This window comes from Mytilus trossulus, chromosome 13 (assembly GCF_036588685.1).
Source record: "Mytilus trossulus isolate FHL-02 chromosome 13, PNRI_Mtr1.1.1.hap1, whole genome shotgun sequence".
NCBI classification, from domain to species: domain Eukaryota; kingdom Metazoa; phylum Mollusca; class Bivalvia; order Mytilida; family Mytilidae; genus Mytilus; species Mytilus trossulus.
The window spans coordinates 50479166-50623344 of NC_086385.1; the positions used below are offsets into that span (position 1 = coordinate 50479166).

The 144179-nt window shown below is 31.9% G+C and overlaps 5 protein-coding genes across 5 annotated transcripts in view; 3 read left to right on the top strand and 2 right to left on the bottom strand.

Moving 5' to 3' along the window:
• The window catches only part of LOC134694450 (uncharacterized), a 10295-nt gene extending 10255 nt beyond the window's left edge, over positions 1-40 (top strand). Inside the window, exon 7 of the mRNA XM_063555461.1 lies at positions 1-40. This exon is cut by the window's left edge and continues 67 nt beyond it. Coding sequence (XP_063411531.1) covers positions 1-40 — 40 coding nt within the window.
• Positions 41-3463: 3423 nt separating this feature from the next.
• LOC134694663 (adhesion G-protein coupled receptor D1-like) lies at positions 3464-16626 on the top strand. The gene is made up of 9 exons (XM_063555706.1): positions 3464-3563; positions 4900-5051; positions 5524-5593; positions 6295-6361; positions 11034-11119; positions 12322-12448; positions 13122-13163; positions 15163-15246; positions 15982-16626. The coding sequence occupies exons 2-9, from the start codon at positions 4991-4993 to the stop codon at positions 16147-16149; spliced, it is 705 nt and encodes a 234-aa protein (XP_063411776.1). The 5' UTR covers positions 3464-3563; positions 4900-4990; the 3' UTR covers positions 16150-16626.
• Positions 16627-27797: 11171 nt separating this feature from the next.
• On the bottom strand, positions 27798-70331 carry LOC134694451 (P-selectin-like). Its single transcript, XM_063555462.1, has 9 exons — positions 70199-70331; positions 33524-33697; positions 32851-33024; positions 32172-32345; positions 31427-31600; positions 30687-30857; positions 29117-29205; positions 28709-28823; positions 27798-27802 (listed from the first exon to the last, which is right to left on the bottom strand). Exons 1-9 carry the CDS (start codon positions 70329-70331, stop codon positions 27798-27800), a joined length of 1209 nt encoding a protein of 402 aa, XP_063411532.1.
• A 6719-nt stretch (positions 70332-77050) lies between these two features.
• LOC134695131 (uncharacterized) lies at positions 77051-82220 on the bottom strand. Its single transcript, XM_063556317.1, has 2 exons — positions 81797-82220; positions 77051-77895 (listed from the first exon to the last, which is right to left on the bottom strand). The coding sequence occupies exons 1-2, from the start codon at positions 82110-82112 to the stop codon at positions 77372-77374; spliced, it is 840 nt and encodes a 279-aa protein (XP_063412387.1). The 5' UTR covers positions 82113-82220; the 3' UTR covers positions 77051-77371.
• Positions 82221-97393: 15173 nt separating this feature from the next.
• LOC134695141 (adhesion G-protein coupled receptor D1-like) lies at positions 97394-105828 on the top strand. Its single transcript, XM_063556328.1, has 8 exons — positions 97394-97533; positions 97993-98062; positions 98790-98856; positions 100200-100285; positions 101491-101617; positions 102300-102341; positions 104336-104419; positions 105154-105828. The coding sequence occupies exons 1-8, from the start codon at positions 97443-97445 to the stop codon at positions 105319-105321; spliced, it is 735 nt and encodes a 244-aa protein (XP_063412398.1). The 5' UTR covers positions 97394-97442; the 3' UTR covers positions 105322-105828.
• Positions 105829-144179: the final 38351 nt, after the last annotated feature.

Consider the following 144179-nt stretch of genomic DNA (forward strand, 5'->3'; position numbering starts at 1 on the left):
ATCTGCCAATATAACCATACCACAAACTTTGCTATTTTGATGAGCCCAGTGAAAACGGTAAAACATTCACAAAACTTACATCCCAGCTGCTTTGTTCTAACAGGGGTGATCTGAGCCGGATCATCCCTACCAGACCACCCCAGCTTGAGTTGTGTTTTTTTTGCATGCTTTCCTTTGTTCTGTAACATTTTGGCGGGAATGTCTTATCCACTACAAAACTTATAATTAACTATACGGAAAAGACTATCCATCAAAATTGACGTAGAAAAAATCTAGTGCGTATGCTTTGATTCGAACTCAAGACCTTTAGCATATGAGATCACGACGAATTTGTTTTTTATCTTTATGACCACGACACATACCACTACACCAGGACGACTGGATACAAACTATCAGTTATTTAACATACTTAAAGGACACAGCGTATTTTTATAAGTGAGGCGAGTTGGCAGACCTTTATGCAATGGGGTTAAAACCCTTTCTGTTTATAAGTAAGTTGTCAAACTGATTTTTCAATTTGATTTTACACTTTTTCAAAAGTGGGGCGAGTCTGTAAACAAGAGTGGGTCGATTTTTTTTTATAAAGTGGCGATCTAGTAAGGGCCGATTGGCCAGTGGGGCGACTTGACATTGTTTCATATCTTCTCATCGTGTTCGGGGGTCATAAAGGGTACACATGATATAGTAATATATGAAATATACTATAATGGTTGTGTGAAGTTGTTAACTAGAATTTATGAATTGTAAATGTTTTTTGTCTAGTCTAAAACAGCTGGGATGTAAAATAGTTATCCCATTCGGACTTGATGTGTCAGTGTTAGATCACCCTCGAGCCTCTGGCCATCGGGATGATCTTACACTGACACACCGCGTCCTCGTGGGATAACTATTACAGAACATACATATCCTTTCACTTAATTTATATTTAGTCACTGCATACTTTAAGTTGTGCTTTATCAAGTACCAAGACAGGAATATGACAGTTCTTGTCCATTCGTTTTTGATGTGTTTTGTTATTTGATTTTGCCATGTGATTATGGACTTTCCGAATTGATTCAGTATTTTTATGATTTTACTTTTTATTTCTTTATATACTTCTGTGAAATAATTAATAGAAAATAACCTGTGACAAGTGACCTACATCATACATGTCATAAGGCCAATTAAAGGTCCAAAGTATTTGTCCGTTTGGCAGTGAAAATTGAATGTTCAAAATAGCAAAAATACATCAATAAATTTTCTAAGCTTTATTACCTTAATATGATATCCATCAGGCCTAACTTCTTCGTATTTTTAGTATTGTTCTTTTCACCCTACAGATTTAAAAAAAAATGCCAATCAGAGAGTACGATTCTACTATTGTCGCATTATTTGATAAACTAACCGGATTAGTCCTAGCTATTGTAGGGAATTTTCCCGATAAACGGTTATATCTATTCTAGTTAACCTTAATATCATTGAGTTAAAAAACCTTGATTAAAAGTGTAATTAATTGAAAATATATATTATTAGGGGGATTTGACGCTTTTTGTTATGCTATCGTTTCTTTTAAATGAAGCGTTTCTCTGCTCTTGCAAAATACGATTAAGACAATGCTTGAACAACCCATAAATGAATTAAAAAAGGAGTATATTAATTCTTAATCAATGTGTTGTTTATACATGTTATAATTCGTCGTCTTGTAGTATTCAAATTTGGATTTTGTTATAACCATAAAAAAATCATCATACTATACATATTTATCAGACACTGCAAAAATGGACATTCGTAGGCCTGTTGACCTGGCCACGGCTTATATGATTTGTCGAAAACTGTTCGATGACATTTTGCAATTTGTTGTTTTCAATGTTTTGTTCGTATAAAGATGTAAAAAGTATCTAATGATACTGTTATGCTACGTATTAAATATATATAGCATGTTCTCATGACATGCAAAAAGTCATCAATCAAAATTAGCTTATAATCTTTTCTGCAATTAACGTTTCGTGTGCACAACACTAATCAGTGATACTCGAACAAAACGGTCAGAGCTAAATCATTTAGCAAGTTTAAACAGTGTTTCAAATCTGCATATGGTCATATTATTGGAGTTTTCGTAATAAAGACAACAAGGAAAAACATCATTGAAATGTTTAAGGGGATAATTTTATTGTATTCTTAGATAAGACGGCATCAATTGGCAATTTGATGGTCGCAAATTAAGTTTGCTGTCGGAGCCTAAATTCAATATCGTTACCTACATTCAAATTTGAAGCTGACAGAGAAAAGCGTCAAATCATATATTAAAAGCTTGTCATACGCTGTCTGCACATGCCCGTATGTTTTAAAGCATCAGCTGTGAATTAATGGCATGAACGTTACAAACGTTGTAGCATTATAATTTGTTTTTAATAGCCCGATTTGCACAGCCAACCATTGAGTATAATATCAACTGCTGGATGTATTGTATCTATTGTCTTCCTGATATTCACGATCGTGGTACATTTTGTTCTATGGAGGTACGTTCTTATGCAATTATTTATAGTGATCTAATTTATAATGTATAAAAAAAAATATTGAACATCTACAAATGACATTAGACTTACCTTTTTCCCGAATAAATGATAGCAAAAGGTGAAATAACAAAAGTACTGAACTCAAGATGAAATTGTATTTTGAACATGCATGGGGCGAATTACATTGCAATATAATGCATTATTTTACAATTATTTTGACAAAATCATGCATTAAATTACAATTACAATTACATTCCTTTATCAAAGTTATGCATTACGACATTTTGAAAAACAACATAAAGCCAAAAAAAGATTCTACCATATGCAATAACTGTTCCCATACATATTGAATTTAAGAATCAAGTAAAAAGTCTATTGAATATAACCATTACATTTTAACATCATAATGATTTCAATGTATACATCTCTGCATTTTCTATAAAAAGAAATTACAGAGATGAAGTTTAATATTTATTTTAACTAATGTTAACTTCACCTTATGCATATACATTTTTTTTTATAAATTTTAATCAAAAATATTTACTGAGAATTTCTCTCTTAATTACATATTAACAATGAGCTTAATTTATGACACAGTGTCAAAACGGTGAAAACATCTATTGGCAAACAATCTAATAAGTGTTTATGACAATGGTGTTTTTTTCTGTTATTTAATCATGAAAAGGTATTCATTGTTGTTTTAACAACAACAAAACTCTTTTATAGTAATGTTTTTTTAGATATCATAAAGAGAGCAATATCCCAATGATTATGTAACAATTAATTCAGCAATCTTAAATTCTGCTTTAACTAACTCTGCAACATTCTATAAAATATATATAGTATGTGAAAAAATCAAGCTATGAAATGCAATGTAATACTGTACTCATAGTATGCACTAAAATGATGGCACTTATTTAGATGACTTTGTTTTTAAAAGGCAGTACTATTTGTTATACTTGTAGACACGTAAGAAGTGATAGAGCAAAAATACTAATGAACTTGTGTGTGGCTTTAATTTTGTCGTATGGCCTGTTCTTAGCTGGTGTTACAAGAACTGGGAATAAGGTAATGATAATATAAATGTAATGCATATATTTAATATATATGTATGGATAAAGGGAAATATAAGTACTAGTAACAAATTGTATTATACAATAAGTACTAGTATATGTCAGTCAATACAATAACACAAATAACAAAAAGACATAAAGATTTCAACACCTCTTCTTTAACATCATACAAGTGTCTGTTAATTATGTCAAAATCCAAATTACTTTACACAGTAACATTATTTTATAACTTTCATGGTCTAAATTATCATATACATTGAGATTGGAATCCTATAGATGAGAATTAAGGTGTCTTACTGTACAATATCTATGATGATACAAGGAATTCTAACCTGTATGTTGTTTTGTTTGACAAATATGATATGGAATTTTATTTGCACGGTTGACGCATATCCTTGTCATTACATTGGTCATGTGTGTCCGACGGTTATAATATCAATGATTGTCTGTATCTAACAAGACTTCTGAATGAAATCTTAACGAATGGCATATATATCGACATAGAAAAAATAATGACTAATTTAGTACTCCTTGTAACTCGATTTAAAACAAAATATAAAAAATAAAAAAGCTAGACAAAAATGGTGGTACACATAATAGCCAAGACAATTCACGTCTGTTTTAGCCTGAGAAAAATAGTACAATACTATGTCACAAAAAAAAAACCAGATCGTTAATGGAAAATTTCTTATTTAAATAAATCTGGCGTATTGTTCTAATTAATGCTAGGGTTACATTCTCAAAGATTCACATTGAAGTAAGTAAAACACTATGAATGCACAATTTTAAATTGTTTATAGAGAATGCAGTATACTGTAAGTCAAACATTCCAATAAATGAGTGGCTAGGTAGGGTTTACGGAATAGAGAAAAATGGGTAAAAAATTGAATAGCAAATATGTATTTATGGTTAAATATAAAATATCACGTCACTGGGACAGAATATGAAGAATAAATCGATCGATTGGTCAAAATGGCGTCCAAATGAAGAGTAGATAGAATATGAAGAATAACTCGATTGATTGATTAACGTGGTATCCAAATAGAGAGTAAACAAAATAGCGCAAATAATTTGAAATACGGAAATAAAGCCCATAAATAATTTGGCATTGTCTTTGTAAAATATTGCAGAAATTTGAGATATCATGAAGTTAAAATACCACTGTTCAAAAGTCATAAATCGATTGAGAGAATACAAATCCGGGTTTCAAACTAAAGTGTGACAAAAACAAACGCCAAGATACATAGAAACGAACTATTTAATATTTGATATTTTATAAACCAAAAGCTGCAAACAATAGACAGACGCATTATTATTTATATATTTTGCAGGATGTTTGTACAGGAATCGCGGTTGGACTACACTACATATTTTTGGTAGATTTTGCCTTGATGTTAGGGGAAGGAATTCAAGTAGCAAATAATGGTTGTTATTATTTTTCGTACAAAATCAATAATTCAGTGGTTGATTCCTTCATGTTGGAGTAAGCATTATCTATTATATTTGTACAAAATATTGTCCTTTCTTTGATTGAAAATCTTTTATAGTCGTTGTTCAAATTTGCAACACAGATTTTTTAACCTTGAATTTAATGTGACAAACATTGTCGATTTGAAACGAACTGTGTTCAAGGCCGAGGACAGTAAACAAAATTACTGCATACAATTTGTTAAGTTTTTGTAATACATACGATTTTACTTTATTGTCATGACATGATATTTGAAAACATATTAACTTTTTATATGGAAATAATAAATAGACGCTTTTGTTTTATCGTCTGAAATCATTTTTTGTTAAATTATAATTTATAAACGATACATAAACATAACACATGCTAGTATTTTATCTGCTGAATTACATTCATGAAATAATAGATCATTTCACTTACAACCTACATTTCTTAAAGTATCTTAATTTGATAACTCATGTACTATTTATAAAATCGTCAATTTCAGTTATTCCCGCTGTGATCGTAAGCATTTCTGCAGGGGTAACCAAGTTAGAAGGATATGGCAATGACAGATAGTAAGTATGCGTACAGATTTGTAATTAATCCGAAACTAAAATCAAATTTCTAAAAGCCAAAGAAAATATCAATTTACTACAGAAAAAATATTTTTTCTAAATAAAATAAAAAAAGACTAATCAGTTTTTGTAATTTTGTAGTAGGCAAACAAACATGAACTTTGATTAACTTTATGATTTTATTAGGTACTCTTAGTATTCTGAATATATTCCATATAAATCAATTCCAAAAATTTATTTTTCATAAAATTCTTTATCTAGTGAATCTATGGCAAATTGTAAACAAGATCATACCACAATGTTCTTATCTAATAAGACAAGAAAAAAATACCGAACTATCGAATGGTACACACAACTATCATATATCTGAAATGGCACAGGGATTTTGAAGATAATGTAAAAGATGTACGTGAAAAAGATTTTAACAAATCATATCAGAATATATAAAACAAACGTTACATAAACACTAGAAATACAAAAATGTAAAACATATAGAAAGGACAACATAAATTCGAAAATAAGCCTTAAGCTATATCATCACACGGATAAAGTCAGGCGTTCTAGATGGTAAGGTAACTGTATTTTCCTTATCATATGGAAATTTTAGTGACTTGAAAAATATCATTGAAACACAATTCCAATAAATTTTCAAATATTAGGATAAGTTAACTGTTTAATATATTAAGTAAGTCTGTTTTTAGCTGTTGGCTTTCCCTAGAATCCAAACTCATCTGGGCTTTTATAGGACCTGCTATATCGGTAGTTGTGGTAAGTTCTGTGAAATTGATTATTATTGTGATAAAAGATTAATACGATTTTTCCACAGACATCTCATATACAATAGATATTTTAAATTAAAATCTCAATAATACTGAACTCCGAGGATAATCCAAGACGGAAAGTCCCTAATCAAATGGCAACATCAAATAATAAAACACATCAAAGGAATGGACAACAACGGTCATATTCCTGACTTCGTACAGGCATTTTTAATTGAAGAAAATCGTTTCATAGCGCTAAACCTCTCACTTGTGTGACAGTAAAACATCCTTAAAGGTCCTATACATTTGTTATCTTCTTACAAGTGTATATCCTTTCAGTTTGTATCAATATATGGCTTTTATTTAATACTATGTGTATGTTAGTGATTTCCGATTGCAAAAATCGGAGGTAACACAAAACAGCGTTGCTTTCGAATAGTGATTTCAGAAACACTTCGAATAAAAGTAAAGGCGAAAGTAACCAAACAATCAAATTACAATTAACAAACCGATGTGAAGAGGTCTACATTCAACATAAATCTAAAGATGAGTTTCTTTACAATACAAAATAATTCGTGATAATTCTAAAAAATGGGGGGAAAAAGAATCATTTTTTCTTTTCTTTTGTCACATAGGTAGTGTACCGCTTGCTTTATCGGAGGAGTATTTCGTCAGTTTTTGGTCGATGCCACTGCTGGTGGACGTTTAGTCCCCGGGGGTATCACCAGCCTAGTAGTCAACACTTCGGTGTTGACATGAATATCAATAGTTTGGTCATTTTTATAAATTTCCTGTTTACAAAACTTTGAATTTTTCGAAAAACTAAGGATTTTCATATCCAAGGCATAGATTATCTTAGCCGTATTTGGCTCAACTTTTTTGGAATTTTGAATCCTCAATGCTCTACAACTTTGCACTTGTTTGGCTTTATAAATATTTTGATATGAGCGTCACTGATGAGTCTTATTGTAGACGAAACGCGCGTCTGGCGTACTATATTATAATTCTGGTACCTTCGATAACTTTTGACTCTTCATTGACGGTCTTTTACAAAATATTTGAAAACCTTAAACGAAACACAAGTGTACTCAATGTCAGAATAGACATCATATCTACGCATGCATTCAAAATGAACTAAAAAAATGTCCGTTTTTACATGTTATTGCCAAAATTCCGATATACTGTTCGGCAAATCGATTTTATGTCGTGTTTTAACGTCACTTTTTAGCACCGCTTTTGGACTATTTCGTAGTGGCCAGTTTTTAATTGGCGGAGGAAGCCGGAGTGCCCGTAGAAAACCACCGCCCTTCGAAAGGAAAACTGACAATCCGAGTCGAGTGCACCCGCATGAACGGGGTTCCAACTCACAACCTCAGTGTTGACTGGCTCTTGAATACAGTAGTAACTACTTTTTTCTTCTTGATGAAAATTTATTCAAATACTTAAAATAAAAATTCACCAGACAGTATATACATTCCTGGTGTCACAAACAGACGGTTACGTGTATTCGGTTAAAATAACAGAAATGCAATAGTATGGTTTATATATTATGTTACATATCAACTAGTTTAGTTAAAAATTAATACGATATTTCTGAATGGTTATCTGTTACTTAAATAACGAGATTGTCCGATATAAAATATTTTTCTAATAAGAAATGTTATATTCTCTGATTTAAACGATAAAAATAGTGACATGATATTATGTACTTTTCTTACAATGTTTTAAATTAGTCTACTAAATTGAGTTCAGCTTGAGGATTCAACAACACGATTTTATTTTTACTTTTATTGATACTAAATCTGGCTATACTCTTAATTAAATTAGCGAATTAAAAACTAAAATCGTAACTTATCTTCATAAAACCCATAAGCATCGTTTGGTCAAAATCAATCGTATTTACAAAGGTATTATCAACAGTGCACATAACATTTATCAAAAAATTCAGTTAATTTTGAATGATTGGCACAATTGAAAAAATATGTTTTAAATCTTTTCTAGATTGTGCACACACTTGACAAGTGTTATCAGACATGGTACATTTTTTTAAAAATAACCTTAGTAAACAAAGTTCTGTGAAGTACTTGCAAATTAAGTTCCCTGCATTCACCAAACAAGATATGTTAATTTGAAAAAAATATAACACTTTGAAAGTTCTACTTTCGGATACTTTTCAATCCAATCAGATTCTGATACAGGTGATTTTCCAACAACTTTTATTAAGAAATAATAAAATACATAGACCACTCGGCCACCGATGCGCTCCTCGGTAAAGCGATATATCTGGTCATTCTCGCTGCTGTCTATTATTTCACCTTAAGCATACTTACTTCTATGTGATTGGACAAAATGCGTATACCATCTTTGTTTACATATTGATTCTTACATTGATACCATTGAATTATCAGATTTAGCCAATCAAGATGATCTGCTCTAATGATTATGAAATAAAAATCCCTTTTTGAGCTAGTCAATGTCATTAATACAGAACATTTAGAATCATTTAGTGAGCCAATTAGGTTTTGACCACCCGTAAACTCATCCAATCATCTTATCAAATGTTTGGCTTTATGAATATTTTGATATGAGCGTCACTGATGAGTCTTATTGTAGACGAAACGCGCGTCTGGCGTACTATATTATAATTCTGGTACCTTCGATAACTTTTGACTCTTCATTGACGGTCTTTTACAAAATATTTGAAAACCTTAAACGAAACACAAGTGTACTCAATGTCAGAATAGACATCATATCTACGCATGCATTCAAAATGAACTAAAAAAATGTCCGTTTTTACATGTTATTGCCAAAATTCCGATATACTGTTCGGCAAATCGATTTTATGTCGTGTTTTAACGTCACTTTTTAGCACCGCTTTTGGACTATTTCGTAGTGGCCAGTTTTTAATTGGCGGAGGAAGCCGGAGTGCCCGTAGAAAACCACCGCCCTTCGAAAGGAAAACTGACAATCCGAGTCGAGTGCACCCGCATGAACGGGGTTCCAACTCACAACCTCAGTGTTGACTGGCTCTTGAATACAGTAGTAACTACTTTTTTCTTCTTGATGAAAATTTATTCAAATACTTAAAATAAAAATTCACCAGACAGTATATACATTCCTGGTGTCACAAACAGACGGTTACGTGTATTCGGTTAAAATAACAGAAATGCAATAGTATGGTTTATATATTATGTTACATATCAACTAGTTTAGTTAAAAATTAATACGATATTTCTGAATGGTTATCTGTTACTTAAATAACGAGATTGTCCGATATAAAATATTTTTCTAATAAGAAATGTTATTTTCTCTGATTTAAACGATAAAAATAGTGACATGATATTATGTACTTTTCTTACAATGTTTTAAATTAGTCTACTAAATTGAGTTCAGCTTGAGGATTCAACAACACGATTTTATTTTTACTTTTATTGATACTAAATCTGGCTATACTCTTAATTAAATTAGCGAATTAAAAACTAAAATCGTAACTTATCTTCATAAAACCCATAAGCATCGTTTGGTCAAAATCAATCGTATTTACAAAGGTATTATCAACAGTGCACATAACATTTATCAAAAAATTCAGTTAATTTTGAATGATTGGCACAATTGAAAAAATATGTTTTAAATCTTTTCTAGATTGTGCACACACTTGACAAGTGTTATCAGACATGGTACATTTTTAAAAAATAACCTTAGTAAACAAAGTTCTGTGAAGTACTTGCAAATTAAGTTCCCTGCATTCACCAAACAAGATATGTTAATTTGAAAAAAATATAACACTTTGAAAGTTCTACTTTCGGATACTTTTCAATCCAATCAGATTCTGATACAGGTGATTTTCCAACAACTTTTATTAAGAAATAATAAAATACATAGACCACTCGGCCACCGATGCGCTCCTCGGTAAAGCGATATATCTGGTCATTCTCGCTGCTGTATATTATTTCACCTTAAGCATACTTACTTCTATGTGATTGGACAAAATGCGTATACCATCTTTGTTTACATATTGATTCTTACATTGATACCATTGAATTATCAGATTTAGCCAATCAAGATGATCTGTTCTTATGATTATGAAATAAAAATCCCTTTTTGAGCTAGTCAATGGCATTAATACAGAACATTTAGAATCGTTTAGTGAAACGATTAGGTTTTGACCACCCGGAAACTCATCTAAACATCTTATCAAATATTCGGCAACAACATATTGATTAAATTTAATTTTACAATGAGTCCGGAACAGGGTTAAATTGCTACAGAATTAGAGAAACACTTTATTAAACAAACAACTATCATATGATACGTTTTCTCTGCGTATGTATTCTGGTTTGGTAATTTTGTATGTTTAAGTATTTAACATATCCGAATTCAAATTTTGTGGTTTTCAGCGATTCCGATAATTCAGTCATGCATTTCGGACGCACGAATTCTATTGAGTGCTTATTTCTGTTTACAAGCAATGTTTCGATACTGTTGCCTGAAAACTAGTTTTTGATTATCACTTGAGTAGTCAGAGCGTCAGTACTGACATGGTTTAAGTATTATATTGTTAAATTTCTGAATTCAATTGTCAATTTATATTCGAATTACGAGTTTGAATGTCCCTCTTTTATCTTTCGTCTCTCTTTTACATTTATATGTATAATTTAAAATATTTTCCTAATATTTAGGCAAACTTTGTTATACTAGTCATCATGCTACATAGGATATTGACAGTAAGGGGTCTGCCGACCAAAACATTGAAAGAAAAATCGAAGTAAGTCTTCTGCTTTGCATATTATTTCAATCATAAAATTATGATAATTCGCCGTTTCAGAATTTAAAGCATTATTGATAACATTATAAAAGCCTACACCAAAATATTGGGATTTGTTATTAATTTACTAAACAATTGAAATTTAATTAATGACGTTTTATATTTTCATTTTGGTGGTGTACGGATATCTATATTACCCATAGCCTTTTAGATTTTAAAGAGGCAAATTGAAAAAAGCTTTAACCTTCTAGCTTTTGTTTGAATTAGTTTTATAAATATCTTCTTATTTATGGATATACCCGAAATCGAGAACGGAATCGAGGAATGTGTCAAAGAGATAAAAAAAAAATAAAGGCAACAGTATAATACCGCTGTTCAAAAGTCATAAATTGATTGAGAGAAAACAAGAAATATAAAGGGTGTTCCGAAGCTAAAAGATTTGGAAAAAAATCAACGTAACATTGCAATGATACATGCATACAACGGTATTAATTTGTTGTAGTTTTTGTATGCCTGTTTCTCGAATTAAACATTTTAGACAACTAATATATACCACGTACTTGTGGAGGAAGTCGGAGTGCCAGACTTAACTGCCGACCTAGTAGAAAAACTTACAATCCAGGTCAATAAAGATTGGAACCGAGTGCACTTACTCCATGCGTAATTCAAACTAATTTCCCCGTTGTTGACTGGCTAGTGATACAGTAGTTCTAAAACTAGGACCAATGAGGCACCGATAAAAGACGATTACTTAAGAAATTTTACCAAAAGTGTATAAGCTAGGTATATGAAATACCAAATGTATATGTTTGACCTTTAGAATGTCAATTTGATTTTAAACAACAATGATTTGATATAGTCATCTGTTTTTTTTTTACATGAACAATCAGTTTTATGTGTATGTTCTCGAAATGTTTTGTTGATAGCTTTTAAATCGATTTACAAAGCTAGATGTTTTATCACCAAACACAAATTATTCTATGTGTGCTTAATACAACATATCAAAACACTTTTGCTAGACGTTGCCCTCAAACTTCGTTTTTGGTATGTCCTTCTAAGTCTAGATTGGAGCTCTACTGACGAGTCTTATGATCACGAATCGCGCATGTAGCCTCACAAATTGTAATTTTAGGATCTTTAATCAAATTGAAAAAGCAACATCATGCGTTTACATTGTTATTTATTATTTTACAATCTTGTAGGGCGGGAATAAAAAGTATCTGCGTTATTTTACCACTGTTTGGTGTAACATGGGTCCTTGGTGTGTTTTCTGTAAACGAAGACTTAGTTGTTTTTCAATACCTTTTTGCTATACTTAACTCATTACAGGTATGTACATTTTCACAAGTTAGTTTAAAACTTGATTGCGACTTATTTATTATGCAGCGCTGATTTCGTGTAAGGACCACAACCTTTTAAATGTAAATTGTAAAAGTATATGCACGATCGTGGTGTATCAGTGGACATAGTTGTACGATGGTAATTGCGCGATTGATTTATCTTTTAAGCCGAAATAATCAGATTTGTTATTGATTGTAGTTTGAAGTCGTATAAAAATAAAATGAAGCAGAATTGGATAGTGCCATTAATGTTTAATTCACTTGGTTTACGTTAGGAATTATATTCATTTTAATTTAAAGTCAGTTACTATATACATATAATTACGGGGTCACTATTAGTACTACATGAACTGGTTTATTATTTGACTTGAAAGAGTATTACACACTCAATACTCAGTACTCAGTCCGCATATTCTAACATATCGAGTTATTGATATCATATTTTTTGGTAGACTTAGCTTTCATAAAACGTTTAAAAAACTCAAAACCCGAATGTATTTTATATCTAAAGTGGTAAAGTTTGATTCCGATTTCGACTATTTTGTTTGAGCTCTACTGGTTGATATGTCGAAATCACACTGATCTAAGGTATTTGACGGTATCCTTGTGTGATTTATTAATTTCAATTCAGCATATGTTTAATAGAACATTTTTGTTTTCAGGGTTTTTTCGTGTGTTTATTCCATTGCGTTCTGAATAAACAGGTATGTGTATGTAAATTATGGTCTTTGGCACAGGTTGTGACTATTTACCACTAAGCTGGTCAAAATAAGTGCAAATTTCTTTTGTAATAACTACCTATTTTCCCGTATGATGAGAAGGATCCTATACTGCCTTTTTTCAAGACGTGTCACGGTACTTATCTATCCCAAATTCATGTATTTGATTTGATGTTATATTTGTTATTCTCATAGGATTTTGTCCAATGCTTAGTCCATTTCTGTGTGTGTTACATTTTAATGTTATGTCGTTGTTCTCCTCTTACATTTAATGCGTTTCCCTCAGTTTTAGTTTGTTACCCCGATTTTTCCCCCCATGTATTTATGAGTTTTGAACAGCGGTATACTACTGTTGCCTTTATTCATTAATTGTCATATAATCTAATTTGCAATTTTTTATTTAATGTTAACATTTCTGTTTTAAAACTTATGCCAAATAACGTTTTATTCACATTCTGCTCAAATAATGAATAATTACTGTTGAAACGCTACAATTAACTATGTTTAATCTCTCTAATCGACATCTATTCGCTGTATTCAATATTGTTAATTTGTTATCTTGTCATCAATACTGCATAGTTTTCTTGTATCTTCAAATATCTAAAGAAGTCATACAGACACATTTTTGAGTTTTATTGAGCAATTTGGCAATGTATATCCAATTGAGGGCATGCTATATAAATGACTAATATAGCAGTAACTACTTTTCGTTACTTTTATTTCATGACCCCACCTGTCTTTTAGTGATAGAAATTCCTATTTCATGAAATTCTTTTGTTCAAAGCGTTTTTTTCCCTGAATTAATCTTTATTAGAAATACTCAAACTTAAACATTTGAGAACCATGAATATAGAAATACGCAGAAATGAAAGACGAAATATGACTAAAAACAATTTAAAAAGGAATAGTCAAACTTATGCTAGCAAGCCATTTTGTAACTTGGCAATTTCGTACCTCTGTCATTTCGCATCTCTGCCATTTCGTACCCAAAATTAGCATTTCGTATCCCAAACTTTGCTGTTTCCTACCCACTATAAAAACCATTTCGTAACCTATAGGTCAAATTTATCTACCATTTTGTATCTCATGGACAACATGGATGTTTAATTTTTCGGATTATTTATTTGTAGAAGTAATTTTTTTTAAAGATACATTGAAGGCCGTACTTTAACCTATAATGGTTTACTTTTTAAATTGATACTTGGATGGAGAGTCGTCTCATTGGCACTCACACCACATCTTCCTATATCTATATGTAAATCATTTTGATATTATTTTGTTTTTTTAAATATACAAACAAACTGCATGTTGTTTGTGTGCAGGATTTCTCCTTTATCGATTGTTCAACTTTGAAAATATAAGGTTAATCAACCAACAAAAACGTTACAATCTGCAACTGTTTTATAGTTATTAACAGTTGCTTATGTAAGCTGATATATTTACTTAAGTAGAAGTCCATGGATAAAAATATACAATATTATATATACAAATTTTCCATACGAAATATTGTATTACGTACAATCCTTCTAAGAAATGGAATAGATGTTAATATTCCATGAGGTACGAAATGGTCGAGGTACAAAATGGTCAAGGTATGAAATGGTTTTTACAGGGTATACGAACGAAATGAGGGATACCAATTTATCAAAAAATCAATTATAGGTTATAAGTCCTACCTTTTACCATGCAATGACTACGGAGCAAATAATATGTTTTGCTTCTTGAGCATAAATTGTCTATGCTTTGCTTTGTTTAATGCTGTTTTCTTTTTCTTGTTGGGCCATGACGTTGTTATTTCTTTGCGACCCATGAATTTAAAGGTCCCTTTGATATATCATTAAATGGACTTTTTTTTCGAGATCTGTCGAATTTAAATATTATGATATACATATATATAGGTTATTTCGATATTATTTGATCTGATTTTTTAGGATATTTGTTCACGTAAATATTTTTTTGAAATATTCTTTAATATACTCCATAGGTCAAGCAAGGATACCAGCATTATCAAAGACGGCGAAGAGCAAGTCGAATGGATTCGAAATCATTCACACAATCTAGTACCTTTGTGAGCAGATTTGTATTTTTTTATTTTCATTTATCTGTTCACAAGCTAACCAATATTATTATTCACATTGATTAACATTTATATGTTTTACATGCTCTGCAAATATATTGTAATTGGATATTTCGATATTAACATTCTGTAATAAAAATAATGGGTCACTTTTGAAAAGAATGGTCTCAAAAAAATTCTTGTGATCACGAGGTTCTCCGAGTCGATAGCTTCTCTGTTTTTTCCTATGACATTAGAACGTTATCTTCAATTTCTATTTTTATTGTTGATGCTTAGAAGTTATAGTAAATGATTGATAGCAAATCAAGGTTGTATAGGACAACTGAAGAATCGTTGATTCGACCTTTATTCCTCTTGGCCAAAAAACAGATACCAAAATAGTTTAAATACTGTTTTTTTAAACAACTTCATGTACATTTCTATCTTATTCTAAACCGGTTTGCTCTCTCTTGACAAAAGATACCAAAAGGACATTAGAAATTGTACATTGATTGCAATGAATAAAGTCAAGACGAAAAAAACAGATAACATGAACACAAACCTCACCTAAACATGGGGATGTTTTTCTCACCTACTATCGACGTTGTAGTTGACATGAATAATACAAATTTGGTAATGAGTTTTATTCATTGAGGTCATTTTCAAGGAATAGCTAGTCTAAAATACGATATAATATTATAACATATCAGCATATCAACATGTCTATTTTTTTCTTTTTCATTACAGGATAATCAAACAAAACATGTACAACAACGATATAGTAACGATCCAATTTCTAAGCGGAAGACATCCAATGATGAAGGAAATGATTTAAATCAAAGAAGGCATCAAAACAATACTCCGTATTTTGATTCAATATTTGACAATCTTGCTTATTCGCCTTCGAATACTTAAACTCCTAAAATTATAAATGTGAGTTCAAACAATTAGGAAAAAGTAAAATCACAAAAATACTGAACTCAGAGGAAAATCAATTTGGAAAGTCCAGAGTCACATGGCAAAATCAAAAAACAAAACGCATCAAAAACGAATGGACAAGAACTGTCATATTACTGACTTGGTACAGGCATTTTCAAATGTAGAAAATGGTGGATTTAACCTGGTTCTATAGCGCTAACCCTCTCACTTTAATAACAGTAGTTGCTAGCATTAGTGTAAAAGACGTTAATAGCATATGTTATTTTCAGAGATTAAGTTTGGAAATAAGAAGTTTATGCGATGAACATCTTCATTTTTATATACTAGTAGATGCTGATGTCTTTTTAGTTTTACGATTTCCGTTTGAGAATAGCAAAAATACACGTTCTACATGTTGTAATTATTGATACATTTATTTTTTACCAATAAAGTATTAGTTGGTACACAAAAAGTGTTGAAAGCTTTCCTTACCTATATCCACAGACATGGTTGTGCTACTAAATCGTGTTATTCCTGACTGGTTATTACCTCTGATACTAAAATTCCATCAGCAGTAGCCATTAAGTGGTAGTACCATTCACGATATAATAAGTAATACTCTATTCAGTATATCTTTTATTGTGGACAATGGGTGAGACAATTATAAAAAAGAATGTCAGTCATTGAGAAATAAAGTTGTCTATGAACTTAATTCTAAGGCATTGTAGTGTTTTCTGTTTTGTATCAATCTGATGAATTGAGCCTTTTTGAACTGATCTTTATAGTTTGTTTTCACTTTGTGCTGCTACACCAAATTCCGAAGTTAGGGAAGGGGTAGGCACTCACAAACACATTCAGTATTTTCCCAAATGTCTGTCATATTTTATTTTCGTATTTTGACTTTTTTTTCACTTGAATTTGTTTTATAATTTCCTTTTTCTCATTCCTTTAAATCAAACATATGGTATGGGGTTTTATCATTGTTGATGGTCCAACGGTTGTTTCTTAAAAAAAACATATGATCCATTACTTCCAACGTGATTTTTATTTCATACGCTGCAACATGCAATTCATGTGTGCATTCATCATGAAATTTCAGTATTATTTATGGATAATAATTTCTTGAGTTTATTTCCAAATTTGTTACTGTGTTTTGTATCACATTCTTAACGGTGGCGGGGTGTATGTGAACCTTAACCCATATTAAACGTTGATGTTATATACAAAACTAGAAATTCTTCTAATTTTGTCGACGGTATATAATCTAGATAATGCATATGGTAAGGTTTCTCTTGTAGTAAAACACACAGTTGGAAGCGGGGTTGTCAAAACGGAAAACACCCATACGGTCTGTGTTTCATTATATAAATCGGGATACTCCCGGATGTGTTATACGACTACAAAACCCAAATATGTACATCTATAACACAATCAAGACTATTTCCTGCACAAAAACGTTGCTTTAAAACTCATTTCATAAAATTTTTCAATGGCAAATACATTGCTGTTCCAGGAGAATCTGATGTGTCAGACTTATATAACTGCGGGCAAATTTACAGCGTTTGTACTGAAATAACAAACCATATACAATAAGTAGCATTCGACAACATGTTCAACCGGACATAATCCCATATAAATATATGTGGTTCGCAATATTTGGCAATTGTGTATGTCTTTATTGGTTTTATAGTTTCTTTCATAGAGATGAATTTATGCATCCCTAGTTTTTGAAAGATTTGAATTAAAAGTTGCTAATGGAGGTTAATGTAAAAACGCCCTACGGAACGCGATATTATTATAACAAAGGTGTTATTTTAATTGATGAGTAATTTTTTCGATACCCCTGCTGCTGGAGATGTGGAATAATTGCCAATGACACATCACTACACTCTTGACACATGACACAATAGAATAAATTGAATAAAAGTTTACTATATGCTCGAAATAGCTTAGATACAACAATTCAAACAAGGAAAGTAACGACCCGGCAGATTTTCATAACAAAGAAAGAAGTACAAATTTAATATAAAGCAACAAACGGCAACAACTGATGTGAAAGGTTCATGACTTGGTTCTTGTTTATATAAAAGCAGTTGTTTTAAACAAATTCAAATCTAAATTCAAATATATTTTATTGCTAATCCAAACGTCCACAAGGAGCAGAACAATCAACATTAATTACATACAAATGATTACAAGTGATTCAATATGATTAAGACACAATGTTGTAAAAAAAATATATATTTATTAAGACAAGTAGAAGAATACAACAAGCACAGTGTTTAATAATATAACTAGGTTAAAAAAAAAGGGGGGGTCACTGAGCATTACTATATCTATATATCATTTAAGGAAAAAATTGCTATATGAGGATACATTTTCCAATAATTCTCCGAGTTTCTGGACTATGAAAATATCTTCAGAGGACATTAGCGAAATAAATTGTGATTTAATATCTAAACCACTAAAATTTTAAAAACGTTGTTTTATTTCATTTAAAAATTTGAAACGAATGTTTGAAATTTTGTGGCACTTAAGAAGAAAATGAATTTCATCCTCAACCTTAGTACCACATAATTTACAGATACGTTCTGACACTGTCAGATTTTTGTACCTTCCCCTCTCAATCTCTTAATCGTGAGCACTGATACGGAATTTCGTTAAGTAGTGTCTATATCTAAAACTTTCCTGCAAATGGTAATTTTCTAAGCAAAATCTGCTTTTAAAAAGTTTATAAGTTCTATAAGCTTGTTACCATTTAGTTTAATGCCTCTGAAATCATTATTTAGCTCAGTTTGTCATATTAAATCATATTTTGATTGCATCTTTTTGCATAAATAGTTTTTTAACTTCGTCTTTAAATTAAGTGCATAATTGTCATTGATGCTAAAGTATTTAAATAAAGTTTGAATACTGGGGTCTGTTGTTCAACTTGTCGTTAGTGCTAACGCATCGTTTAAATTTCTTAATCATTCGATTAAATTTAATCATATGATTAGTTTGTTGTTCAACTTGTCGTTAATTTTAACGCTGCGTTAAAAATGCTAAAACTGTCGTTCAACTTAATCGACCTCTTTGAGGTGTATAAAATTTTAATCATATGATTAAAGCATCCAAGATGGCTGCAGTACCAATGCAAAAATAAGTTTATCCTTGAAATATGAGATGTTTAAGATATATTTAGCTCCTTGAAAGAGATTTCAGCTCTGAAAGAGCTTTAATATTTGAAAGAAACACACTATATTTGCTAGGAGTTGAGTTGACACATAAATTAGCAAGAGATTTGACAAGATGGGGCGAAGGATCGGACGCACTCATTAATTGGTCATTTGATAACAGAATGAAACTGCACATTTCGGCAGATTTCCGTTTGTATTTTACCGCTCAGAGACGGTGTTGATAGCAACGACGGCCACATTATTGTGCCGAATCATTCAATAAAATATTACGTAACAGCTTTAAAAATAATAAATGTTACCATAGCATTAATGTACAGGCCATAGGTGATTTTGGAAGCAAGTCTTTGCTAATTTCCCCATTTTCGAAGTTCAAATAATAGCACATTCTCTGGTAGCGCCCTTGACCTAACAGTTTACGCAGGTAAATTCTAACGGGTCAATTCGCCCACAGATAGCTCGGACCTTATGGTTTTTAACTTTACACGGGAGTTGTTATACATTATTTATTTTCCATTTACTATTAAAACTTATGTTTGACGAGAACCCGATTAAAGGACAGTTCCAGCCATATGGGGGAAAAGGGGGGGGGAGGGGTCCAACAGTGCCTAAGTTAAAAGGATTGTTCCAACTATATATGTCTCCTTTCAAAGGCTTTGATTGTCAAATAAAAAGGGGTTCAGACCCCAGATATCCCCTCCTGAACGTCCACTCCAATTATTTATTATGAAAATGTTCTACCGCAAGTGTTTTATGTTAGTGATTTTGTTAAAAAAAGAATGAGTCAATGATATGTCTCATATTTCTCAACTGACGTGTAATATACAAACTCAAGCACCTGTTATCAAGAATCTGGAAAATCTCATTTGATTTTTCCAGTGTCAGAGATATTTTAAAAGAAGCAACTAACCCCCGTTGGGAAAGAGGAAGAAGTTCACTTACTAGTGCCGAACATTCAAATAATTTGGACCATTGCAAAACATAATATTATGTTTGATTTATTTAACACTTAACTATATGCTACTCCGGTTTAATAGTCCGAGTAAGACATGTGGCGGATCCATAAACTTTTCCTAAGGGGGGGGGGGGGGGGGTGGGGGCGCTGACTAACCTAAGAGGGGGCCGCTCCAGTCATGCTGCTTCAATGATTCCCTATATAATCAACCAAATTTTTCCCACGAAAGAGGGGCGCCCCCCATCCCTGGATCCGCCTATGTGATAAAGTATAAATTGCGTCAATATTTCCCGAGAGAGTTTGATCGATTACTGATCGATGACTTCAAGTATGATCGATAAGTGTTCGATTACCGATCTGATCGATTAGTTAAGTCTGGATATTAACAATAAAGGGCATGCAAAAATATCCAATAGAGAAAATTACATGGAGAATTTTATATATTGACCATTTGTTATATTATGATCGTGTTCTTAGCGACACGTACATGTAGGTCATAAATTAATTTCATTTAATGGAATCAAATATCTATCTCCTAATGGGTGCAATAGGGGTTCATCGGCGATTTGAACAAAGATTCCTTGACATGTAGCGGATAAAAAAAATCATGGTTAGAATTCCTAGAACAGACAAGGTACAGTGACTAATATATTTCAATCATGTATATTTTGAACACGGAGAGGGTGCCCCTGGCATATCATTGTCATTTTGTTTAGTTTTATTTGTTACCTTATCTGACTTCGGACTCAGACTTCTTTTAAGCTGAGTTTTACTATATGTTGTTCTTTATTCTACATTGGCTAGATGTAAAGGTTGGGGGTTGAGATCTCTCAAAACTTATTTAACCCCAACGCATTTGTGTGCCTGTCTCAAGTCAGGAGCATGTGACCTTTGTTAATATTGAATATTTTATATGAGGGTGGGGGTCCTCTGTCCGTTCATCTTTCCATCCGTCCGTCTTTCCGTCCCATTATGGTATATAGTTATTCCACATAACTCTTCATACAGTTTGAATTCTAGGATGTTTTAACTTGGCTGTCTATTTGTACATATATCCAAGGTGTGCATGTGGTCACTCAGGGTTTTGATTTTTATTAATCATTTGCTCTTTTGGGAGATAGTTGAACTTGTCATTTTTGGAGTATATGCTTTTTGATTGAGTTAAGTCTGCTAATTGATATTTTATCGTATGTTTTTATATGTTGTGATGTTATGCTATTGTTTCAGAAAAAGGGAGAAGGTTTGGGCCCATTAAAACGTTTAATCCCGCTGCAAATATTTGCACCTGTCCTAAGTCAGGAATCTGATGTACAGTAGTTGTCGTTTGTTTATGTAATATATACGTGTTTCTCGTTTCTCGTTTTGTTTATATAGATTAGACCGTTGGTTTTCCCGTTTGAATGGTTTTACACTAGTAATTTTGGGGCCCTTTATAGCTTGTTGTTCGGTGTGAGCCAAAGCTCCGTGTTGAAGGCCGTACTTTAACCTATAATGGTTTAATTTTTAAATTGTTATTTGGATGGAGAGTTGTCTCATTGGCACTCACACCACATCTTCCTATATCTATTATATAAATAATGCATATCATTTGCGGATGGATAACTCCTCCCACAGTTTGCATGCTAGGAAGTCTTTTAGTTTTATGACTATTTAAACATATATACTTAAGATGTGCATGTGGAATAGTAGATAATAAAGACATACTATGTAGATGTGCATATCGACAGGAAATTATGATTCAGGTTATTTTCTAGGAGTTACGCCCCTTTGAACTTATTTGCCTCAATGTACTACTGCAACAGTTTGTCACCAACAACAGAATTTCCTGAAACCTTTTAGATTATAAGGACATACTATGTAGACGTGCATATCAACAGGAAATTACGATTTATGTTTTTTTCTTAAATTTTTTTAAGGTGTTTTGGTTTAAAATTAAATTTACATCTGCGGGGGCACAACAATATCCTTAAATAAAGTCTCATATTTACTTTCTTATAATACAGTTACCTTAGTATGGAGTGTGTGTGTGGGGGGGGGGGAGCATCACTTTGTCTAGATTAATTTTTAGATCATTTATAATATGTTTTGGAGTTAAGTGTGAAGTCCATTTTCACTGGACTAGTACACAATTTTATTTAGGGGTAAGCTGAACCCCGCCTTCGGGTGCTGAATTTTCTCACTGCGTTGAAGACCCGGTATTGGTGGCCTTCGGCTGTTTTATGTTCTTTGGTCAGATTGTTGGCTCTTTGACATTTGCCCCAGTTCCATTCCCAATTATATCAATCAGTCTGAGACAAACAAACGATGAAATAACATTATGTGATCTCATGATCATGTGTTTGATATTAATTATTTGCTTTGTATTTTCGTATTTTTCTGCTGAAACGCGTTGAATAAATATATTGGAGAGGTGTTTTATAATTTCTGAAAGGGTTTAAAGAATATATTGTTATTTTGGAGTAGATAAGAATTAAATGAACGTCTACTTGCAAACACTAAATGCATACATATATCAGAAATTAATTAAAAGAATGTATTTCAAACAAGAAGCTGTCACATTACTTTTTGCCAAACAAAATAGAAACATACACATAATCCATAGTTATTTTATTTATAGTAAGCAGACATCTTTGTTGGTTAGTTGTACAATATCATCCAATGGTAAAAGAGACTACACAAAAGGTACCAAATAAGCATCTGCTACTTGTATACAATCGGCTATTTGCATGTGACTGTAATACTGTTTTACCACGATTTGTCATACCTAGGCCTTTAAAATTTATAGCTTATTCAGAGTTATGTGTTTTTCTCGTTGTTGGAGGACGTACGGTGACCTATTATTCCTTAACTTCTACAACATTTTGTCTCCGAAAGGAAGTTGTCTCGTTGGCATTCATACTACATCTTCTTGTCTTTATATTTACTATTTAGCACCCTATCCCACATGATTATCGGATACCAAAATATATCCTACTGTCGGATTGCTTTCATTGATCTTTACAATTATTTCTATCTGAATTTTTTTTTCTGACAGCTAGGGTATTGTCAAATAATGTCACGAAAAAGTTGCTCTTTCAATTTAAAAAAAAGTATTGAAATCTCAGATACCTTGACTGATAGAATTACAATTTTGACGGACTGTGCAGTATGCCTTTACACTTACACAATTGAATATTTGTAATTGTCCCTCTGTATCTCCTTGTGCCGTAGGAACTACTATCGATCTCAGTTCTGTTAAATATAGTACGATCTACACCATCCGTAAAAAATATCTTAAATGTTAACTTGGCTTGCCATACTGGATGAAACGCGGACGTGAAAGAAAGCACTCTTCATCAACGCGTCAATGGAGATGTTATTTTGATTTAGCATGTGAAGAAGGTTGTACTAAATCAACAACATAACTGACAGGATTTTTAAAGAAATCGTTATGATCTGGATATGTGGAAAACCGGGGTAAAATCATGAAAATCACTGCCATGAATCGGATGCATTCTTGACCGGAAACAATTCAGATCACTGAAATTATTTCTGGATTTTTCTGAGTTTATAGAACAACCAAATGTTGCATGATATTTCAAATGAAATGCAAATTTTGTTTATTACAAAATGTACCCATAGCCATTTCATGGTAAACAGGGACAAACAAATTGGCCATGCCGCATATTCTCAGGGCATTACTTGACTTTTCACTGAAATTATTTTTCCATTTAAGAACATTTCATTGTGAACTTGAAACAACACTAATAGTGAATATGATTCCATAAAAAATATGAACATGTTATAAAATATTTATTCAATAATTATTGGTACCCAAAAACTGTTTAAAAGAAGAATGTTATGATGTAATGCAAACAGGGAAGTTATAGAGGCCCTGATTTACAATGCATTGTGGGAAACACTTGCTAACTACCCAAACTTAATCATATGATTAAATAGTTATCAAAAGTACCAGGATTATTATTTTATACGCCAGACGCGCGTTTCGTCTACATAAGACTCATCAGTGACGCTCAGATCGAAATAGTTAAAAAGCCAAATAAATACAAAGTTGAAGAGCATTGAGGATCCAAAATTCCAAAAAGTTGTGCCAAATACGGCTAAGGTAATCTACTCCTGGGGTAAGAAAATCCTTAGTTTTTCGAAAAAATCAATGTTTTGTAAACAGAAAATTTATAAAAATGACCATATAATTGATATTCATGTCAACACCGACGTGCTGACTACTGGGCTGGTGATACCCTCGGGGACGAAACGTCCACCAGCAGTGGCATCGACCCAGTGGTGTAAATAGTTATCAAAAGTACCAGGATTATTATTTTATACGCCAGACGCGCGTTTCGTCTACATAAGACTCATCAGTGACGCTCAGATCGAAATAGTTAAAAAGCCAAATAAATACAAAGTTGAAGAGCATTGAGGATCCAAAATTCCAAAAAGTTGTGCCAAATACGGCTAAGGTAATCTACTCCTGGGGTAAGAAAATCCTTAGTTTTTCGAAAAAATCAATGTTTTGTAAACAGAAAATTTATAAAAATGACCATATAATTGATATTCATAAAAATTAATCGCATGATTAGTTAATACAATGATTAAAATAAGTTGAACAACGAAATTTAATCATTGCATTTACTAATCATCCGATTAACTTTTAACGACTGATTAAAATTAATCATATGATTAGTTTAATCATAAGTTGAACAACAGACCCCTGGTATACCAGCTATTTTTCTGCTCATCATGTAAAGATTTTGAGAGGTTTTTTTAAACATATATAGTATTTAAACATGTTTAATAAAAACCTCCAAAAATAAAGGATATCTGCCCAGTTCACCCATAACTGCAATATTTGTTGCTTTTTTACTTACTTCAAGTATAAATTTACAAACACTTAAATGAGCCTTCTCTAACATGTTTGTGGGTCCCATGGGACAATGGTGTAACAGCACAACATAGGAACAATTACTTATTTCTGTATAATTGCCAGGTGATGAAATAGATCAGAAATTAAGATTATCTATGTCTCTTTTCTTTAGGGTCACTATTGTCAAATTTCTCTATACGTGTTAACATATTAATTTATCCCTGACAATTAAATTTAAGGTTCTGTCATTCTCAATAGAAGTTATTTTATAAATGACATCTAGAACTATGAAACAAGTCTCTCAATATTTATTAGAAATGCAAATAACATATCGTCCCCATATAGTTCATATCTGGCTTCCAAATTGACAAATAGCATGCTGTCCTCAGATAATGCATATGGCTCTCTCAAACTGACAGATATTATGTCAATCTACAAAAGGGAGAATAATAAAAAAAAAACTTTTTTTTTAAATATACAGAGATATGGTTGTTAAGCAATTACTTGCTTTTAATGGTGAAATACGTATGATATTTATTCTTCAATATAATACACCGTTTGTCTTAATATCAAATTAAAAAACTAAAATATAGCTATTATTATACGATTATCCTAAAAATGTTGAAAATAATAGATTATTATAACAATACTTATAATAATATTAATACTATATGTGTATAAAGATAGAGATGAATAAATAAATTGATCAATAAAGGATCGTTTCGATCCCGCTTGCATGTTTAACCCCACCTCACTCTGTATGTATGTGCATGTTCCATGTCAGGAGCCTGTAATTCAGTGGTACGTTTGTGTATGTGTCACATATTTGTTTTTCGTTTATTTGTTGTACATTTATTAGGAATTTAAGATTCTCTTTTGAATTGTTTTACATTTGACACTTCTGGGCCTGTTATAGCTAACTGTGCGGTATAAGATTCGCTTAATGTTGAAGACCATACAGTGACCTATAGTTGTTTATATATATCTGTTGGTCTCTTGTCGAGGGTTGTCTCATGGGGAATCAAACCACATCTTCTTTATATTTTGTGGTTAACATACTAAATTTAGGTGCAAAGAAAGTGCTAAAATATCTACCAACAGGGTAAAAAAGTAAAATCCTAAAAATACTCAACTCGGAGGAAATTTCAAATCCGGAAGTCCCTCATCAAATGGCGAAATCAAAAACTCTAACAAAAAAAACGAACAGATAACAACTGTCGTATTCCTGACTCGGTATATGCATTTTCTTATGTAGAAAAAAGTCAATTAAACTGGCTATAGCTAGCAAACCTCTCACTCACATGACAGTCGCACGAAATTCCACCATAAACAAACAAACACAACAGGTACAACTTTCAAAAATAATGGTAAATCAGTCAACATTGTCTAACTGTCCCATTATTAAAACAAACTAACACAAATGTCATACATACAAAGCAGACTAAGCGCAAATACAAAATTTCTATCCTGGTATCTTGAATGAGTTTTTTTACTCTGTGTGATTCCACCAAAACGTTAAAATCTTTCACCATTCGATACTTTACACAAACAAGTAAAATAACAATATATTGAACTCCGAGGAAAATGCAAAACGGAAAGTCCATAATCAAATGACAAAATCAAATGATAAAACAACATCAAACGAATGAACAGCAACTGTCATATTCCTGACTTGGTCAAACAATTGACATTTTTCTTATTTCCCTTTCCCCTTTTATTTTCTAAAGGAAATAGTTGTATTCTATGATTTCCATATTTAAATTTTCCTTTTCCAACCAAAATAAATGGGGTTCAATTCTACTTACCGAATTTCACAAACGTAATATGAATATGTATCACAAGGTTCGTCACCCCACTTGTAAGAATAGAACGGATTTATCTTAACACAGTGTGCGTCTTGCTTATTTTGCATATCTTTATTATCTGGTTGCCGTGGACCCCAGGCACTGTAGTTAAGTGGTTTGCCAGACAACCATTTAAATGACCTTTCAGCGTTAGTGTCTGTTAGGCCAATCCAAAATAATGCTTAAAATAGTGATATAAAAATAATAAGTAAGATTGAGATGCAAAATAAAAAAGGACTGAAAATTAGAATTTCAAACTGCATGAATTTCTTTAAAAAACACAATAACAAAAGAATGTCATCAAGAATATAGCATGTGTTATGAATGTAAAGATAGAATTATCTATCATCAGCCTAGTAGTAAGTACTTCAGGGTTGAAATGAATATCAATTATATGGTCATTTTTATAAATTTCCTGTTACAAAACTTTTAATTGTTCGAAAAACACAGGATTTCCTTATCCCAGGAATAGATTACCTTAGCTGTATTCGGCACAACTTTTTCGAATTTCGGATCCTCATTTATCTTCAACTTTGTACTTGTTTGGCGTTATAACGATTTTGATCTGAACGTCACTGATGATTCGAATGTAGACAAAACGAGCGTCTGACGTATAAAATTATAATCCTGGTACCTTTGATAACTATTTACACCACTGGGTCGATGTCACTGCTGGTGGACGTTTCGTTCCCGAGGGTATCACCAGCCCAGTAGTCAGCACTTCGGTGTTGACATGAATATCAATTATATGGTCATTTTTATAAATTTCCTGTTACAAAGATTTTTTTTAAAAACTAAGGATTTTTTTATCCTAGGAATAGATAACCATTAACTGTATTTGTCACATCTTTTTTGAAATTTGGCGTCCTCAATGCCCGTCAACTTTGTTCTTGTTTGGCTATATAACTATTTTGATCTCAGCGCCACTGATGAGTTTTATGCAGACAAAACGCGCGTCTGACGTATTTAATTATAATTCTGGTACCTTTTATAACTTTGTACACCATACATAAGGAGATATAGAATGATTGCAATGAGACAACTATCTACAAAGGTTTACATGAAGTTGATGTTAGCAATTATAGGCAACCGTATGGAACTTCAACAATGAGCATGATGAGAGTAGGTAGAGTAGGTAATAAAGTGTTCCGACATGAAAAACATGAAACAAATCAATTGCATGATACAAATCAATGCCCTAGTTTATAACAAAACAATTTACGAAAATCACATATAACTACCACTGAACTATAAGGTCCTAATTTGGAACAGGCACGTATAGAATATTACGGAGTTAAACACGTTTAAAGCCGCTAATTCTTCTTATAACATTGTATTACCTTGGGGAGTAATTGGTTTTTTTTTCTGTGCTAGTGTATGCCAGTGACAACTAAAATCCTGTTGGACAGTTTATTTTCACGTATATGTTACTTTGTCAAAAAAGCATACCAAATAAACTGTGTAGTGACATGCAAAGAGTTTATCCAACAAATGATCTATCGTTGTGAGCCATTAATCCATTTCATATTGTTCGAATATACAAATGCGCGCACGATCGGCGCCCATATAACCATATATAATAATAGTCTTAGTTTTTTTTCAAATATGTATAGAACGTTATATTGCAAAAATCGGTTGATTTCTCAGTTATCTGTGGAACCTTATTAATTGATCGGAAATAAATCGAGAAATTTGAAACAATTGCTAATTTTCCTACCAAAAAATATTTGCGTTATGTGTTTCTGCATCAATGCAACAACATCTACTAAAAAAGCGTTTTCGTCACCAGTTTCAACAGAAGTCAAATGTCCACCAAGGACATTGCAGTTAGCCTACAAGAATGAAAATCAGTTAAAAGATTCATCAAACATACCATGTTCATCATTGTTTAAAAAGGACGAGCATATGTCCAAAAAGACTCGTTAATGAATCGAAAATTAGGTACGAAACTAAAGTGAATTTCGGGATCAAACATTCAGTTAGGTCTTGACATGTACCGCTAAAGTAATTATTTCATTACTGTTATGCCAGAAAGACAGTACTATACATATACCTCTGATAAAGAGTTAAAAAAACAGTTATAACTTAGAAAAAAACTTGTATATCAAAATATTATATTCCTTACCTCAGAATTAGACCAAGTTGCCTGGTTACATTTGAATATGTACTTTGAACCACGAAAGAAGGCTACCGTCTCAGGACATAATATTTTTGCTAAAATTATCAAAACAGTATTAAATGTTTCAATAAACTTTTTCTGTTAACTGTCATCCATTACAGTGTTTAAGTTGTTCGAGTTGAAAGTTTATTTTCTTCTGTCATATATGTATTTTCCAAAGAAAATAAACTGATTGATTTTAATTGGGACAAGCAGACACATTCTGTCGCTTATTACAGTTTATATTATTTGCATTATACACCATACTAGATGTAAAGCAAACAAATGTCAACATGGACACAAATCATTAACAAATCTAAAATAGCCATTGGTTTTACTTATAATATGTTAACTTGTGCATCTCGACAGCTGTATATAGTGTCATTACAAATAAAAAATAAAAATAGCCCCTCACCATTTTCTTTTTTTGAAATTTTTATCAAATGTTATCGGATGGTAACAATTCATTTGTGTCTTACTTTGTGCAGTTACAGTAGTATTTGTAATCGGTTTAGATAATGATATATAAGGTGTATATCTAGATTAATTAATTAGTTTGATTTCACATTCTAAATGAGCCGAAGGGCGTATTGAAACCTGAACGCATTAGAAAGGAATATCCCACTTTCGTGTGGTCGGTAAAATAGGATGCTTAACTTTGAAAATCTTTATATTTTTTGTATTTCTTCACGGTATATAAGTCAGATAAGGAATATTTAAATGTTTATATTGTCGTAGAACACAACTCGGGGTGTCAGAATTGCCCACAGAAGGAACTCCCTAAGTTTGGTTTTTCATTTGATCAATCCTAACACCCCTCGGTGTGTTCTACGACAAGAAAAACCTTAAAATAAAGCATATCAGAATGATCCTTTGTAGGTTTCGTGTTAGCGTTTCTTTTATTTTGACAGTGATGCCAGGATTCATTAACGTTAGTTAGATAGTATTTGCTGCTCTTGATATTGTGTTGGCTATTTTAGATACGATGACAACATTAAGTTAAAAAAGTGTTTTGGAATATTATAGTTGTTATATAATAGTTCGTTTCTATATATGTTGCATGGTGGTTTGTTTTTGTTACATTTCAGTGTTCTGTTATTAATTTGTATTCGGCTCATAGTTGATGTGTTCCCTCCATTTTAGTTTGTAATTAGGATTTGTTTTCTATGAACCGATTTATCGACTTTTGAACAACGAAATAGTACTGATACCTTTATGTGTATTGACCATTGTCAACGTGCAAATATACCATCTCATCCTGATTATTTGCAAACAGTATTACCTGCAGATTGGTAAGTTTTTTTTTTACCTTTATTCGATGTAATCATCGGCAACGTGTCTCTATTCTTGTTTTAGTGATCATCCTATTCCACTCAAGAAGAGTATCTCTTCACTTAAGTCAAAATATGATATGTTATGATAATAAGTATAAGATTAAATTACATTTGCCTTATGTGTTGTTAAGATAGTTAAACATTGTAACATTATCGTTATATATATAACGAACAATCAAGGAAAAAGAGGTTAGTGTTCTTACTACATTGTGGAATATTCTCATTCCAGCCTGATGTTGTGCACGTTATAGATTTTCTTCCAACCAGGAAAAATCCTCTGTTACAGATAAAATTTGCCGTTGAGCCAACATTTCTTGCCGATACAATGACAGCACCATTTGTTAGACTGTTGGTTGGAATATCTTCACACTGAACTACAAGAATATCTGCAGTTTTCAAGTTATTACCAAAAAACAAAAGAACATACAATACTAATATATATATGTTTTGGAATTTAGTGTGAAGTTCATTTTAATTGAACTACTACACGTTTTGAAAAACAACCTATGGGTGTGTAAATTTCTCCATTGTTGGCCGTCGTCTGTTTTTTGCGGTTTTATGAGGTTGTTGTCTCTTTGACACATTCCCCATTTCTGTTTCCATTCTCAATATTAATGATATATAAATACTGTTTAGTTCCTTTTTAGCAAATGTTAAAGAAAAATCTACAAGAGAAATATGCGCGCTACGTCTGTTGTTTGAAGACTAGTATTGTAAGATTTTAAAATGCTCTATGATTTGAAATCCGAAGATGTATAAGTACCGAAACCGATAAAGAGCTAAATGTCAAAATTACATAAAATAAATAGCCAAATTCATCTAACAACAACATAATAATTGCGTAATGTGTTGTTGAGATAGTTTAACCTTGTAATACTATTGTGTGTTTGTTACATTAATATCCAACAATCAAATGGAAACACAGGTAAGTTTTTGTACTTACAGCGACATTGTGGAATATTCCCATTCCAGCCTGATGTTGTGCACGTAATAGATTTTCTTCCAACCACGGAAAGTCCTGCGTCACAGGTAAAATTTGCCGTTGAGCCAACATTTCTTTCCACTACAATGACAGTCCCATTTGTTAGACTGTTGGTTGGAATATCGTCACACTGAACTAAAAGAATATCTGCAGTTTTCAAGTTATTACCAAAAAAAAAAGAACAAACAATACTCGTATATATGTTTTGGAATTTAGTGTGACGTTCAATTTAATTGAACTACTACACGTTTCGTTAGACAACATCTGGGTGTGTAAATTTCTCCATTGTTGGCCGTCGTCTGTTTTTTTGTGGTTTTATGAGGTTGTTGTCTCTTTGACACATTCCCCATTTCTGTTTTCATTCTCAATTTTAATGATATATAAATACTGTTTAGTTCCTTTTTAACAAATGTTCAAAGAAAAATCTACGAGACACACGTGCTCTACGTCTGTTGTTAGAGGACTAGTATTGTAAGATTTTAAAATGCTCTATAATTTGAAATCTAAAGATGTATAAGTACCGAAACCGTTAAAGAGCTATATCAAAAATACATAAAATAAATAGCCAAATTCATCTAACAATAACATAACAATTGACAATTGTATAATGTGTTGTTGATATAGTTTAACCTTGTAATACTATTGTTTGTTTGTTACATTAATATCCGACAATCCAATGGAAACACAGGTAAGTTTTTGTACTTACAGCGACATTGTGGTATATTCCCATTCCATCCTGAGGATGTACATGTTATAATTTCATTTCCAACAAGTGAATGTCCTGCGTCACATGTAAAATTTGCCGTTGAGCCAATAGTTCTTTCCGTTACAGTGACAGCACCATTTGGTAGATTGTTGGATGGAATATCTTCACACTGAACTACAAGAATATCTACAGTTTACAATTTATTACCAACAGACAAAAGAAAAAATAATACAACTAAACTGTTTATATAGTTTATATAAAAAAGAAGATGTGGTATGATTGCTAATGAGACATCTATCCACAAGAGACCATAATGACACAGAAATTAACAACTATAGGTCACTGCGTACGGCCTTCAACAATGCACAAAGTGCATATCACAAAGTCAGCTATAAAAGGCTCCAAAAGGACAATGTAAATCAATTCAAACGAGTAAACTAACGGCCTTATTTACATAAAAAAAAATGAACGAAAACCAAATATGTAACACATAAACAAACGACAAACACTGAACTAAATAGTTATCAAAGGTACCAGGATTATAATTTAGTACGCCAGACGCGCGTTTCGTCTAAATAAGATTGATCGGTGACGCTCATACAAAATAGATATAATGCCAAACAAGTAAAATGTTTAAGAGCATTGAAAATTCAAAGTTTAAAAAAGTGTTTGTACTTACAGCGACATTGTGGTATATTCCCATTCCATCCTGAGGATGTACAGGTTATAGTTTCGTTTCCAACAAGTGAATGTCCAGCGTCACATATAAAAATTGCCGTTGAGCCAATAGTTCTTTCCATTACAGTGACAGCACCATTTGTGAAATTGTTGGATGGAATATCTTCACACTGAACTACAAGAATATCTGCAGTTTACGAGCTTTTACCACAAACAAAAGAACAAATAATACAACTAAACTGTTTATATAGTTTATATAAAAATAAGATGTGGTATGATTGCCAATGACACAACTCTCCAAAAGAGACCAAAATGACACAGAAATTAACAACTATAGGTCACCATACGGCCTTAAACAATGAGCAAAGCGCATACCGCAAAGTCAGCTATAAAAGACCCCAAAATGACAATGTAAAACAATTCAAACGAGAAAACTAACGACCTTATTTACATAAAAAAATGAACGAAAACCAAATATGTAACTCATAAACAAACGACAACCACTAAACTAAATAGTTATCAAAAGGACCAGGATTATAATTGAGTACGCCAGACGCACGTTTCGTCTAAATAAGATTCATCAGTGACGCTCATACAAAATAGATATAATGCCAAACAAGTACAAAGTTTAAGAGCATTGAAAATTCATAGTTTAAAAAAGTGTTTGTACTTACAGCGACATTGTGGTATATTCTCATTCCATCCCGAGGATGTACATGTTATAGTTTTGTTTCCAACAAGTAAATGTCCTGCGTCACATGTAAAATTTGCCGTAGATCCAATAGTTCTTTCCATTACAGTGACAGCACCATTTGTGAGATTGTTGGATGGAATATCTTCACACTGAACTACAAGAATATCTGCAGTTTACAAGCTATTACCAACAAACAGAAGAACAAATAATACAACTCAACTGTTTATATAGTTTATATAAAAATAAGATGTGGTATGATTGCCAATGAGACAACTTTCCACAAGAAAAAACTATAGGTCACCGCGTAAGGCCTTTAACAATGTGCAAATCGCATACCGCATAGTCAGCTATAAAAGGCCATAAAATGACAATGTAAAACAATTCAAACAAGAAAAATAGCGGCCTTATTTACATTAATAAAATGAACCAAAACCAAATATGTAACACATAAACAAACGACAACCACTGAATTAAACGCTCCTGACTTGGGATCCGGACAAGCACACACATACATAATATGGCGGGGCTAAATATGTCAGCCTGTTCCCAACCCTCCACCTAACCTGGGACAGTGGTATAACAGTACAACATAAGAATGAACTATAAAAATCAGTTGAAAAATGCTTAACTCATCAGGTGGATTAGTTATTTTTTTTAACAAATGTTTAGAGACAAATCCACGAGAGACAATCAGCGCTACGTTTGTTGTTTGAAGACTGTAGTTGTAAGATTTTAACTTGTATCGCTCAATGATCTGTTATAGTGGAAAACTAATGTATTACTATTCTGAAACACTAAGATAAGGACAAATATTTTATTTGATTTGAATTAAAAATTTATTTGTTAATTTCCCGAAAGTTTTTTTTATCGTAACTTTTGTTTTCGATCAATTGGCCAAAAGATAAAGCATAAAAGAATGCTCTTTCAGAGTTTTGTAGGCTTCTTGTTAGAAATTGCTTTCATTTTGTCAGTGATGCTAGGATTCATTTAACGTTGAATAGATTGAATATCTTCACATTGAACTAAATACACTGAACTTCTCAAGATATTATAAAATATTTCTCAAGGTTATGAAATAAAATTGAGACTGGAATGTGTTAAAGAGATAACAACATGACCAAAGAGCAGACAACATCCAGAGACTACCAATGTATTTCGATTACAGCCAGATAATCAATTCCGCAGCCGGAGGCGTGCTTCAGCGGGACCCTTAACTTTACTAGTGCAGTGATAATTCACGTCATACTTAACACCGAACTACATAAATAAATTAAGTTAAAAACATATATACGAGACTAACAAAGACCAGAATAGCCTGACTTTGGACAGGCGCAAACATGCAGCGGTGTTTAACATGTTCTGTGAAATCTCAACCGTGTACTCATTCATCCAGCCAATGAAGAACAGCAAACACACAACAATACGCGCATTAACATTCAGTTAAAAAGAAGTTCGAGTTCGATAGTCCAGAAAAGTGAACAAAAGAAACTAAGAAAAATGACAGCTGTCACTGGCATGTACGCTTAAGACCTCAATTCAACTGATTTAAAGATTTTTCTTCATCAAATGAATATCCAGCATAATCCCTCCCGTTAGAAGTTTAGTTTCATACAATTATACAATTTATTAGAAAATTGTAATCTGTATTACAAGTTTAATTCAATTCTTAGACAGGGTATATAAAATCTAAGCCGGGAATGTCTCAACATATACCTTCTCTGCGATCTGAATAATAAATATAGTTTCTTACGTATTAAACACACCAACAGTCAGGGGAATTAAAGGTTATTAAACACACCATATATAATATATATATATACAACTCGTCTAAACATCAACCCAACAATGTTAGATCTGTAAATTTGCTTTCGCAAATTTTTCGTTCTTCCCTCGCCGGGATTCGAACCCATGCTACTGTGATATCGTTACACCAAATCACCTGCACTGCAGCCGTCCCGCTAGACCACACGACCACCTGGGCTCTCAAAAAAGAGCTTTCGCTGGCCGTGTGTTACCTTTCCTCGTCAGTTTGAATCTAGCGGCGTACTACAGTACATGATATATAAGGCATGGAGATGTTATTGTTACAGATCAGCTAAATTATCTATAGTAAAGGATCCTACAAATTAATGTAATAAACAGTCACAGAAAATAATTATATTTATAAGTACGTCTGAGTCAGTGACAACTCTACAACAGATGTATCCATCGGATCGCCATCAATGATGGTGATACATGGCTGTGTACATAATGTATATACAACTCGTCTAAACATCAACCTAACAATGTTAGAACTGTAAATTTGCTTTAGCAAATTTTTGGTTCTTCCCTCGCCGGGATTCGAACCCATGCTACTGTGATATCGTGACACCAAATCGCCTGCACTGCAGCCGTCCCGCTAGACCACACGACCACCTGGGCTCTCAAAAAAGAGCTTTCGCTGTTAAGAGCTTTCATCTTTGTTAAATCAATTCACTCGATGAAACATTGAAGTTAAATATTCTTCTGCTCATTATTGTAGCTAAGGTAGCTAAGTCACTATATAAATATTCTAGCTAATATCTACGTGATATACTGCAAAAAAATGTTAGTTTACGACGACTTGAATGATAGTATACTTACACACGCAACACGGTTTCCTTCGACAACAGCTGCCGTTATTAATCCATCCAGAACCAAAACTACTTTCACAATTGGAATCTTTTGTTTTAGCGCATCTTCCATGTGAGGCCGCACATTGACGAGTTAACTCTTAAAAATTAAAATATTATATTTTAAAATGACTGTACATTATGCGATGTTTACATTTCCAACAGTAAACTATGTATAAAGTAAAATCACAAAAATACTGAACTCAGAGGAAAATCAATTTGGAAAGTCGTCCATAATCACATGGCAAAATCAAAAAACAAAACGCATCAAAAACGAACGGACAAGAACTGTTATATTCCTGACTTGGTACAGGCATTTTCAAATGTAGAAAATGTATTATGAAAAGATAAAAGGTAAATAGAGGATAAACACAATTGTTTCCAAAACTGATTCTGAAATTACAATTTATTTTTTGCAGTCAAAAGAAATGAAAAAAATAATTATTATTTCAGGCAAATTCGATAGTGTTAATGCATTATATTTTTTAGATCAAAATGATATAATTCGATTTAAAGGGCTTGACCGTTAAATCGCGTTATCAGAGGAAGGCAAGACTTGCGACAGTTCGTGCACAGGTCAATGTAACGCGCATGTCTTAATTCTATTACACGGCATGTCAATTTTAACAGCTATAGCACTCCTCGCAATATTCTGAATGCACAGTCTGCTAGGAAGTAACTGAATATATCTAAGGTAAGATTTTTGAGTTTTTTGTACGCATATTTAATGTAAACAATATTCTGAATGCGCGGTCTGCACGGAAGTAACTGAATATATCTAAGGTCAGATTTTTGAGTTTATTGTACGCATATTTAATGTACATAATTATCTTATTAATTTTTCAATTTCAACAGATTATTGATTGATTAATTAAAATCGGTCACATTCAATTTGATAATTTATACATTAGTGTAAAGCAATGATTTATATATAGTATACAAATCCTTGACTAAAGTTATTATAATACGAGCGAATTTATTTTAATTTATGTTGGATTGTATAATAAATGTTTGATTCACATAGTTTTTAATTCCAGTTACATTAATATTTGTGTATCTTTATCGAGGTATTACATGTACATAATGAAAACTAGATTCCAGGTTTTTCTATTCAATTTACATTTTGTTATGCAGATTATAATGGTGCTGTTCCATTATCAGGTATGTTAACTATTATTTAATAATGGGGTTGCCTTGTGAGACATTTACACAATCAAATGCAATTAATTATGGTACCATTTATTGTTCTTTAGCGTGTTTAGGACAGTAGTAAATCGTAAATTATATTTCAAAGTTGAGCCTCCGTTAAAAGAAATTAGTTGATAAAATTGTTGATATGGCAGCTACAGTGATGTCTTTATAACCGATTGATTTTTCGGTCAGCAAAATTGCGTCGCATATATACAGAGACATATAATATATCGTCATATATAATACAATATGTCTCTAAAATATATATCAATATTTTTTCAAATAATATTCATTCGTATTTCGTAGTAATGTCTTTATAACCGATTGTTTTTTCGGTTATCCAAATTGCATTGCACACATTTTGATATTTATTTAGTGTATAAAAAGTATATTATTTAATTATATTTGAAATGACATTTATTAGAAGGTGTATGATGCCTGAGTAGAAAAGGCGTTGTAAAAAAGGTGTTATAATTGGGGTAAAGAAAACTGCTTTAGCCACCTGTGATGTCAAAATAGCTACGCATCTGAAACAGAAACTGAAAATTTGTTATGCAGGATTATTTCATTCATCAGCAGGACCATCTATTTGTATGTCAGTCGAGATAAGTGGCAGTATGCCTTATCTTAATACATCAATAAAACAGGTACATCTTTTATTCTTTAATTTTAATGTAGCTAATTCAGTACATGACATTTTTAGCTTTAACAATGATTTGAGTAGTAACATCTCGAGCATAATAAGGAAAACGATTCTAAATGGCGAATACTATATTGATCCGGATTGCTTTTACTATGAAAGACCATACAACGAATAAGAATAAGATTGATTTATTTATAATTGGTTTCTTATCTATATATCTCATCCTGATTAGAAAACATTTAAAAAAAAAGAGGGACGAAAGATACAAAAGGGACAGTCAAACTCATAAATCTAAAACAAACTGACAACGCCATGGCTAAAAATGAAAAAGACAACAGAAAAACAATAGTACACATGACACAACATAGAAAACCAAAGAATACACAACAGGAACTCCACCAAAAACTAGGGGTGATCTCAGGTGCTCCGGAAGGGTAAGCAGATCCTGCTCCACATGTGGCATCCGTCGTGTTGCTTATGTAATTACAAATCCGGTAAATAGTCTAATCGGTAGGTCACATTGATTTATTTTATAATCACACTGAAGGTATAGTCCCGCAAGTAATATTCAAAGCATGTTTAGTATGTGTACATATCGTGAAGGATTTTTTACAATTATTCTAATTATATCATTCTCACCACAAGTATACCTAAATTTGATTTATTTTCATCTGTCATCTATATAAAAGAGAGAAGCATTTCACTAATTTCAGAAACTAGTTCTGCACTATATATATATGGTTGGAATCCCGGCGAGGGAAGAACCAAAAATTTGCGAAAGCAAATTTACAGATCTAACATTGTTGGGTTGATGTTTAGACGAGTTGTATATATATATATATATATAAAATGACTGAATAAATAGTCAACGATCAATCTTACAGGGCGATGGATCATGTAATATGATTCTGTACACTACAAAATATAATATATAACAAGTCAAAAAGGGTACAACATCACCATAAAATAACTATAAAATATACAAATATTGGACATAGATAAGGGGTTTGCGCGCGCTAACAATAACAGCCGCAATGACCTCTTACAGTACAAACAGAAGAGGCGCAGCAAAATAGTCCCGTTTGTTCTTACATACAACCCAGCCTTTAATAACCTTTCACGTTTGATCCGTGCCAATTGGCAAACTATTGCCAAACACCCTAAATTATCCAAGATCTTTCCCAATCCTCCTGTCTTAGCTTTTCGGAGACCAGCAAGTCTGAAAGACTTATTTGTTAGAGCTGACGTTTCCTCAAATAAAAGCTGTTCAACTGCAGGATGGTGCAAGTCATGTGGTAACAGACGTTGCCTGACTTGTCAACAAATACTGAATACTCAAACATTCACTTGCCACTCGACTGGGTCTGTGTACACTATATATTGCAATGTAACTTGCAAAACCCAGAATGTTGTATACCTCCTTCAGTGTCGATGTGGCATGCAGTATGTTGGCGAGACAGAGCAGCCATTTAACAGACGCATGAATGGTCATCGAAGTGACTACACTTGCAAGCCCGACCTACCCGTAAGTCGTCATTTGAGATCACCTGGACACACACAAGCTGATCTCAAAAACCTTACCATCACGATCATAGACCACAACGAGTGTTGGTCGAAGGTCGACAGAGTCGCTCGGGAAAGATTTTGGATAAGAAAGTTACGGACAGTCTCCCCAGAGGGCATAAATGAAAAAACATAGAACGAGTCCCTCATTTTCCTGTGACCACCTGTTTCAAACAACGCCGGATTTTGTACTGGCTTTACAGTTTTAAATTTACCGTTATATATCATGTACTGTAGTACGCCGCTAGATTAAAACTGACGTGGAAAGGTAACACATGCCCACCAAAAGCTCTTTTTAAGAGAGCCCAGGTGGTCGTCTATATACAACTCGTCTAAACATCAACCCAACAATGTTAGATCTGTAAATTTGCTTTCGCAAATTTTTGGTTCTTCCCTCGCCGGGATTCGAACCCATGCTACTGTGATATCGTGACACCAAATCGCCTGCACTGCAGCCGTCCCGCTAGACATATATATATATAAACCCATAAAAAAGTGTACACAACAACTCCAAATACAAAAAAAAAAGGTAACTATAAATGTAATTATTTATAAATATTTCGGATAACAGATATCCTTCATCCGTATATATGATTGTGATGTTGAATAAATCAATTATCAGTCTACTTAGATTAAGCTGTTACAATCTTGAAATTTATACAATAAAAAAGTCAAACCGAACATCAGGTAAGACGCTTGCACAATTCTAAAAATTTGTTAAACACGACATAGGTTATATGACTAATTACATCAGATAGTTCAAATATATGCTTTAAAGAAAAATAATGATGTGCGATATGAACTAGCACAATTCTAAAGCTTTAACGGTGTCGACAATTATGATGTTACAAGAAAGATTGCGCCAATAAGAATTCCAAATAAACAGCACTGAACGGTCTAAATTGGTAAATATTTCAGATTTGACAACGGTAGTATAGTTACATTAGAGTCTGCGATGTTTAAAACAAACGGCCGTTAAAATATAACAATACATTTTGACTAAAGTAAACTAGTTGAACGTGGCTTGGTCCTTACACATCCCTAAAAAAATTAAGTAATTTAAATTGTTATATTCATCAGATTTATTTTAGAGATGAGTAAGGTAAAGAAATAGAAACAGAGACTGTAATAATAAGTAATATAACCCAGATGTGAAGCACTGCATGGTGTCGAACTACATCTTTTCATTTATCCCATTTGGTGCCAAAGTTTTTAATTTCCTTATCCAAAACCTTTCCCGAGCGAGTCTATCCTCCTTAGACCAAGCAGAGTTGTGGTCAATGATTTTAATGGTCAGTCGATTGAGATCTGCCTCAGTGTGGCCAGGGGATCTCACATGTCGACTGAGAGGGAGGTCTGGCTTGCATTGGTAGTCGCTACAATGGCCGTTCATTCGTTTTTGAAACGGCTGTTCTGACTCGCCAACATACTGTTTACCAAATTTACACTGTAAGTGATACACAACATTTGAAGTCTTGCAATTAACATTGCAAAATATGGTGTATTCTGTACCAGTGGAGTGACTGTAAAAGTCTGGGTATCCAGTATTTGTTTGCAAGTCATATATATGGTGTGTACAAGTTATCATTTTGTACAAATTATAATTTGTACAAAAAAAATGTACAAATTATAATTGGTATTTTGACTTTGTACAAATTGTAATTTGTACAAAAAGTGCCTGTACAAATTACAATTTGTACAAAATTCGACTAAAATTCACTTATAACTTGTACAATAATTTATAGTATGTATTGTGCTATAAAAAATAACTGATAAACACTATAGAACCTTCTAAACCTTATTTACAAAATGCAAAAACACCCAGAGATAGTAAATATAATTGGTACATGCATGCCAGTTAATTATTATAGCCGAATAGAAATTGGCCTCTGTGACAATTCTGATAGAATAATAAAAAATGGCCTCAGTGACAGTTCTGATAGACTTATAGAAATTGGCCTTATTGAAAATTCTGATAGGATAATAGAAATTGGTTCCACTCAGAATTCTGATAGTATTATTGAAATTGACCTCAGAGAAAATTCTGATAATATAATAGAAATTGGCCTCGCTAAGAACTCTGATAGTATAATAGAAATTGGCCTTACTCAGAATTTTTATAGTATTATTGAAATTGGCCACATTGAAAATGCAGGTAGTATAATAAAAATTGGCCTTACTCAGAATTTTTATAGTATTATTGAAATTGGCCACATTGAAAATTCAGATAGTATAATAAAAATTGGCCTTACTCAGAATTTTGATAGTATTATTGAAATTGGCCTCTGACAGAGAAAATTCTGATAGTATAATGGAAATTGGCCCCAGTAAAAATTCTAATAGTATAATAGAAATTGGCCTCTGTGACAATTCTGACAAAATGATAAAAATTGGCCTCAGTGACAATTAAATCAAATTTTGTACAAATTATAATTTGTACAAGCACTTTTTGTACAAATTACAATTTGTACAAAGTCAAAATACAAATTATAATTTGTACAATATTTTTGTGCAAATTATAATTTGTACAAAATGATAACTTGTACACAACATATATATAAAATGGTATCTCGCAGCTATAAAAAAAATTCATCAACGGTAAATATTAATGAAACCAGTAAGTAAACTGATGCATTTTTATATTTGATATCTATTTCACAACCAATTTGAATTAGGCAAGAGAGCTCATCCAGTATATGAGCAAATAAGACTTGGAGCTAGCAGGGTTAAGGCTAAGGGTTCAGGTCATAAGTTGGAAACGAGCTGTTTCGGTTAAAGAAAGCAATTTCACAGTCTTGTAATTGGGGACCAGTTGGTTTAGATCTATGGCTATTACTCATGTACCATGATCACAACAAATCATTCATACCCTGTCTGTATTATGTATAAATGATGTGATCAAAACTATAGCTCTTGCACTAAGATAAACCGTCATTACTCGCATAGCTTTTTTGCGCACGTTTTAATCGTGCCCAGAAAAATAAAATGCTACATGTAATGGACAAGATAATCAAATGTTGATTTCCAAGATTGCTATAACTATCAAGTATTAACATAAGCTGAAAATATTGTTGCCATATCTTTGTCGTTCAAGAAACGAATCTTTATTGGGTTTTTTTGGGTTTGTTTAAACTAGCTTTATTGGATTGTTCATTGAGTGGAACTAGCAGCTATCAATCCACTTGCGCATTATCAACTTTAAAGTTCAAATGATATTAGTTTTACAGATAACAATGTTTCCATTAGTCTTAAATTTTAGAAAATTGATCAGCAAGGCAAGATAGTTTTACTACTATACTTGGGAAAAGGCATCGTTGGTTTAATAACAAAAATTATGTCTGTCATATTTGTTTTTCGTAAACTGTTTTGTTATAAATTAGGCCGTTAGTTTTCTCAATTGAATTGTTTTATAATTTTCATGTCGGGGCCTCTAATAGCAGACTATACGATATGGGTTTCTCTAGTTGAAGGCCGTAAGGTTGCATATAGTTGCTTACATTTACTTCATTTGAACTTTAGTGGATAGTTGTCTCACTGGCAATCATACCACATTTCTTTAAATCTATATTAGTGCATTTTAATTATAATCTTTTAAATTAACGAATAGAGAAGAAATAGTATACACTATTCTGCAAGTTACGTTTACAAACTTTATTACCAGATGTGTAGATCTTTGATAAAATTATCGTCTGAAAATTGTTGATATAAATTTACAACCTAAGCGAGTTAATTGTCTGGGTTAATGGTTTTCTTAAATCTCATTTACATCATTACAGAGGTCAAGAAAAATTCAAATAAGTTAGGTGATGAATTGATTTTATTGCTTTTGTGGTTTAGATTTAATAGAAGCGTATACCTCAGACTATAAAACTGCTAACTAGTACGATTTTGTTATTTGAAAGAGAAACAACGCAATTAGGTAAAATACTGTGAACAGTTATACATGGAATTTTATGTATATACGTATATTAGAGAATATTCGTTTTTGTAAGCAGTCATAAATGATTTGGGATAATAATTGTTGTCGAACGACATACGCATGATATGCAATAAAACAAAAACAAAACAAAAAACAAAAAGACAAATACAAAATTAAACAAATGTTACACGATACAAGTTTTAATGCCGTATTGACGAGCTCCCTAAAGACGGCAAATATTACATCGGCTATTTTTAGAGTCAAATTTCGGGGGTCTTTACTGCACCTCAGTTTAAAATGTTTTTGTCTGGGAAACATGATTCATTTACTAGTTTTAATTACCTCAACTTTGTTTTGTGTAGATCTGATGAGTCAAACCTACCTCAACTTTGTTTTGTGTAGATCTGATGAGTCAAACCTACCTCAACTTTGTTTTGTGTAGATCTGATGAGTCAAACCTACCTCAACTTTGTTTTGTGTAGATCTGATGAGCCAAACCTACCTCAACTTTGTTTTGTGTAGATTTATGATTTATTATCCAGTTATGCTATTATCAATTTGCAACCATTTATTGTCCATCAAACGGCGAAGTAGGTCATTGGCTTTGGGAATCTGTTAGCTAGTAGTTACTGCGGTCAGATTCTTGTTATTACAGAATATTACAATCAGAGTTATCTGTGTTATCGACTCTCAATGTATGTTACTGGTTGGCGTTAACAAGTTCCAAAACAATCTTTATGAAATGAATGTTTTTGAACTTGTTTCGTGGCAGACTTTATAGACTGCACCAGTACCGATGAACTTGATTTATCACTGTATTATTATTTAATTTAGAACATTTATCCATGTAATCTTCATTTCCACCTCAAACGTAGTTTCTGATGTTAATTTTGGACATCTGTTGCCAGGGTTCAATTCAGCACCCCATTATTTCAAAATTTCATTTCATTTTAGTTTTTATTTGAATTTTGAATTTTATTTATCTATTTTATTTGCATCTTATTTACGGTTGCCCAAAGACCCTTTGTTTGTGGGTTGGTAACCGACAGAAGCCATGATTTTACTTTGCCAATAAAATATATATTAACTTTCATGACGTCTTCTCTCTTATAACTCATTACATTAAATAAATACATTTAGTTTGACACATTTTCGAACGAAATTCTTTGCATTCATTTTTGTAAATGAACTTTAACCTTATGTATTGTGTTTGTGAGATATATTCCCCTCAATCAATAATGCACTATATCAATATATGTTGATTATTTATATTTATCAATGTTAATGTTGATTCTATTTACAGTTCATCCATTTATATAAAGCTTACTTTCTTCTGCATTCACCTCATGGTATATGCTGAGTGCAATGACAATCACGTACCAACAGTTAAACATGGTGCTGAAACATTTATATACAAGTATAATATTTACATTTTTCATATTTCATGAAATTTATATAATATTTGCATTTTTCATATTTCATGAAGTATAATATTTTAAGTATGTATTTAAAATGAAATATAACACTTAAAGTATTCATTTAACATGAAAAATAACATTTGAAAATATCCATTAAATATGTAGTATGTCATTTAGAATATTCATTTAACATGGAGTATAACATTTAAAGTACATTTATTTAACATGAAGTATAATATTTTTAATATTCATTTAACATGAAGTGTAATATTTTTAATATTCATTTAACATGAAGTATAACATTTAAAGAAGTTCGCTTGACATATTTTGGGATTTCTGTCAGATTTTCGAAATCCTCTGGTTTTATCCATTTGAACATGTTGAATGCCTTAAAAAAAATTGCCCATTGACCCCCATTTTTCCTTTTGTAAATCTTCTACATGTATAGTGATAAACAATCTGTAATAGTCATATACAATTTTAATAATTTTTCAATAGTTTTTGGGAACTTAAACTTGTCAATGATAAAGCTATGTAAAGAGAGAATATTTTCCCGCCTAAATTTCAATGCATGGGTAATATCTCGAAAACAAGCACAATGACCTATATATATGTTTTGCTCTATTTACCCCCTATCAATATAAACTAGTGTTTTGAAAAGCTAATTATTTTGAAACTGAGAAGTGAACTCCCTTAAAGTATTTATTTAACATGGGGTATAACATTTAACGTATTTATTTAACATTGAGCATAATATTTAAAGTATTCATTTAAGATGAAGTATAGCATTTAAAGTATTCATTTAACATTTTAAAAAATGACATTTAAAGTATGCATATAACATGAATAATATTTATACTATTAATATCACTTGCAGTATAGTATTTACATTATTATGCAAATAAAATGTTTGTAAACATTTACAAAAATAAAGCTGGATATTGGTACAATTCATAATATCAATAAAAGTATTGCATTAACAAATTTCCATAATTGAGTATTTATTAAGACAACAACATATATACTTACAATTAAAACTGTCCAATAAGTGGATGATGCAAACTTAGCTAATGTTATAACTGTCCTACACTTTCGCATGTAGATACTTCATAGAATGAATGCACAGATTTATATGAGAATGAAGAAAAATGATGTAATAATGCTTTGATTCCATTGGCTAAACAAGAATGATGCAATTGCGCTTTGAATCCAATGGCTTGTTAAGAAGTACACGTAGGCGCTCAAGTTATTACAAAAAATCTAAAATAGAATCAATAGAAATATGTAAGCAACATTTGCAACGACCACAAAAAGTACATGTATGTAAAAATGAACTTACAATTAAAAAAAATCACTAATTAACATTTTAAGAACCATTTAACCATGTTAACATCGATCGAGATTATATAATAAGTAAGTTAAATTTTACTCGAGATATTATTTTGTATTGAAAGATAAAAAGAATCAAACAAATATAACAGTTAAAATGCACATTGCGACGTGCGTTTTACTAACTGGAAAAATTATAGGTCACATTATCACGGCTGGAAATCTACACACGCAGAACATTTGGTTCTGCAATGAAAACCGTGAGAGGATTTTCCGGTTGTGCTTAAGTGGAGTAATTGTCACCGCTTCAAAAGGTATGTACATTTCTAAATCTCAATTTTCACTCACGCATGACTTCATGGAAAAATGTTGTTTTTTGGAATTATAAAGACGTCTATCAACACCGGATAGCGCACACGCCGCCAAAAGCAACATTCATACCCATTGCCCGAAAAAAATACTAAATTTGAACTTTTAGGTCTGTAAATAGAACCATTCAAAATTGAAATGTCACTTTTTTAGGCAATTTCTCGTGGGACAACTGATTTTGTAGGAGTTCAACTCTACGTACAACAGTAAATGATACATCTATCTCTTCGTTAAAGTATTCATCACAGCATAGCATTCTCCGATTTTCAATATTTTGATCAGTTGAATAAGAAAATTGAGATTTAGAAATGTGCATACCTTTTGAAGCGGTGACACTTACTCCACTCAAGCACAACCGGAAAATCCTCTCACTGTTTTCATTGCAGAACCTAATGTTCTGCGTGTGTAGATTACCAGCCGTGATTATGTCGTTAAAAAAGATAAGTTATGATATTATGAAATTCAGTTAAGAGCCACTGATAACTTTTGTTTAGACGACACGCGCGTCTGTCTTGCCAAGTTTTAAGTATGATATCATTATAGCTGCTTCACAAACATGTAAACAGTTACCAAAAGTCAAAGTTAAACCGATAGATTTTACTTAATTCGCTAAAACATTTGATAAGTAAATGTGGCTGTACTTGTAGAAAACATATTAAAAACAGTATTTCACATCCTAAATCTACATTAATATTGTAGTAAAAGCGCGGAAATCAATATGTGATTATAACTATCCTACTACTGCCTGTCGAGACTTTTGTTGGGGGTATTGCACAAGTTGTGTCATCTTTGTTGTTCATGACGTTAATTTCCTAAATCCCTGGGATGTTTTAAGTTGCGATTTAGTCTCTGATGCATGATATTTTAATTATTAATTGTGTTTGGGTTTTTATTAGCTGTTAGTAACTGCGAGTACTCTTAAATCGTACTTTCTCGTTAATTTGATCTGTTGATACTATTTGAATGGTTTCTTGTTATTTAATGTTACATTTTCAGGGTTATATCTGTTCTATATACCAGCTTTGATAAGTGTTTGATATGCATATCAATTGTCATTTCTTCGACAAACCGGACTATATAAAGATAACATATGTCATTGTGGACGCTTTCCAAAGCACTAGATAGACCTACTTACGGAATGCTGTAACGTTAAAATTTAGATGTCTAGGATGTGTAGTCTAAAAAAGCGTTTTGACCCATACGACCAAACGGGATCTAACAAATTTACAAATACTTAGCAAGTATAATAATTTTTTAAATTATTAGAGGAAAATGTCAGAAAAGTTTGTTATGAATCAAGCCACTTCCGAAACACTGATTATAGAGTTGGTTAAAATCGCGGATAACAATAGCTGACTTGCAGTGGTATCAACTCATTGTAAGTAAATAAAAGTAACACTTCTATTGTATTGTGTGCATCCAAAGCGATTCTCTTGATTGTACCTCTTAAAGAATTCGGAAAGTCACATGAACTCAATAAGGATAGATAACACATAAAGGTAAGCATTCAAGCGCAATGCACAGACCAGCACAGTGAAACAAAGATCAAATTAAGTAAGTTTTGCCTGAGGGCGTTGGACCCCAAAAAAATCTTGAAATTTCAAAATAAATTGGAGTTTGTCACATATCTTGACAATACCTTAGCTAGTATGGTTTTTTTTCTTCATTGATTACGTAATTCAATGTAATATTACGACAATGTATGGGTTTCTGTCTTTTTAAAACATATTCTTGGAATTTTAGGTCCTCAATGCTCTTCAGCTGTGTACATGTTTTTCTTAATAACTATTTTGATGAGAGCGTCACTTTTAACATGTTTAAGTCTTATGTAGACGGGCGTCTGGCGTTTAAAATTATAAACCTAGTACCTTTGATAACTATTTACATCACTTGGTCGAAACGTTTCGTCCCCCAGGATGTAACCAGATCAGTAGTCAGCACTTCAGTGTTGACATACATATCTATCATATAGATATAGGAATATGAGGTGTGAGTGCCAAAGAGACAACTCTCCACCAAAAATACAGTTTAAAAAAGTAAACCATTATAGGTCAATGTACGGCCTTCAACACGGAGCCTTGGCTCACACCGAACAACAAGATATAAAGGGCTCGAACATTACTAGTGTAAAATATGATCATTTTTATAAATTGTTACAAAACTTTGAATTTTTCGAATAACTTAGGATTTTCTCATCCCATGAACAGATTACCTTAGCCGTCTTTGACACAACTTTTTAAATTGTGGTACTAAATGCTTATTAACTTTGTACTTGTTAGGCTTTATACATTTTTCGATTTGAGCGTCAGTGATGAGTCTTATTTAGTTGAAACGCGCGAGTCTGGCGTATTAAATTACAATCCTGGTACCTTTGATAACTATTGATAGTTTTTACTAAATTTTAGTACACTACCTGTATTGTCAATATCACACTCAAAAACCGCATCTTTTACATTCTGTAAGATATCGTGAGTTTTACTGAATACAGTTTTAGATTATAATAGCAAATAATGCATAATAAAACATTTTTTTTTCGTCTTTTATTCAAAAACAAATGAACGTTTAGGTTCAGTCGATGACAATTTTTAGGATTGATTTTCGAAGACTATTCATCAGATAGAACTCGACCTTTTTTTAGTTTCAACTGCTTATTTTACCTAAAATATCTAAAAAGTAAACATATTGAAATCACTAGTATTTTAATAATTTGTTAGCTCTAGTGTTCATAGTTTTATCACATTGTCTGATTTTAATTAAACAATATTCAGAAAAAAATTTCACATTTTGTGTATGCATGAAAAATTATTTTCACATTTTGTGTATGCATGAAAAATTATTTTCACATTTTGTGTATGCATGAAAAATTATTTTCATATTTTTATTTTTTTTTCCAAAACAGGCAGTTTATAATGGGAGGATTTGAGAATTTCTTAAAAATATACTTGTATGTAAAATCAGGGGTTCCCGTGGGAGTGAAATCTTTGCAATGCTTTATTTGTATGAAATTAAAAACATAATCAATGAATAAATTTTCTTTTAGATAACTTATCAAACCTACAATATTTCCTTTTCAACATTGCATGTTTTGTTCTAACAAAATCATGTATGTGTTTAAAAAAGGGGGCAAAAGATTCCAAAAGGGGCAGTCAAACTCATAGATAGAAAATAAACTGACAACGCCATGGCTAAAAATTAAAAAGATAAACAGACAATAATAGTACAGAAGACACAAAATAGAAAACTAAAGACTAAGCAACACGAAGCCCACAAAAAAAAACTGGGGTGAAATCATATGCTCCAGAAGAGTAAGCAGATCCAGGCACCCGAAGTGTTGTTTATGTTATTACAAATCCGGTGACTAGTCTCATTCGGTAGGTCACATTCGTGAAAAGGGAAGGGGATTGTAGTTACGACATAAGGAACATATCCGATATCACCTGTGAAACGGTTATTCCATAACGGTCGACCAACTCATGATTGCGTCCTTAAAATTTACGAAGGGATGATTGCAACTTCAACATTTGGAACTCTTGGGTTAATAGCTTCCTTGTGAGCATCCCTGATCAAGGAAATCATGATCGGAAATGCAAGCCCGGGAATATCGTATCAACTGGGAGATATGTACTTCGTATGCCGGGGTTGCTGGAATGTTGCTACATAGAAATGGAAAGTTCACAATTGGGAAAATGAAAACATCTCTTTTGTCGTAGAGTTGTGTTTTCAACCGACCCTCATTGTCAATTTCTAGATGGAAGGCAAGATATGAGGCAGACTTTACTGTATCTGTAGTATCCCTCATCAATAGTTCGATGGGATAAATTCATTCAACATAGTCACCAAATTTGGTATAATTTATTGAGAGAACATCATCTGTATTGCGGGGCGTAAAGTTAAAGAATATTTTGTCTGGTTTTTTTATCCATTTTGTTCTTCTAAAATTTTATAATAAGCTATGTCTAAGTTACAGATGGTTGCATTCCTAATCTGAACAAAAGTTCACTTGACGCATATGTTTTGTCTGCTTCCCACCTGTACTTGAATTTTGGGCAGACGTGCAAGTTAAATTTGTTGATGTTAGATCAGACCTAGGTCTGCCGTGTTAGGACTGATGCAGACATATTGAGAAATCTTGTCCGGACCGGACTTGTAGAGGTAATTTAAAGACCAGTCAGACATACAGGTATACCCAGACCAGACCTGATGGCTGGTATAGGACTATATTTTGTAATATAGATAAAACCGTTGGTTTTTCTGTTTGAATGGTTTCACTCTAGTCATTGTATGGAGCCCTAAATACCTTTGTGTTCGATGTGAGCACAAGCTCCATGTTGAAAGCCGTACATTGACCATAAAAGTTTACTTTTACAGATTTTAATATTGATAGAGACATGTTTCATTGGTACCCATACCTCATCTTGTTATATCTAATAAAGATTTTTCTAAAGTCAGGAGCATCTGGCCTTTGTAAGTTTTGTATGGTTTTTTTTCAAATTTTAGCGTATTTATATGTTTTGGAGTTATGTATGACGTCAATTTCCACAAAACTAGTACACATTTTTAGGGGCTAGGAGAAGACCACCTCCATGTGCAGGATTTGGATGCAATGAAGACTCATTGATGGACTTCGGCTGCTGTTTTCTTTTTGGTCGGGTTGTTGTCTCTTTGACCTATTACCCATTTCCATTCTCAAATGTATTTGTATATTAGATCTGAGCATTTATCAATAAAATAAATTATTGCCTTTTTTCTTTTTCTAGTATAGAACATTAATATACTCCTTAGACTGTGTGAAGATATAATTTACATTAATGGTGTCTTTCTTCGTTTCATAAATTAAATAAAACCTAACATTTAAATTGTCATAGCCTTACTTATAACACTTATGATAGGCCTCGCTTGATACTATATGTTAAAATGTCTTGTTTTTTAATGTAATTTTTCATGGAAATAATAATTATTAGGAATACAGAGATTTCTTTCGTTTAAGGTGGTATGGGTGTCTTTCGCCACCTTGGATTGTAAAAAACAGAGAATCTAAGGTCCATATTTTCTATCAAGTTAGCAAAATTTGATGCAGGAATGCAGATATTCAATGTGAATTTTCATTTAAAAGAACAAATTTATAAAAATATAACTTAGATATATTAATATTTTTACAAGTGTAAATTATTTTTGGTCGTTTTTTTAATATTTTCAAATTGGCAATTTCAGGGGAGGTAACTCTAAAACAGTGCATTTTCTGAAGGACTCTACATGAAATTTTCCTATTTTGTCTTTTAGCCGGAAAAAAACGTACGGTGACCCCATCTTTTATTTTGATATTCTCAAAGCATTGTCTGAAAGCAATCTTTTCCTAAGTTATTTTACAATTCTATCATTTTGTTTAGTTTCTATTCACAAAATGGTGATTTTTCCTGTATAATCCATACAAAATTTGTCATTTTGTCACAACCTGTAGCTTGAGAAAATGCGCGGTGACCTATCATTTTTATAATATTTTTGAACATGCATCAATAGATACTACATTTTGACAAAGTATGAACAAATTCTATCATTTTTATTTTAGACTCCCATACCACCTTAAAACACATACGTAAAACAGACTATTTAAATTCTGCATTAACTTATCCTTAAGATATAAATAACCATTTTATTACAGGAATTGTTTGTTGCAATTAAAGTCTTAAGTACGTCACAGCGGTAATTGGAATAATGAATCTTTTCGAGTAGACTCAAGTCTACAGCTCGATAAATATTTAACAATGTCTATAATCATTTTGACAGATCAGTTGTCCAGTATGTTGATTGCTTTTTAATCCAAAAATCATAAAATTAATTGGGATTTCAACAATTTTTCTTTCAGCTCGGGACAAGATCTTGATTAACATCATTAGAATACATGTTTTTAAAGGACTTTGAACAGTAACTTTAAATCAGTAATCCTATAAAATGTTACGATTTACTTCATTATTGTATGTTTGATATAATATTGCGTAGATCCACATCTGAATGTGCAATCTCCATTGTGCAAGGCTTTGTCATAACGTAAACCAAATGCAAATCAACGTGAATGTATTTAATGTAGATGGTACGAGTAACAGGCTTAATCAGTTAAAATTGAAACACTCTACCATATGTTTAGAGACACGAACAGAAAATGAAAGAATGAATCATCAGTTTCAAAAATTTACAATTCAACGAAATCAAGACTTTTTTTTTAATCTGACGTCATTACAAACACCAGAGTAAATACAGTGTATTAGATTATTAAAAACAAATCTTCGCCAGAATCCCTCACAGACAAGCTTGATAATGCCACAGGACAAACTTCAATTCATGTATTATAAATACGTTCATTTGTAGACTACTATAGATGATACGGTATTTAAACATCAACTTAAACTACCGATTCACCGAATAATCTGCCGAACGGTTAGGCAAATCTGTACGATTTGACAATACTTGTTTTAACATATCATGGTTAAAATTTGTCCATTTAGAATATGAAGAAGATAACCTATAGCATGTGTTGAACATGGGATTGAATAAAAAATAATCAGTAATATCAGTACCTCTCATTTGTTGTTGCGGCCATTGCATGGTTCGCTTGGTATACAACAAGTGTTAATGCAATGATCGAGCTAAAAATTAGAAGTCCTTTTTTTCAGTACATGTGAGTTTTATTTTCTAGTAATATCTAAAGATTTAAAATGTATTTCGAATTGTAGATATTGTTCTTTGCGTGTAAGGAAAACAAAGACACAGACACGATTACCAGTCAGTGTAAGGTATCTGAAAGCTGATGTGGAGTCAACACTAACAATTATACTTGAAAAGGTTACTAAATCGTCATCTTGAGTACACGGTTAAAAAAGTATTCAAATAACAAAATATATGAAAGTTATAGGTTCATTTGTCCGACAACATATTCATAATTCATATAAACATAATACTTTGTACTTTTTCAACAAATTTTGCAGACACAGAAAGTTAATAATTATCATAATTATTCACAAATATGTTCAGAACATTTAAACTACTACTAATTACATGTATTTTTTTTCGGTTGTACAACGTGACAAATTTCCAATAATTCAACGACATTTTAAAGTACTTTATAGGTACCCTGTACTTGTATGATATACTACCTTTACTTTTAAGTTTTGTTTTTGCAGATTTTATAAAGTGATCAACAATTATTCAAATCCTGGACCGTTGATTTATGTGATAATATCATATATTCCTATTTATTTAATAATTGTTATGGGCAGGATGTATTTGAAATTCTTAAAAAGGACTCTCTTGATGCAAAAACAATGACAGATATACACGAAATGAAAAGTTACGTTATACCTCGTTCATAGATCTTTGAAAGCTTTGAAAATCCTTGTACAACACCTACGGGTGTAAGTCGTGGTTGAATTTTTCGAAAACTAAGGATTTTCTTATCCCAGGCATAGATTACTTAAACCGTATTTGGCACAACTTTTTGGCATTTTTGATCCTCAATGCTCTTCAACTTTGTACTTGTTTGGCTTTATAAATATTTTGATATGAGCGTCACTGATGAGTCTTATGTAGACGAAACGCGCGTCTGGCGTACTAAATTACAATCCTGGTACATTTGATAACTACTGTGGTGTAAAGCAAATCTATACATGATTTTAACTTGTGAACGAAAAGTTGTTTCAAAATTAAAAAAACACAACAAATAATAAACGAACTTTTTTTCTCACATTTTTAATGACTACGACGTATAAATGTATAGCAATGTATATAAATGATTAAGTATAATTCAAAATGTATCTATTCATCTAAATTTTAAATAACTCACACATATACCAGTTATGGCTATAAAACGATATTCGCCTCAGCGAATTCCGTATATTAATGTTTTTACGTTATTCGGCCATCCACGTCCATTGACCAGTGTCCAAAATTTCGTGTGTATAAAGACACATTCGATATATATAGTTACAGTTATGCAGGTTCAAACAAGTTTGGCAACAAAAAATATTTCATTTGACGGGCTCACCACACGTCATGCAAATCTAAAGTTTTATGAAAAGGGTATATGATATGATTAGCTCAGATAATAAGGTCTGATAGACTAGTCTAATCAGATGAGATTCGGAACAAGTTTTATATCATGTATATATCTAATATAAATGGTATATACGTTGATCATATCAAATATAATGTTTGTATTATATCATATACACCTCATGGTAAAAAGTAAAATCACAAAAATACTGAACTCAGAGGAAAATTCAAAACGGAAAGTCCCTAATCAAAGGATAAAACACATCAAACAAATGGACAACAACTGTCATATTCCTGACTAGTTACAGGCATTTTCAAACGTAGAAAATGGTCGATTGAACCTTATTTTATAGTTCTAAACCTCTCACTTCTACAACAGTATCATCAAATTTCGTTGTATATAAAACGAGGCGAGAACAAAACAGACATTATAAATAAAATAGTCAAAATATGGGTACAGCAGTCATCACTGTGTAACAAGCTTAAAACAAACAATTTTACAAAAAAGCACACAAGCATCTATCAAATTAAAAACACATTCATTGCTTCGTGTGTCTGACGTCAGAGAATTAATACGTCACATAGGAAGAAATTTCGTTTTTCAATGTTTACACAAAACAATTTTATAATTCTCAAGGGAAATTTTGGCATACAGGGTTAAAAAATCAAAAGTATGTTAGAATTAATTTCAGAAATAGATCGAGGTTTAAAATTGTCCAGACGTTCTGTAGAATTTCTAAGAATTCAAAATGGTTAACACCATTGCTCGATTAAACTAATTTTGTCGTTTGTCGTCCAAGGTATTTTCTAATTTATAATAGAACTATAACATAATGACATTTAACAGTTTACCCGTATCCGTACAACGACCAAGACACAGTGGGCACTCTATTTTTGTCTGGTGATGTTTTTATCTATTCCGGTCATTGGCAATGTTAGTTAGGTCATTATCAACGTTTGTCAGGTCGAGTTTTCGAATGCTTTAAAACAAATTTCGTTTTTTTTTTCTCGTATATCAGTTTTTCAGTCGCATCAAATTATGTTGACAATGACGTGTGAACAAAATGTCACAAATAGGCGTACAAGAACAACACGGACCCCTTAGAGTGATTTCAGGTGCCCCGGACAGGTAGGCAAATCCTACTTCACATGTAGCACCTGTCGTGCTGCTCGTGTTATAACAAAGCCGGTAAATAGTCTAACGTGGTAGGACGATGCGTACACAAACAGACATAATCGGTAAAATATTCAAAATATGGTCACAGCAGTCATCACTGTGTAAACCCCTTTAAAACTATTTGAAAAAAAGAACCTCTTAACCCTTAAAAATCTATCAGTGTATATGTGTTGTTAATGCCGGACGGGGGAAATTAGTTATAATACAAAAAGGCGCAAACCAAACATAGACATTGATTAACAATTGATTAATATCCAGACAACATTGGCAAGTTGGCACTTCCTCTCCATACTCCTAAACATGCATGTAATGTTTCCCAATGGACGTTTCAGTAACCAACAACTTATCAATATCTCTCCATGAGTACTCAATGTATGCACACATATAAAACATTAAATCCTTCTACAAAATAAAAATAAAAAGACAATAAATACATTTGTTTATGGTGTTTTGGCACATTTTAAACAACTTGACGTTTTGGTTCAGTCGATGATTATTTTAAGAATGGAATTGCGAAGACTATTCATCAGATAGAACTTGACCTCTTAAAATTTCCGGACCAGTACAGGTACGTATAAGCTTTAGACCACTCTTGTTGACAGGTCTACCCCAAACATACCTGATGACTTGTCTGCGAGTGCATAGACCTGTGGAGTAGTAGACTTAGCTGCATATGACTAAACCTGTGAAAAGGTCTGCTTATTACAAGTTTATAAATGTGGTTCATACATGTTTCTCGTTTCTCATTTTTTTTTAAATAGATTAGACCGTTGGGTTTTCTGTTTGAATGGTTTCACACTAGTAATTTTTGGAGACCTTAATACCTTTCTGTTCGATATGAGCACAGGCTCCGTGTTGAAAACAGCACATTGACCATAATGATTTTCTTTCACAGATTGTGACATTGATGCAAAAATGTCTCATTGGTACCCATACCACATCTTGTTTTATCTTATAAAGACATTCTTAAATCAGGAGTTTCTGACTTTTGTGAGAGTTGTATGTTTATTTTCTAATTTTATCTCATTTATATGTTTTGGAGTTAAGTATGACGTCATATGAGTTTGACTATTCCTCTGGTTTCTTTCGTCCCTATTTTCTTTCAATAAATTCCGTTAATCGTCAGAAAGACCGAATATCGAATACCAAAAAAGCTAACTGAATACCGCACTTTTTTCACTTATGATAGATTTGTAATGAATTAATTCAATTCACCAAATAATTTTGTTTTATTAAAAAATTATCGTCGTGGTAATTAATTTGACAGATCAATTGTCCAGTATGTTGATTGCTTTTTAACTCAAAAATCATGACATTAATTGGGATTAGACAATTTTTCTATCAGCTCGGGACAAGATTTTGGTAAACAATATGTTTTTTAAACAGTAACTTTAAATAGAAATCCTATTAAATTTTACGATCTACTTCATTATTTTATGTTTGATACAATATTGCGTAGATTCATATCTTAATGTGCATCCTTCATAGTGCAAGGCTGTGTCATACTGTAAACGAAATGCAAATAAACGTGAATTTAATTAATGTATACTAGATGGTACGAGGACAGGCTTAATCAATTCAAATTGAAACACTCTACATTATTTTTAGAAACACAAACAGACAATAAAAGAATCATCGGTTTCAAACATTTAAAATTCATCGAGATCAAGAAGGTTTTTTCATTTTTTAATCTGAAGTTATTACAAACGCGATAGTAAATACAGTGTTTTGGATTATTAAAGGTCAAACTTCGCCAGGAGCCCTCACAGACAAACTTAATAATGCCAAAGGACAAACTTCAACTCATTGTATTATAAATACGTTCATTTGTAGACTACTATAGATATGGCGTTCAAATACCAACTTAAACTACCGGGTAACCGGTTAATCGGTCAAACGGTTAGGCAAACGGTACGATTTGACAATACTACTTTGAACAGATCATGGTTAAAACAGCGGTTGGAATTAGGTATATTAACTGTTGGTCAAGACATAGAATGAGTTTACTCGGTGTCTATAACTATGATGCTAGGCCTCGACACCGCTCACACTACTTGAGGAAGAATATAGCTATTTTGGTGTTGTTTTACACTAATAATGATGATGATACGGCATCCCAAACTATCGACATTAAACTGGAACCTTGAGATCAGATTTGGATAGAAATGACCAATAAGGCATCAAATCTTGTTGATGTTGATAAGACTTTCAGCGTAGTTAGGATATCAGCCACACCAGTCGCATAGCATTACGGCATTAAAAATGTTATGTTTCGGCCTCCACAGGAAAGCAGTGAATGCTCTCTAATTAAGGTTACCATTTTGTTATTGTTTAACATTTTGTAATAATTAATAAGTTTACAAGCGCATTCAATTTATTGTTTTTGTTTTGCATGTAGAACAAATCTAGCTTATATATGAAACGAAGATTATATACGATAAATATTTATTATTATTATATCACTATTTGTTGTAATAGGACTTCAACGTTTAAATATCGGACGAATATTAATAAAGATATTGGGAATGGACCAATAAGTTCAAACACACAACTTAATATTTCGTGCATTCGTTTTAAATTTGATTTTTAATTGATAGTTACATTTCATGCAGGTGGAAATACAACATTTATTTACCGGATATTAACATTCTAATGTGTTATGGAATCTTCTGTCTAGTATTAAATCAATTTTTCCATTTAGAATATGAACTAGATAACCTAAAGCATGTCTTGAACATGGGATTGCATAAAAAATTATCAGTTATATCAGTACCACTCATTTGTTGTTGCGGCCATTGTATGGTTCTCTTGGTATACAACAAGTATTCATGCAATGATCGAGCTAAAACTCAGAAGTCCTTTAATTTTTAGTACATATGAGGGGTTTTTTCTAGCCTAATTCAAAGAACCAAAATGTATAAATTAGCTCTGAGCTGCTATATACATGTATTGTTTTCATTTGGAATTGTAGATATTGTTCTTTGTGTGTAAGGAAAACAGAGACATAGACACGATTACCAGTCAGTGTTATGTATCTTAAAGACGAACACTCACAATTATACTTGACAAGGTTAATAAGTCGTCATCCTGAGTACACGCATAGAAAACCATTCAAATACCAAAATTTATAAAACTCAAATGTTCATTTGTATACTATAGCGTATTCATAATTCATTTAATCATGAGACATTATACTTTTTCAACAAATTTTCCAGACAAAGAAAGTTAATAATTATCATAATTATTCACAAATATGTTACAGAACATTACATAATTCTTTTTATTACATGTAATTATTACCAGTTGTAGAAAACAACGTGACAAAATTCCAATAATTCAATGACATTTAAAAGTACCTTACAGGTACAATGTACGCTTATGATGTTTCTCCTTTACTATTAAGTATTGTTTCTGCATATTTTGTAAAGTGTTCAAGAATTATTCAAATGCCGAACCATTGGTTTATTTGATCATATCATATATTCCTATTTATTAAAGTATTATTATGGACAGGGTTTATTTGAAATTCTTGATAAGGACTCTCTTAATGCAAAAAAAAATGACAGATATAAACGAAATGAAGTGGTGGTTGTGGTGTAAAGCAAATATATACAAGATTTTAATTTAAAAACAAAAAGACGTTTCAAATTCAAAAACAAATTATGAACATTTTTTTTTCTCTCAAATTATTTTTGATTACCACATATAAATGAATATAACTGATTGGGTATAATGCAAAATAGTTCTGTTAATCTATATTTTCAATAACTAACACATATAACAGGTATGGCTATAAAACGATATTCGCCTCAGCGAGTGCCGTTTATTTATATTGTAAGTTTCCAAGTGATTTGACCATCCGATATTTATGCAATGATCGTGATTAATATCAGAAGTCCTATCATTTTTTAGTTCATATGAGTTTTATTTTCTACCTATATTTAAAGAATCAAAATGCATAAAATAGCATTGAGCTGCTATACACATGTATTGTTTGTATTTGGAAGTGTAGATATTGTTCTTTGCGTGTAAGGAAATAAACGACACCGACACGATTAACAGTCAGTGTGAGGTATTTTAAAGCTGAAGTGAAGTCAACACTCACAATTATACTTGACAAGGTTAATAAGTTGTCATTTTCAGGACACTAAAAGAAAACCCTTCAAATATCAAAATTCATAAAAGGTAAAAGTTCATTTTTGTCGAGCCTTCGACTTTAGTCGAATAGCGAGACTAAGCGATCCTACATTCCGTCGTCGTCGGCGGCGTCCACAAATATTCACTCTGTGGTTAAAGTTTTCGAAATTTTAATAACTTTCTTAAACTATACTGAATTTCTACCAAACTTGGACAGAAGCTTGTTTATGATCATAAGAAAGTATCCAGAAGTAAATTTTGTAAAAATAAAATTCCATTTTTTCCGTATTTTACTTATAAATGGACATAGTTTTTCTGCGAGGAAATATTACATTCACTCTGTGGTTAAAGTTTTTAAAATTTTAATAACTTTCATAAACTATCCTTGATTTGTACCAAACTTGGACAGAAGCTTGTTTATGATCATAAGATAGTATCAAGAAGAAAATTTTGTAAAAATAAATTTCCACTTTTCCGTATTTTACTTATAAATGGACTTAGTTTTTTTGCCAGAAACAAAACATTCACTCTGTGGTTTAAGTTTTTAAAATTTTTATAATGTTCTTAAACTATCCTGGATTTCTACCAAACTTAAACAAAAGCTTGTTTCTGATCATAAGATATTATTCAGAAGTAAATTTTTGTAAAAAAAAATAATCACTTTTTCCGTATTTTACTTATAAATGGACTTAGTTTTTCTTCCAGTTAACATTACATACAGTCTGCAGTTAAAGTTTATAAAACATTTATTAGATTCATAAACTATCCTGGATTTTTTTTTACCAAACTTAAAAGCTTCTTTCAATCAAAAGACAGTATCGAGAGGGAAATTTTTATTGATGTTTTTCCTCATTTTTGTTGAGTCTGCGATTAACAGCAAAAGTAGGCGAGGCACGAGGTTCCGTGGAACCCTTACGAATATTTTATACTACAACGTATTCATAATTCATATAAACATAAGTCATTGTAATTTTTCAACAAATTTTGCAGACAACGAAAGTTAATAATTATCATAATTATTCACAAATATGTTACAGAACATGAAAATAAAATCTACTAATTACATGTAATTATTTCCAGTTGTAGGAAACAACGTGACAAAATTCCAATAATTCAATGACATTTTAAAGTACTTTATAGGTACCCTGTACTTGTATGATGGTCCTCCTTTACTATTAAGTATTGTTTCTGCAGATTTTGTAAAGTGTTCAATAATTATATAAATCCCGGACCATGGGTTTATTTGATTATATCATATATTCCTATTGATTTAAGTTTTGATATTGGTAGAATTGATTTTCAATTCTTGAAAAGGACTCTCTTGATGTAAAAACAAAGACAGATATAAACAAAGTAAAAGTTGTGTTGTACCTTGTCCAAAGATCTTGTCAACATTTTAAACTCCTTGTGCAACACTTACGGTTGTAAGTCGTGGTTGTGATATGAAGCAAACCTATACAAACTTCTGAACGAAAAGTTGTTTCAAACAAATATAACTTAACAGTTAGAATGTACATTGCGAAGAGCGATTTTACCAACCGGTGTAATTATAGGCCCTTTATGCCGTTAAAAATGATATAAGTAGCCAAACTTTTACATACAGTCTAGGGCCACTATTGACTTCTATGTAGACGAAACGCGCGTCTGTTTCACAAAGTTACAAGTGTGATATATTTATATTTTCTTCAATTACATGTAAACAGTTACCAAAGTAAGACTGAAAACTTTTACTGAATTCTTTCATAGATACAAAGATAGTAAATTTGGCTGTACCTGAGGAAAACTTATTAAAAACAGTATTTTGCATACTACATTTTACAGAAATTGTATTAAAAGCACAAAAATCACTTTGTGATCCGTGTAGACTCATAAAACCTTTAAACACACTTTTTACTATTAAAAGGTTATTTTACTAATGTTGTAATTAGAACTTTGAATATAGTTAACATTGGCACTAATATTGATTTGGCATTAGCAAATTAAAACATAACTAAATTTGTATTCTTTTCAAACTGGATGTATGAGGACACACCCACGTGTTAACCAATAACTATCCTTTGCCTTTATTTTTGGCACTGTCCAAGTCATGTCTGCTTTGACTGTCCATGACGTTAAAATATTAAATCTCTTGGATGTGTTTTAGTGGAATTTAATCTCTGATGCATGCTTTTTTATTGGTAATTGTTTTGGCTTTTAACTAGTTATCAGTAACTGTAATTATATTCTTATTCGCCCGCTCAAACAAATATATTTTTTCATTAAATAAAAAACCCATAAACAACACATATAAAGGATAAGTGTGCCTTCAGCTGTAGCAGCATTTAATATTAATTACATTTACACTTCTTCAAACTTCAATCCTTCACTATAAATTCGGGCAAGCAAATTACCAATCTTATCATTTAATAAAATATACAGTAACACAATCAAAATCGATCTATAAAAGAGGAAAACTTCATATTAATATAATTTAACATTTGTATATTCCCACATTATTAAACAATACCCAACTCAAACGTGGGGTGGGTGGGTGGTTAAACATAGGCAAACTTCGAATAACTTTATTTTCTCAAACGAACCCCTTACGTAATACTTTTTCCTGCTTTTCACGAATGTCATGAGCTTATATACCCGTCAAACCGGCAATTTCGGATATATGCCATCCAATCAAATTGAACATAAATACTCACCATGTGCTTGATGTTAACACATACACGTTTTCATAGTAAACAACTACGTGCCCGTTACTACGTCATCTGATCTATACCTTTGATATATATATATGTAATCTCAAATCGTATTTTCTTGATAATTTGACCTGTAGATATATCTGGTCTATATATCAGCTTTGTTAAGTGTTTGGTAAAACTTTAAATTTTCACTTCTTCATACTATATACATCAAAATTATTCTAAAAAGAATAATTCCTTTCTCAATTTAGTCTGTATACCTAACAACAAAATTATTTTATTTACCTGTGGATAATAGTTTTTTTGTTAATGGGCACGTAGTTGTTTACTATGAAAACGTGTATGTGTTAACATCAAGCACATGGTGAGTATTTATGTTCAATTTGATTGGATGGCATATATCCGAAATTGCCGGTTTGACGGGTATATAAGCTCATGACATTCGTGAAAAGCAGGAAAAAGTATTACGTAAGGGGTTCGTTTGAGAAAATAAAGTTATTCGAAGTTTGCCTATGTTTAACCACCCACCCACCCCACGGTTGAGAATTACAGCATGCAAGAGAAATACTCACTCCAACCAACAAAAAGTGTTGTATTAAAACATGAACCACCTTCAAAAGATACAGGCTTCAGCTTCAAAATTAATAACATATAAATGAATGAGCCAGATTCAGCTGTGCATATTGGCATAAAACACAGCTCTGATTTAAAAAAAACTATCTGCATCCATGTTGATGAAAACATCTCAAAGGCAAGACGAACTATGTATAGCCTGATGGGGGCTGGTCTGCATGGAAAGAATGGGCTAAATCCAATAACATGTCTTCACATTTTCAACGTTTATGTTCTTCCCGTTCTTATCTATGGAATTGACATTCTTCTTCCAGACAATAAACAATTAGAGCCACTAGAAGTATTCTATCGAAAATCAATTAAACAGATCTTGTCGCTTCCCAACAACACGGCGGACGCAGCAATTTATACTATAGCAGGAGTTATACCACTCCAAGGCATTATACACAAAGCAGCCTTAAACATATACAACAAGATTTGTGGTATGGAATCATCCGTTGAAAAAGATCTGGCAGAAAGACAACTCTCGATATCCGGATTTAACTCCAAAAACTAGTTTTCTAAAATACGTTGCTTACTTGCACAATATAACCTACAATCAGCTCATGAACTTATACAGAACCCGGTCAGTAGATACAGATGGAAAGCAATTGTTAAGAAGGCAGTGGACAACGTTTGGTATGAACAACTCAGGACAAAAGTATCATTATTCAGCTCTCTTCGCAATTTATCTGCAAATAATATTCTATGGTACAATATTCATCCATGTCTGGCAAGTGTTGGTACCTCTGCACAAGATATTAGCCGCCTACAACCAAAATTAAAGCTTTTAACAGGAACTTATTACCTGCAAAGCAATAAGGCTGCATTTAACCAGAATTCAATAGATCCAACTTGTCTTCTCTGCAACGAAAATTCAGAAACTGTTGAACATTTTATTCTAGATTGTAAACCTCTGAATAATATTCGTATACCATACTTGTATGAATTAGACTGCTTTCTTCGAAGCATTAAAAACTGTGATAAATGCTTTAACCTAACCAGCTTAGTAATAAATAAACAGCTTATTTTAGACCCAAGTAGATTATTATGCGCATGTGGCTGTAGATGCAAATGCATGGACAACTGCTTCAAAGTGGAGTATATAAATAGAAAACTGTGCTATGCGTTACATACCAAAAGAAATGAACTTTTGAAAGCTCTACCGTCAAACAAACGAAAGGGCCATTGAATGTAGCCAGCATTCACCCCACGGGCGTAGATTTTTACTTTTTTGTCTACCAAAGACCCCTGTAAATATAGTCCTGTAAATATATACATTGTGAACTTTTGAACCGATTCTGAAAAGAAGTGCTCCTTTGAAGGAGGGAATTCCTTACACAGATACAGATACAGATACAGAATGGCGGATTGTTGTTTTTCTTCTGAAACTGAATATCATTTCACAGTGGTATCATATTGTTACGTTATTTATTCGTCCATTATTTTATTGAACTAGTATTTACATTGTAACATAGATCAAATGTATTCGTTCAGTGTATGTTGACTTGTGTTAAAATGTTTTTCAAGTCATTTCAATTTATATTTTATATATTTTATTACACTTATGTTTCAGATAAGGGTGACGGTTTTGTACAATCAACACGTTTAAACTTGTTGCAATTGAATTGTCATTCAGACGTTCTGAAAGCGGACCTGAATAAGAACAATGCATTTCCGTGATCTTACTATCAAATACCGCATCCAGTTATATGTCTTTCTTCACTCTTTTCACACTCAAAAATTTCTGAAAGTCACACAATCTTGTTAGGTTTGCTGTCGTCATTCTAACAAATCAGTTTTACATCGTCCATGCATGGAGCCAGCCATTGATAATACGGCATAACACAATGGGATATGAGGTTAAATTTGAAAGATGAGTTGTTCACCATACATTTTTACAAGTCTTCTGCAGATTGTGTTTTTCGGTCCTAAATATATCGACCTCCACACTGGAGATTTATAGGGAAAGGTGAAGATAACTACATCCAAGAAAACTGTTGAAAATGCTTACCAAATGCAAAATTAATGTTTGCAACTATAAAATAATTTGTGTCTAGGGTAAAAGATATTTAAAACTAACAACTAAAGAAAACTAAAAAGAAAAAAAGAAACAATTTAGCAAGTGAAATTATGAAAGATTTGAAAACCCAGATTTGAAATTTTGAAACAAAATAACACTTTTTTAACAGAATTATTTGTGTGACTAATAGGCAAGTGATATGAGAGCCAATTTTACACTTTTAACCTAACATACGGCTTAATTATATATCACTGGAAAGCTAGGAATGTGTACTTTCTAAATATCCCGGTCGTCAAAACAAATTATGGTGTATTTTTTTTTAATCGGGTTCAAACGTCATGGGTGCAATTTCAATTCACGGATACTTTCAGTAAACAAATGCAAAAACGAAACAATACTATAGGAATACTGTATCACTGTTGGGAAAACATATTTCTATCGTAGTATTAATTAATTTTGGTCGATTTTAACCGTAACGTATGTTACGTAACGCTTTCTATCGTTGTCTTTGAAAATTAACCATGAAGTCACACAAATGTATCTGTAGCCGCCCTTGCATTATTTAAATCTTGCAATACCTCCATATCAACTTATTGCACATATATGCAAATTTGATATAAAATAATCCGAAACAAAATATTTGAAGCAATGGTAAAATATAACATATGACGTATTTCTAATTTCATAGAAAAGTCCCATGATGAACTGTAAATTAAAATGGAGGAAACGTATGGTATCCTGTTAGTTTGAAAGCCTGCCAACCACGTCAAGATCAGACAACCATAGTGCAGATTTGTTTTTATTATAGTAGTGCAATCTGTTGATTCTGGATCATACCGCAATTTCATTTACATCACTTAATCAGATATGATAAGAGTACTTACTAACATTTCTAAAATGAGTAAAGTGCTACTAGTATATTTATATCAACAAATAGACAATTTTGATATAAAACATCACAAGAAAAATATGATCACTCATTCTACGTCAAACTGTGCTTGATTTTACATTGGTTGACCACCGTGTGTCTTGAGATACCTAATTAATCAAACAACACTTGACAAAGTAGTTTGTACTTTTATTTACGCTGGTGATGACGTTTGAATACTTTGGCACTAATTAACTTATGTCTTTATAAAAAGAAATATAATACACAAGAAATTAAAATAAAAAAAATCATACATAACTGACAAGGGCCAGAGGCTTCTGACTTGGGACAGGCGCAAAAATGCGGCGGGGTTAAACATGTTTGTTTTAGATCCCAACCCTCCCCCTATACCTAGACCTTTGCGTGAACAGATCAAATCTTGTAGAAAGTCGGACGACATCATAACAGTAAATAAAATTTGCATTGGACCGCTGTTGTCTTTTAGCCAACCAAAGTCATACAAAGAACTTTTATTGTTTTTGTAGTTAGGTCGACATTGTCTTGGTATGGATAAAGTTTGACTGGCAGAAATAGAAATAATACCATGTAGAATGTATGCCCCATCTTCAATTTTTATAATCTCATGATCAGCCAAACTAGTTAATACTTATCAAAGGTGTGACCATATGTACGATGCAGTTGTAATGATAAACCTAAATATAAAGAAGTAAAAAAATGTATCTTTATATATACTATACATTCTGCTATAGCCCTACAACTAAGAACTTTGTCAATTGGTATATCCTACTCTTTATTAACTGTCATGCGCCATCATCCAAAAGACAATACAGAAAAATTTTGAAAGCAGGTGGCATAATTTCAATTGAATGATCCATTCTATCTTTAGATAGTGGATATTCGTTTGACTGGGTTACACATTTACCTATCTGCTTCCGTAAAATACTAGCAGCTGCATAAAGTATTTGCTTCCAGTTTTGCTCGCAGTCACTGCTCAGATCTTTAAATTTAACAGACTGTATATCACATTTTAAACAGTTATTTTCCGTCTGTACGAAATCAGACAATTTTACAGAACTTCTGTATACAAAATTGAACGTACCTTGGCCTTGTTGAGACTGTATACATGTAACTATAAATTGACCAAAATATGTTTAGATTTTGTTGAAGCTGATAAGCTGTCTTTAGCTTCCTCGACAATCCTCGGGCAGAAATTAAGTCCGGTTAACTTATCAAGTAAAGTTGTTAACAAGAATACTTTCTTGTGTACAGTCAAGTCATCTTTAGTCGTCAAAATGTAAGAAAAGCTGTTTCATGTTCAGAATTAAATAGCTCTTCACTTTCTGATTTCAAATTTTGTAGCAAATATTTAGTGATGCAAGTTCAATGGTTTAAAGGTCTAATAGTACAATTCTCATAAGTTATTTTGTAAATTATATCATTATAGGAGATATGTGTAGCAACACTTAATACATTTTGAGTTTGCTCCTCAGAGGATACCTTATGACGTTGTGTAACTTGCTTACATGCTTTATAAGACTTATAATTGGTATATGAGTAGAGACTGGCTCAGTAGAGTTGGTATTGTAGTACAAATTATTTGTACAGACAAAACAGATGACGATAAGTTGTGCTTACTTTTGAAATATTTATAGCAACACTTATGATATAATTATTTTGTACTTTCAAATAGGATGTTTTCATTTTTTCATATTCATCGACTAGTCTTCTGTAAACTCAATCTTTTCGTTTTCCCACTGCGGCAATACAACTGTATCTTCGTTTAAGGGTTGAACTACATAGTTTCTATGTAGTAAATACCTGACAGACTATGCATCTGTGCCAATCAATGGATATTTTTTGCTTTTTAGCATAGGAAAGAGGGACGAAAGATACCAAAGGGACAGTCAAACTCATAAATCTAAAACAAACTGACAACGCCATGGCTAAAAATGAAAAAGACAAACAAACAACAGCACACACGACACAACATAGAAAACTAAAGAATAAACAACACGAAACCCACCAAAAAACTAGGGGTGATCCCAGGTGCTCCGGAAGGGTAAGCAGATACTGCTCCAGATGCGGCACCCGTCGTGTTGCTTATGTGATAACAAATCCGGTAAATAGTCTAATTCGGTAGGTCACATTCAGGAAAGGGAAGGGGATTGTAGTTACGACGTAAGGAACATATCCGATATCATTTGTGATACGGTTATTCCATAACGGTCAACCAACTCGTGATGGCGTCCGTAAAATTTACGAAGGGATGATTTCAACTTCACCATTTGGAACTCTTGGTTTAATAGCTTCCTTGTGAGCAGCAACCCTCTATCAAGAAAATCATGATAGGAAATGCAAGCACGGGAAAATCGTATCAATTGGGAGATATATACCCCGTATGCAGGTGCTGCTGGAATGTTGCTACTTAGAAATGGAAAGTTCACAATTGGAAAGCTGGAATCATCTCTTTTGTCGTAAAGTTTTGTTTTCAACCGACCCTCATTGTCAATTTCTAGATGTAAGTCAAGATATGAGGCCGACTTAACTGTATCTGTAGTATCCTTGATCTCTAGCTCGATTGGATAGATGCGTTCCACATAGTCACCAAATTTTGAATTATTTAGTAGTGTTTCATTTTAACTGGACTGTGAAAATTCGACACGACTCGGAAGATTTTCTACAATTTTCCGATGGATTCCTTATTTAGAAGGGACAGAACTCAAAATTATGTTTTAGTTTGATTTGATCTTCATTTTGGACGATTTTATGTCTATTTAAGCAACGCTGGAGTTAAAGATAGAAATAGAACCGTTTAAATATGATTTATCATACTATAATAGCACTATTAAGTACACGAAAATCAACAAAATATCCAGTCAAAAACCGATAACGAAGTAGATAAGGAATTCCGGAAACTATAGTAATTTTACCACTAACATTATAAAATTACAGAAATTCGTGATTTTAAGAAATGTTGAGATAAAGTCTAGGTCTTGAATGAAAAAAGCGATAACTGACGAGTAATTTGGTGTGTTCTAAAACGGATATAGTGCAAAAATATTTAATAATAATAAAAAATAAATCGTAGATCCGAAAAGGTCAAGATTATGGAAATGTTCGCATAAAATATCAAATATTTAGTTGGAATGCAAAAGCATGCGGACCTACAGTTGTAAATATTGTTTTTCAATATTTTAAGAATCTAATTCACTTAATTATTCTGCTTAAAAGAAGAGCTACGCTTAATTTCCTTTGCTTGAAAATCATGTCGTAATTTTATAATTTTCAAGTAATTTCTGAAATAAACGTCAGTTTTACAAAAACTGCACCGTATGATTTTGTGACGACCGGGCAAAAATCAAAGTTAAATCATTATTCTTTCATTTAAAAAAAAAATAGCCGTATGTTAGGTGGGTGCATTAAAGTCTTTAACTAGACGTCTTTTTCAAATATTACACTCGCCTATAAAGTTTTTGCCAACGGTATATTTCAGTTGGCGAACTGTCCTAGATGTGATAGAATTTAAAACAAAAAATATCCTCGCTTCACAGTACCCCATATTGAAAAATGGCATATTTTGCCTTTTCAATAACACTGGATTTTCACGGGGAAAACCACATTTTATGAGTGGGCTTCTGTTGCATCGATAACATTCATTATAAAACCCTTTATTTTGTTTTGTAAGTTTAAACACTGTGTTCAGTATAAAAAGACAATCATAAGGAGGCTTCTATTTTAATAAATTTACATTTTTTATTTACTCGAGGTGCATATCATGCAAATTAGCTATTTCTAAAACTTGCACCAAAACTAATGAAAAAAAGTATATCTTCTTGATGTGTTGATTCTTGAAACATAAAATTTCTTTCATACCGCTTCTGGACCATATTTTATATTTGCCTTGTTGAGACTGAGACAGATTCTTAATCATGTTAATTCTATTCAATTTATTTTGTAGCAATCGAGGAATATACATTTTTGCCATAAAAATAGCCGGATACGATGTTCTTCATTCTTAAGCTTAAGACCCAACAAGACGGGTGACACAGGTAGAACAGGATCTGCGGTATATTTAGCCTCTCTTCTGAATGACTGTACTGTGTGATCAAACCGACTTGTGTGATCAAACGTCATCTAGCTTACATGACCAAAACGATGAGTTCCACATGTGGAGCAGGGTTTGCTTACCCTTCCCGAGCACCTGAGTTGTTGGTGTGATTCATGTTGCTTAGTCTTTATTTTTCTATGTGGTGTTTTGTGTACTAATGTTTGTCTGTTTGTCTTTTGTTTAGCCTTTGCCAAGTCGTTTATTTTCGATGTATGAGTTTGAATGTCCCACTGGTACCTTACGCCTCTATTTACTTATGATCATTCAATTAGAAAAAAAACACCCAGTAAGGCTTATTTGCAGGCTATACAACCTTATTATTTTCGTATTAACGACCAAACATTGTTTCAAGATCGATAATGTCCTTTTATAATTTTGTTTACTACTTACTTTTTTCATTTAATGTCATTGTTCGACAGAGCCCATTACGTGCCCAATAGAAAAAACTGTCTGCGGAAAAGAGTCTATATGATTAAAATATATATTTACATACATTTTATACACGCTCATAAAAGACACCGGTTGTCATTTACACCCATATTGTTTTATAGCTTAACATGTTTAACTCTGTTAAAAAAAGTCTTTGGTTATATTCGATATCATCACAAAACATCGTCACTTCCCTTTAGACTGTTGACGTTTAGAATTTCATGCTGATCTTTACCTGTTTAACGATATAAGTTCATGGCTTCAAAATCCTTAGGCATGTGCTTGATTGCCCGATATTGTGCAGAATTACTTTGTTTTGGGATATTTTCATTAGATTTTCTCCTCAAAAACATTTTGATTGTTTTATTGTTTGTCGTCCTTTTTGGTTACGGTAGTCTACGAGGATTGCGATAATTGGTTCTTAATACACAAACTTACCACAATAAATATTGATATTTAAATGCGCTTTTCTGGGTTTTTTCAGAAACGATAACCATTGGCAAGCCGTGAATTGTGTGAGATCTTTTTCATGATTGAGAGTTTTAGTGGGGGTGGGGTGTCGCTTTCCGTTTTTTGTATCCTTTAACTTTTATGCAATATTTATTCATTCTTTATTTTGAGGTCAATCCTGTGCTATTCTGTAATCCAGATCGAGACACTCTTAAAGAGACGTTTTCCAACCAGTCAATGAAGTTATTGTTTTCTTTTTGTTATTGTTTTCAAGTACAACTGGTGACATACACCCGGAAGGATGCAATATCTTAATCGCCGTCCGATAAACGTTAGACCCGGGTATGTACCGATGGTAAAATGCCTACACTTTGACATCCACCCGAAAGGATGCAATATCTTAATCGCTGTCCAATAAACGTTAGACCCGGGTATGTACCGATCGCAAACAGCCTACACTTTGACATCCACCCAAAAGGATTCAATATCTTAATCGCCGTCCGTTAAACGTTAGACCCGGGTATGTACCGATGGTAAACAGCCTACACTTTGACATCCCCCCGAAAGGATGCAATATCTTAATCGCTGTCCAATAAACGTTAGACCCGTGTATGCACCGATCGCAAACAGCCTACACTTTGACATCCACCCGAAAGGATTCAATATCTCAATCGCCGTCCGTTAAACGTTAGACCCGGGTATGTACCGATGGTAAACAGTCTACACTTTGACATCCATCAGAAAGGATTCAATATCTTATTCGCTGTCTGATAAACGTTAGACCCGGGTATGTACCGATGGTAAACAGCCTACACTTTGACATCCATCAGAAAGGATTCAATATCTTAATCGCCGTCCGTTAAACGTTAGACCCAGGTATGTACCGATGGTAAACAGCCAACACTTTGACATCCACTCTAAAAGATTCAATATCTTAATCGATGTCCGAAAAACGTTTGACCCGGGTATGTACCAATGGTAAACAATCTACTCTTTTACATTCACCTGAAAGGATGCAATATCTTAATCGCCCTCCTATACACGTTAGATCCGGGTATGTACCGAAGGTAAACAGTCTACACTTTCAAAAAGTAATTTATATTTCTGCAATTCCCAATATATTCTTGGGTTTAATCAGCCTGGCTACCATGACCAGTTCAATATAACAGTAGCCCAAGCTTCGGTCATATGGAAAGAAATAGAAAAAAATGCAACAAGGAAAATCCCGGCAAGTCCCTGCGGTAACCAATCAACTGCTGGCACTCCTTACTGCATTGTCACCTTGCAAAGTTGGTAGTCCATAATTACAGATGTGATTCAAATCAGATCATGACAAAAATAAAGCAAACATGGGATGAATTCTATAAACCAATAAGGCTAACCAAATTCGCCTATCCTCATACTATATCAGCAAATGAACAGCTTCAGTTGATGATAGAAGTTCTTCTTCTTTTGGAATCTGCGTCACATTTTTTTCGTAACGCAAGATTTGTAAGTAGACAGTTGTACCATAATAATGGTTCTTGGGTAGATTGTTTATCAAGCCTGATGAAGAAATATTCTGCAGGACATTCAGCACTTTGACATCATTACAAGAATGTTTTATGTACTAAAATGGTAGTATATGATTTCTACTCTGCTTTGTTACTGATATGCATTTTTGTTATCCTTAAGAACTTTGTCATATAACATCAATATTTAACCAGATACTCCGCAGGGCGCAGCTTTATACGACCGCAGAGGTTGAACCCTGAACAGTTGGGGCAAGTATGGACACAACATTCAAGCTGGATTCAGCTCTAAATTTGGATTGTGATTAAATAGTTGACACAGCATAGGTTTCTGACACAGAAGGAATGTGGTCTAATGAACTTTTAAAAAAAATTTGCCTTTGAGCAATTCACTATGCTGTTGAATATTAATCCTCTCAAAAAAATGTTTGAAGAAATTTTCTTTTTATTTATGAAATCTGAAATGAGAAAAATTGACCCTCCAATTTTTTTTTCACATCCCCCTTTCCCTTATTTCAAAACTGATCTCAATTCAAATTTCTAATGAAGTTTGCAACAATAACTACTCATTAAAATACATCATAAAATATTAAAATGTAAAAAAGTGCTTGTTATCACTGAATGGTAAAGATTGTTTTAATCTATCAGTTGGTAGTAAAAGTGAATATACATTGTATATTGTATAAAACAATGATTTAAGTTGATTCAACTACTATTCTGGACAAAGAAAAATAACTCCCATTGAAATCCAATTGGAATTTCTTGCTATTGCACAATATTGTGCAATTAGATATTTCTTGCTATTGTGCAATACTGTGCAATTGAAAATATTTGCTATTGCACAATACTGTGCAATTGAAGATTTCTTGCTTTTGCACAATACTGTGCAATTGAAGATTTCTTACTATTGCTGAATACTGTGCAATTGAAAATTTCTTGCTATTGCACAATACTTAATATAATAATTTTGGATCCTGATTTGGACCAACTTGAAAACTGGGCCCATAATCAAAAATCTAAGTACATGTTTAGATTCAGCATATCAAAGAGGCCCAAGAATTCAATTTTTGTTAAAATCAAACTTAGTTTAATTTTGAACCCTTTGGACGTTAATGTAGACCAATTTTAAAACGGGACCAAAAATTAAGAATCTACATACACAGTTAGATTTGGCATATCAAAGAACCCCAATTATTCAATTTTTGATGAAATCAAACAGTTTAATTTTGGACCCCGATTTGGACCAACTTGAAAACTGGGCCAATAATAAAAAATCTAAGTACATTTTTAGATTCAGCATATCAAACAACCCCAAGGATTCAATTTTTGTTAAAATCAAACTAAGTTTAATTTTGGACCCTTTGGACCTTAATGTAGACCAATTTGAAAACGGGACCAAAAATTAAGAATCTACATACACAGTTAGATTCGGCATATCAGAGAACCCCAATTATTCATTTTTTTATGAAGTTTAAAGTTTAAATCTGGACCCTTTGGGCCCTTTATTCCTAAACTGTTGGGACCAAAACTCCCAAAATCAATACCAACCTTCCTTTTATGGTCATAAACCTTGTGTTTAAATTTCATAGGTTTCTATTTACTGATACTTAAGTTATGGTGCGAAAACCAAGAAAAATGCTTGTTTGGGTCCTTTTTTGGCCCGTAATTCCTAAACTGTTGGGACCTAAACTCCCAAATTCAATACCAACCTTCCTTTTGTGGTCATAAACATTGTGTGTAAATTTCATTGATTTCTATTGACTTAAACTAAAGTTATTGTGCGAAAACCAAGAATAATGCTTATTTGGGCCCTTTTTTGGCCCCTAATTCCTAAACTGTTGGAACCAAAACTCCCAAAATCAATCCCAACCTTTCTTTTGTGGTCATAAACCTTATGTCAAAATTTCATAGATTTCTATTAACTTAAACTAAAGTTATAGTGCGAAAACCAGGAAAATGCTTATTTGGGCTCTTTTTGGCCCCTAATTCCTAAAATGTTGGGACCAAAACTCCCAAAATCAATCCCAACCTTCCTTTTGTGGTCATAAACCTTGTGTTAAAATTTCATAGATTTCTATTTACTTTTACTAAAGTTAGAGTGCGAAAACTAAAAGTATTCGGACGACGACGACGACGACGACGACGACGACGCAGACGACGACGCCAACGTGATAGCAATATACGACGAAAAAATTTTCAAATTTTGCGGTCGTATAAAAACTGCAATTTTATAAATTTATAAAGTTTATTTTTGCAATTTTCAATGATGCAAATAAACTTCCGTTTTTATGGAAAAGAAACATGCTCTCGACTTCGGAAAATCAACAAAACAAGAGAATTAATCGTGGACTGCTTTTCATGAACAACTGTCATGCAAATCGAAAAATATTAGCCGGATGTCGGTGAAGATTTACTTATCGATTACTCGTTGGATTTACAAATGACAGTTAAACGCAAACATTCGAATCGTATTTAAATTTTATTGATTTTGATTACCTTAATAATTAATTTCACGGGAGGCGCTCTCAAAATTTGTTTGTTTGTTTAAGCTTAAGAAAGCAACAGCATTCTAACAGGAAACCGATTACATGTTTCAAACCTAATGGATGCAGTGTAGTTGATTATGCTTTAGTTTCTCAAAGGCTACTCCAGCAAATTTTATATTTTAATGTATCAGATTTTAAGGCAAATTTTTCAGATTGCCATTGCATAATCACTTTTAAGATTTTAGCATCTTTCCAATTGGAGAAAAATAAAAGTCATATGAAAGACTTTCCTTTGAAGTATAAATGGGACACAGAAAGTATTCAAAATTTCCAGGAATCATTTACACATCCTGTCATACAAAATGAGCTAAAATATTTTTTAAATAACAAAATTATCTTAGACAAAAAGAATATGAATGATGCCACATATAGTATTCATTCAATATACGAAAAAGTGTGCAAAGTATCACTAAAAAAGAAGAAGAAAAGGGTAAAAACATGTAATCATAAAAAATGGTTTGACCAAGATTTAAAAAGTTTGAAAAAACATGTTAATGATAAAGCTGTATTAATGTTAAAATTTCCGAAAGATCCGATAGTGCGTGGCTCTTTTTTTAAACTTAATAAACAATTTGCCAAACTAAGGAGGAAAAAGAAAAGAATTTAGAGAAAATATTTTGGACCATTTAAGCAATCTAGAATCAGAAAATCCAAAGGATTATTGGAACCTTGTCAATCAACTCCGTCTTGAAAATAATTCAGAAACTAAAAACAACATAGATGGTGACATTTGGTATAAATATTTCTCTGACTTGTCATCAATTCCTGAAAATGAACACATAAAGTCCAAGATAAAAGAGATAAAGAGTAAACTTGAACTATTAGAAAAGAAAAACTTTGGATGCAGTGAGATTGACTTTAAAATCACCCCTGGTGAACTCCAAAAAGCCCTGAGGCAATTAAAATCTGGGAAAAGTCCAGGTCTAGACACTATTACAAATGAAATGTTAAAAGTTTCACAGAGTTATATGCAAGATTGCTTACTAAAACTTTTGAATGCGTTTCTTCTATCTGGCATTTATCCCAGTAATTGTTCTGAGAGCTACATTACTCCTATATTCAAATCTGATAACCCGCAGAACCCTGAAAATTACAGAGGTATTGCCATCGATAATAGTCTTGGCATACTTTTCAATACCATTCTGTATAACAAATTACGGGGGCTTTCAAATAAAGAAGATATAAACCAGTAATAGTTTAATTTTGGCAGCTTGAATTAACATATAAGATACATAAATAAATATAATTTACGCACAAAATATTCATATAATACAATACAAAAGATACACATACGAATAATCTTAATAAAGCGGGCCTAAAAGAAATAACAAAATGCGCCCAAAATGCGAAAACTCTACAACTGCTCACTCAAATAGCAAACTTCAATTTTGTAAAATGGGTTTGGGTGGGTGGGTGAAAATTTAACGTCTAACTCGAACAATCTAAATCAAATAATAAGGATATAATATAACAGTGTGAGCAGGTTTCACTCACTTACAAATTTATTTACATTTTATACCTTAAGGCTATCCAGTCAAATTTGCAGACGAATTTCAGCCAAGTAATTACTGGTTTTTAAATTATAAAAACAAACCAATTACGGGGGCTTTCAAATAAAGAAGATATAAACCAGTAATAGTTTAATTTTGGCAGCTTGAATTAACATATAAGATACATAAATAAATATAATTTACGCACAAAATATTCATATAATACAATACAAAAGATACACATACGAATAATCTTAATAAAGCGGGCCTAAAAGAAATAACAAAATGCGCCAAACAACCCGCCAACAAAGATTAACAAACACAAATTACACACACACGCAAATAGAAGAATTGAAACCCAAGGAATGAAACACTTCCTTGTAAGTTTCAGTTGAATAAAAAGGAATAAGAAACTTCCTTTATACGACACACTCAGAGAATATGACGGACTCCCCTGTAAGTGCACTAACTTCAAGTAAGCTTATGATCCCAAAGAATAGTACACTTCTTTGTAAGATCAAAATCCTAAGGGATAAATTGCTCCCTTATAAGATTAACATCGATGACCTCCTATCAATATACAAAGCATACAAACAAACCATAAGGTGATTATCATACAACAAAAAATACATAATACAAATTATATATGACTGATAACATGTTGAAAGCATCTGCGAAGCTCGTATAGACCAGCTTCATTAAGATGCAACCCTCCGTCCTTAAAGGCAAAAAGAGACCTAATAGGACGCCCTCTTACAAGAAACCTTTTATATGATTTTATAAAAATAATGTTATATTTAGAACATACAGAAAGTAATTGCTTATTAATATTAGCACATTTAAAACCAGTTAAATCAAAATCTACAGGTCTTGGTAAAATAGAAGATATATAAAGCTTGATATGCGGAGACAAAGATTTAAATTTTACAAATAACTCTCTAAAATCAGCAATGATTCGATCTACAGAAAAGTCTCTAACATCGTTAGTTCCAACATGAATAAGACAGTATGAATAGTTACTCAAGTTTATTTCACCTTGATCCAGTTTCTTCTTAATAGTGGAAATACGAGCACCACTGTAAGCTTGAAGGTCCATGTTAGAAATGCCAGATAAATGTTTACAGATTGAATCGGATAACACCAGTACATGTTTGTTGGTTATGTCTGAAAAATATTATAAAAGTTTGGCCATTGACTCTGCAACAGATATTTTTTCCTGCATAGTAAAATTCAAATATAGCTTATAAGCATCACTTGCCCAGTCACCGTGCAGCTGTATCAGTTCACTAGGAACTCTAGCCTGAAAGGCAAATGACGCACCTTCCCGTCTAAAAGAATGTGTGGAGTAAAGGCGAGGATCTCGCCCAGTCAATGAAATTATACGCTTAAGCTTATATTGAAACTGTTTGTATGTTACTGTTTTAAGACTAGCATTTCTCTTGATAACAAAAGCAGGAGATTCTTCAGGAGCAGGAATCATGCGGCACATTCTATTGTATGCAGTAACGGGACATAAATTAGAATCATCTATTTTGACCAACGGTATTTTTAAAATTCGTTCACCACATTGTATAGTTTTAGTCCATTCAAATACCCCAATAGCTACTCTTTCATGCATAAAAACTTTGCCTCTAGTAAGTTGTCTTTTACAATCAAAAGAATCTACAGAATCTGGCACTAAATTAGACTTACGAGACATAAGAAAAAAGGCAAATAAAAATAAACACCAATACACAATATCTGTACAATTATCAAGGTCTAAAAAATTAAGCATCTCTTTTAGCAAATCGGGAGTAATAGGCCTAGCTTGTCTAGGACAGTGCTGTTTGACTCTAGAAATTCCCGCCATTAACAACTTAAATTCAAAATTATCTAAAGGTGGAAATGGAAGATCTAAATAAAAATGCATAATTTTTACACCATTGATATAATTCCTAATAGAATCCGTCGATTTGAATGATCGACTTAAAAATTGCGCATAACAGCTAATCGTTTTAAAAGTGACAGGAATGGGAGCAACATCAAAATAAAAACAAAAGAGCAAAAAGGCTCTCCATTGTGAAACTAAATTTTTTTGAGTTCCTACTGCAAACGCAGACTTAGTAGACGTTTTAACATCTTTCTCTAACTGTTTAAACTGAGCATCTGAAAAAAGGAATTATATATATGCAAATATATAAAAATTACCAACTGTGACTAAAAGCAAATAGACTGTCTTCAACTTCAAATTCCTCTAAATTCGAGGAAACAGAGTTAAAAAATTGAGTTCGATGCAAATCAGACAAATGCCAACGAGACAAATAATCACTGATTCTATTCTCACTTCCGGGCACATGACATGCTCGCACCTCGAATTCTGATAGTGCACATAAGTAACATATTTCTCTCAGACACATTTGTAAGTACTCATTTCGGGATCTTCCTGTGTTTATCACTGTAACCGACACTTGATTATCACACAAGATTCGTATTTTTCGGCCCTTGAAAAATTGACCCCAGAGCTTTAAACAAATTACAATTGCCAATAACTCCAGACAGTTAATGTGAAGGTTATATTCTAGGATAAAATTTGGAAAGGTTCTGTGAAAAAAACGACCGCTGAACCATCCACCACAACCAGTAATACATGAATCAGAGGAGAAAATTTCATCTGGTTTAGACCACTCTTCCAACGACATCATAGAGATGCCATTATATAACGGGACGAACTTCTGCCACCATACGATATCTTTGATAATGGTCGACGGAATAGAAATGTAACCCTTTCTGTTATATACCTCACGTAACCAGTTAAGTAAACGAGACATGAAGACCCTTCCAGGACGCACACAAGTTGCTAAAAAGTTCAATTTCCCTATAAGGGACTGTATATCCCTTAGTTTAGCTGATTGTCTACCCTCCCACGATCCAAGAATACTTCGAATATCCTTTAATTTATCGTCAGGGATTTCTAAAGTTAACTTGACTGTATCGCAAATAATACCTAAAAATTCCATTCTATGAGATGGTGAGAAGGCCTTATGAGTAGATTCCTCTATACCACAAGACAAAAATAAAGTTTCCAGCTCCTTAAAAGCTATAAAGGCGTTTTCAGACGTTTCTGCACCCGCGAAATCGTCAAGATAGTTAATAATGTCAAAACCTGTTAATCTAAATATATATGCGACTGCATTGGTAAAACGTTGGCAAATTTGCGCTGCTGAACATAGACCCATAGATAACACACGGTCAAAATACAAATGGTCTCTCCAGCGGTAACCTACTAAATGAACATCGTGTGGATCTATATTTATTTGGCGGTAAGCACGACTCAAATCCCGTTTGAAACAAAGGCAACCAGGACCCTTGCTTTTAATAATTTCAACCAAAGCATCAACGTTTGGATACTTTAAATGAACTTCTTCACCTAAATATAAATCCTTGTTTATACCACCATTGACACCCCCACCTCCATGAGTACTAAGATCCAGAATAACACGTCTTTCCACAGTATCTTTTTTAGGAACGCTGTTCAGAGGTGAAATGATGATTTCGTGAGAAAATGGGTTCGAATGAAAAGGACCCAATAAGGCCTTTTTTTCTATTTCTTTTCGAAGATATTTATCAATGTCATTCAAAAATTGTATCGCCCCTTTATGATTTTGTACCGTACAAGAAGCACCATGCATATGTTTTTTATAATCATAACCAACAGGAAATCCAAACTCTAGTAAAGCGCATATATCTCTGTCATGGTAATCCGAGAGCATAATTTTGAAAAAATCAATATTCAAATGAGTATCCAATGGTATGCGAACACCTTCATAATTATACATATTCGAGCTAAAAATAATTTCGTGATCTGAGATAATTTTATCCTGAATAGGCAACCAATGCATATCAGAAATCAAATCAGAACAAATAGTACACTCCTCTAAAATTTTATTCGATAATTCATCAGATCTTTTATCCTTCTCTTCGTTTTTAGTTTTACAATATTTACTACGCCTACCATCGATAAGAACATGAGAACAAGCGAAAACATCGCTGCTCTGGCGAAGCATATATTCCGGATAAAAAACTTCTGCTGAAGGGTTTAGTTCTGAAATGTTTTTACCTAGTCATTCCTTCTTTTGAGGAAATTGAGGACAAGAACTGGAACATTCTGGGTGGTAAAGTTTATTTCTATCTTTCTTCCAACAAACAGCGCAAATATGCTGAACTGTTCGCTGGACACCTCTAATAGAAGTCTGATGAGAACCATGATAAGTGCATCGATTTCTGTTGTATAATGTACAAAACCAAATTGTATCATCTTTACTTTCAACTTTGAATGAGCTGTTTGAAAATTTTGATTTTGATAAAACATATGGTGTTAAAATAGGAAGCTCGATAACAGAAGGATCATCAGACCATTTATTTTGTCCGAGTTCAATTTTCCTTAACCAGGCTGCGTAAAAGGCTAAAAGGCCTTTCCAAGAATAAATCTGACTGTAGTACGTAATCTTTTTCAACAAATTTAAGCGACCCTTTCGTTCAATCTCAGAAATATCTGCTCGGGTGATAATCTCCAGCTCCCCAGCTGTAAATAGCTTCATGTCTAAGTTATTAAAGGACACCTGCTCATTAACATATTCATATTGTAAGGCACTCTGAGGCCAAAGTAACTGAGTTTTAACCTTATCCGAAGACTTTGCTTTAATACCTGATTTTGTTTTCTTTGATTTCTTTGATTTCTTGTGTTTTTTACGCTTTAAAGAACTGTCTGAATCAGAATCAGAGCTATTCGAAATGAAAATAGCTTTCTCACTACGTCGTATAGTATTGTCTTCAGAATCTGAACTCGAATCACTTGATTTTTCAATCAAACCTAGCTTCGAAAGTTTTTTGTCAACCAACTTATTTAAAAACTCAAATTTTCTCAAATCGTCTAGCTTAACAGCCTCATCCGGTTTGCTTGTGTCAGCAACTAGCTTATCTTGATTTTTTGAATCGTGTTTTTTGTCAGTTTTACTAACGATATCAGACTTTTTTGTCCGAGTCTTAGTAACCTTCTTATTCTTAGTTTTCTCATAAACTATCTCACCTTTCTCCTGCTCTAGCTCATCCTGCTTCTTTTTAAGTTCCACCCGAAGACGCTGTTTCTCATTTTCTCTTTTTTGCTTTTTCAAACTCTCCCCGGCTTCTTGGAACGACTTTCTCAATTGTGTTAGCTCTTCATCACTCTCGTCTTCCTCGTTGAACGATCTGTCTAACAGTTGTGCGGCCTCTAACCTCCTACGGGCGCTGCTTGGAGTTTTGGGTTTTACTTCGGCTTCGACTTCACCTACAACTGGAAGCCCATACTCTGCTAAGCTTTTGTAGTTATGTCCCGCTCCCTCTCTTCTAGGGCGATCGGCCATTGTGTTCAAAAACTATCTAACTCAAAATTACGAATTTCTCTAACTGAAAATTTAACGTCTAACTCGAACAATCTAAATCAAATAATAAGGATATAATATAACAGTGTGAGCAGGTTTCACTCACTTACAAATTTATTTACATTTTATACCTTAAGGCTATCCAGTCAAATTTGCAGACGAATTTCAGCCAAGTAATTACTGGTTTTTAAATTATAAAAACAAACCGAAAATTTAACGTCTAACTCGAACAATCTAAATCAAATAATAAGGATATAATATAACAGTGTGAGCAGGTTTCACTCACTTACAAATTTATTTACATTTTATACCTTAAGGCTATCCAGTCAAATTTGCAGACGAATTTCAGCCAAGTAAGTTTTTAAATTATAAAAACAAACCGACTTGATAAATTTTTATCTGATAACAATATCATAAACAAAACTCAAATTGTTTTTTCTAAGAAAGCTCGCACTTCGGATCACATTTTTGTACTAAAATGTCTCATAGAAAAATATGTTAAAAGAGGCAAAGGTAAATTGTATGTATGTTTTGTAGATTTTCGCAAGGCCTTTGACAAGGTTATTCATATTGGTATATTATACAAATTATTACAGCATACAAATAATGGTATTTTTTATAACATTTTGAAATCTATGTATAGTAACGACAAAGTGTGTGTTAAAGTAGAAGACAAAATAACTGATTTTTTTAGATATAATGTTGGTGTACGACAAGGTGATGTTTTGAGTCCCACATTGTTTAAACTGTTTATTAATGATTTGCAAGATATATTATCGAACAATTATGATGATGTCAATTTAAATGATGAAAAGATACCATGTCTACTTTATGCTGATGATCTTGTATTAATATCTGACTCAAAAGAAGGGCTTCAGAAAAGACTTGATACTTTGTGCACATTCTGCAAAGATTGGTGTATAAAAAAATAAATGTGAAGAAAACCAAGATTATAATATTCAATAGGAGTGGTAGACTCCTCAATGAAAATTTCAATGTAGGAAATAATGCTATTGAATGTGTTAAACAATACAAATATCTTGGCATAGTCATCCAAAATACTGGAAACTTTAATGAAGCCAGGAAACAATTATTCCAAAAAGGTCAAAAGGCCAGTTTTAAACTTTATAAAGATTTGAAATCATCTAATCCTCCTATTAAAACTCTTTTGCATTTATTTGATCACTGTATACAGCCAATTGTAACTTATGGTTGTACAAATTGGGGTGTTATTAACATTACTTCTAAAAAGAAAAATTTGTCCCTTTATGACATATTTAAAGATTGGGAGTTTGAGAAGCTAAATTTGAAATTTTGTAAGTATATTATTGGTGTTACAAAGATGTGCACAAATGTAGCAGTCCTGTCTGAATTGGGTAGATATCCTCTTTATATAAATTTGCTAACACATATGTTTATGTATTGGCATAGACTAGAGAATTCTCCATCTGATTTATTGAAAAATGCTTATGCTGAGTTAAAAATGATAGAAAGTAAAGGTCAAACCAGTTCCAATAATTCATGGCTCTCTAATATCATTTTCTACAGTGAAAAATTGGGTATTGACCTAAATATATGTAAAAATCTAGGAAAAAATAAATTTAAAAACTTATTGAAAAAACAGCTCAAATTAAATTTTCAAAATGATTGGGAGAAAATGCGAGATTTTTATTTACAGAATCAAGGCAAATTGGACACTTATTTTTCATTCAAAAGGTCATTTGACTATGAAAATTATTTAGATTTAAAGCACCCACAAAAACATTTGTTAACAAAATACAGACTCAGCAATCACTGTTTAAGAATAGAAACTGGCAGACATGAACGAATTACCAATGTATGTGGTAAATATGAAATATTACCTCGACATGAGAGGATATGTTTATATTGTAATACAAATTGTATTGAAAATGAAATGCACTTTCTTCTGGAATGCCCTATTTACAATAACCTCAGAAGAGATATCACTGATTATATAAAAAAATACCCCAGTTTAGATAGTTTAAATATAAATGATCTTTTTTCATGGATCATGATTAATGAAGATAGCAGATTTTTATCTATTTTATGTGCATACCTGGATAAAGGCCTGCAACTAAGAAAATCAGAAAATTAGTTAAATACTCTAAAATATATCAAAATTATCTCCCCTTGACCACTGATCCTTTCTTCATGCATTTGAATTTCAATTATTATTTTATGTTTCTTTAATCACTCTGTAATGTTTATGTCATGTTGTAATTAATGTTATGCTCTTAATGGGCCCTTTAATTTGGAAAATAAAAAAATATTGTATTGTTTTGTATTGTATTAGTCTAGACTTAGTATCATTTTGGTTATCGATACTCGGTACTACTGAATGATACTCGAGTACTCAAGTACTCGTTGACATCCCTAAAAAGTATACATAACGATCTTCGTTTTGGTAGATTATGAAGCAGTTTCACAGTTGATTTACACAAGAAAGGGACCAGGAAATATTCAAAAGATATGTAAACAAAAGCCAAAAGGGGATAAGTACTTTTTCATCCTCTAATAAAAAAAATTACAATATCCGAGCACAGGAGATCATCAGGATTCACGTCTTAAAAACATTTGCAAGCGTAAAGGAATTCACAACTGCATTTGAAATAAGTGGGAAAAAACCTGTGCCACTTTTGAGTTGGAACCTATTCAAACATACCAGCTGCTATAAATGCCTATTAACCGTACTACTGTTGAATTGATAAATATTGATAGCTCGAACACCAACTAAACCTCTACATGAGTCCTGACGCTGTATGTTATTTTTCAAGTTATTTGTATCAATTAGTAATGTAAGAACTGAAAATGTTGTACTGTTACACCATTGTCCTAGGTTTGGGGAGGGTTGGCACCTTCAAACTGGTTTAACCCCGCCACATTCTGTATGTGTCTGTCCCAAGTCAGGAGCCTGTAGTTCAGAGGTTGCCGTTTGTTGCTGTGTAACATATTTGTTATTCGTTCATTATTTTATACATAAATTATGCCGTTAGTTTCTCATTTGAATTGTTTTACATTTGTCATTTCGGGGACTTTTATAGCTGACTTTGCGGTATGAGCTTTGCTTATAGTTGAAGGACGGACGGTGACCTATATTTGTTACATTCTGTGTCACTTTGTCTCTTGTTGAGGGTTGTCTCTTTGGCCATCATACCACATCTTCTTATTTTTAGAATAGAGAATGGAAATGGGGAACGCGTCAAAGAGACAACAACCCGACCAAAGAGCAGAAAACAACCGAAGGCCACCAATGGGTCTTCAACACAACGAGAAAATCCCGCAGCCGGTGGCTGGCTTCAGGTGGCCCCTAAACAAAAATATGTACTTGTTCAATGAAAATGGACGTCATACAAAACAAAACATATAATGAACTAATTTAAAATTAAAAATCGTACAAGACTAACAAAGGCCATGCAGAGGCTCCCGAATTGGGACAGGCGCAAAAATGCGGCGGGGTTAAACATGTTTAGTGAGATCTCAACCCCCCCCCCCCCCCCATCCCTATACCTCTAGCCAATGTAAAAAAAACACACACAACAATACGCACAGTAAAACTCAGTTTATAAGAAGTCCGAGTCCGATGTCAGAATAAGAAACAAAAGAAACTACTAGTAAGCAAAATGACAATAATAGATAAATTAACAAAGGCCTATTATCAGTTACTGACATGTCAGCTCCAGACCTCAATTAAACTGATTGAAAGATTATGTTACAGCATATGAAAATCAAGGACAATCCTTCCAGTCATGGGTTTAGTATCGTACTTTATTTGGTCTTTGTAACTGTTTTGGATTCGAGCGTCACTGATGAGTCTTTTTTTGACGAAATGCGCGTCTAGCGTAACACGCGTCTAGCGTAACGCGGGTCTAGCGTAACGCGCGTCTAGCGTAACGCGCGTCTAGCGTAAGTACAAAATTTAAATCCTGGTATCTATGATGAGTTTATTTCCTTTATCGTCATCACAATCATCAGAACCATCTGCACCGTCATGAGCGTCATCAATAATGACATACCTGTTGACATTTGAGATGCATCCATCGGCATTCCTTGTGACATTTGAGATGCAACCATTGGCATTCCTGGTGACATTTGAGATGCAACCATTGGCATTCCTTGTGACATTTGAGATGCAACCATTGGCATTCCTGGTGACATTTGAGATGCAACCATAGGCATTCCTAGTGACATTTGAGATGCAACCATTGGCATTCCTGGTGACATTTGAGATGCAACTAAAATATCATAAAAAAGAGATATAATTTTGAGTACTTATATTTTTTTTTTTTAATTTATCATATTTTATTGAAATCTGTACATTTGTTAGTTTAAACCAGCAAGTACCGGTACCTTATCCCAGCCTCGTTAACATTAGTAAATAACATATTTATACAGTTGTTAGTACTTGTTAGTATTATACATTCAATTTTCAATAATTAAATAAAAAATTATACCATGTCAGTAATTTCAAAAAGAAAGAAGTTTACCATTAAGATTTTCAAACATAATGATCTGTATAACAAATGCACAGGTTTTGAAAATATATATATATATATTGTTTTTAATATTAAATTTCTTTTTTTCTTATTTGCACATGAACATAATAAGTTACACACATTTGTATGCATAATAGTTATATACACTAAAAAGAAGATATATATAATATATTTAATAGACACAGCTGTTTTAGTATGATACATTGCAGATAATTATTTTAAGACAGAGGCTGTTTGGATATGAAATATATATACATTATATGTGGAGTCTATTTATTTTTTGTTTTTTTGTTTTTATGATAGTAAAGGAGTCCAGGGGTTCCAGCAGTTTTCTGCCCTACTGAGTAATTTATTTTTATAGAATATATTTTTTTCAATTAATAAGTTTTCCTTTAAATAATTTTTAAGTTCTATTATATTGGTTTGTTCCATAGATAATTTGCTTCTATAGATGTAAAATTTTGTAAACAGAAGTATTAAGTTTCTTATATCATTTTTATCTGTTTTTGTTAAAATACCAAATAAAACCAAATCAATATTTAAAGTTAGTTCTATTTCTGTCTTCTCAAATATCCAGGAGTTAAGGTCTTCCCATAATTTTGATATATATGGACACGTCCAGAATATATGTTCTATTGTTTCGACCCCTCCGCACCCAAAACTACAAATATTTGTATCTTTAATTTTTATTTTAAGGAGAAGTTCATTCATTTTTTTTTTTTTTTTTTTTTTTTTTTTTTTTTAAATTTATCATATTTTAATGAAATCTGTACATTTGTTAGTTTAAAACATCAAGTACCGGTACCTTATCCCGGCCTCGTTAACATTAGTAAATCTCATATTTATACAGTTGTTAGTATTTGTTAGTATTATACATTCAATTTTCAATATTTGAAAGAAAAAAAAAGAAAAATAAACAGAACGAAGTTTACTAATGAGATTTTCAAATACAATTATTTGTATAACAAATGCACAGGTTTTGAAGAATATATATACTGTTTTCTATATTAAATTTCTCTTTTCCTTATTTGCACATGAACATAATAGGTTACACACATTTGTATGCATAATAGTTATATACACTAAAAAATAGTTTGATACATTGCAGATAATGATTTTAAGACAGAGGCCGTTTGGATATGAAATATATACAATATATGTGGTCTATTTGTTTTTTGTTTTTTTGGTTTTTATGATAGTAAAGGAGTCCAGGGGTTCCAGCAGTTTTCTGCCCTACTGAGTAATTTATTTTTATAGAATATATTTTTTTCTATCAATAAGTTTTCCTTCAAATAATTTTTAAGTGCTATTATATTGGTTTGTTCCATAGCTAATTTGCTTCTATAGATGTAGAATTTTGTTAGCAGAAGTATTATGTTTCTTATATCATTTTTATCTGTTTTTGTTAAAATACCAAATAAAACCAAATCAATATTTAAAGTTAGTTCTATTTCTGTCTTCTCAAATATCCAAAGGTTAAGGTCTTCCCATAATTTTGATATATATGGGCACGTCCAGAATATATGTTCTATTGTTTCGACCCCTCCGCACCCAAAACTGCAAATATTTGTATCTTTAATTTTTATTTTAAGGAGAAGTTCATTTGTGCCTAAGATTCGATGTATTATTCTGTATTGAAACCACTGCAATTTTGAATTTTTTGTTATATGAAAGGGCAGTACATGAATATTTTTCCAATTGAAGTTTGCATTGAGAATTAATGACCATTTTTGTTCACATTTTTGTTTAGGATTTGATTTGTTACCATTCAAAATGTTATACATATCTTTTGAACCTTTCTGGGATTTAAAAAAAACCTTTAACACTGAGGGCAAAACAGGACCGTTTTCTCTCTTTAAGTCATTTGGACATATTTGATATTCTTTTAAATACTTTTTGATTGACGAAATTAGGCCTTGATATGTGAGAAAATTAGTTTTAATATTGAATACCTTATTAAAGTGATCAAAAGTCATAAAATTTCCATCTTCCTGTAACAAGTCATTGATCAGCCAAACCCCTTTTTTTGTCCAATCTTTATATAGTACTGGATTGTTACCAATCTTTATTCTATCATTCTTCCATAAAGGGCATGTTTTAATTTGACAGTTATTTTGTACATTTTGTAGATCTTGCCAAGCGTCAAATACTTCTTTCCAAAATGGATTATTCAACTTTTTATAAGGACCAAGAAATTGCATTTCCAAAAAATTCAAATTTTCTGAAAAGAGGAATAGTTTTACTAGTTTTGAATTATTTCTATTAATTCTTCTTATCCAGGTTAATTTAAGACCTTTTATATAGTTTTCAATATTTATCATTTTTAGTCCTCCTAAACAGTGCGGTTTGGATAAGGTGTCTCTATTGACTTTATCTGGTTTGTTATCCCAAATAAAGGAAAATATTTTTTCAGTAAAATGTTTCAGCTTTGTGCTATTTGGACTAGGTATGGATAGGAATAGATGGTTTAATTTTGATATTATAAGTGTTTTTATCACTGTAATTTTTCCAATTGGTGAGAGTATTTGATTAGTCCAAGTTTTTATAATGTTTTCAATTTCTTTTAACCTTGGGTTATAGTTTAAATTTTCAATTTCACTAATATCCACTGAGAAATTTATCCCAAGAAGTGTAAATCTGCTGGAACCCCATTCCAATCCCCACTTGACACACATAGTTTCTTGGCTAAACCTTTTCTTCCCAATCCAAACAACCTTGGTCTTGTCTAAGTTTATATTGAGACCTGATAAATCTGCATATTTATCTAGAGTACGGAGAGATGCATCCAAAGATTCAGGTGATCCATCAAGTATAAGAGAGGTATCATCTGCATATTGTGATATGAGATATTCTGAGTCATCTATAGTGATTCCTTTAACCTTGTCATTATTTCGTATAAGTATACCCAGTATTTCTGCACATAGTAAAAATATATAAGGTGATAGGGGATCCCCTTGTCGGCAGCCCCTCTGAATCTCAAAAAAATCTGAGAGATGGCAATTTTGAGTTACTGCAGATTGAATCTTAGTATAAAAAGTAGTGATCCAATGTTTAATAGAAGGCCCAAAATTAAAAAAGTCTAATACACTTTCAATAAAACTCCAAGAAATTGAATCAAACGCCTTTTCAAAATCAATAAGGAGGAGAATACCAGGTATATCATGTTCTTCTGTAAACAATAAAATATCATAAATCAGTCTAGTATTTTCACCAATATATCTACCAGGAATGAACCCTGTTTGATCATTATTTATGAGAAGTGATAAAATAGACTTCAAACGCTCTGCGATACAGCTAGACCCTAGTTTATATATTGTGTTTAAAAGACTTATTGGTCGCCAGTTTTTCATATATTGTCTTGGTTTATCTCCCTTTGGTATACAAGTAATTATCCCTCTTTTTTGGGATACTGACATTTCACCCATATTATACCCATAGTTGATTGATCTAAGAACAAATTTACCTAAATCTATCCAAAAGAATTTAAAAAACTCACTGGTGTATCCATCAGATCCTGGGCTTTTGTTACTTTTCATTCTTTTAATAGCAGATGTTAATTCTGAATAGGAGATTTTTCCCTCAAGGGTATCCCTTATTTCATTTGTTAACTTGGGAACGTCTAAAAATGGAATTTCCTTATTGAGATCAACACTATTTATTGTATCTTTCTTTGAATATAAATTTTTATAGAAGTTTTTAGCTTCCAATAAAATATGTTCTTGTTTGTTTATTAAACAGCCTTCATTATTGACTAGTTTTGGAATTGTTTTATTAACAAAGTTCTTAGTTTCTAAGTTGAGAAAATATTTTGAGGATCTTTCTCCTTCTTCTACCCATTGCATTTTTGAGCGAACATAGTGACCACGCATTTTTTCTTGTCTTAAAATTTGTAATTCAGATTTCTTTTGGTTGAGATCTTCAAGAGCTTCTGTGGTTTGTATATTTTCTTCTAATTTTTGAATTTCATGTATTAAAGCATTTTCCAATTTATTTTTTTCTTTCTTTTTATATGATGCAAAGGAAATTGTTTTACCCCTAATTTCTGTCATTAATGTTTCTAAGAACAGCTGATCATTTATTGTAAATTGAATATCTAAGCAATCAATCTGGTCCAGTGAGTCTCTATTGTATACTAAAGTTGCATATTGATCTTTTACTTGTTTTATTTTTTCTTTAACAGATTTAACATATTCCATATCGTACAATAAACTATTATTAAATTTCCACAAACCCTTCCCAATATTGAAATCACTTATTTTAAAGTGTAGAACTATAGGTGAATGGTCAGATCTATAGCTGTGTTGAATTTCTACTTCTTTTACATTTTGATAGAAACTTCGAGATATAAGAAAAAAGTCAAGCCTAGCTTGCTTCAGAGGATGAGTTTTTCTCCATGTAAATCGTTTCTTGTCTGGGTAGTATTCTCGGAAGGGATCAATTAGATCATAAGTTTCAATAAGTTCAAAGATTTTTTCTCTTGCTCTTGGATTATTTATATTAAGATAGTTGTATGTATCTAATGCCTGATTTTGAACTAAGTTAAAATCCCCTGTCAGAATAACTTGTTGGTAATTAAAGTTTTCTATTATTTCATTAACTTTATTATAAAAAGATGGTGAGTCATTATTTGGTCCATATAAATTAACAAGTGTTATATTTTTACCTTCAATTGAAATATCTACACCAAGAAAATTTCCATTATCATCTTTCTTTATCTTATTTATTTTAAAATCAAGATTATTTGCAAATAAAATGGCAACTCCTCTTTGATTTGAAGCAAAAGAATTAAAAATGCATTCTCCTCCCCATTGGTTTCTTATAAATGATTCATCTTTTTCAGTAAAGTGTGTGTCTTGCAGACAGTAAATATGACAGAGCTTTGATTTTAAGTATTCGAATACATCTCTCCGCTTCTCTCTAGAATTTAAACCTTGACAGTTGTATGAGAAAATTTTTAAAGAATCCTTAGTCATTTAAATAGCTAGATAAAGCATAAACATTCCATTTATAATTTTTATTCCTTTTATCACACTTTGACTCATACAACTGTCTATGAAAATACAAAACTGTAATATTATATATGAATAAACAAGTTGGTATATAAATCTATCTTCATGCATAAATAAATCTTTATAAAACATTGTGCAAACATCATAAGAATTGAAATAAATAAAAAAAGCAAGAGTAACAATCATGATTGTCATATTGTGATATGTTTTCTGATTTTTTATAAATAAAAACAAATTTTGGATTACCTGTTTCCAAAGAAAGGGGTTACTGGAGAAAAAAAACTAACAAATGTATACCCATTCAAGCTAAATTTCAACAATCAAAGAGAGATAATCCAAAATATTTTCTCCCCTTAATTGTAAGATTGCAAACATGTATATTTTAGTCAAGATTTAAGTCAGCATAGTAATTCTATGGCTATTATCAAAGTCTCAATTTGAATGTTATATCATTGTTCTTGTTATTTCTAGGGTATTATTTTTCACAATTGTCCAAAGAAAGACCTTGGTCTCATAACCATAAAATGGACACATATTTTGATACTTTAAAATGTTTTCCTTTTTCGAGCAACGAGTCATGTATGTTGGTTATTTAAAACGAGGATGCAAATTTCTTGTACATAATGTACTGCAATACCAAACCAATTGAACAAAGCAGCACAAAAAAAGTAATTTAGCATAAAGTAGCATGCACTAGTTCATTCATGCCTAAAATTCGATGTATTATTCTGTATTGAAACCACTGCAATTTTGATTTTTTTGTAATTTAAAAGGGCAATACATGGATATTTTTCCAATTGAAGTTTGCATTGAGAATAAATGACCATTTTTGTTCACATTTTTGTTTAGGATTTGACTTTTTACCATTCAAAATATTATACATATCTTTTGAACCTTTCTGGGATTTAAAAAAACAACCTTTAACACTGAGGGCAAAACTGGACCGTTTTCTCTCTTTAAGTCATTTGGACATGTTTGATATTCTTTTAAATACTTTTTTATTGCCGAAATTAGGCCTTGATATGTGAGAAAATTAGTTTTAATATTGTATACATTATTAAAGTGATCAAAAGTCATAAAATTTCCACCTTCCAGTAACAAGTCATTGATCAGCCAAACCCCTTTTTTTGTCCAATCTTTATATAATACTGAATGGTTACCAATCTTTATTCCATCATTCTTCCATAAAGGGCATGTTTTAATTTGAGAGTTATTTTGTAATTTTGAAGATCTTGCCAGGCATCAAATACTTCTTTCCAAAATGGATTATTCAACTTTTTATAAGGACCAAGAAATTGCATTTCCAAAAAATTCAAATTTTCTGAAAAGAGGAATAGTTTCACTAGTTTTGAATTATTTCTATTAATTCTTCTTATCCAGGTTAATTTAAGACCTTTTATGTAGTTTTCAATATTTATCATTTTTAGTCCTCATAAACAGTGCGGTTTGGATAATGTGTCTCTATTGACTTCATCTGGTTTGTTATCCCAGATAAAGGAAAATATTTTTTCAGTAAAATGTTTAAGCTTTGTGCTATTTGGACTAGGTATGGATAGGAATAGATGGTTTAATTTTGATATTATAAGTGTTTTTATTACTATTATTTTTCCAATTGGTGAGAGTATTTGATTAGTCCAAGTTTTTATAATGTTTTCAATTTCTTTCAACCTAGGGTTATAGTTTAAATTTTCAATTTCTCTAATATCCACTGAGAAATTTATCCCAAGAAGTGTAAATCTGCTGGAACCCAATTCCAATCCCCACTTAACACACATAGTTTCTTGGCTTAACTTTTTCTTCCCAATCCAAACAACCTTGGTCTTGTCTAAGTTTATATTAAGACCTGATAAATCTGCATATTTATCTAGAGTACGGAGAGATGCATCCAAAGATTCAGGTGATCCATCAAGTATAAGAGAGGTATCATCTGCATATTGTGAGATGAGATACTTTGAGTCATCTATAGTGATTCCCTTAACTTTGTCATTATTTCGTATAAGTATACCAAGTATTTCTGCACATAGTAAAAATATATAAGGCGAAAGGGGATCCCCTTGTCTGCAGCCCCTCTGAATCTCAAAAAAATCTGAGAGATGGCAATTTTGAGTTACTGCAGATTGAATTTTGGTATAAAAAGTAATGATCCAATGTTTAATAGTAGGTCCAAAATTAAAAAAGTCTAATACACTTTCAATAAAACTCCAAGAAATTGAATCAAACACCTTTTCAAAATCAATAAGGAGGAGAATACCAGGTATATCATGCTCGTCTGTATACAATAAAATATCATAAATTAGCCTAGTATTTTCACCAATATATCTTCCAGGAATGAACCCTGTTTGATCATTATTTATTAAAAGTGATAAAATAGCATTCAAACGCTCTGCGATACAGCTAGACCCAAGTTTATATATTGTGTTTAAAAGACTTATTGGTCGCCAGTTTTTTCCCTGTGCCTTCTTGTACAATATCGTTACTGTCTATCTTGTAAATATCTTCAGAATCCCCAAGAAATGGATTTCCATAATCATTCATGACAGTCTTAAGACTTCTCACTTTGTCAATGAAATCTTTTTGCATCGACATAGAACTGTCATTATGTCTATCATCTGTGTTCTTTCTTCTAGACGAATAGTCCTCGAACTGGCTTATCAGTCTACTGATTTCAGGCCCGGCCACTATCCACCGTCGCAAAGCGGCGGAATCCTCGGTCAGCCCTACAGCACCACCATCACCTTTAACAATAGCGTTATTCTGTTCATGAGCCTGGTCTATCGCCATGTTTGAGAAAAACGATTAGATTTTTTAACAGTGAAATACCCTTCAACAAATTCTCTGTTAATATCTTGGTTTTTTGTTTCTAATGAAGCCATATCGCGAGGATGAATAGGAAGCCATCTAGCATAGTTGATATGGTGAAGTCCAAAAAAGTATGGGATCAAGGAAGACAACGTTTGTTTATAAAGCTCGAAATTCGCTTCTCGTAATGATCGAATGTACGAAAAAAAACAACAGCTGAATTTCAAGAACCGAATACCAAAACTCAAAATGAGGTCTACCTAATTTTCTCTCTTCACACCATTGTATAAAATTGTCCAATTCTATTGATTCATTGGGATCTTCGTTATTAGAAGATTCATAAGCAGACATCAGTAAATCAAACAACACACATGCGTTTATTTGATGTGCTAGTCTAGTTTTAGGAGTATAAGAACTTGACAATAACGATTCTGCAGTCCTAGAGGATGCAACATCTGCTTCTGATAAAGCCTCTATCCAACCGCTATCCCGCAAAAGATCACCCAAAACCTTAAAACATGCCATCTGAATATGTAATCCACCGCCTATAACAACGAATTTGTTTTCACCGTATTCATTTGGCCATTCCAATTGAATTTGCTTTGCCAAACCAATTAGCGGTTGGTCTGCTGTAATCACTGGAGTTTGGCCAGGATTCAAAAACGACACAACATCCTGACCTTATCCATCGAATGTTTTATGGTAGCAACTGAGCAAGCTTGTTCTTGAAATAATGGCATTAAGCAACTTAGACTCACTTCAACAGTTGGTCCACGTCTCTCTGAGGAATGAAATGATGACCATGAAATATTTTCGGACGTGATATCTTCACTTGTTAATCTCACCGTATTTAACAATTCATACTCATTTTGCAGACTCATGAGCAGATAATCGTGGTAAAGTATATTAGTAATATCGTAAGGCAGAATGAGAGGTTCTGTTTTGTTCTAAGATATGCCGGTTTCATATTCATATAAGCAGCAGGGAGTTCAGGTACCTTTTTAGATTTTTATTTATGTGCAGGTAATATTAACTCCTCCCTTCTAACGCCGATATCATCTTTTATAGGATGTTGAAAAATAGAGATTCCGATCCCATGAAAAGATGATTTTGATGTTGTTGAGCTTGGGTTGTGATCTATGTTGTCGACTGCAGCTGTGGTAAACACTTTGCTCTTTAATAAAGGCGGGTATACCACACCTTCATTCAAATAACGTTCAACAACAGCTTCACCTAATTGCGTTGATATTTCCAGTACCCGATCGTAAGAGATACATAACCCATGTTGAAATAATGTGTCTATTCTTTTTCTGGTTTTTGCAAATAGTAACAGTCCAAGATACACACAAAATGGTGTCTCACGATCAGCTGGATGTCTTTGTTGTACTGTAACCTTTTGGCTGTTAGGGTGATAATTGAACATTAAAAGTTGGGCCAAAGCTAAGTCAGACTTTGTAGTAACGTTGTCTAACTGCGATTTGATATCAGGTCCACGTCCATCATTTTCACCAACTGTAACAATTGAGGGGGTATGCTATCATCAATATCTTCAGAGACCAAGCATCCAAAAAAAGTTGTCTTCATTGTAGCTAATTGGCAGCGAATCATTTCTGTCGTCTTTGCCATATGCATGGTGTCATTATAATCACAAGCAAACGCTATAGCTGGTCATATATCTTTTTCAAACAATGAACTGATAGAACACTAACGCAAATATTATCTGAACAATAACTATATGCAACAGCAAACAAGAACCGAGTGAAAATAACCAACTATTAGAGAAGTGCACGGGGAGTGTGTGTCTGTAACATGAAAAAAATTACGCTACATAGGGAAATCTCACAGGTAATATTCTAGAAATTGTATAAAATTCAAGATTACTGTTCTAATTATGTTATTTTATGTGTTTACAACATTATCATTATAGAATTGTGTTTATAATAAGGATAGAATTCCTTCAAATCAACATCCGATCAGAATTCATATAAAACTTCGTAACTAAAAATATGAACTATGGATACACAAGTACCGAGCCACGTCTTATAACAATGAGAACACACGCTCTCAAAAAGGTTTACTAGAATAAAATTGCGCCCTCTATTGGCCTTTAACCTATCGAACCTAATGTAGAAATCGAAGATTAGTCAAAGATTTGTGGAATATAACACCTGACATTATTCTTGTTATAAAACAGTCATATTCGGAATATTCATAAAACCAGTAGTGGGTTCTCGACCGATATTTGACCGAAAGTGATACTTTATCTTATATAACAATGATAAACTCCTTTTTGAACATTTTGGATACAATACAAGTAAAACCGACCATAAATATGATGTCTTTTCCCTGGGAAGACGTCATTTCGAAAATCCAAGATGGCCAACATGATCGGATGAATTTTTTTCGTGGCCACCCCCCTAATATGATTACATACACCTAAAGGCATGTTCTTACAAAGTTTCATGCTTGTATCACCATTTGCATGATTTGTGTGGTAAGCTGCTTAACTAATATATCACGTCACTGGGACAGAATAGGAAGAATAAATCGACCGATTGGTCAAAATGGCGTCCAAAAAAAAGAGTAGATAGAATATGAAGAATAACTCGATTGGTTGATTAACGTGGTGTCCAAATAGAGAGGGAAAAAAATAGCGCAAATAATTTGAGATACGGAAATAAAGCCCATAAATAATTTGGCATTGGCATTGTCATTGTAAATTATTGCAGAAATTTGAGAAATTATGAAGTTAAAAATACCACTGTTCAAAAGTCATCAATCGATTGAGAGAAAACAAATCCGAGTTTCAAACTAAAGTGTGACAAAAAAAACGTCAAGAAACATAGAAACGAACTATTTAATATTTCAAATTTTATAAACCATACGCTGAAAACAATAGACAGACGCGTTATTATTTATATATTTTGCAGAATGCTTGTACAGGAATAGCGGTTGGACTACATTATATTTTTCTGGTAAATTTTGCCTTGATGTTAGGGGAAGGAATTCAAGTAGCAATAATGGTTGTTATCATTTTTCGTACAAAATCAATAATTCAGTGGTTGATTCCTTCATGTTGGAGTAAGCACTATCTATTATATGTGTACACACTATTGTTTCTTTTCTTTGATTGAAAATCTTTTATAGTCGTCGTTTAAATTTGCAACAAAGATTGTTTTACCTTCAATTTAATTTGACGATTTGAAACGAACTGTGCTCAAGGCCGAGGACAGTAAACAAAATTACGTCATACAATTTGTTAAGTATTGTAATACATACGATTTGACTTTATTGTCATGACATAATATTTAAAAACATATTGCTTATATGGAAAAAGAAAATAGACACTTTTATTTTGTCATCTGAAATCATTTTTTTTCAAATAATAATTTATAAATGATACATAAACATAACATATGCTAGAATTCAGCTGCTGAATTACAATTATGAAATAATAGATCATTTCACTAACAACCCTATTTTTCTTTAAGTATCTTAATTTGATAACTCATGTACTATTTATAAAATCGTCCATTTCAGTTATTCCCGCTGTGATCGTAAGCACTTCTGCAGGGGTTACCAAGTTAAACGGATATGGCAATGACAGATAGTAAGTATGCGTACAGATTTGTAAATAATCCAAAACTAAAACCAAAAGCATAAGAAAATATTTACTACAGAATTATTTTTTTTTCTAAATAAGATATAAGAAAAAGACTTATTAGTTTTTTTTATTTTGTAGTAAGCAAACAATCATGAACTTTATGATTTTGTTAGGTACTCTTAGTAATCTAAACTATATTCCATATAAATCAAAAATTCTTTATCTAGTGAATCTATGGCAAATTGTAAAAAAGATCATACCACAATGTTCTTATCTAATAAGACAAGAAAAAAATACCGACAACTACATGTATCATATATCTGAAATGACACAGGGATTTTGAAGATAATGTCAAAGATGTACGTGAAAAAGATTAAAACAAATATTATCAGAATATATAAGACAAACGTTACATAACCACTAGAAATACAAAAAAGTAAAACATATAGAAAGGACAACATGAACTGAAAATAAGCCTCAAGCTATTTCATCACACGGATAAAATCAGGCGTTCAAGATGGTAAGGTAACTGTATTTTCCATATCATCTGGAAATTTTAGTGACTTCACTAACTTATGAATTTTGTATACAAGAATATATCAGTTAGATACGTCGATAATATAGTATAATATGAGCTTACAAAATGAAAAGTATCGTTAAAGGTCAATTCAAATAATTTTTGAAATATAAGGATAAGTAAACTGTTTCATGTATTAAGTATGTCTATTTTTAGCTGTTGGCTTTCCCTGGAATCCAAACTCATCTGGGCTTTTATAGGACCTGCTCTATCGGTAATTATGGTAAGTTCTGTGAATTAGTTTATTATTGTACGAAAAGACACATACAATTTTTAAAGAACAGATATCGAATATAAAATAGATCTCTAATATTTATCAAAGATACCAGGATTTTAATTTAGTACGCCAGACTCGCGTTTCGTAAAACACATTAAAAGGTGCTGTACATTTGTTATAACCTTACAAGTGCATTTTCATTCAGTTTGTATCAACATATGGCTATTATTTTATACTATGTGTATGTTAGTGTTTTCCAGTTTCAAAAATCGGAGGCAACAGCGATGCTTTTGAATATTGATTTAAGTGACAGTTTGAATAAAGGTTAAGATGATAGTAACTAAACAATCAAAGTATAATTAGCAAACTGATGTTGAGAGGGTTAGGAGTTAGGATTAGGGTTAGGGTTAGGGTTATATTATATAGTGTGCACACACTGTACAAGTGTTATTATCAGACATGTTACATTTTAAAAGATTAACTTTAAACAAAAAGATCTTTGAAGTATTTGAAAATAAAGTTTCCTACATTCAACAAGTAAGATATGTTAATTTGAAACAAAATATAACACTTTAAAAGTTCCAATTTCAGATACTTTTCAATCCAATCCAAAAAAAATCTGATACAGGCGAATTTCCAACAATTTGTATTAAGAGATTATAAAAAACTTAGACCACTCGTCAAAGCAATATATCTGCTCATTCTCGCTGCGGTATATCATTTCACCTTGAACATAATAACTCCTCCCATTTGATTGCACAAAATGCGTATAATCTTCTTGTTTACCTAGTGATTATTACTTTGATACCAGTGGATTATCAGATTTAGTCAATCAAGATGATTATTTTGTTAAATTTCTAAATTTCCTTGTCAATTTTTTTTACTAATGATTAGGTATAGGAAGATGTGATATGAGTGCCAATGAGACAAATCTCTATAAACATGTCAAAGCTCTCTCACAGGCAAATAATCCATAACTGAAAATATACACTGCAAGCATGGGTACACATTCTACTAAATAAACACAGCACGAGCAACAAACCCTGCAGTAAATAGGTATAGGAAGATCTGGTATTAGTGCCATTGAGACAACTCTCTATTCACATGTGAAAGCTCTCTCACAGGCAAACAAACCAAAACTGAAAATGTAAGGGCATACACTACAGTCACGGCGACACATTATCCTGCATCCTCACAGAACAAGCAACAATCCCTGCAGTAAATAGGTATAGGAGGATGTGGTATGAGTGCCAATGAGACATCTCTCCCTAGTTTGAATGTCCCTCTTTTATCTTTCGTCTCTCTTTTACATTTATATGTAAAACTAAAATAAATTTTCTTTTATGTAGGCTAACTTTGTTATACTAGTCATCATGCTACATTGGATATTGACAGTTAGGGGGCTTCCAGCCAAAACATTGAAAGAAAAATCGAAGTAAGTCTTCTGCTTTGTATCTTATTTCAATCATAAAATTATGTAATTCGCCGTTTCAGAATTTAAAGCATTATTGATGACATTATAAAAGCATACACCAAAATATTGGGATTTGTTATTAATGTACTAAACAATTGAAATTTAATTAATGACGTTATGTTATTTTCATTTTGGCGGTGTACGGATATTTATATTACCCATAGCCTTTTAGATTTTAAGGAGGCAAATTGAAAAAAGCTTTAACCATCTAGCTTTTGTTTGAATTAGTTTTATAAATATCTTCTTATTTATGGATATACCCGAAATCGAGAACGGAGTCGAGGAATGTGTCAAAGAGAGAAAAAACAATAATAAAGGCAACAGTAGAATACCGCTGTTCAAAAGTCATAAATCGATTGAGGGAAAACAAGAAATATAAAGCGTGTTACGAAGCTAAAAGATTTGGAAAAAATCAACGTAACATTGCAATGATACAAGCATACAACGGTTTTAATTTGTTGTAATTTTAGTATGCCTGTTTCTCGAATTAAACATTTTAGACAAATAATATATACCACGTACTTCTGGAGGAAGTCGGAGTCCCGGACTGAACTGCCGACCTAGTAGGAAAAATTACAATCCTAGTCAATAAAGATAAGAACCGAGTGCACTTACTCCATGCGTAATTCAAACTAATTTCTTCGTTGTTGACTGGCTAGTGATGCGGTAGTTCTAAAACTAGGACCAATGAGGCACCGATAAAAGACGATTACTTAAGAAATTTTACCAAAAGTGTATAAGCTAGGCATATGAAATACCAAATGTATATGTTTGACCTTTAGAATGTCAATTTGATTTTAAACAACAATGATTTTATATAGTAATCTGAGTTTTTTTACATGAACAATCAGTTTTATGATTATGTTCTCGAAATGTTTTGTTGATAGCTTTTAAATCTATTTATAAAGCTAGATGTTCTATCACCAAACACAGATTATTCTATATGTGCTTAATACAACATATCAAAACACTTTTGCTAGTCGTTGCCTTTCAACTTCGTTTTTGGTATGTCCTTCTAAGTATAGATTGGAGCTCTACTGACGATTCTAATGATCACGAATCGCGCATGTAGCCTCACAAATTTTAATTTTATGATCTTTAATCAAATTGAAAAAGTAACATCATGCATTTACATTGTTTTTTTGTATTATTTTACATTTTTGTAGGGCGGGAATAAAAAGTATCTGCGTTATTTTACCACTGTTTGGTGTAACATGGGTCATTGGTGTGTTTTCTGTAAACGAAGACTTAGTTGTTTTTCAATACCTTTTTGCTATACTTAACTCATTACAGGTATGTACATTTTCGCAAGTTAGTTTAAAACTTGATTGCGATTTATTTATTATGCAGCGCTGATTTCGTGTAAGGACCACGACCTTTTAAATGATAGGTGCGTAAATTGTAAAAGTATATGCACGATCGTGGTGTATCAGTTGACATAGTTGTACGATGGGAATTGCGCGATTGATTTATCTTTTAAGCCGAAATAATCAGATTTGTTATTGATTGTAGTTTGAAGTCGTATAAAAATAAAATGAAGCAGAATTGGATAGTGCCATTAATGTTTAATTCACTTGGTTTACGATAGGAATTATATTCATTTTAATTTAAAGTCAGTTACTATATACATATAATTACGGGGATACTATTACTACTACATGAACTGGTTTGTTATTTGACTTGAAAGAGTATTACACACTCAATACTCAGTACTCAGTCCGCATTTTCTAACATATCGAGTTATTGATATCATATTTTTTGGTAGACTTAGCTTTCAGAAAACGTTTAAAAAACTCAAAACCCGAATGTATTTTATATCTAAAGTGGTAAAGTTTGATTCCGATTTCGACTATTTTGTTTGAGCTCTACTGGTTGATATGTCGACATCACACTGATCTAAGGTATTTGACGGTATCCTTGTGTGATTTATTAATTTCAATTCAGCATAGGTGTAATAAAACATTTTTGTTTTCAGGGTTTTTTCGTGTGTTTATTCCATTGCGTTCTGAATAAACAGGTATGTGTATGTAAGCTATGGTCTTTGGCACAGGTTGTGACTAATTACCACTAAGCTGGTCAAAATAAGTGCAAATTTCTTTTGTAATAACTACCTATTTTCCCGTATGATGAGAAGGATCCTATACTGCCTTTTTTCAAGACGTGTCACGGTACTTATCTATCCCAAATTCATGTATTTGATTTGATGTTATATTTGTTATTCTCATAGGATTTTGTCCAATGCTTAGTCCATTTCTGTGTGTGTTACATTTTAATGTTATGTCGTTGTTCTCCTCTTACATTTAATGCGTTTCCCTCAGTTTTAGTTTGTTACCCCGATTTTTCCCCCCATGTATTTATGAGTTTTGAACAGCGGTATACTACTGTTGCCTTTATTCATTAATTGTCATATAATCTAATTTGCAATTTTTTATTTAATGTTAACATTTCTGTTTTAAAACTTATGCCAAATAACGTTTTATTCACATTCTGCTCAAATAATGAATAATTACTGTTGAAACGCTACAATTAACTATGTTTAATCTCTCTAATCGACATCTATTCGCTGTATTCAATATTGTTAATTTGTTATCTTGTCATCAATACTGCATAGTTTTCTTGTATCTTCAAATATCTAAAGAAGTCATAAAGACACATTTTTGAGTTTTATTGAGCAATTTGGCAATGTATATCCAATTGAGAGCATGCTATATAAATAACTAATATAGCAGTAACTACTTTTCGTTACTTTTATTTCATGACCCCATCTGTCTTTTAGTGATAGAAATTCCTATTTCATGAAATTCTTTTGTTCAAAGCGTTTTTTTCCCTGAATTAATCTTTATTAGAAATACTCAAACTTAAACATTTGAGAACCATGAATATAGAAATACGCAGAAATGAAGGACGAAATATGACTAAAAACAATTTAAAAAGGAATAGTCAAACTTATGCTAGCAAGCCATTTTGTAACTTGGCAATTTCGTACCTCTGTCATTTCGCATCTCTGCCATTTCGTACCCAAAATTAGCATTTCGTATCCCAAACTTTGCTATTTCCTACCCACTATAAAAACCATTTCGTAACCTATAGGTCAAATTTATCTACCATTTTGTATCTCATGGACAACATGGATGTTTAATTTTTCGGATTATTTATTTGTAGAAGTAATTTTTTTTAAAGATACATTGAAGGCCGTACTTTAACCTATAATGGTTTACTTTTTAAATTGATACTTGGATGGAGAGTCGTCTCATTGGCACTCACACCACATCTTCCTATATCTATATGTAAATCATTTTGATATTATTTTGTTTTTTTTAAATATACAAACAAACTGCATGTTGTTTGTGTGCAGGATTTCTCCTTTATCGATTGTTCAACTTTGAAAATAAAAGGTTAATCAACCAACAACAACGTTACAATCTGCAACTGTTTTATAGTTATTAACAGTTGCTTATGTAAGCTGATATATTTACTTAAGTAGAAGTCCATGGATAAAAATATACAATATTATATATACAAATTTTCCATACGAAATATTGTATTACGTACAATCCTTCTAAGAAATGGAATAGATGTTAATATTCCATGAGGTACGAAATGGTCGAGGTACAAAATGGTCAAGGTATGAAATGGTTTTTACAGGGTATACGAACGAAATGAGGGATACCAATTATCAAAAAATCAATTATAGATTATAAGTCCTACATTTTACCATGCAATGACTACGGAGCAAATTATATGTTTTGCTTCTTGAGCATAAATTGTCTATGCTTTGCTTTGTTTAATGCTGTTTTGCTTTTTCTTGTTGGGCCATGACGTTGTTATTTCTTTGCGACTCATGAATTTAAAGGTCCCTTTGATATCTCATTAAATGGACTTTTTTCGAGATCTGTCGAATTTAAATAATATGATATATATATATAGGTTATTTTGATATTCTTCGATCTGAATTTTTAGGATATTTGTTAACGTAAATATTTTATTGAATTTTTTTAATATACTCCATAGGTCAAGCAAGGATACCAGCATTATCAAAGACGGCGAAGAGCAAGTCGAATGGATTCGAAATCATTCACACAATCTAGTACCTTTGTAAGCAGATTTGTATATTTTTATTTTCATTTATCTGTTCACAAGCTAACCAATATTATTATTCACATTGATTAACACTAAGATGTATTACACGCTCTGCAAATATATTTTAATTGGATATTTCGATATTAACATTTTGTAATGAAAATAATGGGTCACTTTTGAAAAGAATGGTCTCAAAAAATTTCTTGTGATCACGAGATTCTCCGAGTCGATAGCTTCTCTGTTTTTTCCTATGACATTAGAACGTTATCTTCAATTTCTATTTTTATTGTTGATGCTAAGAAGTTATAGGTAATGATTGATAGCAAATTAAGGTTGTATAAGACAACTGAAGAATCGTTGATTCGACCTTTATTCCTCTCGGTCAAAAAACAGATACCAAAATAGTTTAAATTCAGTTTTTTTAAACAACTTCATGTACATTTCTATCTTATTCTAAACCGGTTTGCTCTCTCTTGCCAAAAGATACCAAAAGTACATTAGAAATTGTACCTTGATTGCAATGAATAAAGTCAAGACGAAAAAAACAGATAACATGAACACAAACCTCTCCTAAACATGGGGATGTTTTTCTCACCTACTATCGACGTTGTAGTTGATATGAATAATTCATATTTGGTAAAGAGTCTCATTCATTGAGGTCATTTTCAAGGAAAAGCTTATCTAAAATACGATATAATATTATAACATATCAGCATATCAACATGTCTATTTTTTCTTTTTCATTACAGGATAATCAAACAAAACATGTACAACAACGAGATAGTAACGATCCGATTTCTAAGCGGAAGACATCCAATGATGAAGGAAATGATTTAAATCAAAGAGGGCATCAAAACAATACTCCGTATTTTGATTCAATATTTGACAATCTTGCTTATTCGCCTTCGAATACTTAAACTCCTAAAATTATAAATGTGAGTTCAAACAATTAGGAAAACGTAAAATCACAAAAATACTGAACTCGGAGGAAAATCAATTTGGAAAGTCCATAGTCACATGGCAAAATCAAAAAACAAAACGCATCAAAAACGAATGGACAAGAACTGTCATATTCTTGACTTGGTACAGGCATTTTCAAATGTAGAAAATGGGGGATTAAACCTGGTTCTATAGCGCTAACCCTTTCACTTTAATAACAGTAGTTGCTAGCATTAGTGTAAAAGACGTTAATAGCATATGTTATTTTAAGAGATTAAGTTTGGAAATAAGAAGTTTATGCGATGAACATCTTCATTTTTATATACTAGTACATGCTGATGTCTTTTCAGTTTTACGATTTCCGATTGAGAATAGCAAAAATAAAAACCGTTGCTAGGCAACCTTCCTTTCACCGGAACACAATAGAAATCATTATTTCTAGTGTCTACACTAAGACCATCATTGATATCAATTTAAACTTATTTGGAGAGGGGGCCAAAAATAGCCCTTATCATACCTTGTCCTTTAATATAAAGCAACAAACGGCAACAACTGATTTGAAAGGTTCTTGACTTGGTTCTTGTATATATAAAAGCAGTTGTTTTAAACAAATTCAAATCTAAATTCAAATATATTTTATTGCTAATCCAAACGTCCACAAGGAGCAGAACAATCAACATTAATTACATACAAATGATTACAAGTGATTCAATATGATTAAGACACAATGTTGTAAAAAAAATATATATTTATTAAGACAAGTAGAAGAATACAACAAGCACAGTGTTTAATAATATAACTAGGTTAAAAAGGGGGGGGGGGGGTCACTGAGCATTACTATATCTATATATTATTTAAGGAAAAATTTGCTATATGAGGATAAATTTTCCAATAATTCTCCGAGTTTCTGGACTATGAAAATATCTTCAGAGGACATTACCGAAATAAATTATGATTTAATATCTAAACCACTAAATTTTAAAAACGTTGTTTTATTTCATTTAAAAATTTGAAAAGAATATTTGAAATTTTGTGGCACTTAAGAAGAAAATGAATTTCATCCTCAACCTTAGTACCACATAATTTACAGATACGTTCTGACACTGTCAGATTTTTGTACCTTCCCCTCTCAATCTCTTAATCGTGAGCACTGATACGGAATTTCGTTAAGTAGTGTCTATATCTAAAACTTTCCTGCAAATAGTATTTTTCTAAGCAAAATCTGCTTTTAAAAAGTTTATAAGTTCTAAGCTTGTTACCATATAGTTTAATGCCTCTGAAATCATTATTTAGCTCAGTTTGTCATATTAAATCATATTTTTATTGCATCTTTTTGCATAAATAGTTTTTTAACTTCGTCTTTAAATTAAGTGCATAATTGTCATTGATGCTAAAGTATTTAAATAAAGTTTGAATACTGGTATACCAGCTATTTTTCTGCTCATCATGTAAAGATTTTGAGAGTTTTTTTTAAACGTATATAGTATTAAAACATGTTTAATAAAAACCTCCAAAAATAAAGGATATCTGCCCAGTTCACCCATAACTGCAATATTTGTTGCTTTTTTACTTACTTCAAGTATAAATTTACAAACACTTAAATGAGCCTTCTCTAACATGTTTGTGGGTCCCATGGGACAATGGTGTAACAGCACAACATAAGAACAATTACTTATTTCTGTATAATTGCCAGGTGATGAAATAGATCAGAAATTAAGATTATCTATGTCTCTTTTCTTTAGGGTCACTATTGTAATATTTCTCTATACGTGTTAGCATATTAATTTATCCCTGACAATTAAATTTAAGGTTCTGTCATTCTCAATAGAAGTTATTTTATAAATGACATCTGGAACTATGAAACAAGTCTCTCAATATTTATTAGAAATGCAAATAACATATCGTCCCCATATAGTTCATATCTGGCTTCCAAATTGACAAATAACATGCTGTCCTCAGATAATGCATATGGCTCTCTCAAACTGACAGATATTATGTCAATCTACAAAAGGGAGAATAATAAAAAAAAAACACCTTTTTTTAAATATACAGAGATATGGTTGTTAAGCAATTACTTGCTTTTTATGGTGAAATACGTGTGATATTTATTCTTTAATATAGTACACCGTTTGTCTTAATATCAAATTAAAAAACTAAAATATAGCTATTATTATACGATTATCCCAAAAATGTTGAAAAAAATAGATTATTATAACAATACTTATAATAATATTAATACTATATTGTGTATAAAGATAGACATGAATAAATAAATTGATTAATAAAGGGTCGTTTCGATCCCGCTTGCATGTTTAACCCCGCCTCACTCTGTATGTATGTGCATGTTCCATGTCAGGAGCCTGTAATTCGTTGGTACGTTTGTGTATGTGTCACATATTTGTTTTTCGTTTATTTGTTGTACATTTATTAGGAATTTAAGATTCTCTTTTGAATTGTTTTACATTTGACACTTCTGGGCCTGTTATAGCTACAGATGGGTGCGGTCCTAACCTTGACAAAAGTTAACTTAGAGTTAACTTGTTGACTGCTTTCTAAGTTAACTTGAGAATTTTTAAGCAGTCAAGCAAGTTAACTTCGTCGTTGGTGGACCAGACCTACGGTCTGCTTTTTTAGGACTGCTGCAGACCTATCGACAAATCTGCTCCAGACCAGACCTGTGGACAAGTCTGCTTTTGACCAGTCCTGAGGACAGGTCTGCCCCAGACCAGACCTGTGGACAAGTCTGCTTTTGACCAGTCCTGAGGACAGGTCTGCCTCAGACCAGACCTGTGGACAGGTCTGCTCCTGACCAGACCTGTGGACAGGTCTGCTCCTGACCAGACCTGAGGACAGGTCTGCTTTTGACCAGACCTGTGGACAAGTCTGCTATTGACCAGTCCTGAGGACAGGTCTGCTTATGACAGATTATCGTTATAAGTTTTCATATCAGCCTTGAGCTTTCCGCATGATTAAAATATGTAAACAACATTTGCATTGTTTTTCCACAGATATCACTTTATTATTTACTCGCTAGACTCTACTAGATATTATATAAATGCTCTCTTTTATTTGATATACTTGTATTCTTATATAAATAAAAAATGGCTATACGATCACACAGAGGTTTTTTCATTAGAAGGCGGATAGAAAGGTTGGAAGCAAGTTAACTCGTACCAACGGAAACTCGTACCATGTTAACTCGTACCAAAAAAGTAAACTCGTACCAACGTAAAGTCGTACCACTGGGAAGTCGTACCATAAAAAATAAATTAAAAAATATGAATGTTTTGTGGTGTTTTTTCTTTCTAAACTTAATACAAAGAAGTTGAATTACTGAAGTTTTATCCTGGATTGTGATGAAAACTTGAATTTTTTAATTAAGACACTAATATAATTTCTTCATTACCTTAATACCATAGATCAAATCAAATCAAATCAAATCATTTTATTGGTGTAAAATCCAAATATTGGATTGTTACCAGGACAAACATGACAATCATTTCGAACATATAATATATCAATTTAACCATCTTTCGTATTCTTATAAGACTAAGATAAGACTATATATGAACATGAACATAAACACCATGGCTTTGTAATAATAGCTCACAAGTCATACTGACACAGCAAACAATTGATTATTGACTTTCCAATGTATCGTGACTATATATAAAAAGAATCATACTTTTAACATGTTGGTCATAAACAATTTACAACTTTTAAAACACACAAAATTAATTCTTTTAGTGAATAAAATTCCTTTGGATAACAGAAGAAAAGTACCCAAATCTATTTAATGTAACTGATTTGGAATGATTAAAAATTAATTCCAATGGTTATCAGTAAAAGTTTAAAAAAGGGTGTATTCAAGGGAGACAACAAATCAAATCTGCCAAGGTATTGTCTACATCTAATACACATGGAACATTGGTCATTGTACTTTCAAAATTATATACATTTTATATAGGTATAGAGATAAATAACAGTATATATTCATAATTTAAACACCAATCAAATACATTTAAATAAGTTGGTACGAGTTAGCAGTGGTACGAGTTTACATTGGTACGAGTTGTTTTTTTGTGGTACGAGTTAACGTTGGTACGAGTTTACGGTGGTACGGGTTAACTGTAATTCGAAAGGTTATCCAACGCATCGGATCAATATTCTTATATCACGGGATATCGGCAACATTGTCTACGTTACTTCGTTCCCCGTTGTTTACCTGTCCCTTCCTAAATTTTCCTGTATGCATAAATTTATACTTGCATGGATATTTCATTGATATTCAACTTGTTTGCATTGGATTTACTATTCTATTTCCCGCAGAATATTCTAACAGAAATTGTACAGTGTCCGTTAGCATACGGTGTGGTAAAACTATCAACAATCTCGTCAAATTCGTCAGATTTATCGAGAGATTTGTCATACGTACCTACCTAAGTCTACCTAAGTGTTTCCAGTCATTGCCGATATTTATATGGGACATCCTAAAATTATACTCAATGCGCACTCTAATGAAATATTTGCCACTTGACGTTTAACTATAAACAAAATCAATCAACCGACATAATAGATTCCAAGAAGAGAACCTCGTATACTTTTTTTTTTATTAAATCATTGTAAATAGTACAAATGAATTCAGACATGTCAGTGTTGGTACTTTGATGATGTGGCATAATAGTTTTGTTTTACACGTACACCATCATGGACTCCTATATTTGATCTGACTGTAATAATGAATAAAGAGATGAAATTCTGACATTCTCAATTTAATCAGAATATTTTTTGCATTAATAGTTTTCCAATATTATTGATTACATGTACATTTACGGTCCTACTAAAATGTGAACAGGAGCGCCAGGAGAGACATTAAGGCGCTCTTTACAATGGTATGCGGGTATAAAGATTTGCAAATAAAAGTGCACATATGATCAGTTTTGGTCAACTAGTTTTGTTTTCCAAGTCAGCATGAGGTATTAAAACTACTGAAATTTTGTTACGTATCAATATTTTGAATAAAAGGAGGACACGCTGGTATCCTAAATTTATGCGAACAAAAATTTGTTGCTATTAAGTTGCAATATTGCTGTCCATTGTCATGATTATATTATACATTAATTCCTGACATAAAAAATATGGCTGATTAATACTATGCAGGTACGTCAAGGTGTATATAGATTTACAAATTAAATACACATATGGTCAGTTTTGGTAATGCAGTCAAATAATTTTGTCGTACAAGTCAGCTGGAGGTATCAAAACTACTGAAATTTTGTTATGTATCAATATTTTGAATAAAATGAGGGCATGCTGGTATCCTAAATTTATGCGAACAAAAATTTGTTGTTATTATATTGCAATATTGCTGTCCATTGTCATGATTGTATTATACATTGAATCCTGACATAAAAAATAAGGCTGATTTACTATGCGGGTATATAGATTTACAATTTAAAGTTCACATATGGTCAGTTTTGGTAATGCGGTCAAATAATTTTGTTGTACAAATCAACAATATCAAAACTACTGAAATTTTGTTACGTATCAATATTTTGAATAAAATAAGGACATGCTGGTATCCTAAATTTATGCGAACCAAAACTTTTTGTTATTATAATGCAATTTTGCTGTCCATTGTCATGATTGTATTATACATTGAATCCTGACATTAAAAATAAGGCTGATTTACTATGCTGGTATATAGATTTACAATTTAAAGTTCACATATGGTCAGTTTTGGTGGATGCAGTCAAACAATTTAGTTGTACAAGTCAGTTGGAGGCATCAAAACTACTGAAACTTTGTTACGTATCAATATTTTGAATAAAATGAGGACATGCTGTTATCCTAAATTGATGTGAACAAAAATTTGTTGTTATTATATTGCAATATTGCTGTCCATTGTCATGATTGTATTATACATTAAATCCGGACATAAAAAAAATGACTGATTTACTGTCCAGGTATATAGATTCACAATTTAAAGTTTACATATGGTCAGTTTTGGTAATGCGGTCAAATAATTTTGTTGTTCAAGTCAGCTGGAGGTATCAAAACTACTGAAATTCTGTTACGTATCAATATTTTGAATAAAATAAGGACATGCTGGTATCCTAAATTTATGTGAACAAAAAATTGTTGTTATTATATTGCAATATTGCTGTCCATTGTCATGATTGTATTATAAATTGATTCTGGCATAAAAAATATGGCTGATTAACTATGTGGGTATATAGATTTACAAATTAAAGTGCATATATGGTCAGTTTTGGTGGATGCGGTCAAATAATTTTGTTGTACAAGTCAACTGGAGGCATCAAAACTACTGAAATTTTGTAACGTATCAGTCTTTTAAGTAAAAAGAGGACATGCTGGCACCCTTAATTTAGGCGAACAAAAATTTGTTGTTATTATATTGCAATATTGCTGTCCATTGTCATGATTGTATTATACATTGAATCCTGACATTAAAAATAAGGCTGATTTACTATGCTGGTATATAGATTTACAATTTAAAGTTCACATATGGTCAGTTTTGGTAATGTGGTCAAATAATTTTGTTGTACAAGTCAGCTGGAGGTATCAAAACTACTGAAATTTTGTAACGTATCAATATTTTGAATAAAATGAGGACATGCTGGTATCCTAAATTTATGTGAACCAAAATTTTTTGTTATTATATTGCAATTTTGCTGTCTGTTGTAATGATTGTATTATACATTGAATCCTGACATAAAAAATAAGGCTGATTTACTATGCAGGTATATAGATTCACAATTTAAAGTTTACATATGGTCAGTTTTGGTAATGCGGTGAAATAATTTTGTTGTTCAAGTCAGCTGGAGGTATCAAAACTACTGAAATTCTGTTACGTATCAATATTTTGAATAAAATTAGGACATGCTGGTATCCTAAATTGATGTGAACAAAAATTTGTTGTTATTATATTTCAATATTGCTGTCCATTGTCATGATTGTATTAAACATTGATTCTGGCATAAAAAATATGGCTGATTAACTATGTGGGTATATAGATTTACAAATTAAAGTGCACATATGGTCAGTTTTGGTGGATGCGGTCAAATAATTTTGTTGTACAAGTCAACTGGAGGCATCAAAACTACTGAAATTTTGTAACGTATCAGTCTTTTAAGTAAAAAGAGGACATGCTGGCACCCTTAATTTAGGCGAACAAAAATTTGTTGTTATTATATTGCAATATTGCTGTCCATTGTCATGATTGTATTATACATTGAATCCTGACATTAAAAATAAGGCTGATTTACTATGCTGGTATATAGATTTACAATTTAAAGTTCACATATGGTCAGTTTTGGTAATGTGGTCAAATAATTTTGTTGTACAAGTCAGCTGGAGGTATCAAAACTACTGAAATTTTGTAACGTATCAATATTTTGAATAAAATGAGGACATGCTGGTATCCTAAATTTATGCGAACCAAAATTTTTTGTTATTATATTGCAATTTTGCTGTCTGTTGTAATGATTGTATTATACATTGAATCCTGACATAAAAAATAAGGCTGATTTACTATGCAGGTATATAGATTCACAATTTAAAGTTTACATATGGTCAGTTTTGGTAATGCGGTGAAATAATTTTGTTGTTCAAGTCAGCTGGAGGTATCAAAACTACTGAAATTCTGTTACGTATCAATATTTTGAATAAAATAAGGACATGCTGGTATCCTAAATTTATGTGAACAAAAAATTGTTGTTATTATATTGCAATATTGCTGTCCATTGTCATGATTGTATTATCAATTGATTCTGGCATAAAAAATATGGCTGATTAACTATGTGGGTATATAGATTTACAAATTAAAGTGCATATATGGTCAGTTTTGGTGGATGCGGTCAAATAATTTTGTTGTACAAGTCAACTGGAGGCATCAAAACTACTGAAATTTTGTAACGTATCAGTCTTTTAAGTAAAAGGAGGACATGCTGGCACCCTTAATTTAGGCGAACAAAAATTTGTTGTTATTATATTGCAATATTGCTGTCCATTGTCATGATTGTATTATACATTGAATCCTGACATTAAAACTAAGGCTGATTTACTATGCTGGTATATAGATTTACAATTTAAAGTTCACATATGGTCAGTTTTGGTAATGTGGTCAAATAATTTTGTTGTACAAGTCAGCTGGAGGTATCAAAACTACTGAAATTTTGTAACGTATCAATATTTTGAATAAAATGAGGACATGCTGGTATCCTAAATTTATGCGAACCAAAATTTTTTGTTATTATATTGCAATTTTGCTGTCTGTTGTCATGATTGTATTATACATTGAATCCTGACATACAAAATAAGGCTGATTTACTATGCAGGTATATAGATTTACAAATTAAAGTTCACATATGGTCAGTTTTGGTGTATGCAGTCAAACAATTTAGTTGTACAAGTCAGTTGGAGGCATCAAAACTACTGAAATTTTGTTACATATCAATATTTTGAATAAAATTAGGACATGCTGGTATCCTAAATTGATGTGAACAAAAATTTGTTGTTATTATATTTCAATATTGCTGTCCATTGTCATGATTGTATTAAACATTGATTCTGGCATAAAAAATATGGCTGATTAACTATGTGGGTATATAGATTTACAAATTAAAGTGCACATATGGTCAGTTTTGGTGGATGCGGTCAAATAATTTTGTTGTACAAGTCAACAGGAGGCATAAAAACTACTGAAATTTTGTAACGTATCAGTATTATAAGTTAAAATAAGGACATGCTGGTATCCTAAATTTATGTGAACAAAAAATTGTTGTTATTATATTGCAATATTGCTGTCCATTGTCATGATTGTATTATACATTGAATCCAGACATTAAAAATAAGGCTGATTTACTATGCTGGTATATAGATTTACAATTTAAAGTTCACATATGGTCAGTTTTGGTAATGCGGTCAAATAATTTTGTTGTACAAGTCAGCTGGAGGTATCAAAACTACTGAAATTTTGTTACGTATCAATATTTTGAATAAAATGAGGACATGCTGGTATCTTAAATTTAAGCGAACCAAAATTTTTTGTTATTATATTGCAATTTTGCTGTCCATTGTCATGATTGTATTATACATTGAATCCTGACATAAAAAATATGGCTGATTTACTATGCGGGTATATAGATTTACAAATTAAAGTGCATATATGGTCAGTTTTGGTGGATGGGGTCAAATAATTTTGTTATACAAGTCAACTGGAGGCATCAAAACTACTGAAATCTTGTTACATATCAGTATTTTGAGTAAAAAGAGGACATTCTTGCACCCTTAATTTAGGCGAACAAAAATTTGTTGTCATTATTCAAATGAATTAAACAATTGCTGATTGTGGCTGCATAGTTCAAGGATGTATAACTAACAAGGACGTATACACCTAACATCAAATATACTTCTTTTCAAAAATATACATAATATGATTGAATTTGATCTCGGAATATATATATATATTCAGTGCCTGTTATCATTGTAACCGAGATCGTTTTTATAATAGATAGATTGTCAGATCACAGATAAATTTGTGTTACGTTCTGTGCGTACTTATTTTCAAATATTTGTATTTAATCCTGTTCATAAAACGGAAGTATTAATTTTCAAATTACTTTATTTTCGATGTTTATACTACGAAACAAAGATATTAAAAATATTTGTTTTTAAATCAACGAAGAGCGGTCCTGGTTACAAGTTAACTTAGTGTTGAGCAGACCAGTCAAAAGTTAACTTGGGAACAGGTCTGGTTTTGATCGGATTTGTCCAAGCAGAAGTTAACTTTATGGCAGGACCGGTTTCCAAGTTAACTTATGTTAACTTTATGACAGGACTGGTTCCGAAGTTAACTTATGTTAACTTTATGACAGGACTGGTTCGAAGTTAACTTATATCAATAGCGGACCTGTTCCCAAGTTAACTTTTTGGCAGACATAAAAACAGTCCTAGGACCAAGTCCGCTTTTCAAGTTAACTAGATTTGGGTCCTAGGACTGGTCAGAGCAGTCCTATATTCGGTCACAGGTTAACTTTGACCAGTCCAAATGACTGGTTATCAAGTTAACTTGCTGTACAGGTTAGGAGTGCACCCATCTGTAACTGTGCGGTATAAGATTCGCTTAATGTTGAAGACCATACAGTGACCTATAGTTGTTTATATATATCTGTTGGTCTCTTGTCGAGGGTTGTCTCATGGGGAATCAAACCACATCTTCTTTATATTTTGTGGTTAACATACTAAATTTAGGTGCAAAGAAAGTGCTAAAATATCTACCAACAGGGTAAAAAAGTAAAATCCTAAAAATACTCAACTCAGAGGAAATTTCAAATCCGGAAGTCCCCCATCAAATGGCGAAATCAAAAACTCTAACACAAAAAAACGAACAGATAACAACTGTCGTATTCCTGACTCGGTATATGCATTTTCTTATGTAGAAAAAAGTCAATTAAACTGGCTATAGCTATCAAACCTCTCACTCACATGACAGTCGCACGAAATTCCACAATAAACAAACAAACACAACAGGTACAACTTTCAAAAATAATGGTAAATCAGTCAACATTGTCTAACTGTCCCATTATTAAAACAAACTAACACAAATGTCATACATACAAAGCAGACTAAGCGCAAATACAAAATTTCTATCCTGGTATCTTGAATGAGTTTTTTTACTCTGTGTGATTCCACCAAAACGTTAAAATCTTTCACCATTCGATACTTTACACAAAAAAGTAAAATAACAATATATTGAACTCCGAGGAAAATGCAAAACGGAAAGTCCATAATCAAATGACAAAATCAAATGATAAAACAACATCAAACGAATGAACAGCAACTGTCATATTCCTGACTTGGTCAAACAATTGAAATTTTTCTTATTTCCCTTTCCCCTTTTATTGTCTAAAGGAAATAGTTGTATTCTATGATTTCCATATTTAAATTTTCCTTTTCCATCCAAAATAAATGGGGTTCAATTCTACTTACCGAATTTCACAAACGTAATATGAATATGTATCACAAGGTTCGTCACCCCACTTGTAAGAATAGAACGGATTTATCTTAACACAGTGTGCGTCTTGCTTATTTTGCATATCTTTATTATCTGGTTGCCGTGGACCCCAGGCACTGTAGTTAAGTGGTTTGTCAGACAACCATTTAAATGACCTTTCAGCGTTAGTGTCTGTTAGGCCAATCCAAAATAATGCTTAAAATAGTGATATAAAAATAATAAGTAAGATTGAGATGCAAAATAAAAAAGGACTGAAAATTAGAATTTCAAACTGCATGAATTTCTTTAAAAAACACAATAACAAAAGAATGTCATCAAGAATATAGCATGTGTTATGAATGTAAAGACAGAATTATCTATCATCAGCCTAGTAGTAAGTACTTCAGGGTTGAAATGAATATCAATTATATGGTCATTTTTATAAATTTCCTGTTACAAAACTTTTAATTGTTCGAAAAACACAGGATTTTCTTATCCCAGGAATAGATTACCTTAGCTGTATTTGGCACAACTTTTTCGAATTTCGGATCCTCATTTATCTTCAACTTTGTACTTGTTTGGCGTTATAACTATTTTGATCTGAACGTCACTGATGATTCGAATGTAGACAAAACGAGCGTCTGACGTATACAATTATAATCCTGGTACCTTTGATAACTATTTACACCACTGGGTCGATGTCACTGCTGGTGGACGTTTCGTTCCCGAGGGTATCACCAGCCCAGTAGTCAGCACTTCGGTGTTGACATGAATATCAATTATATGGTCATTTTTATAAATTTCCTGTTACAAAGATTTTTTTTAAAAACTAAGGATTTTTTTTATCCTAGGAATAGATAACCATTAACTGTATTTGTCACATCTTTTTTGAAATTTGGCGTCCTCAATGCCCGTCAACTTTGTTCTTGTTTGGCTATATAACTATTTTGATCTGAGCGCCACTGATGAGTTTTATGCAGACAAAACGCGCGTCTGACGTATTTAATTATAATTCTGGTACCTTTTATAACTTTGTACACCATACATAAGGAGATATAGAATGATTGCAATGAGACAACTATCTACAAAGGTTCACATGAAGTTGATGTTAGCAATTATAGGCAACCGTATGGAACTTCAACAATGAGAGTTGGTAGAGTAGGTAATAAAGTGTTCCGACATGAAAAACATGAAACAAATCAATTGCATGATACAAATCAATGCCCTAGTTTATAACAAAACAATTTACGAAAATCACATATAACTACCATTGAACTATAAGGTCCTAATTTGGGACAGGCACGTATAGAATATTACGGAGTTAAACACGTTTAAAGCCGCTAATTCTTCTTATAACATTGTATTGCCTTGGGCTAGTGTATGCCAGTGACAACTAAAATCCTGTTGGACAGTTTATTTTCACGTATATGTTACTTTGTCAAAAAAGCATACCAAATAAACTGTGTAGTGACATGCAAAGAGTTTATCCAACAAATGATCTATCGTTGTGAGCCATTAATCCATTTCATATTGTTCGAATATACAAATGCGCGCACGATCATATAACCATATATAATAATAGTCTTAGTTTTTTTTCAAATATGTATAGAACGTTATATTGTAAAAATCGGTTGATTTCTCAGTTATCTGTGGAACCTTATTAATTGATCGGAAATAAATCGCGAAATTTGAAACAATTGCTAATTTTCCTACCAAAAAATATTTGCGTTATGTGTTTCTGCATCAATGCAACAACATCTACTAAAAAAGCGTTTTCGTCACCAGTTTCAACAGAAGTCAAATGTCCACCAAGGACATTGCAGTTAGCCTACAAGAATGAAAATCAGTTAAAAGATTCATCAAACATGCCACGTTCATCATTGTTTAAACAGGACTAGCATATGTCCAGAAAGACTCGTTAATGAATCGAAAATTAGGTACGAAACTAAAGTGAACTTCGGGATCAAACATTCAGTTAGGTCTTGACATGTACCGCTAAAGTAATTATTTCATTACTGTTATGCCAGAAAGACAGTACTGTACATATACCTCTGATTAAGAGTTAAAAAACCAGTTACAATTTTGAAAAAAACTTGTATATCAAAATATTATATTCCATACCTCAGAATTAGACCAAGTTGCCTGGTTACATTTGAATATGTACTTTGAACCACGAAAGAAGGCTACCGTCTCAGGACATAATATTTTTGCTAAAATTATCAAAACAGTATTAAATGTTTCAATAAACTTTTTCTGTTAACTGTCATCCATTACAGTGTTTTAAAAGTTGTTCGAGTTGAAAGTTTATTTTTTCTGTCATATATGTATTTTCCGAAGAAAATAAACTGATTGATTTTAATTGGGACAAGCAGACACATTCTGTCGCTTATTACAGTTTATATTTTTTGCATTATACACCATACTAGATGTAAAGCAAACAAATGTCAACATGGACACAAATCATTAACAAATCTAAAATAGCCATTGGTTTTACTTATAATATTTTAACTTGTGCATTTCGACAGCTGTATATAGTGTTACAGGAGCTAATACTATTTTTGTTTCGAAGCTACTACATACTTTTCAATCTGTTGATCAACGACAATTTTTAATACGCATTGTTCTGTGAGTTTTTATAGTGGAAAATAATTCATTACTATATTAAGTGTTTTATTGGATTTTTGTTACCTAAATCTACTATTTTCGAGATATTAGAATACAAGTTTTGTTTTTTAATGTCATGAAAGTGCCCTACTCCAAAGCGTGACATTAAAATTCGATTCATATACTAAAAGATATTTATATATGGAGTTATTTTCTCTCCGAACGATATGACATTCTTTCGAAGAAGCAACCCGGACGATACCATGTTTCAATGAAATATGTTCCAATGCATAAAATAATGACCTATGTGAGCTGATTATTTTCCTTGATAAATAAGAAAACTTTAAATTACTTCAAAATCATATTCGTCTTTTTTGTTGCAAATTGGGAACTTCATTTTTTACAGTTTTGAAAGGTGTAAAATCATCGTCACTGCCCGCATTTTAATTTTAGAAACAAATAATGTGATTTGTTGCTATAATACAGAGATATATTATATACGTGAGAAGAATTTTAATGTAAAACTTTCATTACTGTGACCTGCATGTATTGATATTCGTTTTCGTGTTACAAGTACATGTGTTATGATTTTGTGTTCCTTGTGACAGTTTTTAACTTTTTTACATTTATGTATACCTTTTACTCTAATACAATATTTATTCTATTGAATAAAATCAACGTACCTCACAATGGGGTCGAGTGGGGGGGGGGGGGGGTATTGTATGGAATTTTATCCTGATTATCTCTTAAAAGTTAATTTAAAATTAAAATTTCTGAACAATATTCACTTTTCCACGACAAATTTTCTTTTTTTGAAATTTTTATCAAATGTTATCGGATGGTAACAATTCATTTGTGTCTTACTTTGTGTAGTTACAGTAGTATTTTTAATAGGTATAGATAATGATATCTAAGGTGTGTATCTAGATTAATTAATTAGTTTGATTTCACATTCTAAATGAGCCGAAGGGCGTATTGAAACCTGAACGCATTAGAAAGGGAATATCCCACTTTCGTGTGGTCGGTAAAATAGGATGCTTAACTTTGCAAATCTTTATATTTTTTGTATTTCTTCACGGTTTATAAGTCAGATAAGGAATATTTAAATGTTTAAATTGTCGTAGAACACAACTCGGGGTGTCAGAATTGCCCACCGAAGGAACTCCCTAAGGTTGGTTTTTCATTTGATCAATCCTAACACCCCTCGGTGTGTTCTACGACAAGAAAAACCTTAAAATAAAGCATATCCGAATGATCCTTTGTAGGTTTCGTGTTAGCGTTTCTTTTATTTTGACAGTGATGCCAGGATTCATTAACGTTAGTTAGATAGTATTTGCTGCTTTTGATATTGTGTTGGCTATTTTAGATACGATGACAACATTAAGTTAAAAAAGTGTTTTGGAATATTATAGTTGTTATATAATAGTTCGTTTCTATATATGTTGCATGGTGGTTTGTTTTTGTTACATTTCAGTGTTCTGTTATTAATTTGTTTTCGGCTCATAGTTGATGTGTTCCCTCCATTTTAGTTTGTAATTCGGATTTGTTTTCTATGAACCGATTTATCGACTTTTGAACAGCGGAATAGTACTGATACCTTTATGTGTATTGACCATTGCCAACGTGCAAATATACCATCTCATCCTGATTATTTGCAAACAGTAGTACCTGCAGATTGGTAAGTTTTTTTTTACCTTTATTCGATGTAATCATCGGCAACGTGTCTCTATTCTTGTTTTAGTGATCATCCTATTCCACTCAAGAAGAGTATCTCTTCACTTAAGTCAAAATATGATATGTTATGATAATAAGTATAAGATTAAATTACATTTGCCTTATGTGTTGTTAAGATAGTTAAACATTGTAACATTATCGTTATATATATAACGAACAATCAAGGAAAAAGAGGTTAGTGTTCTTACTACATTGTGGAATATTCTCATTCCAGCCTGATGTTGTGCACGTTATAGATTTTCTTCCAACCAGGAAAAATCCTCTGTTACAGATAAAATTTGCCGTTGAGCCAACATTTCTTGCCGATACAATGACAGCACCATTTGTTAGACTGTTGGTTGGAATATCTTCACACTGAACTACAAGAATATCTGCAGTTTTCAAGTTATTACCAAAAAACAAAAGAACAAACAATACTCGTATATATGTTTTGGAATTTAGTGTGAAGTTCATTTTAATTGAACTACTACACGTTTTGTTAAACAACCTATGGGTGTGTAAATTTCTCCATTGTTGGCCGTCGTCTGTTTTTGCGGTTTTATGAGGTTGTTGTCTCTTTGACACATTCCCCATTTCTGTTTCCATTCTCAATATTAATGATATATAAGTACTGTTTAGTTCCTTTTTAGCAAATGTTAAAGAAAAATCTACAAGAGAAATATGTGCGCTACGTCTGTTGTTTGAAGACTAGTATTGTAAGATTTTAAAATGCTCTATGATTTGAAATCCGAAGATGTATAAGTACCGAAACCGATAAAGAGCTAAATGTCAAAAATACATAAAATAAATAGCCAAATTCATCTAACAACAACATAATAATTGCGTAATGTGTTGTTGAGATAGTTTAACCTTGTAATACTATTGTTTGTTTGTTACATTAATATCCAACAATCAAATGGAAACACAGGTATGTCTTTGTACTTACAGCGACATTGTGGAATATTCCCATTCCAGCCTGATGTTGTGCACGTAATAGATTTTCTTCCAACCACGGAAAGTCCTGCGTCACAGGTAAAATTTGCCGTTGAGCCAACATATCTTTCCGCTACAATGACAGTCCCATTTGTTAGACTGTTGGTTGGAATATCTTCACACTGAACTACAAGAATATCTGCAGTTTTCAAGTTATTACCAAAAAAAAAAGAACAAACAATACTCGTATATATGTTTTGGAATTCAGTGTGACGTTCAATTTAATTGAACTCCTACACGTTTCGTTAGACAACATCTGGGTGTGTAAATTTCTCCATTGTTGGCCGTCGTCTGTTTTTTTGTGGTTTTATGAGGTTGTTGTCTCTTTGACACATTCCCCATTTCTGTTTTCATTCTCAATTTTAATGATATATAAATACTGTTTAGTTCCTTTTTAACAAATGTTCAAAGAAAAATCTACGAGACACACGTGATCTACGTCTGTTGTTAGAGGACTAGTATTGTAAGATTTTAAAATGCTCTATAATTTGAAATCTGAAGATGTATAAGTACCGAAACCGTTAAAGAGCTATATGTCAAAAATACATAAAATAAATACCCAAATTCATCTAACAATAACATAACAATTGACAATTGTATAATGTGTTGTTGATATAGTTTAACCTTGTAATACTATTGTTTGTTTGTTACATTAATATCCGACAATCCAATGGAAACACAGATAAGTTTTTGTACTTACAGCGACATTGTGGTATATTCCCATTCCATCCTGAGGATGTACATGTTATAATTTCATTTCCAACAAGTGAATGTCCTGCGTCACATGTAAAATTTGCCGTTGAGCCAATAATTCTTTCCGTTACAGTGACAGCACCATTTGGTAGATTTTTGGATGGAATATCTTCACACTGAACTACAAGAATATCTGCAGTTTACAATTTATTACCAACAGACAAAAGAAAAAATAATACAACTAAACTGTTTATATAGTTTATATAAAAAAGAAGATGTGGTATGATTGCTAATGAGACATCTATCCACAAGAGACCATAATGACACAGAAATTAACAACTATAGGTCACTGCGTACGGCCTTCAACAATGCGCAAAGCGCATATCACAAAGTCAGCTATAAAAGGCTCCAAAAGGACAATGTAAATCAATTCAAACGAGTAAACTTACGGCCTTATTTACATAAAAAAAAATGAACGAAAACCAAATATGAAACACATAAACAAACGACAAACACTGAACTAAATAGTTATCAAAGGTACCAGGATTATAATTTAGTACGCCAGACGCGTGTTTCGTCTAAATAAGATTGATCGGTGACGCTCATACAAAATAGATATAATGCCAAACAAGTAAAATGTTTAAGAGCATTGAAAATTCAAAGTTTAAAAAAGTGTTTGTACTTACAGCGACATTGTGGTATATTCCCATTCCATCCTGAGGATGTACAGGTTATAGTTGTGTTTCCAACAAGTAAATGTCCTGCGTCACATGTAAAATTTGCCGTTGAGCCAATAGTTCTTTCCATTACAGTGACAGCACCATTTGTGAGATTGTTGGATGGAATATCTTCACACTGAACTACAAGAATATTTGCAGTTTACGAGCTTTTACCACAAACAAAAGAACAAATACTACAACTAAACTGTTTATATAGTTTATATAAAAAATAAGATGTGGTATGATTGCCAATGACACAACTCTCCAAAAGAGACCAAAATGACACAGAAATTAACAACTATAGGTCACCATACGGCCTTAAACAATGAGCAAAGCGCATACCGCAAAGTCAGCTATGAAAGACCCCAAAATGACAATGTAAAACAATTCAAACGAGAAAACTAACGACCTTATTTACATAAAAAAATGAACGAAAACTAAATATGTAACATATAAACAAACGACACCCACTAAACTAAATAGTTATCAAAGGGACCAGGATTATAATTTAGTACGCCAGACGCACGTTTCGTCTAAATAAGATTCATCAGTGACGCTCATACAAAATAGATATAATGCCAAACAAGTACAAAGTTTAAGAGCATTGAAAATTCATAGTTTAAAAAAGTGTTTGTACTTACAGCGACATTGTGGTATATTCTCTTTCCATCCCGAGTATGTACATGTTATAGTTGTGTTTCCAACAAGTAAATGTCCTGCGTCACATGTAAAATTTGCCGTAGATCCAATAGTTCTTTCCATTACAGTGACAGCACCATTTGTGAGATTGTTGGATGGAATATCTTCACACTGAACTACAAGAATATCTGCAGTTTACAAGCTATTACCAACAAACAGAAGAACAAATAATACAACTCAACTGTTTATATAGTTTATATAAAAATAAGATGTGGTATGATTGCCAATGGGACAACTTTCCACAAGAAACCAATTGACACAGAAATTAAAAAACTATAGGTCACCGCGTAAGGCCTTTAACAATGTGCAAATCGCATACCGCATAGTCAGCTATAAAAGGCCATAAAATGACAATGTAAAACAATTCAAACAAGAAAAATAACGGCCTTATTTACATTAAAAAAATGAACCAAAACCAAATATGTAACACGTACATAAACAAACGACAACCACTGAATTAAACGCTCCTGACTTGGGACAGGCACATACATACATAATATGGCGGGGCTAAATATGTTAGCCTGATCCCAACCCTCCACCTAACCTGGGACAGTGGTATAACAGTACAACATAAGAACGAACTATAAAAATCAGTTGAAAAATGCTTAACTCATCAGGTGGATTAGTTCTTTTTTTTAACAAATGTTTAGAGACAAATCCACGAGTGACAATCAGCGCTACGTTTGTTGTTTAAAGACTGTAATTGTAAGATTTTAACTTGTATCGCTCAATGATCTATCATAGTGGAAAAAGAATGCATTACTTTCATGAAACACTAAGATAAGGACAAATATTTTATTTGATTTGAATTAAAAATTTATTTGTTAATTTCCCGAAAGTTTTTTTATCGTAACTTTTGTTTTCGATCAATTGGCCAAAAGATGTGTCAAGCATATAAAAGAATGCTCTTTCAGAGTTTTGTAGGCTTCTTGTTAGAAATTGCTTTCATTTTGTCAGTGATGCTAGGATTCATTTAACGTTGAATAGATTGAATATCTTCACATTGAACTAAAAACAAAGATCTCAAGATTATAAAATAAAATTCGGAATGTGTCTACGATAACATTAGATAGAGATTGAATATTTTTACACTGAACTTCTCAAGATATTTTATAATATTTCTCAAGGTTATGAAATAAAATTGAGACTGGAATGTGTTAAAGAGATAACAACATGACCAAAGAGCAGATAACATCCAGAAACTACCAATGTATTTCGATTACAGCCAGATAATCAATTCCGCAGCCGGAGGCGTGCTTCAGCGGGACCCTTAACAAAAATATTTACTAGTGCAGTGATAATTCACGTCATACTTAACACCGAACTACATAAATAAATTAAGTTAAAAACATACGAGACTAACAAAGACCAGAATATCCTGACTTTGGACAGGCGCAAACATGCAGCGGTGTTTAACATGTTCTGTGAAATCTCAACCGTATACTCATTCATCCAGCCAATGAAGAACAGCAAACACACAACAATACGCGCATTAACATTCAGTTAAAAAGAAGTTCGAGTTCGATAGTCCAGAAAAGTGAACAAAAGAAACTAAGAAAAATGACAGCTGTCACTGGCATGCACGCTTAAGACCTCAATTCAACTGATTTAAAGATTTGTCTTCATCAAATGAATATCCAGCATAATCCCTCCCGTTAGAAGTTTAGTTTCATACAATTATACAATTTATTAGAAAATTGTAATCTGTATTACAAGTTTAATTCAATTCTTAGACAGGGTATATAAATTCTAAGCCGGGAATGTCTCAACATATACCTTCTCTGCGATCTGAATAATAAATATAGTTTCTTACGTATTAAACACACCAACAGTCAGGGGAATTAAAGGTTATTAAACACACCATATATAATATATATATATACAACTCGTCTAAACATCAACCCAACAATGTTAGATCTGTAAATTTGCTTTCGCAAATTTTTCGTTCTTCCCTCGCCGGGATTCGAACCCATGCTACTGTGATATCGTTACACCAAATCACCTGCACTGCAGCCGTCCCGCTAGACCACACGACCACCTGGGCTCTCAAAAAAGAGCTTTCGCTGGCCGTGTATTACCTTTCCTCGTCAGTTTTAATCTAGCGGCGTACTACAGTACATGAAATATAAGGCATGGAGATGTTATTGTTACAGATCAGCTAAATTATCTATAGTAAAGGATCCTACAAATTAATGTAATAAACAGTCACAGAAAATAATTATATTTATAAGTACGTCTGAGTCAGTGACAACTCTACAACAGATGTATCCATCGGATCGCCATCAATGATGGTGATACATGGCTGTGTACATAATGTATATACAACTCGTCTAAACATCAACCTAACAATGTTAGATCTGTAAATTTGCTTTAGCAAATTTTTGGTTCTTCCCTCGCCGGGATTCGAACCCATGCTACTGTGATATCGTGACACCAAATTGCCTGCACTGCAGCCGTCCCGCTATACCACACGACCACCTGGGCTCTCAAAAAAGAGCTTTCGCTGTTAAAGAGCTTTCATCTTTGTTAAATCAATGCACTCGATGAAACATTGAAGTTAAATATTCTTCTGCTCATTATTGTAGCTAAGGTAGCTAAGTCACTATATAAATATTCTAGCTAATATTTACGTGATATACTGCAAAAAAATGTTAGTTTACGACGACTTGAATGATAGTATACTTACACACACAACACGGTTTCCTTCGACAACAGCTGCCGTTATTAATCCATCCAGAACCAAAACTACTTTCACAATTGGAATCTTTTGTTTTAGCGCATCTTCCATGTGAGGCCGCACATTGACGAGTTAACTCTTAAAAATTAAAATATTATATTTTAAAATGACTGTACATTATGCGATGTTTACATTTCCAACAGTAAACTATGTATTATGAAAAGATAAAAGGTAAATAGAGGATAAACACAATTGTTTCCAAAACTGATTCTGAAATTACAATTGATTTTTTGCAGTCAAAAGAAATGAAGAAATTAATTATTATTTCAGGCAAATTCAATAGTGTTAATGCATTATATTTTTTTAGATCAAAATGATATAATTCGATTTAAAGGGCTTGACCGTTAAATCGCGTTATCAGAGGAAGGCAAGACTTGCGACAGTTCATGCACAGGTCAATGTAACGCGCATGTCTTAATTCTATTACACGGCATATCAATTTTAACAGCTATAGCACTCCTCACAATATTCTGAATACACAGTCTGCTAGGAAGTAACAGAATATATCTAAGGTCAGATTTTTGAGTTTTTGTACGCATATTTAATGTGAACAATATTCTGAATGCGCGGTCTGCTAGGAAGTAACTGAATATATCTAAGGTCATATTTTTGAGTTTATTGAACGCATATTTAATGTACATACTTATCTTATTAATTTTTCAATTTCAACAGATTATTGATTGATTAATTAAAATCGGTCACATTCAATTTGATAATTTATACATTAGTGTAAAGCAATGATTTATATATAGTATACAAATCCTTGACTAAAGTTATTATAATACGAGCGAATTTATTTTAATTTATGTTGGATTGTATAATAAATGTTTGATTCACATAGTTTTTAATTCTAGTTTCATTAATATTTGTGTATCTTTATCGAGGTATTACATGTACATAATGAAAACTAGATTCCAGGTTTTTCTATTCAATTTACATTTTGTAATGCAGATTATAATGGTGCTGTTCCATTATCAGGTATGTTAACTATTATTTAATAATGGGGTTGCCTTTTGAGACATTTACACAATCAAATGCAATTAATTATGATACCATTTATTGTTCTTTAGCGTGTTTAGGACAGTAGTCAATCGTAAATTATATTTCAAAGTTGAGCCTCCGTTAAAAGAAATAAGTTGATAAAATTGTTGATATGGCAGTTAAAGTGATGTCTTTATAACCGATTGATTTTTCGGTCAGCAAAATTGCGTCGCATATATACAGAGACATATAATATATCGTCATATATAATACAATATTTCTCTAAAATATATATCAATATTTTTTCAAATAATATTCATTCGTATTTCGTAGTAATGTCTTTATAACCGATTGTTTTTTCGGTTATCCAAATTGCATTGCACACATTTTGATATTTATTTAGTGTATAAAAAGTATATTATTTAATTATATTTGTTAATAATGACATTTATTAGAAGGTTTATGATGCCTGAGTAGAAAAGGCGTTGAAAAAAAGGTGTTTTAATTGGGGTAAAGAAAACTGCTTTAGCCACCTGTGATGTCAAAATAGCTACGCATCTGAAACAGAAACTGAAAATTTGTTCTGCAGGATTATTTCATTCATCAGCAGGACCATCTATTTGTATGTCAGTCGAGATAAGTGGCAGTATGCCTTATCTTAATACATCAATAAAACAGGTACATCTTTTATTCTTTAATTTTAATGTAGCTAATTCAGTACATGACATTTTTAGCTTTAACAATGATTTGAGTAGTAACAAATCGAGCATAATAAGGAAAACGATTCTAAATGGCGAATACTATATTGATCCGGATTGCTTTTACTATGAAAGACCATACAACGAATAAGAATAAGATTGATTTATTTATAATTGGTTTCTTATCTATATATCTCATCCTGATTAGAAAACATTTAAAAAAAAAGAGGGACGAAAGATACAAAAGGGACAGTCAAACTAATAAATCTAAAACAAACTGACAACGCCATGGCTAAAAATGAAAAAGACAAACAGAAAAACAATAGAACACATGCCACAACATAGAAAACCAAAGAATAAACAACAGGAGCCCCACCAATAACTAGGGGTGATCTCAGGTGCTCCGGAAGGGTAAGCAGATCCTGCTCCACATATGGCATCCGTCGTGTTGCTTATGTAATTACAAATCCGGTAAATAGTCTAATCGGTAGGTCACATTGATTTATTTTATAATCGCACTGAAGGTATAGTCCCGCAATTAATATTCAAATAGATATAGGAAGATGTGGTGTGAGTGCCTATGAGACAACTCTCCATCCAAATAACAATTTAAAAATAAAACCATTATAGGTTAAAGTACGGCCTTCAACACGGAGCCTTGGCTCACACCGAACAACAAGCTATAAAGGGCCCCAAAATTACTAGTGTAAAACCATTCAAACGGGAAAGCATGTTTAGTATGTGTACATATCGTGAAGGATTTTTTACAATTATTCTAATTATATCATTCTCTCCACAAGTATACCTAAATTTGATTTATTTTCATCTGTCATCTATATAAAAGAGAGAAGCATTTCACTAATTTCAGAAACTAGTTCTGCACTATATATATATATATATATATATATAAACGAGTCTAAATTGAAAACTACGTTCAAACCTATGACTGCGTTGGATAAAAACCGCAATTTTTATACGTGTGCATGTCAAACAAATTTCGTTGTAGAAGGGTCTAAAAACAGCACAAACAACATTTTCCAAAAGACCAAAAGAGTGAAAAAGTATATTTAAACAAAACGCGTTTGACTAACAGGTCGAACAACTGATGTTCTTTAACCCTGCTGACTGCCTTTGGCGATTGACAAATAAAATTGATCACAGGTTGTAACAAAATGGATCTTATTATAAATTTAATACGTCACAGAAAAAAAAAATTGTTAACTTGTGGACAGGATGTTGTGCCACAAACATTCGGTGTCAATATTTCTTTAGTACACCATATCCGGATTTCGACAATAAATGTCTCTTCAGTGATGTTAGGGATCGAAACGGTATTTGGAAGGCCATATAAAAAGCACCCTCATTTTTAGAGAAAGTACCCTCATTTTTAGATTAACTCTTGAATTTTAAGAGTCAATATATAGGATGAACGGATCATATAAACCGGAGGGAAAATATGATACATGCCCAAACAAAAAATATAAACGAGTCTAAATTGAAAACTACGTTCAAACCTATGACTGCGTTGGATAAAAACCGCAATTTTTATACGTGTGCATGTCAAACAAATTTCGTTGTAGAAGGGTCTAAAAACAGCACAAACAACATTTTCCAAAAGACCAAAAGAGTGAAAAAGTATATTTAAACAAAACGCATTTGACTAACAGGTCGAACAACTGATGTTCTTTAACCCTGCTGACTGCCATTGGCGATTGACAAATAAAATTGATCACAGGTTGTAACAAAATGGATCTTATTATAAATTTAATACGTCACAGAAAGAAAAAAAATTGTTAACTTGTGGACAGGATGTTGTGCCACAAACATTCGGTGTCAATATTTCTTTAGTACACCATATCCGGATTTCGACAATAAATGTCTCTTCAGTGATATATATATATATATAAACCCCTAAAAAAGTGTACACAACAACTCCAAATACAAAGAAAGGTAACTATAAATGTAATTATTTATAAATATTTCGGATAACAGATATCCTTCATCCGTATATATGATTGTGATGTTGAATAAATCAATTATCAGTCTACTTAGATTAAGCTGTTACAATCTTGAAATTTATACAATAAAAAAGTCAAACCGAACATCAGGTAAGACGCTTGCACAATTCTAAAAATTTGTTAAACACGACATAGGTTATATGACTAATTACATCAGATAGTTCAAATATATGCTTTAAAGAAAAATAATGATGTGCGATATGAACTAGCACAATTCTAAAGCTTTAACGGTGTCGACAATTATGATGTTACAAGAAAGATTGCGTCAATAAGAATTCCAAATAAACAGCACTGAACGGTCGAAATTGGTAAATATTTCAGATTTGACAACGGTAGTTTAGTTACATTAGAGTCTGCGATATTTAAAACAAACGGCCGTTAAAATATAACAATACATTTTGACTAAAGTAAACTAGTTGAACGTGGCTTGGTCCTTACACATCCCTAACAAAATTAAGCAATTTAAATTGTTATATTCATCAGATTTATTTTAGAGATGAGTAAGGTAAAGAAATAGAAAGAGAGACTGTAATAATAAGGAATATAACCCAGATGTGAAGCACTGCATGGTGTCGAACTACATCTTTTCATTTATCCCATTTGGTGCCCAAGTTTTTAATTTCCTTATCCAAAACCTTTCCCGAGCGAGTCTATCCTCCTTAGACCAAGCAGAGTTGTGGTCAATGATTTTAATGGTCAGTCCATTGAGATCTGCCTTAGTGTGGCCACGGGATCTCACATGTCGACTGAGAGGGAGGTCTGGCTTGCATTGGTAGTCGCTACGATGGCCGTTCATTCGTTTTTGAAACGGCTGTTCTGACTCGCCAACATACTGTTGACCAAATTTACACTGTAAGAGATACACAACATTTGAAGTCTTGCAATTAACATTGCAAAATATGGTGTATTCTGTACCAGTGGAGTGACTGTAAAAGTCTGGGTATCCAGTATTTGTTTGCAAGTCATATATATGTTGTGTACAAGTTATCATTTTGTACAAATTATAATTTGTACAAAAAAAATGTACAAATTATAATTGGTATTTTGACTTTGTACAAATTGTAATTTGTACAAAAAGTGCCTGTACAAATTACAATTTGTACAAAATTCGACTAAAATTCACTTATAACTTGTACAATAATTTATAGTATGTATTGTGTTATAAAAAATAACTGATAAACACTATAGAACCTTCTAAACCTTATTTACAAAATGCAAAAACACCCAGAGATAGTAAATATAATTGGTACATGCATGCCAGTTAATTATTATAGCCGAATAGAAATTGGCCACTGTGACAATTCTGATAGAATCATAAGAAATGGCCTCAGTGACAGTTCTGATAGACTTATAGAAATTGGCCTTATTGAAAATTCTGATAGGATAATAGAAATTGGTTCCACTCAGAATTCTGATAGTATTATTGAAATTGACCTCAGAGAAAATTCTGATAATATAATAGAAATTGGCCTCGCTAAGAACTCTGATAGTATAATAGAAATTGGCCACATTGAAAATTCAGATAGTATAATAAAAATTGGCCTTACTCAGAATTTTGATAGTATTATTGAAATTGGCCTCTGACAGAGAAAATTCTGATAGTATAATGGAAATTGGCCCCAGTAAAAATTCTAATAGTATAATAGAAATTGGCCTCTGTGACAATTCTGACAAAATGATAAAAATTGGCCTCAGTGACAATTCTGATATCTGCCCCAGTGACAATTTTTATAGTATCATAGAAATTGAAGCAATTAGGATAACGTTGAAAAACAAACCATATGTGCCAGGAACCGTGCGCTGTCTGACTAACAGATCCAAGACGAATCACCATGAAAAGAAACAGAAATTATAAGAACTTGCTATTGGGTATAATGTCAGTATGATCGTACCACAGCTAAACCTCGATATATTTGTCTAATAATTGCATTTGAAGAATTTTGGTACAGAATTTGAACCGGCCTATTTGAACTGCTGTAGGAATTTTTTTCACAGCAACATTTGTGCACTTCCATATTCGCTATAAAAGCAGGAAAGGATTTTATTTTTATTTTGGGGGCATATACAAATGTGAAAAGCAAATGATTCTGTGTTATTCCAGTTGCCATAATTCACTCACATACTCAAACAAATGATACAGAAATATTTCTGTATTTTGTTAATAAGGTTGATTGTGTGGTCATGGAATACAACTTCTTTGGTGTGTATCAATGCTTTTAAATAACAAGATCCATACCATAAATTGTTGTACAAGTTATAAGTGAATTAAATCAAATTTTGTACAAATTATACAAGCACTTTTTGTACAAATTACAATTTGTACAAAGTCAAAATACAAATTATAATTTGTACAATATTTTTGTGCAAATTATAATTTGTACAAAATGATAACTTGTACACAACATATATATATATATATATATATATATATATATATTCATTAAATAAAATAGTAAAATAAGTTAAAAAGTTAACAGTTCCATTCAATCGATTTCATCCTTCCATTGGGACTCTTCATACTATTTTATTTAATGAATATATACATCTGCACATGTGAAATTTAGTTTTTACGCCTATATATATATATATATATATATATATATATATAAAATGGTATCTCGCAGCTATAAAAAAAATTCATCAACGGTAAATATCAATGAAACCAGTAAGTAAACTGATGCATTTTTATATTTGATATCTATTTCACAACCAATTTGAATTAGGCAAGAGAGCTCATCCAGTATATGAGCAAATAAGACTTGGAGCTAGCAGGGTTTAGGCTTAGGGTTCAGGTCATAAGTTGGAAACGAGCTGTTTCGGTTAAAGAAAGCAATTTCACAGTCTTGTAATTGGGGACCAATTGATTTAGATCTATGGCTATTACTCATGTACCATGATCACAACAAATCATTCATACCCTGTCTGTATTATGTATAAATAACGTGATCAAAACTATAGCTCTTGCACTAGGATAAACCGTCATTACTCGCACAGCTTTTTTGCGCACGTTTTAATCGTGCCCAGAAAAATAAAATGCTACATGTAATGGACAAGATAATCAAATGTTGATTTCCAAGATTGCTATAACTATCAAGTATTAACATAAGCTGAAAATATTATTGCCATCTCTTTGTCGTTCAAGAAACGAATCTTTATTGTTTTTTTGGGGTTTGTTTAAACTAGCTTTATTGGATTGTTCATTGAGTGGAACTAGCAGCTATCAATCCACTTGCGCATTATCAACTTTAAAGTTCAAATGATATTAGTTTTACAGATAACAATGTTTCCATTAGTCTTAAATTTTAGAAAATTGATCAGCAAGGCAAGATAGTTTTACTACTATACTTGGGAAAAGGCATCGTTGGTTTAATAACAAAAATTATGTCTGTCATATTTGTTTTTCGTAAACTGTTTTGTTATAAATTAGGCCGTTAGTTTTCTCAATTGAATTATTTTATAATTTTCATGTCGGGGCCTCTAATAGCAGACTATACGATATGGGTTTCTCTAGTTGAAGGCCGTAAGGTTGCATATAGTTGCTTACATTTACTTCATTTGAACTTTAGTGGATAGCTGTCTCACTGGCAATCATACCACATTTCTTTAAATTTATATTAGTGCATTTAGTTATAATCTTTTAAATTAACGAATAGAGAAGAAATAGTATACACTATTCTGCAAGTTACGTTTACAAACTATATTACCAGATGTGTAGATCTTTGATAAAATTATCGTCTGAAAATTGTTGATATAAATTTACAACCTAAGCGAGTTAATTGTCTGGGTTAATGGTTTTCTTAAATCTTATTTACATCATTACAGAGATCAAGAAAAATTTTAATAAGTTAGGTGATGAATTGATTTTATTGCTTTTGTGGTTTAGATTTAATAGAAGCGTATACCTCAGACTATAAAACTGCTAACTAGTTCGATTTTGTTATTTGAAAGAGAAACAACGCAATTAGGTTAAATACTGTGAACAGTTATACATGGAATTTTATGTATTTATAGATTATTTATGTTTTTTTAAACGAGATGCTTTTTCTCATTCTCATCTCATCGAAGGGCGGAGCCCTGAGATGAGATGAGAATGAGAAAATGCATCGAGTTTAAAAAAACATAAATAATCTATTTATCGCTATTATTTGTATTTCGAATATCATTTTATTTAAATTTCAGTAAAAAAATTTATCTTATACGATGATAATGCATTTTCTCTTGTGGTACTATTTTATTTTTGGCGTAGGCTTATTTGATATAAATATGTAGTCGCTCAGGTAGTTCATTCATTTGAAAAAAGATGTCTCATCTGACCATCCGGCGTGTTCAAATATGACGAAGACCATTTTCACTGTTGATAAGCTGTAATTTGGTGTTTCTACGTATCAAAATGAAGTAAACGATTGAATATTTACTGTAATTTCAAAGCAGACGAAGAAATATACATGCATGAAGAAATGTACATGCAGACAGACCTACGATGATTTGAAGTAGACTTATGTGTAAAAGGACATTTTTTATTTGTTAAAACCTGATTTGATTACTTTTATTAACTTCCAATAAATTATTTAACGGCGAAATTCACGGTAAAATATTAAAACGAGAAATCACATTTCAGCGCAGTCATCCGATAACATTTTTTTTGTATAGTTCCGGCTAATCTTTTCTAATTGGCCGACACTCTAGCGCATTAATTAGGTTAACATGCTGTTGCTAAGGACCTTGGAAACTAGCGATAATTTTCATTCTCACTCTACACGAGTGATATGAAAATTATCACAAAAAAACATCAAAGGAAAAATACAGATAATAGCGATAAATACGTATATTAGAGAATATTCGTTTTTGTAAGCAGTCATAAATGATTTGGGATAATAATTGTTGTCGAACGCCATACGCATGACATGCAATAAAACAAAAACAAAACAAAAAACAAAAAAACAAATACAAAATTAAACAAATGTTACACGATACAAGTTTTAATGCGTATTGACGAGCTCCCTTAAGACGGCAAATATTACATCGGCTATTTTTAGAGTCAAATTTCGGGGGTCTTTACTGCACCTCAGTTTAAAATGTTTTTGTCTGGGAAACATGATTCATTTACTAGTTTTAATTACCTCAACTTTGTTTTGTGTAGATCTGATGAGTCAAACCTACCTCAACTTTGTTTTGTGTAGATCTGATGAGTCAAACCTACCTCAACTTTGTTTTGTGTAGATTTATGATTTATTATCCAGTTATGCTATTATCAATTTGCAACCATTTATTGTCCATCAAACGGCGAAGTAGGTCATTGGCTTTGGGAATCTGTTAGCTAGTAGTTACTGCGGTCAGATTCTTGTTATTACAGAATGTTACAATCAGAGTTATCTGTGTTATCGACTCTCAATGTATGGTACTGGTTGGCGGTAACAAGTTCCAAAACAATCTTTATGAAATGAATGTTTTTGAACTTGTTTCGTGGCAGACTTTATAGACTGCACCAGTACCGATGAACTTGATTTATCACTGTATTATTATTTAATTTAGAACATTTATCCATGTAATCTTCATTTCCACCTCAAACGTAGTTTCTGATGTTAATTTTGGACATCTGTTGCCAGGGTTCAATTCAGCACCCCATTATTTCAAAATTTCATTTCATTTTAGTTTTTATTTGAATTTTGAATTTTATTTATCTATTTTATTTGCATCTAATTTACGGTTGCCCAAAGACCCTTTGTGTGTGGGTTGGTAACCGACAGAAGCCATGATTTTACTTTACCAATAAAATATATATTAACTTTCATAACGTCTTCTCTCTTATAACTCATTACATTAAATTAATACATTTAGCTTGACACATTTTCAAACGAAATTCTTTGCATTCATTCTTGTAAATGAACTTTAACCTTATGTATTGTGTTTGTGAGATATATTCCCCTCAATCAATAATGCACTATATCAATATATGTTGATTATTTATATTTATCAATGTTAATGTTGATTCTATTTACAGTTCATCCATTTATATAAAGCTTACTTTCTTCTGCATTCACCTCATGGTATATGCTGAGTGCAATGACAATCACGTACCAACAGTTAAACATGGTGCTGAAACAATTATATACAAGTATAATATTTACATTTTTCATATTTCATGAAATTTATATAATATTTGCATTTTTCATATTTCATGAAGTATAATATTTTAAGTATGTATTTAAAATGAAATATAACACTTAAAGTATTCATTTAACATGAAAAATAACATTTGAAAATATCCATTAAATATGTAGTATGTCATTTAGAATATTCATTTAACATGGAGTATAACATTTAAAGTACATTTATTTAACATGAAGTATAATATTTTTAATATATATTCATTTAACATGAAGTGTAATATTTTTAATATTCATTTAACATGAAGTATAACATTTAAGGAAGTTCGCTTGACATATTTTGGGATTTCTGTCAGATTTTCGAAATCCTCTGGTTTTATCCATTTGAACATGTTGAATGCCTTAAAAAAAATTGCCCATTGACCTCCATTTTTCCTTTTGTAAATTTCTACATGTATAGTGATAAACAATCTGTAATAGTCATATACAATTTTAATCATTTTTCAATAGTTTTTGGCAACTTAAACTTGTCAATGATAAAGCTATGTAAAGAGAGAATATTTTCCCGCCTAAATTTCAATGCATGGGTAATATCTCGAAAACAAGCACAATGACCTATATATATGTTTTGCTCTATTTATCCCCTATCAATATAAACTAGTGTTTTGAAAAGCTAATTATTTTGAAACTGAGAAGTGAACTCCCTTAAAGTATTTATTTAACATGGGGTATAACATTTAAAGTATTTATTTAACATTGAGCATAATATTTAAAGTATTCATTTAAGATGAAGTATAGCATTTAAAGTATTCATTTAACATTTAAAAAAATGACATTTAAAGTATGCATATAACATGAATAATATTTATACTATTAATATCACTTGCAGTATAGTATTTACATTATTATGCAAATAAAATGTTTGTAAACATTTGCAAAAATAAAGCTGGATATTGGTAAAATTCATAATATCAATAAAAGTATTGCATTAACACATTTCCATAATTGAGTATTTATTAAGACAACAACATATATACTTACAATTAAAACTGTCCAAAAAGTGGATGATGCAAACTTAGCTAATGTTATAACTGTCCTACACTTTCGCATGTAGATACTTCATAGAATGAATGCACAGATTTATATGAGAATGAAGAAAAATGATGTAATAATGCTTTGATTCCATTGGCTAAACAAGAATGATGCAATTGCGCTTTGAATCCAATGGCTTGTTAAGAAGTACACGTAGGCGCTCAAGTTATTACAAAAAATCTAAAATAGAATCAATAGAAATATGTAAGCAACATTTGCAACGACCATAAAAAGTACATGTATGTAAAAATGAACTTTCAATTAAAAAAAATCACTAATTAACATTTTAAGAACCATTTAACCATGTTAACATCGATCGAGATTGTATAATAAGTAAGTTAAATTTTACTCGAGATATTATTTTGTATTGAAAGATAAAAAGAATATAACAGTTAAAATGCACATTGCGACGTGCGTTTTACTAACTGGAAAAATTATAGGTCACATTATCACGGCTGGAAATCTACACACGCAGAACATTTGGTTCTGCAATGAAAACCGTGAGAGAAAAAAAAAATTCAAAATAAATTGGAGTTTGTCACATATCTTGACAATACCTTAGCTAGTATGTTTTTTTTTCTTCATTGATTACGTAATTCAATGTAATATTACGACAATGTATGGGTTTCTGTCTTTTTAAAACATATTCTTGGAATTTAAGGTCCTCAATGCTCTTCAGCTGTGTACATGTTTTTCTTAATAAATATTTTGATGAGAGCGTCACTTTTAACATGTTTAAGTCTTATGTAGACGGGCGTCTGGCGTTTAAAATTATAAACCTAGTACCTTTGATAACTATTTACATCACTTGGTCGAAACGTTTCGTCCCCCAGGATATAACCAGATCAGTAGTCAGCACTTCAGTGTTGACATATATATCTATCATATAGATATAGGAATATGTGGTATGAGTGCCAAAGAGACAACTCTCCACCAAAAATACAGTTTAAAAAAGTAAACCATTATAGGTCAATGTACGGCCTTCAACACGGAGCCTTGGCTCACACCGAACAACAAGATATAAAGGGCTCGAACATTACTAGTGTATAATATGATCATTTTTATAAATTGTTACAAAACTTTGAATTTTTCGAATAACTTAGGATTTTCTCATCCCATGAACAGATTACCTTAGCCGTCTTTGACACAACTTTTTAAATTGTGGTACTAAATGCTCTTTAACTTTGTACTTGTTTGGCTTTATAAATTTTTCGATTTGAGCGTCAGTGATGAGTCTTATTTAGTTGAAACGCGCGAGTCTGGCGTATTAAATTACAATCCTGGTACCTTTGATAACTATTGATAGGTTTTACTAAATTTTAGTACACTACCTGTATTGTCAATATCACACTCAAAAACCGCATCTTTTACATTCTGTAAGATATCGTGAGTTTTACTGAATACAGTTTTAGATTATAATAGCAAATAATGCATAATAAAACATTTTTTTTTCGTCTTTTATTCAAAAACAAATGAACGTTTAGGTTCAGTCGATGACAATTTTTAGGATTGATTTTCGAAGACTATTCATCAGATAGAACTCGACCTTTTTTTAGTTTCAACTGCTTATTTTACCTAAAATATCTAAAAAGTAAACATATTGAAATCACTAGTATTTTAATAATTTGTTAGCTCTAGTGTTCATAGTTTTATCACATTGTCTGATTTTAATTAAACAATATTCAGATTTTTTTTCAGATTTTGTGTATGCATGAAAAATTATTTTCATATTTTTATTTTTTTTCCAAAACAGGCAGTTTATAATGGGAGGATTTGAGTATTTCTTAAAAATATACTTGTATGTAAAATCAGGGGTTCCCGTGGGAGTGAAATCTTTGCAATGCTTTATTTGTATGAAATTAAAAACATAATCAATGAATAAATTTTCTTTTAGATAACTTATCAAACCTACAATATTTCCTTTTCAACATTGCTTTTTTTGTTCTAACAAAATCATGTATGTATTTAAAAAAAGGGGGCAAAAGATTCCAAAAGGGGCAGTCAAACTCATAGATAGAAAATAAACTGACAACGCCATGGCTAAAAATAAAAAAGATAAACAGACAATAATAGTACAGAAGACACAAAATAGAAAACTAAAGACTAAGCAACACGAAGCCCACAAAAAAAAACTGGGGTGAAATCATATGCTCCAGAAGAGTAAGCAGATCCAGGCACCCGAAGTGTTGTTTATGTTATTAACACTAGTAACCCGAATTTAACTTGATCGGACAAAAACGTGTTAACGCTGTTGAAATGAAATTAATCGTCATTTGATAAAGATTGACAAAAATTAAAAATCATTTTTAATTTATTTCAATGTATATCAAATCATTTTAATGCCAGTCTAAAAGCTTCGCTTGCAGTCGTTCAATTTAAATCAAGTTGGTGGTAAGTTACGTCAAACAAATAGGCCACGCCCCCGTTAAACTATTTCAAACTGGTATCAATTCGTTTTAAACCGTGTTGCGACCCGAGCTTATAACAGGTAAATCACTCAAGCAAAACAACATCGATGTATCTTTCGTTTATTTGTTTCAAACTTTATCGACTTAAAATTATATATATAAATGCGTGTATTCTTATTAAAGTAATATACTTCACAATTTAAACAAATGAATGAACAATACACGTAACATATAAGGAATGTAAATAAAAAAATCATAAAATATTGATGCACGGTTTAAAAAATATCAAAACTTATGAATCTGTTAAAAATAAAATAGTTACATGTTTAACATATTTTTGATTTGCCCAAATGCAGTAGAACTTTATCTCACATATTCGTTTCAAAACTCGCTGAGTGCTATGAAAACTTGTGACATGTAAGTAACGTATGGTCCATTGCAATGTCTTACGAAACTTTAGGTATTCCTGTATATTTCCTTTTTCTCATTTTCTGTCTTACTATAGTGTACTCGTTAATTAAATATAGACACGGAAATTAAAGTAACTTACAAAAAATTTTTTTTTTTACATAGTTTAAATCGATGTATCTTATAGTTTCGGTCAACAACAAATATTCCCTAGCTGCATATTGATATATGAAATAGCTTGTAATAAAAACAATGATGTGTTAAATAATAAAATTAATGAACATTATGTTGACATTTGTTGAGTATTGCACACAATATTGTAAATGAAGGAACAGCTCAATAAACTTTTAAAACTGTGTCAAATTGTAATATCGGTCACTGACGCGAAACGGGCGTTGATTGTGGAAAAGTACACACTACGAAAATTGTGAATTGTGGTTCCGATCTTTAAAGGGATTATTGTGCTGTCATGCACCGTGACTTACAACAAGTCTTGCTATAAATGAACATATATTCTGTTTATTTGAGATCAATTTTAGTCTGCGATAACGATGGGTTGGTTGATTTAAGTTTTACGACCTTGACTTGCTCTAAGTCGACATTCTCTTACGTCTAATGCATTTAAAAAAAAACCGTATATTTACGTTCAGGGCATATAATATAAGTCTACCTACAAAATTAAAATCAACATCAACATTATTAAAATAAACAAGAATGGAAAAGAAACAATCATGCACTGTTGCTTTGATATATTTTTTATTAACTTATATTTAAGGGGTAATGTCTAAAAAAAATAATTGTCGTACAAATAAAATATTTCATCTAGGTGCTTTCGTTGAAGTTCGCGTTATATATCAAAATGAATGTCATTGGTCGGAACTTTTGCAAACTTTCAATCCTGGTGTTCTCATAGAGGTCCGCGTTCATTTTTCAATTCAATACACAATATTTCATCTAGGTGCTTTCGTTGAGGTTCGCGTTACATAGTAAAATGAATTTCATTGGTCGGAACACTTGGACACTTTCAATCCAGGTGTTCTCATCGAGGTCCGCGTTCGTGATTCAATTCAATACACAATATGAAGTCCGATATGGTAAAAAAAATTATTTTAAACTCTACGATGTCCGAGTGAATAAATAGAATTTAGAAAATAAAACACTTTTACGATTCTTCAAACACAATACAAATACTATCCTTTTCGCTGATGAATAATTATTACTTTGATTTGTATACTATTCAATTTGGGAACAGTATACCTTACAATATATATGTTCCTGATTTGATTTATTCCTCGAGAAAATAAATTTGATTTATTCACTTAAATCAATAATTGATCAACTTGAACTTTGAAAAAGTTACAATTATATACCTTTTCACATCCTTTAATTTAAGGTAATTTAATGCAAAAAACTAAATAAAATTAATTGTATTATTTAATTTAGATTCTTTATTTCTTATAAAACCAAGTTAACGGTAAAAAGAAAGATATTTTTACATATAATATTAACATACAGATTTTGCGTATGACAATTTGCACAACTTGAAACGAGCAACAAGAATGAGCGATTGGTGATCAGAATTGAGAACATACTTTTATTCATATATGATTCAAATTAATTTACACAAAATTTTCAAAACACAATATTTTTTTTAAATAAATAAAGTGCCCAATTTCGAAACATTTACTCTGCTTACATAGTTAGGTTTAAGAAAAGGTCTTCTACTTTCTGTAAGAGCTGTGCAGTTTAGAATATAGTGAAATATATCAACCAATCTCTTGAGAGTTACAAAGTACATAGTACCTTTCCTGTCTCATAATTCTACGCCATCTACCGGTTTCTATAGGTAACCGATGATTTTCAGTTCTAAACCTTCATAACGTTATCTTATCTTTATAACGTAATACGTCTAAATATTCTTCAAATTCAAAGTTTTCTTTAAACAGTTTTAAACATAATACTTTTGGAGAATATTCCATTTCTGCTGAAAATGATAAAACAATCTGTTTAATAGTTTGGATTAAAACTATAGTTACTCTGATTTAACCAAATATTTTAAAATTCATATTTTTTCAATATATTTTTTATACAAATCAACCAATCGAAAGTATATATCTGTATTACCAAAGTCTATATAAACTATAGGTATACAATTATATCAACAGCAATAATACATATAATACATACATAAACACAGACTATGTGACAGCAGAAGGTGTTGTAGAATAAACAAACATTATTTTAACATTTCGGATCTAAGCTCAAAAGATCTAAATGTAAATTTACCTAAATTACACAATTCTTTTACATTATTAGTACTCATCAGTTTAGTTAATTTGTACATCGACGGGTTTTTCCAATAAAATGGCTTAATATAAATTGTTCTAAAACCTTGAAAACGTGGACATTTGAGGATGAAATGAAACTCATCCTCTATATCATTTTTACAAAAAGTACATATTCTATTATTTCTTGCTATACCATTAAATCTTCCACTTTCTATAGCTAAGTAAATCCACCATCTACGTTGAGTTTATAAATATATCTATATAGTTTACTATCAGAACTGTTTACAATGTTAGACCAAAAAATATACCATACGGTGTTCCACATATACTGACATAGGATAAGCGCCTAGCTCTCCATAAACCATAAAGCTAGGGTTGATTTTTTTCAAGTTTAACTTTCTAATGCATCAATAAAAACTAGATTTCCAAATTTCACAGCCAAATAGCAATATATAGTCTTACAATCTTATCAGAAAGATCGTACTGACATTTAATTACTGGTAGATTAACTAAAATATTTGCTTCGTTTTTTTATTAATCAATCGATAAATTGAAGATCTGAATGGAATAAAAACATAAATAAAAAAAATATTTGTTTAACGCCATTATCTTTGACTATCCTACAGGTATACTAGCCAGGAGACTGTACAATGGCGGATCCAGGTTTTGTTCTGTAGATAAGAACTCCCGTTTGTTTGACGAAATTATTTTTCGATTGGGACATATGGTTTGAATCCCCAGTGACCAGTGGTTGTCGTTTTTGTATATATTTTTCTATAAGTGTTGTACATCAATCAGGCCGATAGTTTTCTTGTTTGAATTGTTTGAATTCATATTTGTAATTTTGTGAAATGATATAAACGTTTATGCGGTTAGGTTTTTGCTCGTTGTTGAAGGCTGTACGGTGATCTAATTCATTGGCAAGTACACCACATCTTCTTACAGTTATTCGTTAAATCATGTAGATCTTCATCAAGCCTAAATAAATAAATGATTTTGAAAATGTACTTATTGTAACTATACAACTTTTAATTCCAAATAATTATGTTTATCTAACATAGAATTATTATCAGCGGAGACATATATACACCAATTCTAAATTGGTTTAAAAAACAGACACATTATTATTGTCACATGAATATGTAATAGTGTGTTTTTATGTAAAAAAAATCTGTGAATATCTACCACCACTGTTACGGCCTTAAGAGATCAGCTGTTCTCGCGAGCTTTGAATGAACAAATCCAAACCAAAACAAGTACATAAAATGCATATTTTTAATCTCAATCTTAATATAGAAACACTTAAATTGTGATACACATTTTTATGAATAATTCAATTTTATTAAATCTTTGTCAATCAGGCATGTACAGCAGCATCAAGGGATTGTAAATATACAATTCCTAATATACAATTCCTTGGCAGTATGACTTTGTATTCTTCTATATTTTGACCTTATTTGAACTAAAAGAAAAAGAAGAAGAAGAAGTCTGGAATTATCGCTATCTGTTCGACGGTCTAAAGATTACAGTGTGTTATCCATCTAGGTGTTCTCGTTAAGGTCTGCGTTCTAAATCTAAAGCATTTCATTGGTCAGTAGATTTGCAATCTTTCAATCCAAGATGTTCTCAATGTAGTCCGCGTTCATGTTTCAATAGGAAAA

Bases quoted from the DNA above. Each gene is read 5' to 3' on its own strand.
- LOC134694663 (XM_063555706.1), top strand. From the start codon at position 4,991: ATGGTTGTTATTATTTTTCGTACAAAATCAATAATTCAGTGGTTGATT. The intron at 6,362-11,033 runs GTAAGTTCTGTG...CCTAATATTTAG, and splicing joins CTGCTATATCGGTAGTTGTG to GCAAACTTTGTTATACTAGT. The intron at 11,120-12,321 runs GTAAGTCTTCTG...ACAATCTTGTAG, and splicing joins ACATTGAAAGAAAAATCGAA to GGCGGGAATAAAAAGTATCT.
- LOC134694451 (XM_063555462.1), bottom strand. From the start codon at position 70,331: ATGACGTTTGATCACACAAGTCGGTTTGATCACACAGTACAGTCATTC. The intron at 31,601-32,171 runs GTAAGTACAAAA...ATATTCTTTTAG, and splicing joins GAATATACCACAATGTCGCT to TTCAGTGTGACGATATTCCA. The intron at 30,858-31,426 runs GTAAGTACAAAA...ATATTCTTGTAG, and splicing joins GAATATTCCACAATGTCGCT to TTCAGTGTGAAGATATTCCA.
- LOC134695131 (XM_063556317.1), bottom strand. From the start codon at position 82,112: ATGGCCGATCGCCCTAGAAGAGAGGGAGCGGGACATAACTACAAAAGC. The intron at 77,896-81,796 runs GTGAGATAGTTT...AATATTTTTCAG, and splicing joins TGAGCTAGAGCAGGAGAAAG to ACATAACCAACAAACATGTA.
- LOC134695141 (XM_063556328.1), top strand. From the start codon at position 97,443: ATGTTAGGGGAAGGAATTCAAGTAGCAATAATGGTTGTTATCATTTTT. The intron at 97,534-97,992 runs GTAAGCACTATC...CGTCCATTTCAG, and splicing joins GTTGATTCCTTCATGTTGGA to TTATTCCCGCTGTGATCGTA. The intron at 104,420-105,153 runs GTAAGCAGATTT...TTTTCATTACAG, and splicing joins TCACACAATCTAGTACCTTT to GATAATCAAACAAAACATGT.